This window comes from Impatiens glandulifera, chromosome 1 (genome assembly GCF_907164915.1).
Source record: "Impatiens glandulifera chromosome 1, dImpGla2.1, whole genome shotgun sequence".
NCBI lineage: Eukaryota > Viridiplantae > Streptophyta > Magnoliopsida > Ericales > Balsaminaceae > Impatiens > Impatiens glandulifera.
In genome coordinates, this window is record NC_061862.1 from 157,843,008 (window position 1) to 157,964,903 (window position 121,896).

The 121,896-nt window shown below is 31.3% G+C and overlaps 7 protein-coding genes and 1 long non-coding RNA gene across 10 annotated transcripts; 5 read left to right on the plus strand and 3 right to left on the minus strand.

Moving 5' to 3' along the window:
- Positions 1–193: 193 nt before the first annotated feature.
- LOC124920413 (protein STICHEL-like 2) lies at positions 194–5,799 on the minus strand. 2 transcript variants are annotated; one of them, XM_047460901.1, is made up of 7 exons: positions 4,346–5,799; positions 4,038–4,257; positions 3,246–3,428; positions 2,920–3,129; positions 1,245–1,920; positions 900–960; positions 194–419 (listed from the first exon to the last, which is right to left on the minus strand). In XM_047460901.1, the coding sequence occupies exons 1-7, from the start codon at positions 5,738–5,740 to the stop codon at positions 354–356; spliced, it is 2,811 nt and encodes a 936-aa protein (XP_047316857.1). In that variant the 5' UTR covers positions 5,741–5,799; the 3' UTR covers positions 194–353. The 2 variants fall into 2 exon arrangements, with proteins under 2 accessions (XP_047316857.1, XP_047316858.1); XM_047460902.1 differs by having other exon boundaries at positions 194–416; positions 4,346–5,798.
- A 42-nt stretch (positions 5,800–5,841) lies between these two features.
- Positions 5,842–7,029, minus strand: LOC124918336. The gene is made up of 3 exons (XR_007097372.1): positions 6,474–7,029; positions 6,123–6,239; positions 5,842–6,020 (listed from the first exon to the last, which is right to left on the minus strand). It is a non-coding gene; the product is annotated as an uncharacterized LOC124918336 (long non-coding RNA).
- An 18,562-nt stretch (positions 7,030–25,591) lies between these two features.
- Positions 25,592–31,789, plus strand: LOC124918342 (probable Ufm1-specific protease). Its single transcript, XM_047458523.1, has 13 exons — positions 25,592–25,875; positions 25,956–26,306; positions 26,380–26,603; positions 26,710–26,797; positions 26,894–27,069; positions 28,621–28,711; positions 29,177–29,302; positions 29,584–29,631; positions 29,719–29,795; positions 29,975–30,063; positions 30,192–30,303; positions 30,382–30,484; positions 31,364–31,789. The coding sequence occupies exons 1-13, from the start codon at positions 25,683–25,685 to the stop codon at positions 31,591–31,593; spliced, it is 1,908 nt and encodes a 635-aa protein (XP_047314479.1). The 5' UTR covers positions 25,592–25,682; the 3' UTR covers positions 31,594–31,789.
- An 864-nt stretch (positions 31,790–32,653) lies between these two features.
- Positions 32,654–36,571, plus strand: LOC124920414 (MA3 DOMAIN-CONTAINING TRANSLATION REGULATORY FACTOR 1-like). The gene is made up of 4 exons (XM_047460903.1): positions 32,654–32,866; positions 32,956–33,206; positions 34,357–34,451; positions 34,562–36,571. The coding sequence occupies exons 2-4, from the start codon at positions 32,972–32,974 to the stop codon at positions 36,359–36,361; spliced, it is 2,130 nt and encodes a 709-aa protein (XP_047316859.1). The 5' UTR covers positions 32,654–32,866; positions 32,956–32,971; the 3' UTR covers positions 36,362–36,571.
- A 5,825-nt stretch (positions 36,572–42,396) lies between these two features.
- Positions 42,397–43,487, plus strand: LOC124918351. Its single transcript, XM_047458527.1, has one exon. The coding sequence runs from the start codon at positions 42,592–42,594 to the stop codon at positions 43,336–43,338; it is 747 nt and encodes a 248-aa protein (XP_047314483.1). The 5' UTR covers positions 42,397–42,591; the 3' UTR covers positions 43,339–43,487.
- A 23,980-nt stretch (positions 43,488–67,467) lies between these two features.
- On the plus strand, positions 67,468–70,926 carry LOC124918361 (DNA-(apurinic or apyrimidinic site) endonuclease). The gene is made up of 9 exons (XM_047458537.1): positions 67,468–67,796; positions 68,386–68,478; positions 68,622–68,766; positions 69,485–69,686; positions 69,783–69,861; positions 70,088–70,149; positions 70,227–70,313; positions 70,444–70,547; positions 70,634–70,926. Exons 1-9 carry the CDS (start codon positions 67,554–67,556, stop codon positions 70,726–70,728), a joined length of 1,110 nt encoding a protein of 369 aa, XP_047314493.1. The 5' UTR covers positions 67,468–67,553; the 3' UTR covers positions 70,729–70,926.
- A 2,263-nt stretch (positions 70,927–73,189) lies between these two features.
- On the plus strand, positions 73,190–79,936 carry LOC124920415 (lysine-specific demethylase JMJ705-like). Of its 2 annotated transcripts, none has more exons than XM_047460904.1 (7): positions 73,190–74,277; positions 75,374–75,452; positions 75,921–75,988; positions 76,097–76,247; positions 76,741–77,375; positions 77,464–77,943; positions 78,403–79,936. In XM_047460904.1, exons 1-7 carry the CDS (start codon positions 73,428–73,430, stop codon positions 79,668–79,670), a joined length of 3,531 nt encoding a protein of 1,176 aa, XP_047316860.1. In that variant the 5' UTR covers positions 73,190–73,427; the 3' UTR covers positions 79,671–79,936. The 2 variants fall into 2 exon arrangements, with proteins under 2 accessions (XP_047316860.1, XP_047316861.1); XM_047460905.1 differs by having other exon boundaries at positions 77,467–77,943.
- Positions 79,937–83,391: 3,455 nt separating this feature from the next.
- Positions 83,392–113,673, minus strand: LOC124920416 (callose synthase 10). Its single transcript, XM_047460906.1, has 51 exons — positions 113,271–113,673; positions 111,756–111,853; positions 111,428–111,591; positions 109,925–110,051; positions 109,338–109,448; positions 108,801–108,926; positions 108,215–108,304; positions 107,580–107,677; positions 107,353–107,470; positions 106,853–106,984; positions 105,558–105,634; positions 105,390–105,468; positions 104,031–104,123; positions 103,847–103,949; positions 103,304–103,427; positions 102,814–103,000; positions 102,675–102,727; positions 100,920–100,980; positions 100,729–100,810; positions 98,447–98,496; positions 97,385–97,471; positions 97,166–97,251; positions 96,826–96,853; positions 96,391–96,488; positions 96,202–96,283; positions 95,952–96,112; positions 95,715–95,835; positions 94,913–95,010; positions 94,727–94,817; positions 94,490–94,650; positions 94,211–94,320; positions 92,176–92,307; positions 91,987–92,055; positions 91,740–91,911; positions 90,645–90,762; positions 89,803–89,922; positions 88,813–88,928; positions 88,639–88,722; positions 88,138–88,250; positions 87,862–87,914; positions 87,615–87,791; positions 87,458–87,505; positions 87,213–87,371; positions 86,367–86,480; positions 86,186–86,274; positions 85,901–86,059; positions 85,105–85,207; positions 84,783–84,902; positions 84,510–84,560; positions 84,239–84,421; positions 83,392–83,779 (listed from the first exon to the last, which is right to left on the minus strand). The coding sequence occupies exons 1-51, from the start codon at positions 113,476–113,478 to the stop codon at positions 83,540–83,542; spliced, it is 5,724 nt and encodes a 1,907-aa protein (XP_047316862.1). The 5' UTR covers positions 113,479–113,673; the 3' UTR covers positions 83,392–83,539.
- Between the last annotated feature and the right edge of the window lie 8,223 nt (positions 113,674–121,896).

Here is a 121,896-nt window from a genome sequence, read left to right on the forward strand (position 1 = left end):
AAACTAGGAAGTTAAACCAGACAAAAATTGGATGGCATGAGTGGAAAGATGCTAAAGCAAAGTATTCATAGTTCAAGCCTCTTCAAGGGCATATTACCTTAAATCAGGCACAAAAGGTTTCAATTAGGTGATTATTATCACAAATTAAGAACCACCAAACATGACTTTCCTCAAGAAGGATAATAAAGTTAAATTAAATATAAGATAAACTAAATGAGTAATGGCATGTACATGTTAAGTTAGAGAACACAAAAAGCTCCTCCATTCAAATAATGTGATTCCAATTCCCAAATTAGTAAATAACTTGGAACAATAGATCAATCCATACTTTTTTTTAAAGACAAATTAATAAATTACTTGGCAGCTGTACAGGGAAGGATTAATCCCACAAAGCTTCTTTGCCCTTGATCCTTCACCTGCTGAGCCAGCAACAACAAGAAACATAATACTGTTTCAGATTGGGAATTTGATTTAATGATTCAACTATTGCTTTCGTTACAATTATTCATAAAGTATCCTCAATCTAATTTTCTCTTGTTTCAAAGCTTTAGTTTGCCAATGACTAATAAAAACTTTTTACTACTGACTTTTGAAATATGCGGGCCTTGTATGGGATGGATTGAATAATGTGATGATGGTAGATTAGATTTGTGGGTTTATTTGGAAATAATTCTAATTACCCACATCAGATCACCCAAGAATCTTGTGTCAAATTGAAACTTGTAAAAATGAGCACACAATAAAGTAAAACTCAAACAAACAAAATCCATGCCAGGTAAAATTCTCCATTTGGTCAAGTAAAAAAATCAGAAAAAGAAGAATCCATGACATTATGCGTTTGTTTACAAAGATTAATTATCTCTCAAGTCATAAGAAATTATGGAGTTCTAATACAATACCTTCCCAAGATGAGAAGATGAGTTGGTCCAGCAATTCATCTCTGAGTCCTCCCTTGTTTTGCTGAGGAATTAAACAATAATATCTTATCAATCTTTAATTTCTTTCATGAATCTAAAACAAAAACCATGCAGATAATCATTACTACAAGCCCTTGGAAACAAAACGCACAAGACTCTATCAATCATTTATCTGTGTTGGGCAGAAACAAGATTACTAATCATTTTCAAGCTTTCTCAACAAAGAAAAACTTTCAAATTGGTAATTCAAACATATAAAATAGAAACCATTCCTTGAACATTAATGACATCAATAACAAAGATCAAGTATGTTGAATGATTTCTTACCGATCAGTGTCTTTACAGGAGTAATGACGCCTATCACCACAGATATGTGTTTCAGAAAACTCTTTCATAATCGAAAGTGGGATATGATTTTGTGGTTGGGAACTCATGCATATATGAGGAGTAATGGAAAGTTCTTCCTTCTTTGGAAGTTTCAGTGCAGAGTAAAGACAGCCGGGATGCTTATCTGGCACTTCAGGAGTCAAATACTGGCAACTGCAGCTGGCAAGCCCGGACTGACCATTCACTGTGATATGATCTGTCGAGATTCTACTAGGCGTTTGAACGCTCAGAGCATTCCCTCGGAAATCTCTTATTGTGCAAGCAGTTACTTCTCTCCTACAGAAGCCACTAGAGATTTGAGACGCACATTTGGAAGAAAGAACGTCAACAGATTTGTCTCTAGTAATAGCTCTATCAAATGTGGAATCGGAATGGTCTGACAAATCATGTCTGGAATTAGTTGGTTCCCGGTGCCTGCGGGAACAGCTGAAGAAACTAAAAGATGGCATCTTGAATTTAGTGTATTGGGTAACCGAGTTAGAATGGAGAATCTGAATGCGAATCTCAACATTAGAACCCAAAACAGACTGCAGCGCAGTGGCAATTAGTTTCCAAGATTTCTCGCCTTTAGATGCATAGCGTGAGTGATGAAATGCCAATTCAACAACAGCCAGACCTGGGGAAAATGGTGCACTTGTCAAAAACCACATTCAAATGTTAGGAATGATATGGGCAAAGCTAAAGCAAAATCCTATGATGCTTGTAGAAAGCAATTTCAGGTTAAATTGCAAAACCATCATTTCATCCTTCTTGGATACATATCAAACCAATGGAAGTCGTTTGATCTTGGGTTATTTGAAATTTTTCTGGGTTGGTTATGATTTCAAAATCTTGTTTGATGAAAAAGTTAATTATTTGTGTTAAATTATTAAAAATAAATTGAACGGATTAAATTACTAAAATATCCATTGGTATTTAAAAATTAAATTTTATAAAAGAATAAGGTAATTTAGTGATAAATTGAGTGATTTGATTGTTAAAAAGATATGTGATGTGATAACTCACGATCAAACAATCTCCTTGCCTACACAGGCAGCAAAACTAGTAGATAAGACAATCTCATTGTTTATTTGAGAATCACATGCCCCTTTAGTAGATAATAGATTTTAATACAAGTTACCAAAACCTATCATTTTCTAACTTGTAAAAGAGAAAATTGTCTTAATAATGGCTGTTTATAGAATATGGACCCAACATGAAAATGAACTTAACTAGAGGCAAATAACAACAAAATGAGAAAATAATTTGCTTAACACATATTGCTAAAAACAAACAAGTAAAATTAAATGTTATTAAATGAAGGCCTTATTTGATCTAGGGTTATTTGTATAACCACATATAATGTTATTTGAGTAAAAATACATTAGAAGTATAAATATTATAATGAACAAATAATTTATTTATTTTTTAAATTAAGGGTATTTTGGTAAATTATTTGAACTTTGTGAATGATGAGTTTGTTGATTGGATATGGGTTATCTGAAAATAATCTAAAACTACTGACATCAAACAAGGCCAAGATATGTAAGTATAATAAAATACTTAATTGGATAAGAGACAGGACTGTGGAACAAGATATTACACAAATGTGATGGAGAACCATATGTATATTTACCTTGGACAAAGTAAATAGAAGATAATTTCCCATGTCTTTTCAAGAGTTTCCTCAGAGAACTAGATTCACATATCTCAATGGTTTTGTTCCATATTGGTTGCAATTCTACGCCTTCATGCTTAGCTGAATTCTGTGATTCTGGCTTCTTGTGTCCAGAAGCTATAAGATACTTCATGCTCTCACTGGTAGATGATGTGCTACAATCACTTTCTGTAATAAACAACAAATCAGAAACCAGTGATGAGGAGTATTCTGTTAATATATATCATTCAATGATTTGAAGGTAAATACCCCTGAGAAAAGGGAGAAGCTTTAATCATTATTACCTCTTGCATTTACTGTTGTTAAGCATAATGTTGAACCATTGACATCCAAACAAGATCCGATGGAGCTCAGCTGTAATAGGGCTGCAGTCAGCCATGTCATTTGATTTTTCGATGCACTCAATTGCTTCTCAGCGTCAGAAAGAATTTTAAGTGCATGATTTAGCTGCTGCAAACTGGTCTCTGCTGCAAAAGGATGATCATAATATAGAAAGTAGATATCATATTAGCACAAACCTATCATATTTTATAGCATTTTTAAATACAAAGGATTTTTAGTAATTTAACACAAATATACCCAGATAATCATAAAAAAAAAATGTATTTTTACAGCTCCCCTTACGTAAATGGTTATCAGTAGATCAAACTTTCAAAGTGACTCTTGACTCCAAATCCAAGGCTATTGTGTAGTTTTCTTGGTATTTCACCTGTTACTAAGATAGTATGTGTATATTTGACCCCAAAAAATCAATTTATTTCCAAAAAACTTAAAAACTACATCAAACAAGCTCTGAAATTACAGCTGAAAACACTACTAGACTGGATTTGGATTTAAATGTATGCTAGAGCTAATAACTAGAACCATTAATAAAAAACTATTCATTATCCACATAACAGCCCCTCTTTCACCGCCCCCACCACCCTCCCTACAATTATCACTATTTGAAATTTCATAACTAAAAATTAAATATGATGTGTAAGATCAGAAAATAAAATTCAGTAACAGAAATTTTACTCCTGCATTTTGTGCATGTGGGAACCTCCTAAATTGCAAAGTAAATACATTATACTTACAAGTGTATCTACTGCAGAACCTCCTCCTGGCTTCAGAAATCCCTTCATAGCATTTACCAGCAAGTATGTCCATTATAAGGTTTGCGAGCTGAGTCACCAGTTGCATAGGACTGATCCTTGAGCTCATAAGCTCCCTCGCCTTTCTAACCGTCTTTGAAGTATCAGATGACAAAGCTAGATCTAGCAAATCAACCAACTCATCATCCGAAACAACTCCAATCTACACAACATGAAAAAAATTTGGAAATTATAAACTTTTTATCTGTCAACATCATAAAAAGGAGCAACTTATAAACTTGTCTACTCACTAGATCATAAACCAGTGTCAGGGTAATTCTTTTTCCAAGTAAACTCAGTTGCTCGAGCATCATCTCTGCATCGCGAAGTGAGCCATTCGATTTCATAGCAATGAAGTCTAGAGCAACTTGTTCAAAAAGTAGTTCTTCTTCGGTGCAGATTTGCCTTAGTCTACTAGTAATATCAGCTTCTTTAATCTTCGGGAAATGATATCTTTGGGAACGCGAAATTGCAACCCGGGGAAGCTTTTCCAAATATGGAGTGATCATAACAAACACAACATGTCGAGAAATGGAATCCAAGTTATTCAAAATAATCGCCCATGTTTCCTCTTTCAGTAAATGGCATTCATCAATTATGAATACCTTGAACCGAGAAGAAACAGGTGGGATAGCCGCAAGCTTCATAAGAGATCTAACCTTATCTCCCCTATTTACTCTCGTCGAATCTATATTATTCACATCACTACCCCTTCCTGAAGAAATCATAACACATTCTCTGCATTCACCACATGGCCTATCCTCCATAGAAGCAAGACAATTAAGTGCAGCAGCAAATATTTTTGAAGTACAAGTCTTTCCTGTTCCACGAGGCCCGTGAAAAAGATAAAACGATATGATCTTAGAACTGGCAATGGAACTAATGAGAGACCTTATGACTGCAGTTTGGCCAACCAAATCCTTAAATGTCTTTGGCCTGAACTTATTACTCAGATTGCAGGGGCTCTCCATATGAGCAGAAGAAATGTCACCTTTTACATGTTTCCATGTATTTCCTAATTCCCCTGATAACAATGGCTGACCTTCAACATCAGAATTAACACTCGATTCCCTAAGAGTAGGAGTGGCTGACCAACAACAAGATATCCCACATCCATTTTGACGATTATCATCGTTTCCTAATAACGAAACATTATTGCCAGATAAACAAGGACTACCTGTAAAACTCATAATGTCACGAACAGCCTCTTTAGACATTCTATTATGCTTTTCATGCTGTGAAAGTCTCTTAGGTGTTAAACTTGCTGAATCCAATCCTCCGTCTAAAAACCCATTGCAATAACGTTCACTCATAGTTTTCTTACCAGAAACAATTTCATGGGCTGATAATCTCAATCCTTGTTTCCTTCTACAAACAGTACTAACATTCTCGAATTCAGAATCCGGTTTTCTCGACTGATTAGCCAACATAAATCGTTCCACTTCATCTCCTACACCTTCAATCATAACACCATCTTCCATTCCAAGTGAAATACCAGTAAATGAGCTGGTATCCCAGTTCAAATTATCAACAAAACAATGCCTACTCATTGAATTAGTAGATGGATCTCTCAATGACCTCACTCTCCTAAGTGCAACCAAAGCTTTTGAAATAGGTATATCAACCGAATGCCTATGCCCGTCCATTATTATTATTCAAAAATAGCTTAAAAAATCACCTTCCCCACCTGAAAAAATAGCAAAATGACACAGTTCACATAGATAAACAAACAAAGAAACGTGATAATGACATCAATACATATAAAGTAAGAGACTTTCATTAATCATATATATAAGGTTACCTAAGCCAGTTCTTCAACTCAAAACAAATGGGTTACTTAAGCTTTTGAAATAGGCATATCAACAGAATGCTAATGCCCATCCATTATTATTTTTCAAAAAAAACTTAAAACATCACCTTACCCACCTGAAAAAATGAAAAAATAAGCAAAATGGCACAGTTCACATAGAAAAGCAGACAAGGAAACATGATAATGACATCTATACATATAGTAAGAACCTTGATTACCTAAGCTTGTTCTTCAACTCAAAACAACCAGGCGGAGGAATGGGAGAGTGTTGAAATAGCCATATCAACCAAATGCCTATACCCATCCATTATTATTCAAAAAAACTCAAAACCCACCTAAAAAAATGAAAAAATAAGCAAAATGCCACAGTTCACATAAAAAGACAAACAAGGAAACATAACACAATGACATCAACAGTAAGAACCCTGATTACCTAAACTTGTTCTTCAACTCAAAAACCCATCCATTATTATTCAAAAAAACTTAAAACCCACTTACAAAAATGAAAAAATAAGCAAAATGGCACAAGGAAACATAACAATGACATCAACAGTAACAACTCTGATTACCTAAACTTGTTCTTCAACTCAAAACAAGCGGACGGAGAACAGGGAGAGTGTTGAAATAGAAACAAGGAGATAATGCCGAAGTAACCCTAAAAACAAGGAAATATGAAACGGGCATTAGAGCATTGGCTGACGAGCCTAGTAAAACTAGGAAGAGAGAAGACAAGACACGAGAAGAAGGGTGGAGTATGAAAGTGGAAATTGTAATAAATGTTAAAGAAGAGAGAATGAGAGAAGTAATTGATGAAGAAGCCATGACAGCACGGAATCGACGTGTAGAGAGAGAAATTTCCATCAGCATTATTAATTTCAAATTTATTTATTTTTTTGCAGAAATTCTCTTGCTTTCTTTCTTTCTTCTTTGTGTTGCAGAGAGATGATAATGATAGAAAGAGAAAGAGAAAGAGAAAGAGAGTGGTTCTTTCTGTCCAGAGGTCAGAGACGCAGGTCTCGATTTTTTGTCGTGGGGGTATTTTGGGTATTTTGGTGGCGACGGTTTTCAGGTCGTTGGGGTTTGTTAGAGGAGAGAGAAAGGTAAAAGCCGTAAATATTTAAGATCTGGTCGGGATATAAAAACGATTCTTCGTTGAGTTTTTAAAGACTTGTTTGACGAATGGTTATTTGATACCAGTTTGTTTCTTTCTTTTGTTTCTTATTGTTGTTCAATTTGTTTTTTACAAATAAGTTAAAATTTTATTATAATTTACAAAAAAAAATTAAGCAAATAATTTGATTTAGAATAAATTAAATTAAACTCAATTTGATTTTGTTTGATTTTAATTATTTAAATAACAAAAATTAATTAAACAACAATTTATTTCTCTCATTTGTTATATAACTTAATTCATCGATTAAATTGACATTTCTCTCTCATTTGTTATTATTTTATTATTATATATTTATATTTTTAAATCGATAACTTTACAAAAAAAAAAAAAAATTCCTTAATTTTTAAAAAACTCAAATATGAAACAAATCCTTAGATCTAGTTTGGATTCGAATTATTTAAATATATTTGTTATTCAAATAATTTGTGATGATTTTGATATAAATATTGTTTTGATAAAAATATTTAAAAAGTATTAATATATAATTATAAATAAAAAATTAAAATTAAAAATAAATAATATATTAATATTTTGGTTAATATAAGTAAGGAGACGAAGAGTGATGTGAAATATTTTTATTATAATTATTCAAATAACTACATACAAACAGGCTCTAAGAGTGAGCTTCATCAAATTGGATTTATTTGAATAATTATGAAAAGAGATATTTTCATATAAAAAGATTTAAAAATATTAATATATAATGATAAAATAATTTATTTATTTTTAAAATAAAAATATTTTTTTGAATAATTATGAAGAGAGATGTTTTCTTATAAAAAGATTTAAAAATATTAATATATAATAATAAAATAATTTAATTATTTTTAAAATAAAAAATATTTTAGTATTTTATGAGAAAGTATTTGAACAAAATTTGAAAAGAAATGATGTACTATCATTAGTTGAAAAACAAAATATAAAAATAAGAGTGAAAATAAGATATTATTCTCTCCTATCTCTCTTTTAAATATCTTTCTTTTTAATTAATAAATTAAATAATATAATTAAAAAAAATGAATAAAGTAATATTTAATTATGCTGGTGTTTTTTTAATAAATTCAACCCAATAGAAAAACTGATGGTTGAGCAACTGATTTTATTTAAAAATTAAAATAAATTAAATCAAACACATCTAATAATTTTTTTTCATCTAACCAACTTAAATAAACAAATTTAAACTTTTAACAAATAGACTAGATAATCTGAAATAAATAATAATAACCCCCACACTGAATGTTTAGTGTTTGGAATAAGTTCTATACTTAACATATTTTAAAGTTGAGCTTATAAACTGAAATAAGCTAAATCAAACTAGGCATTAAAAGTAATAAAATAAATCTAAAAAAATAATTAACAAATAAAACAAAGACTTTCATCATGGGTTGTTTAAAAAATTAGAATAAGTTGTGATTTTGAGGAAATTATTTTTTTTTTTCTTTCTAAAAAGACTTCAAATTAGGCATTAAAAGTAATCAAATAAACCAACCAATCTAACCAACTCATAAAATAATTACCAAATTAAACAAAGACTTTCATAATGGGATGTTTAAAAAATTAGAATAGACGGTGATTTTGAGGAAATTAATTAATTTATTTATTTTTTTAAAAAAGTTAAATAATGTTTAGTTAATAAAATTATTTAAATAATCTAAACTAACCTAACCATGTCCAAGTTGAAAATCATTTTTTTCAATTAAATATTAAATAATTTTATTTTAAATTTTATTATTTTCATTATTTAAAAATAACTATATTTAATAAATTTGTTCAAATAATTCTAAAACCTTCTTTTCTTTCTAACTTAAAAATTAATTGATTTTTTCAAATCTATATATATATAATGATGCTTAATTTTTAAAGTGTCCGGATTGCCGGGTCGAGAGCTGTGGTTAATTTGGATACTTGGGTCGGATTGTGGGTTTACCCGTTTTTAAATTTAAAACGGTTAAAAATAAAATTAAAAATGCTAGAGGTATGTTTCGAACTTGCAACCTAACAAAACAAGTACAACTCTTTAACCAACTAGGGTACAAAGACTTTATATATTAAATTCAAACACCAAATTTGATAAATGCGGGACGTTTTAATATTAATATAAGTTCAACTTTTTAACTAACTAATATATAATGATGTTGAGTAAATGGATACTTGGGTCGGATTATGTGTTGACCCACCCATAAATTTAAAACGGTTAAAAATAAAATAAAAAATGTTATCCGTAATTTTTTTCACGGTTTTTTATATTATTACTCGTGCAAATGCACGGGCTAAATGCTAGTAATCCTAATAATCATATATCAAATCATCTTGAGGTTTTGATATTTAGAAAATTTTGTTACATACAAAAATAATTTATTAATTATTTAATTTAAATCAATAAAATTATTTATAATTTAATATTTAAATTTTCTAAAAACTAAAAAAAATAATCATATTTTAATTGATTATATAAATGAGGCTAAATCCAAATAATCCCATAATATCTAACAATACCTAATTAATCAAATTTTTAACTAATCTAATAAATTATACTTATAAAAATTAAATATATTTTAATATTTTAATAAAAAGAAATAAGAAAACTCCATATCAAACAAGGTTACAAACTTAAGCGCGTATAGTACACGTAATATGGAAGCGTTTGAGGGGTCATCATCCCAAGACAGATATATTAATTAATGAATTTTGAACACTGTTACAGTATCTACCAATAGAAATTTTTAATTTTTAATTGTTAATGGGCCTAAAATTTTCATAACGTTTAAAGTAGATGTAGCTTTCGATGGCTATGTGACAATACTCAATAGCTATACCCTATTTTATTTAATTCAATGAAAACGCCTTTTTTTTATTTTTTTTTATTTTCTTATCCGTTCAAACGGGGAGAGGAGTAGGTGTAAATTTGTAAGTTTCTAATAATGAGTTATTTTTTAAAATATTAATTTTTTAAAAGTTTGATTGGAGTGATTATCTATACAATGAAATAAGAAATAACATTATCTTGTATAAAATATAAAGAGTGTTAAATTTTTTATGCAGATAAAAAAAAATGTTAAATGAACAAGGGTTTAAAATATTAAATATTTTTTCTCTCAATTATATCTTATAATTTTTCTAAATAAAAATAAAGAAAGGAATACCACATAAATTTTATTCAGAATCTTGGTAGAGAGATTTTAAAATGGATAAATGATTCACAAATGAAATTTAGGATGAGAAAAATATTACATGACACAGTCAGATTGACAAAAATATAAAATGTATTATACAAATCAAACAAAAAATATTATCTCTCGATGGGTACATGACAGTGTTTTTATACAATTCAACCAAAAACCTTATCGAGAAATTTATTTTCTTCTCACATTATTTTTTTTTTTCTTAAAAATTCGATAATAAATGAATTTCCCAAACTAACCACGTTCAACTTCTCAAACTAACCTAAGTTTTTTTATTTAGTTAATTTATTTATTACATTTAAATTCATTATATATATATATATTTAAATTATTATTTTATAAATTTGATATATTTAAATTATTATTTGTACATGTCACAATATAACAATATTTTTAAACATTTCTTAATAGCACATGATTGAGAGAAATATAGTAATCTTGTTATGAAGTCAAAGTCAACGTATTCAAACCGAAATTGATAACTCACGGAAGGACAATCATTTGTGAGAGGTGTGACCAATAATGTCATATGAGACATAGTCAACTGTGTCTTGAGAAAAATCGTTAATAGTTTAGAAAAATTATTATTGTAATTGTTTTATGAATGATTAATTATTATATTATTATGGTTAAAATATTTTAAATTTATTAGTATTTATCAATTATTTATTAGAATATAAAGAGAATATTTATTATATTATATAAATAATAATTAAAATGTAAATATATATATTAAAATATAAATAATTAAATTTATAAAAAATAATAATTTAAATATATATATATAAATAAATTTAAATATAATAAATAAATAAATTATAAAAAAATTGAATTTGACTAGTAAAAACAAAGTAGATTAGTTTGGAAAGTTAAACACTTTGGGAATTGGTTATAGTGATTCACTCTCTCAATCATTTTTTCCAAATTCTATTCCCTCGTCGCTCATATTAAAATGTAACTTAAATAACAAAAAAGTGATTTTTTTAAGTCATAAACAAGATACCAAACACGAAAATATAAATATTATAATCAAATATATTTTATATTTAAATATAATTTTATTTTTATCTTACTCCCCTAGTGAATAATAAACTAAAGCAAATATGAATAAACTGAGAATGATATATATAGGGGAATTTGAGCAAATGACCCTAAAAATAGGCTTAAATGCGTTTGGTGAGGGTGGATAATTTAAATAGCGCTGGTGACCCCTTTTTTCTGACGAAAATGTCTCTATTGCGTCACGCATCCTCCAGTTGCGTGACGCACCCGAGTGTATTGTGAAAAGTCCACAATGCCTTTGCTATATAATTAGAAAATTTTCAGATCTTCCCATTTCTTTTCATTTCTTTCTTCCTTGTTCTCTCTCTTCATTTCCCCTTCTCCCCTTCTCCTCCTTCTCTCTAAAAAGGCGACAATCCCCGACTCTTCGTCGGAATCCCAACTAAACAACCATGTTCAACCATGTTTGCTGCTACTGGTATGTTTTCTCCTTCCTTTATTTCTTTCTTTGAACACATTTTTTGTTAGGATTTATGGATTGATTAGGATTTACCACTGTTGCGGCGGAATCCGGGTGCTTCACGCAGATGCGTCACGCAGGTGCGTCACGCATGTGCCTCTTAAATCGTTCAGTAGAAGGAGAATGATTGAATTACTACTAGTAGTATTGTTTCATTAGTCTATTTCATCATAATACTACCATTTAGAAAAGAAAAAAGGAATATACTTTTGTTTGTTTGTTTTAGCTTTGCAAGGGGATATTACTTTTTGGACCTCCTGAAACTGGGAAAACCCTTATTGCTAAGGCACTTGCAACTGAAGCAGGCACAAGTTTTATCAACATAACTGCCTCAACTTTATTATCAGAGGTAACTAACTGTTGAATTTAATTTTTATTTTGTTTCTATGGATTTCCTTTAATAGGAAGAAAATAACTACTGAACACTTGTGTTTACAAATGATATTTGCAGTGGTTTAGTGAAAGTGTCAAGATATTCAAAATTCTCTTAGCTAAAACAGTCCATGGTGGAAGCAGGAAGACAACATGGCTAAAATTCTCTTGGCTTGTGTTTACGAATGATGAGGCATCCAACATGAACGAGCTTCGAAAATGGAATGAAAAGTACGGTCAAGATAGCAAAATATAACACTCAGGAAGACATCATCTTTTGGCTTTGCTAATCAATCTAAATTGCTAGCTTCTTCCTGATAGATAGCAAAATATAACACTCTTTTTTATTTATTAGTCTTTCTTTTAGTTGAATTAATTTTCTTTTGCAAATAAAGATTATTTAATTTTTTAACTATATGTTGATATATAACTCAAATTTTTTTATTAATAATAATCAGCATTTGAAGAAACAAGAGCATTGCTTGAATTAATTTGGCATACTAATCTCCAATAAAACTCCAATCACTCTTTCCATAATTCATCTACAAGCCAAATCCAAAACCAAAATTACATGGATAAAATGGAAAGCCTTTTAGGGCTCATACATACATTCTTACATACATAATACATAACAACAATGTCTAGGGAAGGTTTTCAGGAACTTCTCAGTTATCATCATCTCTTATATCTTTTTGGGCTTTCGGGATGGTACCGTTGCTGCCTTCTTGTCTTTCCTGTGCTGCTGGACCCCTAAACATCATTCGTCTGCACAATTATTAAGTAAAAACATCATTCATTTAAATGACCATTTGCATTTCAATCATTAAAATATCCTCCAATAGATAGATGTGTGCACCAACATCAATCTGATATGAAAAAGAGATAAGGGTTTTAAAAAGGGCAAATCACAAAATGAAATCCATTAGAAGTAGTAGTGTTCTAAACAACTCTAATAAAGACTTTTCATTTCTAAATAGAATTCTACATACAAACCCATTTTAGAGCTCATTACACACAAAAGTCCATACTATAATAAAGTGATTTTTTATCATTCTTCAGGTATGGTAATTAACATATTTGAAGTTATAATAATTGCCATAATGCATCAGATTGCAATTTCAAGAGAAAATGCATTGCTCATGGATCGATTTCCCCAGTTATTGGTCCCCCTGTATGAACAAATAAGCTACTTTCTGTTAGGATCGGGGACGCCCTTGGAGGACCGGGGTGTTTCCGGTTTCTGGAAGGGTGACCTCTTACAACACACACAACACTTTGGTGATAGTCCGGTTAGAGACTATAACTGTTCTCAGCACTACACAAACTGTCACAGACTCTTGAACCGGGTTCAAGGGCGGAAATGTTTGTTTCAGCCTGAAGCAACGTATGCGACTTAGATGATGTTTTAGAAGGAGTCGGTTTTAGAAATATGAGTGGACCGGTTTTTGATATAAGGAGTAAGATTGTTTTGGTTTGTAGTTAGGTTAGGTGAGTAAGCAGTAAATAAAGGAAATAGTACGAGACAAGATTTTTTATGAATGTTCAGAGCAAACCCTCCTACGTCACCCCTTCTTCTCAGGTTATGAGAAGGATCTCCACTAACTTTCAAAGTTACAACAATTATAATGTCGGTCGAGCCCAACTCGCTACTCGCCGGTTACACCAACTCACTCTTGATGTAATACAATAACACAACACAACAACACACAGAAAGCTTCCGGTTTATAACACACCGGTTTTTGGATCGTAAGAGTTTATCTCTCTAAGATTTTTGTAACTTATCGCTTTTCTCAGATGGATGTGATTCGCATTTAATGAGGACGTTTCATCTTCCTTTTATAGTAGATGAGATCCCAATGGTCACATTCTTCTCTCACCGTGGGATTGGTTGATCAGCATCACGCCGGTGCAGGAAGGTTACTTGCACGTTTCACCTTCCTCAACACTTGGCAAGCATGCAAGGATACCTCAGGAAAATGTTACGTTGCCGGTTTGCAGATTCGGACACGTGTCAGGCATGCACCTTCCGGTTGTCAACATCGGATCAGTAAATCATCATTGTTTTCCTCGCATGCTTCCGATCGGGCTGATCTTCTTTTATTCCTTCGAGACACGTCTATTTCGTCATCATACGTCATCTCTGCAGATTGAAGTGGTCGATTTTGTCTCTTACATAATATAGTCCGACTGGAATGTGAACTTTGTCTTTGCTGGCCGGTCACTTGAGATAGTAAAAACCGGTTCCTTTGATCTTGACTTGATCACTTGGAACTGATTTTCTTTGAAGTATTTTAGCAACCGGTTTATGAGGCTCCAGCCGGTTTACACGATTTGGTTTGCTCCTGCACATAGAAGTTAACAATTGTTTAGTTTTTCTAGCCGGTTCCAAAAATTAACTTTACTTAATTTTTCTTATCAATTTCTCCCTTTTTGATTATTTAGAATAAATATTCAAAACTTGTAATGTATGGCCGGTTTGAAAATTAACTTACTTAATTTTTCTTATCAATTTCTCCTTTTTGATTATTTATAATAAATATTCAAAACTTGTTATGTATGGCCGGTTTGAAAATTAACTTACTTAATTTTTCTTATCAATTTCTCCCTTTTTGATTATTTAGAATAAATATTCAAAACTTGTAATGTATGACCGGTTTGAAAAGTTTTGTTTTAGCAATATCTCCCTTTTTGAGTATTTTTGAGAAAATTTTCAAAAACATGTGTTTGAGTTTTTTTTCTTCAAAATATGTGTAAATACTGATAAATACAAAACATAAAACAACTGAGTTCTGAAGCCAAATAAAACACAAATTGTTCTTAAGAGAAGTAGAAGTAAACTAAGGCTTGGATGGTCCCCCCTTTTTAAGTTCTTTTTCCAGTCGCCTTAGTTCTTCCTCTTCCCTTTCCTTCCATTCCCTGGCTCTTCTTGCAGCGTCAATTTGCAGTCCGGCCCACACACTTGAGATGCCGGGAGTCCTTTTGCCGAATCCAAAACCGGTACAAACTGGTTTTGGTGGTCGAGATGTTTGAGCAACGATCGGTCTGGGGCCTGGGGTTGAAGTTGAGGTTTCGACCGCTTTCTTCTTACGTCGGTTAAGTTCTTCGAGGTCCTCTTCTTCTTCTTCATCAAGAGGTTGCTCGTTCACCCCGACTGGTTCGGTCACTCGTTGACTATTTTGTTCTGCCCGCTTCATCACCTCTGCAACCGCTTTCCTCTTGCCCTTGTTTCTTGTCTTCATAGCATGTGAGGGTTGAGCCGGTATGGATTCCTGGATAGCTGCTTGTTCTTCCTCATTACATTTCTGGGCAAGCTCATGATCTTTCTCCTCAAGTTCTTTCCTTGACCGTTCCCTTTCCCTTTCCCTTTCTTCGTCTTGTAGTTTCTTTGCGGTTTCGGCGTCAGAATTGATTTGCTCTAGAGTCTTGCTTACTTGGAGTTTGGACAACTCCCCAATTTGAACAGCCATGGCCTGCAACATATCGACTAAGGGAGCGGTTGCGGTTTGAATGGATTCTGCGATCAAAGTTTTGACGGAGGTTTGCACAGCTTCATCTATCATGAATCTGATTGAGGTTTGAATGGTGTTGGCCATTTCGGTTTGAACGGTTCCCCGGATTGTGTTCGATAGGTTGGCTTCAGCCGTTGCAATTTTCTCGTCGGTTGCGGTGCTGTAATTCCCAAGGCACGACTCAAGCGTATCGATCACCGCCTGCTTTACTTGCTCAAGTACCGGAGCCTTATCACTTTGAGGAGGATCTTGTCCCCGATTTTCTGTTGTCCTGGATGTCTCCCCGGTAGCAAAGAAGGGTTTGCTTTGATATAAGTCAGCATTGACTAATTGATGTTTGCATTGGTTTCTCCATTGTGTATTGAGCCGGTCAAGATTTTTAAGGATCCTTTCTCGTACTGGATGAAACCGTTCAGTCATTCTTACTTCAATCGGATTTAACGCTGCTCCTTCTACTTCCTTCAATGCGTCTTCTACCGCTTGTAACCGAGCGTATTCGTGAATTACCGCGGTTTTGCTGAATGCGGGTTGGATAAGGTTGGTGTTTGCCAGCTTGAGGGTCGTTTCTTCCAATGCTACGAGTTTTTCCCAGTCTTTGTTACCGCTCATTCCTGGGATCATATCTGACAACTTTGTCTCACAGCGAAGCTGTACCCATAGAAGGTATGGTGAGATCAGATCACTGGCATCTCTGATACCACTTGTTAGGATCGGGGACGCCCTTGGAGGACCGGGGTGTTTCCGGTTTCTGGAAGGGTGGCCTTTTACAACACACACAACACTTTGGTGATAGTCCGGTTAGAGACTATAACCGTTCTCAGCACTACACAAACTGTCACAGACTCTTGAACTGGGTTCAAAGGCGGAAATGTCTGTTTCAGCCTGAAGCAACGTATTCGACTTAGATGATGTTTTAGAAAGAGTCGGTTTTAGAAATATGAGTGGACCGGTTTTTGATATAAGGAGTAAGATTGTTTTGGTTTGTGGTTAGGTTAGGTGAGTAAGCAGTAAATAAAGGAAATAGTACGAGACAAGATTTTTTATGGATGTTCGGAGCAAACTCTCCTACGTCACCCCTTTTCTCAGGTTATGAGAAGGATCTCCATTAACTTTCAAAGTTACAACGATTATAATGTCGGTCGAGCCCAACTCGCTACTCGCCGGTTACACCAACTCACTCTTGATGTAATACAATAACACAACACAACAACACATAGAAAGCTTCCGGTTTATAACACACCGGTTTTTGGATCATAAGAGTTTATCTCTCTAAGATTTTTGTAACTTATCGCTTTTCTCAGATGGATGTGATTCGCATTTAATGAGGACGCTTCATCTTCCTTTTATAGTAGATGAGATCCCAACGGTCACATTCTTCTCTCACTGTGGGATTGGTTGATCAGCATCACGCCGGTGCAGGAAGGTTACTTGCACGTTTCACCTTCCTCAACACTTGGCAAGCATGTAAGGATACCTCAGGAAAATGTGACGTTGCCGGTTTGCAGATTCGGACACGTGTTAGGCATGCACCTTCCGGTTGTCAACATCGGATCAGTAAATCATCATTGCTTTCCTCGCATGCTTTCGATCAGATCTGATCTTCTTTTATTCCTTCGAGACACGTCTATTTCGTCATCATACGTCATCTCTGCAGATTGAAGTGGCCGATTTTGTCTCTTACATAATATAGTCCGGCTGGAATGTGAACTTTGTCTTTGCTGGCCGGTCACTTGAGATAGTAAAAACCGGTTCCTCTGATCTTGACTTGATCAGTTGGAACTGATTTTCTTTGAAGTATTTCAGCAACCGGTTTATGAGGCTCCAGCCGGTTTACACGATTTGGTCTGCTCCTGCACATAGAAGTTAACAATTGTTTAGTTTTTCTAGCCAGTTCCAAAAATTAACTTTACTTAATTTTTCTTATCACTTTCAAATCCTATAAAATTTTCAAGATAGAATAAGTAAAGAAAGTACATTACAATGTAGCATGTGCAATCTTTTTAAGTGCCTGTTTGTCTAGTTGTTTTATGAAGGATTGGAAGATTTATATGTATGAATGTATAAAGAAATTGATATCATACTCACTTGGGAACAATTTCAGCATTTGGGTCCAATCAATGATTTTCCAACCTAACAACAATGTTCAGCAGTAATGTGAGACATCAAAATTAGAAATTCAATATTGGGCATGACTTATATTTGTAAAAGGATACAATGGAGAGTTGGAGACGTCATTCTTGAAATGTGTTTCCGAGTTCATTCAAATAACAATGCTGTTATAGCTGCTCTCGGTGAAACTCATTGAAGTTGACCCGTCTGATTCTTGACTTTTCGGTCCATAAGACAAGCTGAAATCACTGTTGTATGCCTCCATACCGATCATTTGTTCAATCTCCACAAAACTAGATCAATCAAAATTAGATGATTTTAACGCACACTCAGTTGTTTAAAGTGTTCTCAAAAGAGATTCGCAATCGTCGAAATTAACCAACAACCTTCCTTTTGGGGGGAACTCGGCCTGGAAGCAGAAACCCGGCATTTCTTCTAAAAGTCGTTTAATGGGAATAAAGCTATATATACATACATAAATAGACAGACAGACAGACACCAATCAATTACATTGTCAAATAGTTGAATGAAATCGTTTATTAGTTATTACCACTTACCTCGTGCTGTAGCACCTATTATACCAGTCACCTTCGCGAGCTAATCCTTCTCGGTTGGATATGTCCTGTTTTCATGCAAATTTATATATCTTAGTGAGGAAACTACATTTTCAAGCAATTCATGTTATAGAGAAACATAAATGTTATTTTATGAATCTGTCTCTAGCTAAATTTAGTTTTCAAATGGGGCCATTTCACTTACAAGATGGTTGAGGAACTTATAGTCCCCAGAAAGAAGAGCTTTGGCAAAATGCCCAACTTCAGCCTGCAAATTTAAACATCTTTCCATTTACTTCTCCCATATGTAACAAATAATTAAAACTTGGGGAGGAAACAACAAGACTATAATCGCACTTCTCTAAGATTCATACAGTCACACAAAACCAAAACCTCTAGAGGACTGCGACGGGTGCAACTTCCAATCCTAACAGAGGGAAGTAACCATAGCATTCTTAAACTCACAATTCCAATGGAAGGGAAAAAACATTTCAAAAGAAGGAACATATACCGACCTCAAAAATTGGCTAGTAATTGAGTAGGAAATTGAGAAGTCAAGGAATTTCAATTTGCGGAAACCCTGCAAAATATTAGATCATCTTTTTTTCAGCTTAAAATGAATCAAATCTGTTACGTAACAACATAGAGATCTAGGATTAATAAAAGAAATGTAAGTGAGCCTACAAATGGCCCAAGCCTGAGAGAATTAATTCTGATTCAATAACTATTTCATTCATTACTCTACTCTTTATAAACTACAAACTTACTCTACTACTTACTATACTAATTCCCAGTGGAATTGAAAATAGATGCCCGGAAATTAAAATCAACAGACAATTCAAGCATATTATTGTATTTGCAGGCGTGGCAAAAAGATGGAAAACACATCCTATAATACATACCTTAAGAAGTTGACCACAGATTTGATCATGCAGCTTAAATCCTCTGAGTGCTAATGATGTAAGATGAGGACAGTTATTAATTTGATCCTACTTGACGCATCATACGTGACGCACCTGCGTGACGCATTCTACGTGACGCAACCTACTTGACGCATTCTACGTGACGCATCCAACCAACCAACCAACCAACCTGTATTCAACGAATCAGGGCGAATCAATGACGTTCTGTAAAGGAAATCAACACAAACAATCATATGTATAGGAAATCAACACAAACAATCATATGTAAACAAAATAAACACAAAATATAAACAAATATAGTGAAATTTTTTGCTTCGGCCGTCGTCGTTCGCCGTTGGAGTCGCAGTTCGCCGTTGGAAGTTCTTCGCAGCTCTAGGCCATTGAATATAGTGGAATGGTCGACGGTGCCTCTTCGTTTGGTTCTTCGGCGATGAAAAAGAAGAGAAAGTCTTCTCCGCCACCATTAGGGTTCACGGCAGAGAAAACATGAATGATAGAGAAAATGAATCGAAAATGAAAAAAAAAATTATGACTTTATAGGGTTTAGGGTGCGTCACGCAACTGGAGGATGCGTGACGCAGGGGTACAAATGTCATTAAAAAAAATGGGGGTCACCAACGCTATTTAAATTAGTGACCCTCACTTTCCGCTATTAGGCTTCTTTTTAGGGTCATTTGCTCAAATTTCTCGATATATAAATGCTCGCACAAAACTCAAAATATGAAAGAAAACAAATATGATAATTGTTTAAAATAATTAATATTATTTAATGTTATATTTTTTTTTCAATCCAAAAAAATTCATTATCTTCTTTTATTTAATTCAATTATTATTTATTTTTATTAGAAACAATTTTTTTATCTTATTTAATGTTATATTTTGAAAAATTATTTTTATTAGATGTTTATTTGTATGGGTATTTAATATTTTTTTTTTAAATTATTGTTATCTAATATTATTATTTTTTTGATATTTAATATTTTGTTTATTATAAATATATAATTAATTTATTTTATTATTTATATTTTAAGTTTAAATTCATTTATTGTTTTATGTGAAATGCGGGGAAAACTTCTTCATTATCATGGTCATTATCATGATGGAGATTATTTATATTTAAAATCTTCGTCAGGAATTTGGACGATTTGGACGAGTTGGTATATTTGGAGCAGAGATGGTAAATTGGTAATACGATATTCCGAACTGAATCGTCTCATTGTCACCATAATCATATCATTTTATTTATCCACTAGAATCACTAAAATATTCTTTATTATTTTTTAATTTATTATATATTAATATCTTTTAATTATTTAAAAAAAAAAAATCTCCACACCTTCACAATCATTATTAATCATTATTTATTAAATACTTATTTAAAAAAAAAAAACATTTCCAACAGTACATTATAAAATTACAAAATATATTCAATTTTTCATATAAATTTCAAATACATTATAGATTACCTTTGAGATTTAGCTAGACATTTACATGGACAATAAATAATCTTACAAAATGGCTGAAATTTTAAATTAAGTAATTTAAAAAATTCAACAATAAATTTAATAACATTATTTTATAAATGAAGAATCTAATTGTGTATAACTTTTTGATTTTTTCAAACACATGAAAATTTTAAATTTGATATCATAAACTAAATACAAAAAATTTATATAAAATTATAATATTATTTTGTTAACAATTATTATTAATAATATTTGAAAAATATTCATATAATATAATATAAATGAGATTATCTTAATTGTTTTTATAATTATATATATATATATTTATAAGTTAATATTGTTTATTTTATATAAATATTTTCAATATTTTCCACATTCAAAATTTTTAATATTATGTTTAGTTTTTTATATTTATTTTAAAATTAAATAATTAATTATATAAAAACTAAATTTAGCATAATACACAATACAATTATATTTTAACTCATATTTAAAACTTCATTGTTCCCACTCATATTAGAGGGTAACTTTGAGCTTCTTCCTTTTTCAAAATATTATTAAAAAAATTGTTTTCGGAGTTTACTGGAAAAAAAAAATATGTATATTTTTTTCTCTACAATGCAATATAAATTAATTTTAAATAATTAAATAAAGAATAATTTTAGTATTTTAATAAATAAAAATAATGTTTAAATGAACGAAATAATCATTAAGTTAAAATTCTTTAAATAAAAAGTAAAAGATTAAATAAGACTTTGTGATAAAGGTTGGTTTTTCTCTAAAATACAACTAATTTTTGCCAGATAATCATATAACTCGTAAACACATCTAACAAATTAATTAAATAAGTGAAACTCATTACCTGAAGAGTTGAACCAGACTTTACTTTAAGGAGTCCAGTGATATCCACTCACTAAGTTAGAAGATGGATCATTAGAGCTTGTTTGAATTGGGCTATATAGATTTAATTAAAATAAATTAATTTTCAAAGCCAACTAACATCACTTCATTACTTATGCCTCTCTTTAAGTCAAATTCAATGGTTCCTTTCAAACATTTCAATCGGATTATAGTTGAACAATTTAGAAACTGTGTGTCACAGATTTGAACAATGATAAACATAAAGTTCTATTTGAATATCTTGTAAAAATTGAGATACTTATGTTGAATTAAGAAGGATAAGATATTTTCTATGAAAAGTTATTTGTAAAAAGCATGGGAAAGTAACTTTCTTGGCAGAATGTGTAAATCGATGAGATGAAAAAGATGTTATGGTCGAATCCAAACAAGGCCTAATCGAGTACTTTGATCTTCTCCTTTTGACTGCGGTTTGCACATTTGAAGAACAAATTGTAATCCGCAATTCTCACCCGTCACTCTCAATTCCATTCAGATCATCATGATACTCTAGTGACTTGTTTGTTTTTAGTTACAGTGCTAGTCTACTAGTTTTATTTATTTTTTAACTAATATGTTTTGTGAATAAGTTAAATCAAACGGGACTCAACAAATTTGATTAAGGACTCCTTTGATGTATGGTTATTTGGTAAATCCTGGGTTTTTTCCAAATAACCCTTGTGTGATGAAAATGATAAAAAACTAAGGTTTTTTAATTTTATTCCTATTATACCCCTCCCTCTCTCTCTCTCCCTCTCTCTCCCTCTCTCCCTCTCTCCCTCTCTCCCTCTCTCCCTCTCTTCCTCTCTTCCTCTCTCTTCCTCTCTCTTCCTCTCCCTCTATATATATAATAAAATAATATTATATTAAATAAAATTTTAAATATAATAAAATAAATATTAAAAACTATATATATATATATTAATATTAACTTTTATTAATATATAAATAATTTTTTTATAAATACTTATAAATAACTACTATTATAATTCAAATATTACATAAAATAATAATAGATTATAATTTTATTTATATTGTATATTTATTTTTATTTAATATAATTAATATAATTTTTTTACATAAAATTAATGTTATAAATATTTTTATTTAAATATATGTCACTTTATTTTCTAACATAATTATTTATTTACACTATTTAAAATTTAAATGGTATATTAGATGATATAGAATGTTATAATTTTATTTATATTTTAAATTTATTTATATTTAATATAATTTTTTAAAATAAAATAATTTATTAATTTAATTTATATGAAAATAAATTTTATAATGTAATAAAATAATATATATATATATATATTTATAAATATAAAATAAAATATTTAAATAAGGGTAATATGAGTATTTTAATTAATAAAAGTGTTGATTTGATTGATGATGGGATTGTTGGGTTTTGGGATAAAACCTGGTTTTATTCCAAAAACCCAAAGATCAAACGAGGCCTAAGGGATTTTGATTTTTTTTAAAGTAATAATTATTGATAATTTCGAAGATTCAGTGATTTTTTTTAATAAAATAAAATTTTAATAATTTAAATAAAGATTATTTTCATATTTTGAATCTTTGATTAATGAATTGTAGGATTTGATGAATGATGAAATGAAGTTTAATTATTTAAATAATCCAACCAAACAAACTCTAAGATCTTGTTCAGATTAAAAAAAAAAAAATTTTAACTTACATAGAGGAAAAATAATGATTGTCAATAATTTTAAGAAGATGATTATTTTTTTGTAAAAATACTTAAAGGCTATTTATATATATATAAATAAAATAAAATAAAATAAAAAATAATAATTTAAAATATAGGGTATTTTAACATTTTGGTTAATAAAATGAATGATGTATTCCAAAGTGATAAATTAAAAAATTAATTTTGTTTGGATTGGCATAAGAGTGTGATATTTGAGTTTTTTTTTATATTCTTTACTTAAAATCTAAGTATTATATCGATCCATTTAATTACTCTTTTTATCTATTAAAATTATCATTTAATTAATATTTTCATGTTTTTTTTCATTATTTTAATGTTTCTATTTGAGATTATTTTTTAAAGTTTTTAAAATTAAATCATACATAATAATTCATATTTTTATGGGTATAGATATTTTTTGTATTAAAATTATAAATAAGTTAATTTAAATAATTAAATTCATAAGTGATATCATAACTTAAAAAAATATTTAAAAGCAAATTCAATAATCAATCCCATTATGGTTGGTAGTAATTAAACCTAGTTTAGTGTGAGCATATTTTTTTAACAAAATTATTATTTTTTCTATAAAATATCATTACAAAAATAAGAACAAATTATGGGATAAAATACCAAAAGACAAGGACCACATTAATGAGTGATTAGGACCACATTTTAATCGTTGTAATCGAGGATGGATAAGAATGATATAATCTGTATTATTTTCTATTATATTCGAATTGTTGAGTGAATTTTGATATTTTTTTATTTTTTTTTTCTTGGTTCGTTATTTAAAAAATATAATTAAATATATAATATCACTAATATATTTATTAAATTTTATACTTTATAAAATTTTTAATTTTTTTTAATTATATGATTTTTCAATATATACTATATAATTTTTTATATATATTATTTCAGCATAGAATTTTTATATTTTAGATAATATAGTATAAATTTTACCCTTCGAAGATTTTTCGAAAATAAACAAAACGAGAATACAAATAAAAAAAATTCTAGAAATAAAACGAAACGAAATGATAAACGCAATTCTTGTACGATCCTTACCATTATTATCTAAGCTGGTGAGTTACTTAGGCATTGTTCTTTTTGGGTTTAAAAAAAAAAACTAATCCAAATCAATTTTCCAATAAATCATATCACTTATTTCATTAACCAAAATACTAAAATACCCTTTAATTTAAATTATTATTTTATATTTTATTTATATATATCAATACCTTTTAAGTCTTTTTTACCAAAAATAATCATTACCTCCTCAAAATCATCACTTATCATTAAATTTATCTTTCTCTTGATTTAAAAAAAAAACCATAATCGAACAAGACTTTAGTGATTTAAGCTCTAAGGCCCAGCGAGGAAATGTGAACAGCGGCTTAAGCCATTAGGTGTAGGTGCTTAAAAGAGGTTCCATCTTCTAGTTCTTCATATTTTACCCGAAACCGATCGATCTAGCCATAGACCGAACCCACGTATATGGTAAAATACGGAGATGACTTATGGCTAGGTTCTTTTTTTTTTTTAAATAATCAAAACAAAATTAAATTTTTAATCAATTACTTCTCAATAATCAAATCACTCATTTAAATAACCAAAATACTAAAATACTTTTTATTTTAAATTATTTTTTTTTATTTCATTTATATATATCAAGCCTCTATTTGGGTTTTTCAAATAATACAACAAAATCAATTATCACATCACTCATTCTCTCATCCATCAAATCAATTAATTTTTAACCAAAATACTAAAATACCATATATTTTAAATTAATATTATTTAGTTTATTTATATATATGAATACCCTTAAAGTCTTTTTACCAAAAAAATATCATCATTTCTTTAAAATCATCACTCATAATCATTATTTTATTTTTTCAAGTTATTTAAATAACCTGGAACGAATAAGGCATTATTACTCTTTAACTTTTTTTTATTAAAAATAATTATTATCTCCTCAAAATCATGAATAATTATTATTTTTTTCTCTTCAAAAACTCCAATTCAGGCTGACGGGTTTTTTCCAATTTTTTTTTTATTTTTAAAGTAATTTATTTGTTTTTGTTATTTGTTAAATTATTATAATATCATTTTCTATTTAAATATATATATTTTTAAGCATTTTAATAGATGAAAAGTGTGGATTACCAAAAAGAAAGAAATTGGTGAAAATAAAGTTCAAGGTCACATATATACAAGTGATAATAGTTAAAGGGCATGACCAAATATTATTCTACACAAAACCAACCACGCCGGCGCCGCGCTTACCGTGAGAAGACTGCCGTAGCAAAGAAGAAGATCTGATCAAGACCGCCGGCGATCTCTCAAAACTATGTCTATCACCGATAATTCAACAACGTGCATTCGAATTCTATGCCGCAAACTTCAATTTCCAAGGAATCAACCTAACCTTCTCTGGTTGATCGGCTCTCCCTTCTTTCCTCATCTCACAATCGTCTCCACGATCCATTGCACCCACAAACTAGCTTCAACTCCACTCTCACCGGATTTCTCTAAAGAGTCGGGTAAACTTGGTCATCTTCCAACTATCATTTAACATTGCTGATGCGCGCTTAATTCGTTCAAATTGCCAATGCATGAGCAGATGATATCAGAACACTACTTCCAAGAGGTTTTGAAGTGATCGGAGCTTTAATTGTCGTTGAAAACGGTTCAGAATCAGAGAAATACGCTGGCGAAGCTGTTAGCGCGACTCATGAACTTAGAAAGTTGCTAGCTTGTGCAGATCGTGATTTGATTGGAGCGGTTGCGGATTTGAATGAAGGAACTGTTCGATATTATGTTTCAATTAGTGGAGATTTGGCTAGATTGGAGTCTGTTGCTGATGTTGTTCATGAAAATCAGCCTGAAAAGTATATATGGGAGACTGGTTGTTTACTTAGTTGTGAGCTTCCGATTAAGTTGCCTGTTTATTGTTCTATAGATAATCCTAAAGGTGCGTTTAATTCTGCATTATATGAATTTCTTACAATTTTGTAAATATAATTGACCTTATTATTGATTTTCAGATGTAGATGAATCGTTCTTTCGAGCAACCGATGCCATTGCTGATACTCTTAGAAGTGAAAGAATTACATTCGTGATTGAATCTTTGAATGAAGAATCAACCCAAGTACCTAAGCCTGTTGCACTCCGTGGAGTGGAATTGAATTCAAGTGATGCAAAGACTCCTTTATGTTCGTATTTTTCAACCAAAAATAGAGATCAAATGTCATTTTCTTCTGTAGAGGAGGTATAACCAACGAGACTTATGTTTTTCATTCTAGATTTCTAGTTATGACCTTGTTCCATGGTTTATTTGATTCTGCAATAGTTATTGGAATGATCTTTTTGTTTAGTATGCAGATAAGATCCAAGTCAATGTTTTGCTTAATGGATCAGATATTGCTTCAAAATCTACTGCTCCTATTGCTGGTTATTTCCCATGTATTGATTCGTTGCTTCACGTGCTTCCAGTAACTTGGTCTCTCATTGATTGGAGTTCTTGTAAACTTTGTTGATAACAAAAATATTTTCTTTCAGCTCCTGGTAGAGCCAGACTATTGGTTGTGGAGTATAAGTTGGCGGTGATCTGTTATGCAGCAAAGGATCTTTCACTTACTAATGCAGTTTCAGATTTGATAATTCCTGGATTAGTTGACCAGTTGCATAGCATGAAGAACAAATTGTTGCCGAATCTCTCGTTGCAACATCCACAGGTTAGTTACTTGTCTCACATGTATCCTTCATCTCCGGTTTTTAACTGAGGTAAAGAAGAATGTGTATTGGGAACAGAACATACATGCACGTGGTTACATTGGTGTAGATTGTGTATGTTTGACATAATCTACATCACTTGTGATATGAAAAGAAACATCTTTCCCCCAAAAGTGTATCCCTCTTATACCTATGTGTCTTGTTGCTTCACTATTTCCTCCTCAATATCAAAATACCCTAGGGCCTATTTGTTAAGAGGGGGGGAATTATGGATCATGTGACTTGTGATGTAATTTTTAATGTTCAAATATTAAAAATGTAATGCCATAAAGGAACGAAACAATGTGGAGATTACCAAATCAAAGAAGAAGGAGAAATCGAAACTGTAACAACACATCTCTTCTGGGATTAACTATCATGCTAGGGGAAGGAAACGAACTTGAGTTTCGCCTTACCCCTGATGTCTTACTTACGGGGACCCTCCACCTAGATTATCTTGTTCCCAGAAATGTTTTTTTCAAACTCATGACTACACATGTCATACCTTGTACTTACGGACCAGATTTCTATCATAGTCGATTTGTCGTTCACGTTTGGCTATGTTTTAATGAATTTTTCATTTAAAAAATAAAAAATGTCCAAGTCCTGAAAGCCGCTGAAGAACTCAGCAATCCAACTAGCCTACTTACGGCACTTTAGTGCAAACCAGAATGGAGCTGGTTTCTGGAGGAGTCCGTGTCTTTGGCTCTAGGAGAACTTTACCTATAGCTAATCTAGAGAGCTTTACTTTGAGATAGCTCAGCACTCTTCTTCTGGCCCCAATTGGTAGAAAAAAACCCACAACCCCTTGGGGCTATCCTGCACTTGGAAGAAGAAGTAGAAAAAAGAATAAATATAGTGAAAATTTGATTCTTCATCGCCGTTCCAACGGTGGCAGCTGCGGAATCTGCTATTGGGTCAGCCATATTCGTTATAACTTATTATATGATTTTGGATTGTAGATTTCATAATAATCAAATTTGGAGATTAATCATTTCATAAAGGTGATTTTGGATTAAATCCCAAATTACCATTGGCTACATAAGGCCCCTGTTCTTAGATGGTAAACCTCATGTTCCATTGACTCTTCAGTTTGTGATGGTACTATGTCATTTTCTTGAGTAAAATGGTTGTGGGAAATCAGGTGATGTTTACATAATGATTTTTCTTGAGACAAATTGGTGTACCCTATTATCTCTTAGATAAAAAATACTGGATCTTTTTCTCCCAAAAAAATACTGGATCCTCATAGCTATAGAGACTAATTGTAGATCTAGAAATTGAATAAATGTGATAGAAGTTGTTATCATCTCAACTGTTGCATTTTAATGAAATTATAATCATTACGTTTCATATTTTTTTTTGATTTCCCCCTTTCTCTTCAATTAGAGATATAGTTTATCTGCAAGAAAATTATTGAAGTCACAAATTTTGCTAAGCAATTTCTTACTCAAGATTTTTTTACACTTGCCACGCTTGGCTTACTGAGGTTTCTATTTTTTCCCTCCTTGCAGCTGCATCCATATCACTTCTGTCCTCCCGGATTTCTTCACCCAATTACTGTTATCTACGACCTCAGTTATGGAGAGACAGAAATGAAGCAAGGTAAGGAAGATAGCATTCTCCAATTTATCAATTTTATGAAATACAAATCACATACTTCAAATGACATCTGTATTTTTCATCAAACTAAGGCTACATTATAGTTATTACTTACTATGGTAAAACAAATCATTCGACTTCTTTTAGTTGCTAGAAGAGTATAACCTTACTTTCACCATAGATTTTTTAGTACTCTTGGAGACAAGGCAGTCATGATTTTATTTCTAAAATTTTGCACATGCCAAAAATGAAGATGTTGTAAGGATTTAACAAAGCAATGTATCTATATGTATGAATAAACTTGTCTCACAATACTTGTCACGTTTCTTGCGTTCCACTCTCGATTTCAAAAGTTGATCTTAAAAAAAAAAAGATCTAGGTGCCTTGCCTTGTTTGTTATTTTTTTGTTGGTGCTACCCTGTTTATCATTCAGAGTGATGTGACCAATTGAGAAAATTACTTTTGCAGTTGAAGTGAGAAAATCCATGCATTTGAGACTGGGATTACCATTTGATCGGCCTCTTCTAAGATTTGTCAACGCTGTAAATTTATCTGCTGCCAAAGATAATGCGAGAAACAACTCAGTACGAAAGGGTACGTGTTATTATAACTAGTAACATGACATGCAATGCGTGCCATATATAACCTATATTCAAACATGTCCTTCAATTAAAAACTTAATATATTGAAAAAAAATAATCTAAAGTCTTTTACTTGTAATTACTCCCTATTATAAAGGTATTCTCTTCATAACCTTTTAATGTGGCTTCTTGAATTATGAAAAAGCTACTTAATTATCTCAAGCTCCAAAGTGTATACTCTATCCATCCTAAATTCTTTTAAGTTAATAATGTATGAATCTCATGGTGATGTAGGTCCATCTTTGCTGAAGGATGTACATCTCGGCATTCCAGCCAGTGGTGGTTAGTGCGAGGATTCTTAGTTATCTTTTGTATATTTTCTGTTGCTTCTTATAATTATGCTCAAAATGACTCGAATACACAATGCAGTTTCTGGAGGACTGGTCTCACTAGTTCAAGGTTCTTATGACTACCACCATTACCTTCAAGACGGAATTGATGACTCGGTACTGAATTTGTTTTCTTGTGAAGTCTTTCACAAAAAATGCTTGTTACCAATCTTTTTTTTAAATAACACCCTATCCATTCTGCTACTTCATAACAAACTCCCTGCTTTTCCTCTTATATGAACAAAGTGTACTAGAATATCGTATATATTATTTCTCCCCAAATCTTCATTTTGTAGGGTTGGGGATGTGCATACCGATCTCTGCAAACTATAATCTCATGGTTCAAGCTGCAACATTACACCTCTGTTGATGTTCCTTCACACAGGTACATAAATGGCATCCATCATTATCTTCTTTATTCATGTCTTGAATAACTATTTGTCAAGAGATATATCTTGTTGTTAATTTCCTTTTTCTTCTTGAAAAAATGTGTGTTCTTTGTCTTATCTCCAGAGAAATACAACAGACACTTGTAGAGATTGGAGACAAGGAATCTTCATTTACTGGATCGCGTGAATGGATTGGTGCCATTGAGTTGAGCTTTGTGTTGGACAAACTTCTTGATGTATATTTCTTAGATTCGCATAGTTATTCTTGCAAATTATTATCTACAGCTGATTGATTAAGTTGTTGGATTGATTAGGTGAGTTGCAAAGTCATGAATGTCAGATCTGGTTCAGAGCTTCCTGAGAAGTGTCGTGAGTTGGCTCTTCATTTTGAGAACCAGGGAACACCGGTTATGATAGGTCAGTATAACTATCTATACCTATTAACGGCCACATGCTCAAGATGATAAGTGCACACTGATTTCCTTGACTTCATTTTACCCTTGTCTTAACTCTTAACTCTTAAGCATCTGGTCCTCAAATGTTGCTTTGGTTTCTAGTTAGATCTTTCTGACCGCTGCTGTCTAAAATGTGGCTATAAAAAAATTGGTTGATTTCTTATAAAATTTCTCCAATACATAAAAAACTAAGAAGCCTATTTGGAAACTAGTAATATTTCTTTATCGTAACTTTTTTTTTAAATAACAAAACAGCCATATAAGGCAAACCATCCTAGTTTTCTTCAATTGGCCTGTCAAGACTTCAAGTTTGTCCAGATATTCAAACTTGGGAGTTATATTTATTTAAGTTCAAAATTTGTAAAATGCTTACATCAAGTAATTTTTTAGGGAAACATAAACACAGTCCACTAGTCTAATCTCGAGCTTTTCTTCCACAAAATGAAAGTTTGAAATTGAAATTAGCATCTGAAATTCAGATAAGTAGGAGAACCGAGAATGTTTTGATCTTCAATTTGAGGATCAAAACTTTCCAAGATATTTTCAAATTAGCACGTTTCTAAAACTGGTCAAATACTTTATTCAAACAACTCAACTATGAAACCACGTTGAATTAGTAACATAATATTTTTATGAAGTTTCAAGACAATTCCAGTTTGAATATGTCATCAAACTCGAAATCTTAATTTAGACTTTCGGTCTTGGTGATTCTTGATTCCCGATCAAGAAATAATTGCATCTGGCTATTAAATCAAAATAATGTAGTAATTTTGCACCTTATTTTGTCTGTTTAACTTAAAATTGTTATTTAAATCCAAGAAACATTATTTTCTACATGCAGGTGGTGGAGTTCTTGCATATACACTTCTAGGAGTAGATTACAACGACGTGAGTGGAGATTGTGCCTTTCTTATACTCGATCCTCATTACACTGGCAACGACGATCTCAAGAAGATTGTAAATGGTGGATGGTGCGGCTGGAAGAAGGCAGTCGACAACAAGGGAAAACACTTCTTTTTACATGATAAGTTTTATAATCTCTTACTCCCTCAGAGGCCTAATATGGTTTAAGTTTTTCAATTCCCAAAGTTTGTGTTCTTGAATTAGATTATATGGCTCAAATCTAACTCAGCTGTTTTTGGAAGATGAGTGATTTCAATCTGGGATGATGAATTTATTTAATCATAGGTTTAACAATTATATGGTTTTCTGGGGATTGTCTGTTTAACTTTTTTTTTTTAAAGTGAATTTAATATTTTTAGGTTTTGATTTTCGGTGCTTATTAACTTTCTAGTCATTCCCTCTCTTCTAGCATAGCGACAAAAAAGATGACATCCCGAGTCTCCATGGAGGTCCTGGTTCGAACCTGGGTTTGCAGGTTATGTGTTTAACCGCGGGCATTAATCGTCCTCCGAAAGAGAAGCGAAACCCAGTGTTCTAAAAAAAATAATAAAAAGCTTTTTAGTTTATTTGATATATGTTGTTTTTGTTTTGCATGTTTCAATTAATGGATAAACAAAGAGCCCATTTGTCTATTAATTTGTAGACTTAGTAAATCTAATTTTGGAAGGTTTAATTTTTACTAAAAACACCTTAAGTTGAAAGAATGTTACGATGAAATGAATTTGAGGCCGAATTAATTTTATATTTTTTTTTACCAAAAGATGTTCACATAGTTTATGTAGTGAGTGTGAAAACCCAATAACATTTAAATAGTTATACTATTGTCCATACCCATTTATCAAAAATAGATTTATCACTAAAATTATAAATTAAAATTTTTTAATTTAAGAAGTTAATACATTTATGACTCAGCATCCAATATCTATTTATCAATAGATTTTGGATATAATTTACAACAGATGAATTTATTTACTAAACTTATTTGATATAAAATAATTTAGTGCTTATCCAGAATCTTATCCTAATTAATTAAAAGAAGGGCATTTTAGTAATTTGAGAATGGGCTGTAAACCCTAACGGGTCCTCCTTTGTGTAACCCGATAAGAGGCCCAATAAGTATTGGAACCGGACATTAGAAGAAAAGGCCACGTGGGGGGTATAGTTTAGAACCAATGACGTGTCCAGAAAACCGTAGCCTCCATATAAATACTATATTTCGTTCCAATCCATTTACATCATCTAATCCTTTTTGCGGTTTCGTGAATCCATTACTATACATACAATCGTGTGAAATAGTTCGATCGATTGAATTCATCAAATTCTCACTCGATCGATCTGTTAGGAGATCCGGCCTTGGTTTCTGCTGTCTTGGCTCGAGATCCGAGCCGAGACTAACGGAGTTTTGTCGGAAGAATCTTTTGGAACTTTATTGCTGTGAGAGGTGATGATTGATGAAGTTATGATGTGGGTTTGTCATGAAATTGTTTAGATTAGACTGAGAAATTGAATTTGTTAATTGATTTTTTTCAGGATTTGGGGAGTTTAGATGGCGTCGTCTGAGGGTTTTTTGACTGAAGGACAGAGGGAAATGATGAAAATAGCTACCCAGAATGCGGAAGTATTGTCTTCTTCGCCTAAATCGCCTTCTTCTTTGCTCATGGAACACTATGTTAAAGCAACGGGTGGTGGTGGTGGTGGTGGGGGTAAATCTACAACTGGTGGTGTTGCTTCGAAAAACTATAAACGTACACATTCAGGCAAAGTTGTACGAATGAAGAAGGGTATGTTGGTTCTTATGTGTTTTAGATCATTAAAGCTAGAGATCCATTGTTTAGTATGACTTCATAATAGATAGACATATTGGGCTAAGTAAACATCACTAGTATATAGTTATTGATTAAGGTTTTTGTGTTTTCTTGAATAGATTGAATGGATTAAGTCTAACTTAGCTGTTTTGGAAGTTTATGCTGGTGAATCTATTTTAGGCTTCTCTGTTGCACATTTCTTGGGGCTACTTTTTTTTTAAGTGAATTTGATCTGGGTAAGTTTTGATTTAGGATGTGTATACATAAGAAAGTATGTTATATGCTTATGAACTTTATAGTAATTTTGATGTGTGTTGTTTTTGTTACATGTGTTTCAATAGATAGATAACCCACTACCACTAGGTTAGATCAAGTGGAAATAGTTTCTCAGGTTCGATTCTTACTAAGAACACCTTAAGTTGGTTGAAGTGGGGGTCGTGCTAGCCTTCTGGTATATAGAAAAAAAGAAAAGATAAGAAGATAGACACCCATAATTTGACTTGAATTTGTAGACAATTCTGACTTCAAATACCCAATTCGCAAAAGATTGTTAACACACTTTGCGTTTTACTGAGCCAAATCCAGAAAGTATTTTGGTACTTAATCCTGATATGTATTCTGGTTGAAGAATGGAAAGAAGCCAATTTACTCTACATTAGACTAAGTAAACATGGCTAGTTTATACTTGTTGCTTAAGGCTCTCTCGTGCTTGTCTTTTCCCAGAAAATGCTTACAAGAAACGTCAACTGCAGACTTTGTGAGAGTTTTATCACTGTTATGGCAATTTTTCTCAGACAAAAAAGCTATTCATGGATATTCTTTGATTACATTTAGGAGGACTAGGTTGTAGATACCTGTATCAGATATGTCTTAGTTTCCATTAATTATAGTAGTTTATATTGCTCTTACCTTTCATTGTTGTCTCTCATTTACTGAATCATTCTAGAAAAAAGACAAATGATTAGTGATGTATTTATCGCTCCACGATGAATGTAACATATTTAGTGTATTATTATATGGTTTGTTTGAGATATAGGACTAGATAAAATGTAGTGTTTGCATGAATGTGAGGGAACATTAGGGTATTTATATGTAGTCATTGTTTAATGTTCTTGATTGATAATAGATGGGGCTGGTGGAAAGGGCACATGGGGGAAGCTTATTGATACCGATGGTGAACCTCATCTCGACAGAAATGATCCAAACTATGATAGTGGTGAGGTAATTGGCAATTCTGTTACTCGTCCTTTTCTTTTCGGTTTATTAGATTGATCCTAAAATTAGCTTGTTTTTTTGTTTTGTTTGGGGAATTGCTTGTTGACTGAATGAAGGAACCGTATGAGCTTGTTGGTTCAACTATGTGTGATCCACTAGATGAGTACAAGAAAACAGTTGCCTCCATTATCGAGGAGTATTTCGGGACCTGTGACGTGGACATGGCAGCATCTGATCTCCGAGAGCTAGGATCTCGTCAATATCTTCCTTACTTTGTGAAAAGGCTTGTTTCCATGGCTATGGACAGACACGATAAAGAGAAAGAAATGACTTCAGTCCTCCTATCTGCTCTGTATGCAGATATTATCAGCTCAACTCAAATCAGCCAGGGTTTTATCATGCTTCTAGAGTCTGCAGATGATCTTGCCGTCGACATTTTAGATGCGGTCGACATAATAGCGTTATTTCTCGCACGTGCTGTTGTAGACGATATCCTCCCTCCCGTTTTTCTCACTAAGGCCAAGAAACTCCTTCCGGCAACTTCCAAGGGCTTCCAAGCCATCCAAACGGCTGAGAAAAGTTACCTGTCGGCCCCACATCACGCGGAGCTTGTCGAAAAACGATGGGGAGGAAGTACTCGAACGACGGTCGAGGAAGCGAAACGAAAAATAACCGATTTGCTTAGGGAGTACGTGGAGAGCGGAAACACGGTCGAGGCTTGTAGGTGTATACGGGAGCTTGATGTTCCTTTCTTCCATCATGAGGTTGTGAAGAGGGCGTTGATTCTTGGAATGGAGACTCAAGCCTCAGAACATCTTATAATGAAGTTACTTAAGGAAGCGTCGGAGGAAGGGTTTATAAGCTCTAGTCAAATGGTGAAAGGATTCGCTCGTTTGTCGGAGAGCCTCGACGATCTCGCACTCGACATCCCCTCGGCAAAAGCCACGTTTCGTTCGTTGGTTCCGCGAGCCATCTCCGAGGGCTGGCTCGACAACAGCAGTGGGATGTCGTTAATAGAAGAAGACAAAAACATAGACGAGGACGATGAGAAGGTGAGATGTTACAAAGAAGAAGCAGTGGCAATAATCCATGAGTATTTTCTGTCTGACGACATCCCTGAACTCATACGTAGCCTGGAGGATCTAGCGGCTCCGGAATTGAATCCGGTCTTCCTGAAAAAGCTGATCACGCTGGCAATGGACAGGAAGAACCGGGAGAAGGAAATGGCGTCGGTGTTACTATCGGCTCTCCACATCGAGATATTCTCGTCGGAAGACATCGTGAACGGATTTGTGATGCTTCTGGAATCGGCAGAGGACACTGCCCTGGACATTCTAGACGCGTCGAACGAGCTGGCCCTGTTCTTAGCGAGGGCAGTGATCGACGACGTTCTGGTGCCCCTGAACCTAGAGGAGATAGGGAATCGGGTGCCTCCTCAGAACGGGGAGACGGTTGGGATGGCTCGTAGCCTGATATCAGCCCGACATGCAGGGGAGAGGCTGTTGAGGTGTTGGGGAGGGGGTACGGGTTGGGCGGTTGAGGACGCGAAGGATAAGATCCAGAAGCTTTTGGAAGAGTACGAGAGCGGGGGAGTGGTGAAGGAGGCGTGTAGGTGTATTAGGGATCTGGGGATGCCGTTTTTCAACCACGAGGTGGTGAAGAAAGGATTGGTTATGGCTATGGAGAAGAAGAACGACGGGATGCTTGATTTGTTGGAGGTTTGCTTCGGGGAAGGGCTGATTACAACTAACCAGATGACCAAGGGGTTCAGTAGGATCAAGGATGGGATCGACGATTTGGCTTTGGATATACCGAATGCTAGGGAGAAGTATGATTTGTATTTGGGTCGGGCGAAGAAGATGGGATGGCTACTGCCCGGTTTTGTTGGGGCAGAAGATTCTGCGGCGGCTTGTTGAAGATTGGTGTCTTTACTTTGTATAAGAGGTGGTGGTGGTGGTGTGGTCTGGTCGGGTGTTTCTTCTGTGTAAGGTTTCTTTTTCTTTCTTTTTTTAATTTGGGTTAGTTGTTTGGAATGGATGGGGATTCTGTTTTAGTTGATGATCCTTGAACTGTGTTCGTGTTTTTATCTGTTTTTAATCAAAACATACTTACTTACTTGACAGACATAACACTTACTATTGACCAACATCATAATCCCCTCGTTGTATTATTGTTTGTATTCCCTTTTTCTTTCCTTTTTTTTTTAATTAATTTTGGCTATTGGTCATTGTTTGGTGTTAGTTAAGTACTGGTTGTGGTTGTCCCTCCAATCCATACAAATCAAGGATATATATTTTTATATATATAATTTATAAAAGTTAACAAATTAAGGAGTGTTTCATAAGAATTTTAAGTAGTTAGTTAAAATATTTAAATTTAAATTAATTTGATAATATTTCACACAATATATCAATACTATTGAATATTAGTTTATAAATTCAATAATTAAATTATATAATTTGATATATTAAATACAAATTTATTGTATTTGTAAAGAAAAAATTATAAAATCTAATACGATTATATATATATATTAATTTAGAAAGATAATTGTTTTTAGTGTTTTTTTTTCTTGCCAATTATTATTTAGAGTTTCAATTTTAGTAATTTTTATTTAATGATTTTATTTAATTATGTTTGAATTTTGAATTTTGTCATATAAAGATATAATTTTCACAATTATAGGTTTGCACACACACGAATGAAACTTCTTCTTATTTTAACATATTATCTTCTTTTTTAGAATTAATTTATCATATTTATAAAAAAATAGCATCTTTTTCGATTTTAAAATTATTTTCCCCTAATACATATTTTTTAAAGTCTTCAACCCTAGTTTGTTTGTTTTAAAAATGTATATCTTGAAAATAAAATACTCAATTTAATTATATACTTTATTAATATTATTTAAATATAGAAAAATAAATCAATACAAAATAATTATATATATATATTAGTCCTATATATATATATGAGAAATGATTAGGTGAGGGAATTTGGTGAGGGAATGACTTGTCATAATCGTCGTTGAAAAAATCAAATAATTTCTCTTTTTTCTCTCTTTCCTCCCCATTTTACATTTTTCAACCAATGAGAGTGATGCCAAGTTATTCCCTCACAAATTCCCTCTATATATATATATAATCTAAGTTAATATAGTAATTCATATATGGATAAATTTGAGTTTGATAGCTTAAATTTATGTTAAAATATAAGGAGCAGTATAATAATTATTTCATAAATATATATATATATATATATATTATTAGCAAAATTTTATATTTAATTTATTTGTAGTAGTTTTTGATTGAAGCTTATTCTAAAAAACTTTGATATTTTAATCGTTAACTCCTAGTATATATATCGGATTAAATATAATGGACCAGGTTTTTTTTATTATAAATAAGAGATTACAAATAAAAAATATTAAAATACTAAAATATTGAGAGAAAATTATTTTTTTTTACTATCCTATATACCTATTTTTATTAATAAATTTATAAAAAAATATAGTTTTTAAAAGTTCAGTATTTACCTTATACAAAACCCAAGAAAGTAAGACCATAATGTACATTGAATAAAATTGGTTTTGTTATAAAAAAATTAAAAAAAAAATTAGTAAATTAATAGAAAATGAGATTAACAACAAATTTAAGACTATATTCAAAAAAATTTATCAAAATTAGACATTTTTTTAAATTTTGTGGTTAAAATCACCTAACACCGTTAATTTATATACACGTGTTAAACATTTTTTTTTCCATTTTATATTATTATATTAAAAATATAAAATGATAAACAAATTAAAATATTTAACAATAAATTAGAGGCAATCTTTAATATAAAAAAAATTATAATAAAAATTTTTAGAAAAAATATAAATTATAAAAAAACTTTCCTACACTTCTAAATTTGTATTTTATCCCAATTCAAAATAGAAAAATGTATTCGACAAGATTTAGTTGATGATCCTGAACTGTGTTGGTGTTTTTATCTGTTTTTAATCAAAAACACAGTTACTTACTTACTTGACAGACATAACACTTACTATTGACCAACATCATAATCCCCTCATTGTATTATTGTTTGTATTCCCTTTTTCTTTCTTTTTTTTAATTAATTTTGGCTAGTGGTCATTGTTTGGTGTTAGTTAAGTACTATGACCCTTTTCAAACCTAATTTAAGGTGGCAAGAATAGTTGTGGTTGTCCATACAAAAGTTAACAAATTAAGGAGTGTTTCATAAGAATTTTAAGTAGTTAATTAAAATATTTAAATTTAAATTAATTTGATAATATTTCACACAATATATCAATACTATTGAATATTAGTTTATAAATTCAATAATTAAATTATATAATGTGATATATTAAATACAAATTAATTGTATTTGTAAAGAAAAAATTATAAAATTTAATGCGATTATATATATATATATATATTAATTTAGAAAGATAATTGTTTTTAGTGTTTTTTTTCTTTCAATTATTATTTGGAGTTTCAACTTTAGTAGTTTTTATTTAATAGTTTAATTTAATTATGTTTGAATAATGAATTTTGTCATATAGATATAACTTTCACAATTATAGACGTTGAAGGGTTTACACACGATAAAATATACTACTTCTTATTTTAACACATTATCTTCTTTTTTGGAATTAATTTATCATATTTATAAAAAAAATAGCATTTTTTTTTCAATTTTAAAATTATTTTCCCATAATACATATTTTTTAAAGTCTTCACCTACAGTTGTTTGTTATATCTTGGAAATAAAATACTCAATTTAATTATATACTTTATTAATATTATTTAAATATAGAAAAATAAATCAATACAAAATAATTATATATATATATATATATTTATATATATATGGTTCTTTTTAATAGTTGTTGTCCACTTGTTTGGTTTAGGGATGGATGCATGAAGAAAAAGAGAAGTTTCCCTGAATCGGTTTCCAAGAGAATTATGTCAATTAATTAATAAATAATATAAATTTTTTCATTGGTTTTTATTCTCTCATATATATATATATATTTATATATTGATCGATTTATTTATTTTCCAAATAATATTTAAATATTATAATTTTAAATAAATTCTGTTTAAAAATATTATATATAAATTGGTTCATAAGTAAATTTTTTTTTTTATAATAGAAACAAAATTATATTATTATTATTATATTGATGTACATTATTTTATTAGCTAAAAAAAAAAGTTTGTAAAGGGAATATATAATATATTTTTTCAATTAAAATTGAGACACTTATTTCATTTTCCAATTTCAGATCTATAATCAGCTTAACTAAATTATGCATATTTTTTAAAATTTTAATTTATGATATTCAACTCTTCAAAGTTAGGAAGGAACCTAAGTTAATATAATAATTCATATATGGATAAATTTGAGGTTGATAGCCTTAAATTTATGTTAAAATATAAGGAGTAATATAATAATTATTTCATAAAAATATATATATATATATATATATATATATATATATATATATATATATATATATATATTATTAGCAAAATTTTATATTTAATTTTTTTTAGTTAATTTGATTGAAGCTTATTCTAAAAAAAACTTTGATATTTAATCGTGAACACCTAGTGTGAACATCTAGTATATATGGAATTAAATATAATCGACCAGCTTATTTTTTTTATTATAAATAAGAGATTATAAATAAAACTTATTTTTTTTATTATAAATAAGAGATTATAAATAAAAAAATACTAAAATATTGAGAGAAAAATATTTTTTTTACTATCCTATAAGCCTATTTTATTAATAAATTTATAAAAAAAATATAGTTTTTAAAAGTTCAGTATTTACCTTATACAAAACCAAGAAAGGAAGACCATAATGTAGATTGAATAAAATCCTTTTCGTTATAAAAATCAAAAAAAATAGTAAAATAATTGAAAATGAGATAAACAACAAATTTAAGACTATATTCAAAAAATTTGATCAAAATTAGACATTTTTTTTAAATTTTGTCATTAAAATCTCTAGTAACTTTTCACTTAATACAAATTTAGAAGTCTAGGAAAGTTTTTTTTTAATTTATATTTTTTCTAAAATTATTTATTATAACTTTTTTTTTTTTATATTAAAGATTGCCTTTAGTTTATACCATTGTTTAATTTATGTACACAGGTTAAACATTTTTTTGTCATTTTATATTATTATATTGAAAATATAAAATGATAAACAAATTAAAATATTTAACAATTGTATAAATTAAAGGCAATCTTTAATATAAAAAAAAAAGTTATAATAAATAATTTTAGAAAAAATATAAATTAAAAAAAAACTTTCCTAAACTTCTAAATTTATATTTTATCCCAATTCAAAATAGAAAAATGTATTCAACAAGATTTAAAAAGTTATCCTTTGAAAGTTCATTAACATGCTAGAGAGAGGAAAAAAAGAGAAAATTGATGATGTTGTTGCAATATATATATATATATTAAAGGTGTATAGTTTTTAATTGGAAATTTTTAATCTATTTTGTATTTATTTTAAATATACAACAATATTCTCTAGTTTTAATATTATAAAAAAAGCAGAAAAAATCTTTAAAAATAAGATTTTTTTAATTTTTTTTAAATTATTTATAAATATCTATTTAGATTTAGGTGGTCATTTAAAGATTACACAAATTTATTTTAAATTACTTAAGAATATTTATTAGTTGAGTTATCTTTATAATAATATGATAATATATATTCTTATAATATTTTTCTACAATAATATCAAATCTCTTTTTTAGCATATTATTTATATATACACTATATATTGTTTTATATATTTAAACTCATTTATTTAAGAATAGACACGAATAAACATAACACATGTGTTTAAGTAACAAACAATGTTTGAAGTTTGAACACATGTGTCTAAGTAACAAACAAGGTTTGAAGTTCGAACACGACGTGCCATGTGTCACAATGTTTTCTGTAAATAACACATTAAAAATACATAATTTAATTAGTTCAAACAAGAATGAACTAATCTTAAATTTAAACTAAAATCCTACATAATTAATTTGAATCTCAATATTTTAAAGTTTAATTACAGAGTTCATTTTATGCATCCATCATTTTGATAAAATTACATAACTTTATAATTATATATATATATATATATGTTTTTTCTAATTAGATTTTTTATTTAAATAATATATGATAATAAATATTTAATAAAAATAATACATATACCAAACCAACTTGCACTTAAGTTTTGAAGTTAATTAAGATTTTTATTCATAAAAGAGTTTTAGTTTTTATTTGATTTTACAACATCTTTTATACAATAATAAACGTTTCTTTAAAAGAAAAAAAAAATTCCAAATTTTTTATTTCCAAAAAGTCTTTAAATGGTTAATTTTATTAAGTTTATTTCATTTGCCTTAGCTAGGTAGCTTATTTATTTTTTTATTTATTTACATTAAAATTTAATAATTAATATTATATATATTATTTATTTTTAAATATTAACTATTTTAATTTTTTTATAAATCAATAACAATAAATAAATCACTATTCAATTATATATTTATGATATATTTTTACTTAAAATAGTTTAAATTTATTATTAATTTAATTTTAAATATTAAAAATATTTTAAGTTAAAACTAACAATTATTTTAAAATAAATTGGGTTTTATATATTTTATTAATATATAATTTTCAAATTTAATTAAAATTTTAATTAGATAAAAAAATATTTAATGTGTATATTTTATTATTATTTTTTTCTCTAAATGATCTTTCTTTACTTTTTAACATATTTGTTTTATAGAGTAACTTATTTGTTTTAAATTAGTGAATAAATTTAACAAGTGTAATAAATTATTATTATTATTCTAGCTTTATATATTGCTATCACTAAAAAAAAGTTTCACAAAATTACAACTCTTTCTCTCTCTCTTTCTTTCTTTCAATTCAGTTGGAACTGAATAAGAACCAGAACTGAAATCAGTTTCATCTTCTTCTTAAACCTTCCTTTTTCTGTTTCTCTCTCTCTCTTTATTTCTTTTTTCAATTCAGTTGAAACTGAATCAAAACTGAAATCAGTTTCATCTTCCTTCTTGAACCTTCTTTTCTGTTTCTCTCTCTATCATACAAAAATGAAACCCATTCTCTTCAAACCTTTATTCATCTCTCTAATCTTCTCTTTCTCTCTCCTCGCCTTTCTCACTCTACAAACCTCCCGCCGCCGCCTCAAACCTCCCGCCGCCGCCGTCTCCGCCGGCGGTGACGCCGACTTAAGAATCCGATCCGGTTACTCCTCCTACGACGCTTACCTCCATCACCAACTAAACAAAACCCTAAATCCAAAGCTCCGAACCATATGGAAAACCCGAGATTGGGATCGCAAAGTCCGAGTCTTCTCTCTCTTCTTCACTAGTCTGAAAGAAAGAAATCTTCTCTCAAACAATTCCAAATCTCTCTGCATAGGTGCTCGGGTCGGTCAAGAAGTTGCCGCTTTAAAACGGGTCGGAGTATCCGATTCAATCGGGATTGATCTAGTACCTTACCCACCTTTGGTTATTCAAGGTGACTTTCATTCTCAACCGTTCGATGATGAGAATTTTGAGTTTGAGTTCTCGAACGTGTTTGATCACGCGCTTTATCCTGAGAAATTTGTTTCGGAGATCGAACGGACGTTAAAGCCTGGAGGGATTTGTGTTTTACACGTGTCGGTATCTAAACGGACTGATAAGTATTCGGCGAATGATTTGTTTAGTTTGGAACCGTTGATTAAGTTGTTTGAGAAATCTGAGATGATTGAAGAAAGAAGAATTGATGGGTTTGGATTGGATAGGGAAGTTGTTTTTAGGAAGATGGTACATTCTAAGAATGGACGGCTGTGATCATCTTTCTTTATCAGGTAAAGGAAACTCAGATTAATACATTTTATTATCATACAACATTTGTTACATTAATTTGTATTTAATTTATTATTTGAATAAAAATTAGATCTTAATTAATATATATATTGGTAATTGTTTTTTTATTTAATTAATTTAATTTGGATTTATGAAAAAAAACAATGCATGTGAGAGAGAGAAAGACTTCACATGTAAGAAAGAGACAGACAAACGTTTGTAGTTTAGGACCACAGAATTAAGTTGTCGTTGAGTTGGGTAGGGGTAGTTTGGTATTTTCAATATTATGTGGGTCCTACCACTATAATTTGGGATGCTTTAAAGTCATAGGTTGGTAATGATAAAGTGGTCCTATATTAATATTTTATTTTATTATTTTAATTGATAGAAATTTATTAATTTGATTTATTTAATAAAACTATATAAGAGTTTTTTAAAGTAAAGTTGGATGAGAAAAAGAAAAATATTTTTTAATAATTTTAAAATTATTTAAAAAAAAAGATCAGTTAGAAAAATAGTAAAGGACTTTAATAATTAATATTCCAGCTGTCAATTGCTTAATACGGAAATCATGGCAGACAGGAAAATTGTCTGTGTTAAAGAGTTGTTAGGATATAAAATAATGAAAATATAATAAATAAAGAAAAATAATAATTAATTCCATTAATGTAACCTTTTTTTTTATATTAATGATAATTACCAGATTTTTTATGAGATTAATATGGGATTGTCTTCACACTCATACTTTCTTTTGATGAATTTATCTGTAAAATCTATGAGGTTTTTTCAATTTTATTGTGAGGAAAGTTTTGTCGATAAAATGAGCTCCAAAATTGTCGTTTACGCTTTTGATATTTGAAATACTAAATAATACTAGCACGGTGTGTCCCATCACGATCTATCGAAAATCTTTTACTATTTGATCTACGATGATTTTACTGTGGATATTTGAATTAATCCTAGATATATATTAGTGATCGAATTGTTGTATAGCCTTATTGGGGCATTATATCAAATTAAGTTGACATTCAAAAAGTTAAAAAAAAGAGAGAAAATAAAATAGGACTGATTAGTAGAAGGTGTTAACACTAACTTTATTGGATCCTTATCATATTAGGATATTTATAAAAAATCATGGAATTAAATATTTTTATAGTCAACTCCAATAGTTACATTATAAACAAATTAAATTTAATCATCGTGATCGATCACTTATTGAATTAGCATGTGCATTACTACATTACCAATTAATATCACAAATACTCTAATTTAAATAATACTTTAATTCCATCAGTTTTACTGAAAAATTGGAGATAAAAAATTCATATTTGATGAAGCTTGAAATTCTTTTGAAGGATGAAGAAATAACTTTGGAAATGAGAGAAAAAATCATAGTCCAATTATGTAAGAGATTTAATACAAAGTGAGAAAATGAAATTCATGAATAATTACTCTCAGATTAAGAAATAGTGAAAAAGGGTGTATACAAAATTTAAGAGTGCATTTTGCAATAATACAATATTTGAATATGGAATAGAAGTCTCTGAGTTCTATATATTTTCATTAAAAAAAAAAAATCATATTTAAGTACGGTAAATAGGGATGGGAAATGCGATTACTATCTCTCCGTCCCGTTCGATTTCAGAAAATCCCCACGCTTTGAGTTTTTTAACCAAAAAATTTCCATTTTAAATATATGTATGAAATAGTAACTTTCGAACAAAAACAATAATAAGAAATAAAATAGAATTACCTTTTTAGAAGATATGACACCATTATATCATATTCGGTAAAATAAATATTTTTTTTTTGATAAAATTATATAAACGAACTTTTTAATATTATATATTTTATAATATATTAAAATTTTATATTATTATAAATTAATTAATTAAAACTTTTATAAAATATGAAGAATAAATAAATATATTGATTATGTTATATAGTTCATTGTATTTATAAGTGTTCACGGTAGAATTAGAGTGAGATCGGGGACACAAATATACAATCTTCGATCAACTACATCCTGAGGTTGGTTTTCTGAACTTTTCTTTATTTAGTCAATAGGGCGAGCTATTTCATTCAATCTCTTTCGTATATGACTCGTTCACTCGTGTGATGGTTAAATTGGAGAAAAACCATCCATAACAAGATAATTCAGATCGGAATCCAATAGGCGGATTATAATTACCATCTCTAATTGTAATGATCCTTAAACCAGTCATTCATTATGTATAAGCTTGATTGAATAAAATTTATTTTGGTCAATTTTGAATTATTACTTGTATATTGTTATTCTTTTATTAAATTAGTTGCATATTCTAATTGTATTGATGGTTTACAAATGTTGTATTTAAAAAACTTCAAATTTTAAAAAAAAGTATCGGACTTTGATTATAACGTGTTTTTGGGATCTTGTTTGAGGACATGAGTTCAAAACAACCAACATGTTATTTATCAAACCCTAAAAGTCAACATTTACAATTCTAGTTTTAAACTCGATTTTAGGGCAATATTAGTTTTTTTGGTTTTTGGTGTTCTTGAGGTTAGGTCGTCCGACCGAGAGCCCGATCGTTGTCTCGTTTTTTACCGAGAAAACCAGACACGACCTACATTGGGACCGAGGGTTGAAACCTCTAGTGTTGTTTCCGACCGTGTTCTTCAGTCATTTGACCGAGAGTCTGACCGTGTGCCTTCCTTCTCGACCACGCGTCTTTCTCCCCGATCGTGGAAATCTGTTAGAAATTAAAGTAATAATAATAATAATAATTAAGGAGTCTTTAGTTGTTAAAGAGAGCCTCTTGGATTGTCCAAGACTCTTGATCTTATCTAGTAATGAGACTCTTCATGTCTTTTGTTTAATGTCTTAGTTATGCTTTATTTTATTTAAAGATTGTAATCGTGTTCTTATTTACAAAAATTTCAATAGACAGATTCTCATTACAGTTTGTTTTTCATTCTCTAATTTTCTATTCACTTTCATATATATTTCTTCAATGTTCAATCATCGAAGTCCTGATTGTGACTTCGTTACATGGTATCAGAGCTTTGGTAATATTGTTGAAGAAGATATCGTTGTTATTCGATATGGAAAGTGGTGGTCGTGTAGCTGGACTCGGTTTGGAGTTATTAAACCAGTCAAACTATCAGATATGGAAAACCTGTATGGAATCGTACCTGGTTGGGGAAGATTTGTGGGACATCGTCGTAGACGATGATGATGTAGCTCTTGAGGATGTTGCTGAAAATGCGGAAGCATCGAAGAAGCGGAAGAGACTCAACGCGAAGGCAAAATTTGTGTTGAAGAGGTCAATCTCCCACAATCTGTTTGAGCACATCATCGGTTGTGGATCTGCTCGTGAGATCTGGGAAACGCTTGATCGTCTTTTCAATAAGAAGAACGAGGCTCGTCTCCAAATGCTTGAAAATGAGTTGGCAGCCGCAAAGCAAATCAGATCTGTCTTGGAGTTCTTTCTTAAGGTAAAGAACATATGCTCAGAAATTTCTTTATTGAATCCAGATGAGAAAATCTCAGAGGCTCGAACAAAGAGGCATATTGTTCGAGGACTTCGACCCGAATATACACCATTCATCACCTCGATTCAAAGTTGGGCTCAACAACCTTCACTCGAGGAGTTTGAAAATCTCTTGTCATCTCAAGAGTCGTTGGCCGCACAAATGGCTGGAACGAGTATAAAGGAGGAGTCGAATAGTGCGTTGTTCGTGAAGAAATCGAGCTGGAAAAAGGGAAAGTCGAAGAAGGAAGAAACATGTCAAGATTCTTCAAATATTCCTAAGAAGTCCCTTAAGTGTTTCAGGTGCGGAAAGACTGGACACTTCAAGAGAGACTATCGAGTAAATTTGAATGGAAATTTTGCTGGTTCAAATTTCGGAGAAAAGTCTAACCAGCGTGTTGAGGAGGACTGGGACAAGGCTTTTCATGTCGATGTGACGACTTCGAAGGAAACGAAAACAGAGGCTTCTCATGGTAAACATGAGATCGATCAAAGGTGGATCGTCGATTCAGGGTGCGGGAATCATGTTACTGGAGATGGTTCTGTGTTCTCGTCAAGTCGAGTTCATAATGGGGGCGCTGACATTGTCACGGCTGATAACTCGGTTCACGAAGTTAAAAAGGAAGGATCAGTTGTCATTGAAAGCGATAAAGGAGAATCTATTACTCTGAAGAATGTCTACCACGTTCCAGGAATTCAGAAGAATCTCTTCTCAGTTGCAAATGCTGTAGACGCTGGAAATTTGGTGTTGTTTGGTCCAAATGATGTGAAGTTCTTAAGGAACGTGAAAGAAATCAAGGCGGATGTGGTCCACACTGGAACTCGGGTAAATGATCTCTTTGTCCTTTCAGCTTCAAATTTGTACATAGAAAGGGTGAACGACAAAAGCACCTCTTTTCTATGGCATGCAAGACTTGGGCATGTCAATATGACTAAGCTCAGTGTTATGTCTCGAAAGAAACTTGTCGAAGGTCTACCTGAAGATTTGAGAATTGAGGAGGGCAGTGTGTGTGAAGGATGTCAATATGGGAAGGCTCATCGACTTCCTTTTGACAACTCTGTATCGAGAAGTAAGGGTCCTTTGGATCGAGTTCATAGTGACTTGATGGGACCAACTCGAAATGCCTCATACTCGGGAAGTAAATATATGTTGCTGTTTGTGGATGATTTCTCCAGGTTCACTTGGGTGTACTTTGTGAAAGAGAAGTCTGAAGTGTTCTCTAAATTTCTCGAGTTCAAGGAGACGGTAGAAGGAGAACAGGAAAGGAAAATTCGAGTATTGCGGACAGACAATGGTGGGGAATTTTGCTCAAAAGAGTTTGAATTGTTTTGTAGGCAAAATGGCATAAAAAGAGAACTCTCCTGCCCTGAGACCCCACAACAGAATGGGATAGCCGAAAGGAAGATTCGACACCTTATAGAGACTTGTAAGTCTTGGTTGCATATGAAGAATATACCAAGGCAGTTATGGGCAGAAGGTATGAGTTGTGTTACTCATGTCATCAATCGAGTTCCCCTTAGCCCGAATGAGTTCAAATCTCCATTTGAGATGCTTTTTGGTTTTAAGCCAAATGTTAAACATTTTCGAGTTTTTGGATCTACTTGTTATGTCCATATTCCAGACTCGAGAAGGAGAAAATTGGATGCGAAGGCAGTCAAATGCGTGTTTGTCGGCTATGACCAGAGAAGGAAAGGGTGGCGGTGTATGGATCCATCAACCCACAAATGCACTGTGTCGAGAGATGTTGTTTTCGACGAAATTTCTTCGCACTATATGAAGAATATTGAAGAAATTGTTCAGACTGATCTTCCCATTCCCACGTCTACGGGAAGCTCCTGTAGTAGTAATAATAGTGACAGGGGGAGCCCTGACTTAGCTCAAGATACTTCAGTCGATGAAGGATCCAAAAGTGAAAGGTTACCAGGAAGTCCACATCAGGAAGAATCAAGTCAACAACAGAATAGGGAATCTCGACCAAAAAGAAACATTGTAAGGCCCTGTCGATTCAGGGATGATAATTTTATAACAACATTTTCTTGTTTCTTGGCAAACGCAATAGACGACGAGGAACCCACTTCTTATAATGAAGCAAAAAATGTCAAGTAATGGGTGACATCAATGGAGAAGGAAATGCATGCTCTCAAGAAGAATGAGACATGGGACGTTGTTCCGAAGCCTCCTGATACTCAAGCAGTCACATGTAAGTGGGTGTATCGAATCAAGCGAAAGGCTGATGGAAACATAGATCGATACAAAGCTAGATTGGTCGCTCGAGGATTCTCACATAAGTATGGAGAAGATTACGAGGAGACATTCAGCCCAGTTGCAAAGATGACGTCAATTCGCATTGTGTTGGCCTTAGCAGCAAGTTCTGGATGGAAGTTGTGGCAATTGGATGTCAAGAATGCATTTCTCTACGGAGAACTTGATCGTCCAATATATATGGAACAACCACCTGGATTCGAGCAGACTAGTGGTCCCCAATTGGTCTGTAGACTTAAGAAGGCACTATATGGATTAAAGCAAGCCCCGCGTGCTTGGTATGGAAAGATTGCAGAATATCTTCAATTTTGTGGATACAAGGCTTCAGAATCCGACTCAAGTTTGTTTATAAAGAAGAGTCAAGGACAGATGGTGGTGGTGCTTCTTTATGTGGATGACATAATCTTGACGGGCAGTAACTATGATGAGGTTGCTCGTCTACAAGATGAGCCCTCGCTTCGTTTTGAGATGAAGAAGCTTGGTGAACTTGGAACCTTCCTTGGTCTGCAAATCGAAAATTTCGATAAAGGGTTGTTTGTATCGCAGATCAACTACGCAAAGAAGTTGGTAGAAAATTTTGGTATGACTGATGGAAAAAGAGCTATACTCCTCTCGACGTAAATCCTAGACTTAGTCGAGACGAAGGAACATGTCTACCAGATCCTCGTCCTTATCGTGCTCTTGTGGGAAGTTTGATTTATCTAACTATAACAAGGCCTGACATTGCTTATGCAGTTGGAGTGGTGAGTCGATACATGCAGGAGCCAAGGAAACCACACCTCGAAGAAGCAAAGAAAATTTTGAAGTATATTAATATCTCGCTAGATATTGGTCTACTATATGAGAAAGATGCAAAATTTGTCCTGCAAGGATATGCAGATGCTGACTTTGCTGGAGATCGAGACGATCGAAGGTCCACATCTGGGTTTGTTTTTCTTTGTGGAAACACTAGCATATCTTGGAGTAGTAGGAAACAAGGATCGGTATCCTTGTCTACAACAGAAGCAGAATACAAAGCATCAACTCACGCAGCACAGGAGTGCATATGGCTTCGTAGACTCTGGGAGGATTTTCATGTCAAGTTTGATCATCCAGTTACTATACATGGAGATAATTTGAGTGCTATTAAATTGACTTCAAATCCTGTGTTTCATGCGAGGACAAAACACATTGAGTTGGAGCATCACTTTATTCGTGAAAAAGTACTAGAGGGAATCATTGAGATGGTTGCAGTAAGGAGTGAAGACAATGTTGCTGATATCTTCACAAAAGCACTTCCTAAAGGTCCGTTCGAAAATCTACGATCTAAGTTGGGACTAGTTCATCGGGCATCACTTTAAGGGGGAGTGTTAGAAATTAAAGTAATAATAATAATAATAATTAAGGAGTCTTTAGTTGTTAAAGAGAGCCTCTTGGATTGTCTAAGACTCTTGATCTTATCTAGTAATGAGACTCTTCATGTCTTTTGTTTAATGTCTTAGTTATGCTTTATTTTATTTAAGGATTGTAATCGTGTTCTTATTTACAAAAATTTCAATAGACAGATTCTCATTCCAGTTTGTTTTTCATTCTCTAATTTTCTATTCACTTTCATATATATTTCTTCACTGTTCAATCATCGAAGTTCTGATTGTGACTTCGTTACAATCTGCACCCGACTAGTGACTCTTCACCGACCGTGGCTTCGACCGACGACGTAGGGACTTGCATTTGACCGAGAAATTAAGCGCCTAACTTGATTTATGACGTAGGCATTTTCCGACCGCGACCCCTTTGAAGTTTGACCATAGTCCATTTTACCTTAATTCTTGTTTTTTTCTTTGTTTTTGTTACTTATTTTCTTTATTTATTCTTTTTCAATCAAAAAAAAAAACTAAAAAAAAAAAAATAGTATTTTTTTTATATAAACCAAAAATATTTCCAATAAGGGCCTATTTTACTACATTTTTAACATTTCACATATTTATTTGAGAAATAACTTTTGTTTTAAAATTTCAAAAAATATGACATTTATTTTTTCGTGTTCACAAATTAATTTGTGACTATAAAATTATTTTCTTCATTTATTTCAAACCATTTGACTAGTTACCTATATTTGAATTGTCATTCGTGTACGTATTCTTGCCTATATGTATCACTTTCGTTTATAGATAGATGTATTTACTCATAAATTCCAATAAAATAGGTCACACATAATGAATACTTTGTTGCCATAATAAACGGGCCTCCTCTATTCTGAATTAATATTAATCTTCTATGTCATCCTTACACTTAAGATATGACATAAGTAGATTCATAGTATAGAGATATGATCTAAAAATGATAAAACATGTGAATATAATTTAAAAAATGGCTAAGACATATCAGTAGAGACAGTAAATCTTGACGAGCACGTGAGACATAGCGTCGACGCTCTTTCTTACGTGTAACTATGCACCTGACCCATTTGAAAAATCTTTGATTCTATAGCTAGCGTTTTTACACTAAATAACTTTTCATAATTTTGCGAGAAAAATTAGTCGGGGACTCATTAGTTGAAAATTATTTTAATCAATAAAGTTAAAATAAGAAATTTAGTCAAATTTATCATTTAGACTCTTCTTCTTACTCGAGATTCGAGAAGAATGTAAGTAATGCTATTTAATTATTGAGTCAAATTTATTTTACGCGATCGATTTAATCGAAAAATAATTTTGCGAACCCTCTAAAAGCTTTACGAGATTTTTTGTATTTCATATATGATTATATAAACAATATTTATACAACTAAAATAATTTGTAAATGATTTTCCTCTAAAAACAAATAGCTAGGTCAGCCCATTTGTAAACCCTAAAATGGAAACATATTCCACTTTTAGGCATGATCTTTATGGTGACCAAAACAGTAATTATTTCCTTGATTATCAACCCTAATCATGATTAATAATTGTTGCCCATTAGACTATATACCTCCACTAATCCCTCCATTAAGCCTATAACGTCACAATTGTTATCAAATGTTTCATTTTTTCAACACGTACACTTAATTATTCCCAATAGGCACAGTAACCCTAATCTCCAATATAAATGAAAACCCTAATATATTAATTAGCATTAATCATGAAGATCAACTCCTTCATTGTTTGCTCCACCCTTTCAATTTTCGTCCTCATGACCCTTCTGACCTCTATTGCTATAGCCCATCCTTCGAAGGATCATCGCCTTATTCTAACCGGTTATAAGAGCCCAAATATGGTGGGTAAGGAAGTACCAACCGAGAAAACTTTATTTGAGTTTGACAAAAAAGGCGATTCAAATAATAAGGTTGCAGAATATGGTCATGGAGATGCATCGGGAACTAGCCATCGCTCGTTTGACACGACTGACCGTCCTGAAGACCCATGTAGAAAAGGCGAGAGTCGTCGCTTTTGTCCCTAGACTAACTATGAATTAATTAAGATTGGTAATGAAGTTGTGTTGAAAAGTAAGATCATGCTATATTATGTAGTGTTTAATTAATGTGTGAAGTAAGTAAGGTTGGATGGAGCCTATCATGTACATGTATTAGCATGTGAGCTCTTGAATAAAAAGTAAAATCAAAAGATCTCTAAAAACGACCATGATAATTAAGCCATTAGTTGGACATTGGTTTGTTTGAGATTCAATAATTATAAGTTTAAAATTTGGCTCACAAATTAGTGACTTAATCTTCTTTCTGTTCTGGATATGTGGGATTTCACAATTTGTGACCATATAATGTTATGTTTTTTCCTTGTCAAAAATAGTTACAAATTTGATATTATTATGTACAAGTAATTAAATGTTTCAAGAGCATTTGATATTATAATGTTATTATTATGCACTAACAAAATAATAATAATAATGGTCATGGTAGTTTTTTTTAATTCTCAAAAAATTAATTCACACGACTTAAAAATTTTTGATCAATTAACTAAAAAGCGACCAGACCTAGTATACCAAAATGAACTGATTTCCCTTATAACACTCTAAACTTGGGAGAAAATGCTAATTTTCTACAATAAATAATAATAATATTAAAAAAACTATTAATTAGAGTTGAAATTTTATATTAATTATATGCATCAATGTCAATAAAACAAATATAATATATTCTTTAAATAAAAGTAAAATAACATTTTGTATAGTTATATACATAAATGAATTTGTAAATATACTCTAATTAAATATATTTATGTTATCTCGAATTAAAGTTTAAAATATCCATTTGGCTCCAATAAATTTGAATAAATATACAAGAATAAAATTAATAGTACAATTTTAACGATAATAATATATATAATTTAAAAATTAGCAAAAACTCTTACTATTATGATTCTTACTCTAATTTAAGATATTTTTAGTGATTAATTTAAAAAATTTTTTTAGTAAGAATTAAATTCGTGATAAACAATATTTTAACTAAAATTCTTGACACTAAAACTATCGTAACAGATTCATTTCGACAATAATAATTGAAACATTAAAATAGTAAAAACATCAAACTAGCTATTACAAATACTTGCAAATCAAATAATCTCCATTAGTATATATATATTCACTAAATTCAAATATGGGTTATTCCTAAACATTCAAGTTATTTTGTATGAACCTGACAAGTGTTTAATTGATACTATAGATTATATATATATATATATATATATATATATATATATATATATATATATATATATATATATATATATATATATATATATATATATATATATATATATAATACAAGATCTACTAAACCTACAGTAAAAATACCAATAATTCATGACATGTTACCAAAGTTAAATTACGCAAAGGGAACGTATCAAATTATACATAAACTGCAAAATGTCACTTCATTTTCTTTTATTGAGGATATGTATTTGATAATTAATACGTGCTTAAGTACTAAGACCCTAAATTAAGTGAAGTGTTTTTTTCTTATTTCGGTGATAAATGAGTCATCAACGACTAAAACAATGCTGATATTGGGTCTTTTTAAGCAAGTGGGATCATTATGTCGAAGTAGTGATCGATTTTGTCACGAATAGAAAATGAAGAGCCAAAAACTTTCAAAAGGGGTTCACGAGGCAAATGGGTCTTTTTCGTAGCCTTTAGGCTAGTTGGGATAGCTTATCTCGGTGGAGGATTGACTCGAATTTGGTCATATTTATATATCTTTCACAATAAAAATTGTCCATTTTCAACCATTTACACAGTGGGAGGCATCACAAAATAACTGTTTATTGCAATAATTACTTAAGTGAAAGCTATTAGTAATTGCAAATTATAGGTAAGACCACCAAAATTTGACCCCAATATGGAAACATATATAAACACCATTGGTCCATTATGCACCTGATCATGATAATCATGGGCACCTCAATATCCTTTTGACTTAGTTCATTTAAAAAACAAAATAAAATTATATCACTTATAAAAAGGGATAACGATGAGTACGTTCAAATGGTGCTAAAGAATTTAAGTACATTTAGTAACTTAAATTAATATAACTTTAATAAAAATGATTTAAGTTGATTATAATATTTGATTAAATTGTGAATCTAAGTATTGATGATTCGTTGTTGACATTTATTGTGTTTTATGTAGTTAAGGCTTATTTAATTATTAATGGACTTGTGCATGTATATATATATATATATAAGTAATTTAAAGTTTTTAGGCTAATTTACTTATTTATAAGAGTTTTTTTAAATGTTGATATGCAGTATTTAAGATTCTTAAAATTTTTCCTCTTTAACAAATATTATTGTCCTTCTTAATTTTTTTTAACGTTTTCTTTCTTTATAATTGTTCTTAGAAGATCCGATAATCAGAACCAGCATGGATAAAAAATTGATTTATAAAAATTTTGAATCTCGAATAGATACTCTCCACTAGGACTTCAACCCGAAATGTCTTCTGCTTCAACCATTCATAACACGATGAATACAATGAACAAAAGATTGAGTGATCCATGTCAGATATCTCTAGTATATACTAAGATTCACCTTTAAGATTAATTATTTAGTTATAACATCTTTTTCAATGTTGTTTCACATTTATTTATTTTTATAGATAATGTCACTAGACAATCTAAGACATTACTCTGATAAGTTTTGATTTTAAAAACTTTATCTTTTTTTTTTGAATCATTTTGCTGATTATTGTATATTCTTTTCAGCCTTTTTTAATATCCTCGTCATTAGCACTATTAAAATGTTTAAGATAAGATACTCGGCTTTCTCATCCTGAAGTAGAAGTGAAAAAAAAAGTAGAAAACTAAACAACTCAAAAATTTCTTCTCACAAGGATTGATCTCACTATGCACGGGACAAAGATATCGTTTTAAACAAGGAAGATCGACATATCATAATTTCGGGTTTTCTCTAGCTAACCTATTTGAGCTATATGAAATATATGCACTTTTATCTTAATTATTTATGTTCCTTGAATCATTATGCAAACTAGCTAGAATATCAAGCGAATAATATGATTATAATATATTTGATACATAGAAAAACAATAACAATAGAACATCACATTCCTAAATAGATCTAAAACAAAAACAATCAAACAATCAAAATTCTAAAAAAAAACAATCAAATTTCTGAATAGACCCAATATGATTAGGTGATTCAAACTTTATTAATTATTAGGTTTATTTTAAATTATGTCCAAAAGGGGCTTAAGCAATCTAAAAAGATATCAAAAATAGTGCTCATATTAATACTATATAAAGCAGCCTAAATATCTAGGTTATAACCACAAACTTGACGATATTCAATCAAGAAAGAAAAGAAAGTAAGTACCTAGCACCATGAAATTAGCTCATCTTTTCATGCATGAAATCTCTTTTTATTTTATAAACTATCTTAATTATCGCATAAAATATTTGTTCAGATTCAACTTAAGCACCATGAAGACTTCGTCCGTGTTTCTCATAGCCCTAGGCACCTTTTTGGTTCTCGTCATCCAAACTAGTGCCAAAGAGGAAGTTATGGAGGAAGCAAACTTAGGCCGTAAGGCTACCCTCCCTACCCCCAAGAAACTTGTGGACACCCCTTCTAGTGTCACGAGTGTTCATGATGATCGATTAATGACCAACGATGATAACGATTTTTCTAACAATAATCGAGGAAAATACAATCATCAAGATGGGTCAGCAACTGATCGGAACCAACGCACGTTTACATCTGAATTACCACCGTCGATAGCATGCGTGAACTCGAAGGGAGGTAGGGATGTGTGCCATAAATGAAAGTGATTCTAATAAATAATCTTAATTCTCATAAATATTATGTGTGTGCATATATAAATAGTATTGTATGAATAAAACATGCCAAAGAGGCTAATGTGTAGCTTTCTTTTGTGCATGTGATGCTTTCCTTGTTTGTGTGATATGTATAATATAATTGTCTCTTAACGAAATATTTGAATTTTATATGAAATATTTGAATATCTCCTTGTTTTTATCCTCTTCTGATCAACATTTTGTGTTTTTTTTAGCACTTTTCTATATGAAACAACTAATTTAAAGAAATAGTTTTATAGGTGACTAGAGTTTATTTTCTTCAAAAATTAACAAGATGACTCCTACTTAATTAATTATGATATATTTAGTATTGTAAATGTGAATTGTACAAAGTTATATTGAATAAATTAAATATAAGTGTAGACATCCCATTCTTACATCTTTGATATTTAAAAAAAGCCCGGTCTAATACAATACTCATGTTTGTTATTGGACAGAGAAATTAATAAAAAAAAATGTTTTTGAAAACTTGTTCAGAAAAGTCTAAAAGCGATTATCCAAAGGATAAATTTCAAAAATCTTAAGTCCCGAGTCCCCGAGTACCCAAGACTGTAAAAATCGAGAGTTTACGTAAAATCGGTGATTAGTTGTAAACTCGTAAAATTTAGAGTTTATTTGAAATCGTAAAAGTTTAATTTGAAAAATATTAGGTATATATTATTATTATTTATATATATAATTAATTATTTTATACCTAACTACAATTTTAAAATTTTATATATTTAAATATAAAATAATTAAATAAATAATAATAAGTAAATAAGACTATAAAAATTATATTTACAAAATTAATTATATTAATTTATTTATTTAAATAAACAATAAATTTTTATTTTATTTTATAAATATAAATATAAATTTATTTCTTTAACGTAAAATCTTATAGAATCGTAAAATCAAAATTATTTATAAACTAATAAAATCGTAAAATCTTATTATCGTAAATTTAAAATAGTAAGAGTTTACTTATTTAAGAGTTTACTTAAAATCAGACGCGTTAACCTTCTCTAAAATCGTAAAATCGTAAAATTTTAAGAGTCAACTCGAGATTTTAACAGTCTTCCTCGTACCTTTAGAATAGTCGGTACGAGAAATTGTAAATTTTGAGTATAATATTTATGTTGGAGAAAATGTACCAAAGGGTCAAATCGCTGTTTTTCACAACTCGATTTCCAAAACCCGTGACACGTTTGTATTGTACATTTTGAAAAATCTTAAATTTTGAGTATAATATTGTTGTTGGCAAATATGTGCAGAAGGCGCTCAAAAGAAGAGAAAACGAAAGAACGGGTCAAACCCGAGTGAACTCGCCAACTGACAAATCAACCCGGGTCAAAGAAGGGTCATTCGACCGGTCTTCTGAAGTTTTAAAAAAAGGATTATTTGAAAAAAAGAAAAAATTTGCACCTTTAGAACCCTTTCAAGTTACCAATGAAAAGAGAAATGAGTCATCTTGATACGTGTTCATCCTGATTTCTTGATGATGTCCTCGAGCTAGGCGAAATGTCAGCATGAATGAAAGGTGTTCTTGGAAAGATCAGCCTGAATACCCTTCCATTTAAAATTTTGTAACTTGAGTTATAGTTGGTGGTTTTGGATGATTTAACTTAGGTTGAGAAGCTGATTCACAGAATCACATACCGTTCGAATGGAACTGGCTCCAAACCATGGCTCGATCATTAAGGCACTCGTCCTATCAGTACAAGAGAGGCAACACTCCAGATCTGAATCTCAAAAACTAAATGGAGGTATGCTACACTTCTAAAAATCATATCTTTTGAACCACTGGACCATTTTGAGTGAATGAGCTACCATTGGAAATCTCTTTCAGTTATATATATTTCCAATGATACCAAGTAGATCTCCCAGTTCGCCAATTAGGTCGCCCGTAGTGAAACTGGTGCGTGAATCGACATGTTTCAGTACAACCATTTTCCTAATAACACGGACCGTGTTAGAATTTCTGTAAAACACTAAAGTTGTGGGCAAGACTCCCACCTTTCCAATCGCTTACTCCCTAATCATGATAAGAGTCTTGAGTCTAAAGATACGGGCATACGAAGTCGTATAAGAGTTGCAAGTGCTGAAGGTTAAATAAATGAAGAATTTTGAAAAATGGTAACTCAGTTTAGGAAGGACCATTTAGGCTGATTCAAAAGGGAGATTCAAGTTTGTCATGTGAGGAATTTGTCATAAAAATTTAACGGTCATTGGGTTAAAAACAAGGCCAAGACGATTGATTCAAAACAAGGTCGCCAAAGGAAGAAAGGAAAAGGGAGAAGTGGAGTTCCGTTCTTGAGCGAGGTGATTCCGTCCCGTCGAAGAAGAAGAAGAACGATAGGAACAGATGACTGAAACTCTTGCGATTCCGATAGACCGAATTCTTTTCCTCTCTTCGTCTCCCTCTGTTGTTCAGGTAATCCTTAAACCAATGTAGATCTGTAGTTGATGACTGAGGCATCGGTTCTGTACACCGATGATTTCATTCGTTTGATAATCCATCATGAATGTTCCATGAATCTGTTAAATGTGTGGTTGGATGTCATACGTGATTAGTTAGAGCTTGGCTGAAGGTTATCTGAATTAGGTTGGTTTAAGACTGTATTAGAATAGGATTTCGTTTCACTCTTTGATTGGAGAAGTTCATTTGGCTGAAATCTTGCGATCCGTATCAGCTGAGAGGAAGAATGTGCCGTCTGCGCTCGTAGTTCGTTCTGCAGAAGGCATGAACTGCAGCGGGAAGAAGACGGAACCCAGACGCGACGAATGGACCGTCGCGATGTCGTCTTCAAGCGAGGATGATGGGTTGCGGGCGCAGGGCACACCGGGAATCGCCCTTGGCCGGAGGAGTCGCCGGAGACGGGAAGATCTTTGTTATGTTTTGATTCCTCAAACTTCTTCAAGTTATTTAAAGAGGCCCTTGGGCCTTTTTAATGTTTAAATGGGTATTTATGTTTTAATTTCGAATTAAATATTTAATTCGAAATTAAAACATGCCTCAAACTCTTCATTTCTTTTAATTGAGCCCCTGGATTTTCTTTTCTTTTTATTTTGATTTAAAACTTTAAAAATCAAAATTAAAATAAACTCTAAGGTCCTGTTTGTTTTCCAGATTTAACAAACAACTTTAAAAATGATATTCTAATGTCCAAGCCACTTTCAAATTTTCTCAAAATTTCCAAAAATTCTAAAATATTATTTTCTTCAAAAATAATTATTTTCTGGAATTTTTAGGGCCCATTTAGCAAAATTCTTAACATTGAAAACCTATAACATGAATTTCATGAGTCCAAAAATCATGAAATTGAAAATGAAACTTTTTAAAAATATTTTTAATGTCAATAAAAATTTTCAAAATTTTTGGGACCCATTTGAAAAAATATCTATCTTTGCAATGACATATTAGGACTTCTATAACTCCGAAAATTCAAAACCTGATTCTTATGAGCTTCTAAAAATATTAGAAATCATTTTTTAACTTGACTCATTTTAAGGTGGTGTATTATGAGTTTTTCTTAACTCCGAAAATTTCAAAAAAGAGGAAACAATCAGAATTTTGAATTAGTTTGTTCTCTTCTCTTCTTTCTTCAAAAGAATAAACTTCTAATCTTTGATTCGAATTCTCATCCTCATCTCTTACACTCATTTGTTATCTCTCGGGAATCATGATCCGTTTCTTCTTTAAAAATTGTGCTCTATGTCTTTCATTGCTTTATTCTCGTCAAGTACTCGTGAATAAGATTAGCCCTTTTGCAAAACTGGTTAATGTTTCTCACACAAATAAAAGAGTTATGAATTCAAAACGTAACAATCCTTCAAACATCTACTGTTGGAATTATTTCCAATATTTGGGTACATATATTATTTAATAATTGTATATTAGTTGTTATCATAATAAAGATTAAAGCCCAATTAAAGTGATCTATTAAAGTACAAAGATTATGGGGCTTATTTAGACATCTATAATAAATGTGGGGATATATTTGTGTAGAAGCAGAAATACCATTTATTATTTCGTTGATGGGCCGAATAATAAATGGGTATATTAGGGCTAGGTCCCCAACCCATATAAATAGCCTACCTATTTGTTTCTCTCATCGAACAATAAGGTTTATGTTCATTTCTCAAGAACACTAAAGAAGGGCTATCAATATAGGGTTGGAAGACTTAAACTCCACCACATCAAACAATCCGGTCCAGATCCAGAACGAGAAGATCCACATTCAGATTCAGGTCCAGATCCAAGATCAAGAGAAGATCAAGAAGAAGAGAATAACGAATAACGAAGAATGGCTTAATGGACCATTCTTTATTCAAGATCCAGGTACGTTTCCGCAACATATGTTTATCTTGATTTATCAACATAGAGTATTAAGAATATACATTTAAGGATTAAAGATCTAGACTAAAAATTCTAACAAGTGGTATCAGAGCCTTTCTATGTCGATTTATTGAGATTTAATAAGGATAAAGATAGATTGTTGAATTTGATTAACAAGATTATGAATAACAATTAAATTTCTGTATATTCACATTGAATAAACAGATTCAGAATAAGGAAATTGAATAAATTGAATTGAATGTTCATTTTAAGGATAAGGAAGTTGAACAGGTTTAATTTTGTTTTATTTTTGTTTCTCACTTACAGTTAGGTTAGGGTCAAATAAGACTAAATATTATGTATAAAGTTAGGGTCAAATAAGACTAAATATTATGTATAAAACAAAACGTGAGATAATTAAGAATAAGTTAATTCTATTTTATATATATATATATATATTTGATTTGAGGTTATATAATTGTTATTAATTAAAGAATATGAAAATATTCTTGATCTAATATGTTTTTATTTACTTAATTATAAATAATAAATTTATTTACTGAATTATAAACAATAAATTATTTTTGATGTATATGTTATAATAAAGAATTAAAGAATTTAGACATCTAAACGATTTTTCAGAAATTATAAAGAATAAACGGTTTTAGAATCACAAGAACATGGAAAAGTTTTATTTCAAGAATTAGATTTAATTATTAATTTGAAAATAATAATTCAAATTAATAACCTGAATTTAAGTCATAAAGAGAGAAATATATGGTAAAGAAGTTGAATTTTTTTTTTAAAGAATTGGTCAAATTAATATCTAATTATTATTAATTAGATAATTAATGAGATATTAATTAATATATTATATATATTTCAATTATATATATTTTGTATATGAATTTAATAATAATTATAAAGAATTTTAACTGAATTAATTAAGGAATTTTGAATTTTAGAATAATAATTTATTATTATTCTAATTATATAATTATGTAAGGAATTTAAGGAATTTATTAATTATAATAATAATTAATTATTATAATTAATTTAAGGAATTAAAATATCGATAATAATTATTTTAATTAATTAATGATTAAATAATATTTATAAGGGTTAATATATTAATACATTAATATATAACTAAGAATAAAGTTAAAATATTTTATGAAAATTAAAATTAAGAATTATGAAATTTAATATATAAACTTATGATGTATGTGTATATACATTATGATTTGAGAATTAAAGAAAAATATACATGTTTACTTCACATATTTATAATATTTTATAAATATTGATTACATTAAATTTTGTAATATATTTAATGAATTAAAAAAAAAAGAATGAATACATACAATTAATTTATAAGTTAATTAATGTATTGATTATTTATATTAATGTATTCAGAAATTAAAAAAAATAAAGAATAAAGAGAAAGAAAATAAAGAATTATTATTATTTTATTATTAATAATAATTTACGAATAAATAAATATCAATAAGTTATTTATCAAGAATATTAAGGAAATCAATTAACCTAATAATTGATAAATTTAGAATTTTAGGTAATTTGTGTAATTGATTATTTAATTAATTATTATTATTATTATATTTGAATGAATAATCAATCATGTTATATTACACATTCGAATATATATACATATTTATATATTGTGTTGATTGATATTAAGAAATAATTGAGTGATTAGTAAATCACAATTATTTGTTTTGTGTAACACATGGAATTTATGCAATTTTGATACATAAAACAACATTCAGATTTTCGGTATTAATAACACATTCAAAATTTGGTACAATTTTAGGCCCACTTAAATTTGTAATTATGCGGTTGTTAATCGGCCCAAAGGAAGGTTAATAATTGGTCGGATTGCAAATTTAAATAATGTACAAATTATTAATTTATAGAACATATTTGTTTTATAAGATTAAGACGGTTGTGTTTGTAACTATGCGATTATTAATCGGACAAAAGGAAGTTTAGTAATTGGTCGAGTTACACACTTAAAGTATGTACATAAGTTATTAATTTATTAAATCAATTAATTGAAGCAACATCCTACCAAAGTAGGCTCTCTTGTGAAGGTTAATATGTTTTATAAATTAAGAAGGTAGTGTGTATGTATTTCATGCGGTTATTTAATCGGCCCAAAGGAAGATAAATAATTGGTCAGAATAACATTATGCACATGTGGTAATAAATATGTAACAATTATTCGGTGGGCCATGTGAATAATTGGAATATCCAAAGATAACAAATTGTTTGACATGACTTATTGTTAATATTTGATTACTACAAAAGAGTACCGTTTGCAAGTTAATATTTAATGTCCAAAGACTAAATATTAATGTTGTGTTTGGTATCTTATGATGAGACGTACCATTATTTTGAATTTATGTGATTATTAAAATTTTGTGAGTATGGTTGTTCATTTGTTTTGTTATCTAATCAAGTTAACACTTCTGCTTATACAGATTATTTTTCTTGTCAACATCTTAAGTTCATTTTATATGATATAATTTTTAAGACATATTTAGAATTTGTTGTATTTTTAAGAATTATATCTAAAAGGGTTAAAATTGCTAAGGGTATTATTAGAATAAAGATTTCATAAATAATATATGTTTTATTTTGTTTCAAAAGTAATGCATTAAAGTCAGAGTTACAATAATGTATTCTCATGCATCTAATTTGGATTTTCTTATTTACACTTAAGTTAATTGATGTGAATTGTAATTGTCTAAAGGGAGACATAGTCTCTATATGAACTCACATCAATTATGTGTAAGAAAAATAAAAGATTGAAACAAAAATAACATAAATAGTGTTCACTTAGCAAATACCTTAATACATAATAAAGAAATAAAGTTGTAAGAATTGCAGATATTGCACCTAAAAGAAAATTACTAAAGAAAGTGGTGCATAAAAGAATACATATTATAGTTTGTTTTGTTTGTTCTGAGAGTAATTTAACTTCAGTACTCATACACATTTGATGGTAACTTCAGTATTACTAAAATAAATGTGTTGATGTACGGTTGAGTTAATTGTCAAAAGTCAATTGATGGTGAAAGAAACATACAATTCATATTAAAGATGAAGAAATAAAGAACTACTTTTGATACTTTTTTTTATTTGGAAACAAACATTTATGGAATATCTTCATGTAATTGATTCATTTGGAAGGAAGAGTTAAGAATTACAACTTATATATGGAATAAAGATTCAACTAAAACAACTAGTGAATTCTTTTGGGGTTGTCCAGTTAAGGTCAGGTCTTATAGGTCTAAAGAAAATAAATTAGACTAAAGAATTATCAGATGTTAATTATTGGATATTCTAAAAGATCTAGAGACAAATTTAGTCTCATAAGTACTTCAAGATTAGCCTTGAAAATAAATACATACATAAGACTCCTTAAACAAGAGTCTAATGTATTCTCTAGATTATATGAATCAAGAAATTAAGAATATTTATGATGTTGGACAAATACTTGAAGGATCCTGGTTTGGATCATTAAGAAAGCAACCAAACAACTAATGTGATATTTTAAGAACAAAACATTACATACTCATATAGTGAAATCGAATCGGATAGAGATCATTTGGTATATTGATTCGAATTTTGTTGGATACTAAAACAGTCGAAAATTCGTGCCACATCATTTTAGTTTAAAGAATTAATTTTTGGAAGAGTGTTAAGTAGACACTCGAATTATCTCAAGCTGATGGCAGAATTTATTAGGTGTTTTGTGGCATCCAATTAAAGAATCCGACTGCAAATTTTTGTCACGGGGTTGCAAATTATGAATGATATAGAAAGACCACTAAAGATATTACGTGACAATAATTTGTAGTTCTTTTACTTTAAGAGTAATATGAGTTCGACTAAGTCGAACTATTTGGAAAATAAAGAATTCATAATGTTTACTTATCTATTGAGCATATTTGGACAAACTCTAAAATTACAGACCAGTTCTCTAAATATTTGCTATCTGAGGTCTTTCATGAACATATTGTTCATATGGATATTGCATATTTAGATGATATACAGTTTTAGTGGGAGTTTGTATTGTGATGCTTGCATAGATAAAATTTGGAATTTATGTGCACATTAAAGAATCAGTTTCTAAAGAAATTAAAGATTTAGTTTTTAAAGAAATCAAGATTATAAAGTTATTCAGATTGATCTCTATAAGGAATAAAGGAGGACCAGTTGGTATTAGACATGTTAAAGATCACACTACATGTTAATCCACACTACACACCCATGTTTAATCTATGTTATTTGATTGTATTGACATATGTGACTATTGAGGGTTTAGTTACGAACTAATGTAACAAAAATCGCTTTAATCCTATGTTGATATAATTGATGGACGAGATTGATATAGATGTATTTGGAAATGATAACAATATTTTGAGCTCTTAAGGTTATAATATACAATTGAAGGAAATATTATATGACCCAAGTGGGAGATTGTTGGAATTATTTCCAATATTTGGGTACATATATTATTTAATAATTGTATATTAGTTGTTATCATAATAAAGATTAAAGCCCAATTAAAGTGATCTATTAAAGTATAAAGATTATGGGGCTTATTTAGACATCTATAATAAATGTGGGGATATATTTGTGTAGAAGCAGAAATACCATTTATTATTTCGTTGATGGACCGAATAATAAATGGGTATATTAGGGCTAGGTCCCCAACCCATATAAATAGCCTACCTATTTGTTTCTCTCATCGAACAATAAGGTTTATGTTCATTTCTCAAGAACACTAAAGAAGGGCTATCAATATAGGGTTGGAAGACTTAAACTCCACCACATCAAACAATCCGATCCAGGTCCAGATCCAGAACGAGAAGATCCACATTCAGATTCAGGTCCAGATCCAAGATCAAGAGAAGATCAAGAAGAAGAGAATAACGAAGAACGAAGAATGGCTTAATGGACCGTTCTTTATTCAAGATCCAGGTACGTTTCCGTAACATATGTTTATCTTGATTTATCAACATAGAGTATTAAGAATATACATTTAAGGATTAAAGATCTAGACTAAAGATTCTAACATCTACTGGTTAATTACTTATGAGTAGAGTCTGTCTGTAAAGACAGACGTATATCTATTGACCAATTACTTATGAGTAGAGTCTGTCTGTAAAGACAGACGTTTAGAACATAGCGCCGTAAGCCATTTTTTAATACATAACCAAACACCAAACTCTTAAAACGAATATATGATTTTCTTTACTTTAGTTTCTTTGAAAAGAAAACTAAAGTGGCGACTCTCAAGTCAACTAAATCGATACATTCACAAGTCTATCGATTTAAAACATGTATTGTCTATGCATCATCCCTTCTACTTTTTTACGGGATACAAAGGAAGGTAAGTCAAAGAGTTCTTTAACATAGCTCGTTTTTAACACACTAAAAACGTTTTCTCTTAAAAAATAGTATACGGGTCGTACCTACCCTACGTCTCTTACCACGGGAGCACGTGAGGAAGATAAGACATGAGGTCGATAATTCTGGATCGCACAAACCGCCCTTAAAGACATAATATTTTTTTTTAATTAAGAATGAAAAACGGGTAAACCAAAAAAATGAGTACAATAAGATTTCTTTATAATGTCTTAAATTTTAATAATGTAATATCAATGCCTATGAAAGTATATGAATTTAGTGTAATATAATTCAAATTGTACAAAGTCTTGTCTAATAAATTAAAATTTTGGCACTAATAACATTATGATACAAACAAATATTCAATTTTGAACTTAAAATTTAAAGTAATATAATTTATTCTCATTTTTCCTCAAATAAGATACTTTCTTCCCAATTTAGATGGGTGATTTGTTATGAGAACTGGCAAAATTTCATAGACATCACTAATCTTTATAATATTCTCAAACATTTCCCAAACTTCTAATTTGGAAAGGAAAAAGTCCATTTCCAAAAAAAATAATAATCATATTTTAACAATGTTAATAAAATACTTTGACAAGATCATTAATAAACATTCAAATAAATAAATAATCACAAATAATAATTACATTTTATTTATTTAGGAAAGTAAGATGTGAGACGAGTCGAGTCAAACCGAACAATTTCAGACTTAAGCTGGGCTCAAATTTTTATATTAGAACTTAAACTGGGCTCATATATATTATGCTCGAGTTTGGCTTATTTAGAATTCGTTAAGAACTCTTTTGCAACCTAGAATAACACTTTTATGTGGAGAACTTCACAATTTTTTAGGGTTATTAAATATTAATTTATTATCAAATATTAAAAAAAAGTCTTTGAAGGAACATGTTTACCCGTCCATGAATGAGTTTATAAATAAATATTTTTTTGAGTTTCTAAAAGAACATATTTGATAGCCCATTAACGAGCCTTTAATCAAACATATTCGCAAATTGACTTGCCGAATATATAAAGCTCTATTTTGCTCGTTTAATTTTTCAAGCTTTTAAACAAGCTCGAGTTTAACTCATTAAGACTAACGAAAGAATTCGAAAGACTTTTTATCGTTCGATTAATCTCTAGACGATACAATCGTAATTAAAGATTCTTTTATAATAATCTATATTTAAAATTTGAAAGAAAAAAAAGTTAAGAAAAATTAAATAAATGGCCCAATTTTTATTATTGTGTAACAATTGTGAAGTTCATTCCTTTCAGTTCTGAGTTCTCCACTCTCTGCTTCTTCGTCTTTGGAGAGGAAAGCTGCTGGTTTAAGTTCAAGACTAAAGTGAGAATGAAACGCTTTTTTCAACCCATACAGAAAGATGGATCCTGCAAGAAACCCAATCTTTCCGATTCTGTCAACGATGGGGAGAAGAAAGAGACACCGGCCGCCGCCGACGACAACCATAATAAAGGGGAGCCGACAAAATTCGTAACATGGAATGCCAACAGTTTCCTTCTCCGGGTAAAAAATGACTGGCCCGAGTTCACCAAATTCATTGAAACCCTCGATCCTGACGTTATCTGTATACAAGTAAGGAGATTCTCCGTTACCCACTTTCAATTTCTCTTCTTTTTCTAGGTTTTCATATTTATCATTTTGATGACATTGAATGCTGTGTTTGCTTCAAACTATTAATCTGTTTCATGGGTTACGCAGAATACTTAAAAGTAAACTCTAATTCATTCTAAGTTCCTCAAGAAGGTCGATGATATTGTTTAAATAAGCGAAAAGATCTACATGTGATTAGTCTGCAATGAGATGATGAAGGGATTATGAAAAATTCCCACAATGAAATGTGACTTCTTCTTTGCAGCCCTTGCTGTTCTACAGAAAGCTATACAAAAGTTGAAGACTTAAGCATTGATTCAAATTGTTAAAGTTTTCACATGGATAATTTCTTTATTATGATGAAGTTACTTTCAGTAGAGATAGAAAGCTTATTGTTCTTACTTATTAAATTCTCTTCCTTAAATGATTTGAGCATTAATTTACAAAGATGAACATATATATAGATGTGTGTGGAAAGCTCCTTGAGTTTCTCTCACACTTATTCACCATTTTGCTAGATAAATGGCTCAAAAATATGTAGTAAATTTTGTAAGAGCCAATTTTGTTGTAGGAGGTGAGAATGCCTGCTGCTGGGACTAAGAAAGGATCAAAAAACCAAGGAGAGATTAAGGATGATAGTAACTCATCACGGGAAGAGAAGCAGGTAAGATAAGTGTCCATTTGATTTCTAGAATTTTTTCTCCTAAAACTAATAGTTATGGTTCAATGTTTGAGTTGGTGCAGTGCAAAATAACACAGTTTTTCCATAAATAAACCATAATTTTCTTTTGCTATTGAAACTTGCAGATTATGATGCGAGCCCTCTCTAATCCGCCATTCAGAAATTACAATGTTTGGTGGTCTCTTTCAGATTCAAAATATGCAGGGACTGCGATGCTTATTAAGAAATGTTTTTCACCCATTAAGGTCTCTTTCTCATTGGATCTAAAAGGTACAATGGGTTTCAATTCGATTCATATTTACAATTGGAAATTCACATAGTTAATTGTTAATTGATGAGAAAAAAGAAGAAGAGGAAAACTATCCTTTCTATGTTTTTTTTAAAAGGTCAACTTTTCATCAACCTTTCTATGTTTGTGTTTCAGTTGATTAGTGTTTCTTCACTTGGTTAGTTAGAGCTGGTTTGATGTTGGGTTATTTGGGATTTTTATTGACTTTTTTTGATTAACCAATTATTTGGGGTTTTAATTGGTAAAATTACTATAATGTCCTTTTGTCTGTAAAATTTAAATTTATAAAATTAAAGTATTAGAGTATTTTTTTGTGATGTTTGAAAAGAAAAAAGATGTGATAGGAGGTTTTTTGGTAAAAGAAACCCAACATCGAATGAGCTCTTAGTGTCATCATTCCTCTGTAATATGGTTTATGTTGAACCATGAGGAAAATATAGCTTCACATGAAGTTTAATTTATTTTTTACAAGAGAAACTTTGTGTGTTAAGTTTGAATAAATCCATTTTCTTCTTGTTTTGAGCGAAATATATGCCACTTATGTCCAGTTTTGCAATCACTTTTAGCTATCAAATTAACTACTTTCTTAAAATCATTGACTACATAGTTTAAACATCTTTACCAACAAAAATGTGATGGCATTTGGATAATTAAGCAATTATGTACATATTTAAATATACCCATGTCACTACTTTTTAGGTTCAAAACATGAAATGGATGGGCGAGTTATTTTAGCAGATTTTGGAACATTTCGTCTGTTGAATACATATTCACCAAATAACGGTTGGAAAGACGAAGAGAACGCATTTCAAAGGAGAAGAAAATGGGACAAAAGGATGATAGAGTTTGTTTCCCTAGTTTCTGATAAGCCCCTTATTTGGTGTGGTGATCTCAATGTAAGGTATTTCTTCTAGTGCTCATAATAGTTGATCGAATAAAATTTATATAATTCCAAATTGAAGAAAATAGGGATTTTGATCCGTTTGATCTTCTGTAGTCATGAAGATATTGATGTGAGTCATCCTGAATTCTTCAGCTCTGCAATGCTAAATGGCTATGTTCCACCAAATAAAGAGGTAATATGTATATCATCATTCAAACGTTATTTTTGATTTGGATGTTCTGTTCTTGGGTTGTTTGTTTTGCTTTGTTGGATTTGATCGAGTTTTGTAAATGTTTGTTTTTGTTGTTGTGCTTGAGCGACGTTTTTTTTAACATGTAATCAGACGAATAGTTAATGTTTTTTTTTTAAATCATTATCATGGGAACTAGACTAATTTTCTTCAATTATTAACTATGCAGGATTGCGGTCAGCCAGGATTTACCTTATCCGAGAGGAAGCGCTTTGGTTCTTTACTAAAGGAGTCAGTATATCCATTTTTTCGCTTTTGTTCGAGATTTAATTTAATTTTGCTCAAAGAAACACTGCATCTTATTTCAGGGGAAAGCTTATTGATGCATATAGATACCTGCACAAAGAGAAAGACATGGACTGTGGATTCTCGTGGTCAGGAAATCCAATTGGAAAGTATGCCTAAAATTTTAAATTAAAAGATACAATTTTTAGAATTGATTATAGATTGTAGCTATTACTGCTGATTTAAGTATAGAATGTCAGATTATTTGAATTCGTTTGTTTTCTTAATTTAACGTTCCAGATATCGTGCAAAGAGAATGAGAATAGATTATTTCACAGTCTCGGAGAAACTCAAAGATAGAATAGTTTCTTGTGAGATGCACGGACAGGGAGTTGACTTGAAAGGTATCGTGTTTTCTTGATTGTTCAAAATTAAATCGTTCTCGATATGTTGGTTCTGAAAAAAAAAGACTATTGTAAATGCCTTGCAGGTTTCTATGGTAGTGACCATTGCCCAGTATCCCTCGAGCTTTCACAAATCAAACCCGAACCTGCTTCCGAAGAAGCTAAGTTTCTCGAAAACTAACTTGGCTAGTTCATTCTTAGCAAAAACAATCCAAACCCGAATCTCCTTTTTAGATTTTAATTTTTGCAGTGAAGGAATAGTTGTATTAGAGATTTGGATTTGTGAAGTATTTAATTTATGTGATGTATTTTGTTATTATTGGCTGCAGTTGTTTCTGTATCTTCTTGGGAAATTGAAGTCCACAAAATGTTTTTTTTTATTACTTAATCATTTCAGAATCACTTAAAACTTAAATGCTTAATTCTTTCAGTTAAAATGGTTAAATAAAGCATGTTGCCAAGGCTTGATTTCAGTTTAAATGTTGGATCATCAATTATTTATTAATTAATTTCTTATACAACCCCTAATTTAATTAAATGGAAATTACATTTTTTTCTGTAAAAAAACTGTTTTTTAATTAAATGTAATTATATGTTTTTTTTTTCTATTGAGAAATAAGAAATTTTAAATTATAGAAAATTTTGTTTGTTGGGAGAAGAGTATTTGAATTTTGAAAGAGAAAAAGTACAAAATCAAAAAAAAAAAATACAAAAACAGATTTACTCGTTTTTCTAAGATTAGAATCCACATTCATTATTTATTCAACGTTAAAATATTTTTTTAGATAGCCTTTGATGGATTTATCAAATTAACTCGAATTTAAAGTTTTTAGATTTCATTTAAAGTTGTATACTTAAAATACATATTCAATCTTCTACTTTTTCTTAATGAATGATTATTCGAATTTAAAGTTTATATATTTTATTTAAACTTTCTATACTTAAAATATATATAAATAAATATATATAAATGTTCAACTTCTTAGCTTTTTCTTTCTTAATGTTTTGTTTGTTAAATTTTTATTTATTTATTTATTTTGGAAAACAGAGATATGTTGGTTCGTATTTGAATTGTTTTCACGGTTTAATTTTGAAATATCACAAGATCAATTATTTGGGATGAGATTTTTTATTTATTTGAATATGTTCGAATTTGGATTGATTTCACGGTATAATTTCAAAATGTCACAAAAACAATTATTTGGGATGCGATTTCTTATTTAAATTATTTAAATACCTAGGTAGATTGACGTATCTCTTAAGGGATTAGTTGGACTTCAGCCCAACCCAAATTTTATTTTACAGTAAAAATGTAATGTTATAGTATCATATTTTTTTTTCAATTTAATTATTTGTTTATTTTTTTTAAATGGTAAAATTCACATTTATCTATTCATTTTATTTATAATTTTATTAAAATAACAACAAAAATTTAATTTTATTATTTTTTAATGCTAAAAATCAATGTTGTTACACAATAAAGACTGTATTAAACAATTGGTAACAGAGTAATAAAATATTCTGCCTTTATTTAATTGTAATATTATAATAAAGTACATAAGACATTTATATCTTCACATTTAATGTTATATTTCATTTTTATAACAAGATTTAGCAAGATTATCTACTTTAATTGTAATCTTATAAATCTATTAATTGATATATTTATCATCATCGTTTATAATTTAAAACCAAATACAAAATTTTCATTCAATTTTAACATTTCTCTTCAATGGAAGAAAATAACAAAAAAGTCCGGACCATTCCTTACAAGTAAAAAATTAATCCTTCAACTTTGATTGACTATCAAATAATATATTTAACAAAAATAGTGCCTTGAATTTACATAAAAGAGTTAAATAGCTACTTAAAACTTTTAATTAGTTGTAACGTAGCACTCTATCTCTTCAGGTATGTTTGTTCCGTAATTTCTGATATGAATTGTCATGTTAAGGATAGAGACAGTTGTCCCCCGTTTTGACCGGTAATGGACTGGGATAGTGCGAGATGGTATTTGTGTTCTCTGGACCTCGGTCTTATCCTATTTCTGCCAGAATATAAAATCACAGATATAATTATTATTTTTTATAAAAGTTTATTTTTTTTATAAAAATATGATTTTTTAATATATATTATATTAAAAAATATTTTTATATAATTTTATTTTTATTTTTATTTTTATATATATATAATACCGATGCCTTGCAGGAATTCCCTAAAACCAAACGGGACGAGGATGATGGTAAAAAAACTTTCCGAAATAAAACGGGGTGGGGTTGATAAATGTATGTCCGTACTCCACCAGACTGGTCCAGTAAAAAAATTCGACCTAAGAGACAAAAATGTCACGAGTTCGATTTCCACCGGAAGCGTTTTGATTAAAACGGAAAGCAATTAACTATGAAATTTTATACTCTCTCCATAATTAAAAAAAATAAATAAATGCATCCCGTTCAATCCGCCTCATTGCCATCTCTAATTCTCGTATTTAAATAAGGGCATAAATATTTATAATTTTAAAAGTTGAATCTATTATTTAAATAAATTCTAAAATTTAATAGTGTATTTACATTAATCCTATACCCACAATTTTTTTTTTTTGGTGTAACTCCCCCATCCTCATCCCCCACTCTCACTCTGTCTGCCCGCTCTGCCCAAAATTTTTCACTGATTCTCTCTCTTTATCTCTCTCTCTCCCCTGTTACCATTACTAAAGAAAAGCAGGGGAAGAAGAAGAAGGTATAGAGAGAGAAAGAGAAATGGCGGACTGAATATCAATAGCTTCATGATTTTCTCTATCTAAATCTCTCCATGGAATCCAAATGATGCTCACGGATCTCACCGAAAGAAGCTTGAGTTGCAGACAGAGTAATTGAAGAAATGACTTCATCGGCAGTTACAGCAGAGCCAGGAGATATCGAGGTTTTTTCATGGCTCAAAACCCTACCTTTAGCACCTGAGTTTCATCCTACTTTAGCAGAGTTTCAGGATCCGATTGCTTACATTTTCAAGATCGAGAAAGAAGCTTCAAAGTATGGAATATGCAAAATAGTTCCACCCTTACCAGCACCAGCGAAGAAAACCTTAATTACAAACCTGAACACTTCTATCGCTGCTCGTTCAACGAGTTCAAACCCTAAATCTTCTCCAACGTTCACCACAAGGCAGCAGCAGATCGGGTTCTGTCCGAGGAAGCATCGGCCAGTTCAGAAGCCAGTTTGGCAGAGTGGTGAAGATTATACTGTGTCTCAGTTCACTGCTAAAGCGAAGTTATTTGAGAAGAATTACTTGAAGAAGATTGTTAAGAAGACTCTTTCGCCTTTAGAAATTGAAACCCTTTATTGGAAGGCTAATGGTGATAAACCTTTTTCGGTTGAGTATGCTAATGACATGCCTGGTTCGGCATTTGCGCCTTTAAGTGGTAAAAAGGAGACAGGGGATTATATGACGGTTGGAGATACTGCTTGGAATATGAGAGGTGTTTCTAGGGCTAAAGGATCTTTGTTGAGGTTTATGAAAGAAGAAATTCCTGGTGTGACATCTCCAATGGTGTATATTGCAATGATGTTTAGTTGGTTTGCTTGGCATGTGGAGGATCATGATCTTCATAGCTTGAATTATATGCATATGGGGGCAGGGAAGACGTGGTATGGAGTTCCTAGGGATGCTGCAATCGCCTTTGAAGATGTGATCAAGGTTCAGGGATATGGAGGAGAGATTAATCCTCTTGGTTAGTTTTCTACTTCATTTTATTTGATTCAAGAACTTAAATCCTGTACCTCTCTGTTTTATGTTTTCGTATGCTCTGTTTACCATTTGTTTATGAATATAAAAATCTCTGTGTCAATCCTTCTTAGGCGGAAATTGTTTGATCATATACCCTACTGATCATTTAGATGGTGAGTTTATGAAGATGAAAATTCGCCAAAAAAAAAAATACAACTTCTTATGCAGTCATGTTCCTCAGTATGGACAATGTGCAACAGTTTTGCGAGGAAAAAGAAATACCATAGACCATTATGTTGGAGCACAATTCTTTTGGGAACTTGTTTTAGGTTATATGAACTATGATTTGAACCCACCAGGGTAGTCAAGTGGTAAGTCTCTTATCAAAGAGACCACCAAAGGTTTGAGGTTTGATTCTCACTAAGAATCTCTCATCACTCGATTGATTAGGGTATTGGACTTGGATCCCACACCCGAAGTATGTGACCATGGTGTGAGGTGTAAATAACCTTTAGACGTTGGATGAGCTTTAATATCAATTAATAATAACTCTTCGAAGAACCACACTGCTTAAGTTTAGGAGGTTTAGGCATACTGTTCGGGATATTTTTTTTGTAAATGTTAAAGTTCAAATTAACAGAGTTGTCACAATACGACTTCTAATAAATACGAATATAGTGTCTACACCATGTGACCTGAACGATGTTTATTGAACAACTGATCCATCAGGCTACATTGAATTGGCACAAGCATGAGAATTGAATCTGACATTGAAAATATGAGAAATAGTGTGGGGTTTAATTCAACATAACTGCAACGTTTAAGTTATAGTTCTCCTAAGGGTTAGTCCAACCTCAAAGAGTACATTTATGTTACTAAAAACTTATTTTGTGTTGGTTAACTGATAATCGTATTTTATGGTGGTGAGTTTGTAATTATAGATCAAAATATGATTAATTTCTTGCTTTAGTGAGAGTGTTTTTTTTTCTTATTTATTTACCATTGATCTCTTAGAATCAATCTTTCTTATGTGATATCTGAGACCTTTGTTCATTGTTACCAGTGTTCTCATAATCATGTTCATGATATGTTTCTTTCAGTGACTTTCGCTATTCTTGGTGAGAAGACAACGGTGATGTCGCCAGAAGTACTTATTAGTGCAGGGGTCCCTTGCTGCAGGTGAATTTTATTCATTTTGTTTTGATAAAACTAAAAAATTCAATTGCATTTGAAAGGAAATCTACTGACTTTATTGATCTCTCTTAATCAAGAGCTTGTTTGCAAGGTGAATAATGAAAAATCAGTTAGTGTTCTTGCTAACTTTTTTGAGACGATAAAATGGATTACAAAATACCCATCTAGGATAGTTCAAGTGATAAGAGTTTGTAATCTCCTCCAGGAAAAGAACCTTGGTAAAAAAAAGAGTAAAAGGATGGAATACAAAATAACATGTGGACTATGGTTTTCTTCTGGGTCTTTCCATGATTCAAAAAGAAACAAACATTAGGATCATCACATATGAACGGAAAATTTCTGTATCCTGAAATTGGCCGAGCACACTAGTCTACTATGGTTGTTTGAGGGTAAAAGTTGCATCTTTCTGTATCCTGAAATATCTCATCCAATTTTTCTGTCTTCTATGATCAGGTTGGTACAAAATGCTGGGGAGTTTGTTGTCACTTTCCCTAGAGCATACCATTCAGGATTTAGTCACGGTTAGATATCTCCTATTGTAATCTCTTGGCCATATTCTTTACTTAGCAACAATATACGATATCCTGTCTTACTTTATTTCCTTTGGCATCTGTTTTAATTTATTGCAGGATTTAATTGTGGAGAAGCAGCTAATATTGCGACTCCTGAATGGTTGAGATTTGCAAAAGAAGCTGCAATTCGTAGGGCTTCAATCAATTGTCCACCAATGGTATCTAATTGCCAGTTACTCTATGACCTTGCATTATCACTGTCTTCGAGGTGAGCTTCGTGCACAACTTTTTTTTTTATTTCTTTGATTGTCAAAGATGTCTATTTTGAAATGCTTCTTGATTGAAAACTTATTATTGCATTCTCATAGTTGTAGGATAATGATGACTTTTTTTTTTACATTGCATTCTTTTCTTTTAATAGGAAACTAAGGAATTAGAACATGAAATAAAACAAAAAAAATGAAAGTGAAAATATTTGAGCCTATTTGGAAATTGGTATTATGTCACAGGATCATGATCAAATTATTTTCTAGATCATTGTGATTTTTGGCAAACATAACGAATATAATGTCTTCCATAACGTGATCAACATGAAAAAAATGTAAAACAAAACAGCCCAAAATCAACATTGCTATTACCTAACCAACTATACATGAAAAGTGTAAAAGCAAATTTCTCAATGAACACTTTCATCATACTTCATCTTTTATAATTGATAAAATCTAATTATCTGTCTTCACCTAATTGTTTTTATGAAATAGGTTTTCCAGTGCAATCAATTCAGAACCACGGAGTTCAAGGTTAAAGGATAGAAAGAAGGGTGAGGGTGAAACCCTAATCAAAGAGTTTTTTGTAGAGGATGCTATAAGGAATAATGAACTGCTCCATATTCTAGGGAAAGGATCATCTATTGTTTTACTTCCGCAAAACTCTTTAGATGATGCTGTGGATTCTACTCTAGACACTGCTTCTCGGTTCAAAGGAAACCCTGGATTGTCCTTTGGTTTCGGTAGTTCAATAGAAGAAACAAAGACCTCAGGAAGTTTAGTCTCTGACAATTTCATGCTAAACAGGAGAATGGAAGTCAAGAAGTTGTCAGGCCTCTTTACAGGGAAAGTGAATGATACTGTTAAAACCTTTACTTCTCCACCGCTAACAGAAAAAACTTCTCAGGGTAATAAGTTATATGATAAAGGATTGTTTTCCTGTGTAACCTGTGGAATCTTGAGCTTTGCTTGTGTTGCTATTGTTCAACCTAGAGAAGCAGCGATTCGGCACTTCATGTCAGCTGATTCTAGTATCTTTAGCAATAGAGTCATCGTTTCTGGTTCAACTAATGATGGTATTCCAGTCACCAACAATCATTCCAACTTTCCTGTTCACAAATCATTTTCTGGTAGGTTTTTTAAATCAGAATTTAGTAAGAGTTGTTACTTTTGCGTGTGCTTTTTGTGCATTGTTTTGAATCCCTTTTTGACTAATAGCAGGACGGGTGGACAAAAGTGTCCGCAATGGCTTGTTTGATGTTCCGATTCAATCTGTTGAGAAAATGCAAATAGAAGATCGAAGTGAAGCTGTCATCTCAGATATTGAGATGCAAACAGCCTCCACCGCCCTTGGATTGTTGGCTTCAGCTTATGTTGATTCTTCCGATTCTGATGAAGAACAGGTTGGAGACAAAGTCAGAGAACATTCACCCAATCTAAGTTTTAGAGCGGATGAGGACTTCTCTGCGGAGGTTGAAGTTGAGAGTAGCATTCGCGATGAATCGAATATTGTTGAAACTGATGTTACAAATAGTTCTAAAGTTACCTGCAAGGCTATATCTCATACTTTTGAAAATGGATTCGGGTCTGATGATGATTCTTCTAGGTTGCATGTCTTCTGTCTTCGACATGCTGCAGAAGTAGAAAAGCTACTTCGTCCAATTGGTGGATCTCATATTATGCTTCTCTGCCATCCAGGTTAGTCCTCATGTAGTTGTTTTCACTGTTTTCATATGATCTTGGATGGGGATTTTTGGAGGGAAGTGATTTTTGTAAAATGAAGTTTGAGATTGAAAAGTAAGAGATAACTAGTATTATTGGACTAATAGCTTCTTAATATATCAAACTCTAGGTCAAAATAACATCATTTGATAAAAAAGTGAATTTTAGGAGAAATCTGGATCTTGTTGAGAAACCGCCAACTCTTCGGTCAAACGATCCAACTGTCTGTTTATCATGTAATTTATACGGTTTTGAAATCTCTCCAACTAGAAGTTCAGATGCAATGGTGTTTCCTAATTATTCCAATTTGTGTTGTTTAAGTTTATCATGTTCAATATTATTGAAATTTGCCGGGCACCAAAATGATTTTACATTTGATTTGAATCTATTGTAGCTTATGATTAAGATTCTTATTATACATTAATAAATTTGCAGACTACCCAGAACTCGAGAGTGCTGCAAAGCTAGCTGCTGATGAACTAGGGATTGATTACATCTGGAATGACATCACTTTCAAAGAAGCCACAAAAGAAGATGAAGAAAAGATACAATTATCCTTAGAAAGCGAAGAAGCTTTACATGGTAATGGGGACTGGGCTGTAAAGCTAGACATCAATCTTTACTACAGTGCAATTCTCAGCCGCTCGCCCCTCTACAGTAAGCAGATGCCTTACAACAGTATCATTTACAAAGCATTTGGTCGTTCTTCCCCTTCTACCCCGAAAAAAAAACTCAAAGTTTACGGGAGATCATCAGGAAGACAGAAGAAGATCAAAATGGCTGGAAAATGGTGTGGGAAGGTGTGGATGTCGAATCAAGCCCATCCTTTATTAGTAGAAAAAGATTTCGATGAACAAGAAGAAGACATAGAACAAGAACAAGAAGAAGTAGAAAATGAAGATAGAAGCCTTTACTCTTGGGGAAGGTCTGAAGTGAAGCTCGAGATTCTAACTGAAAATGAAACCAGAAATCGAGAGATTCCCACTAAGTTGACCATTGACGTAGCCTCCTCTAGTAGGAGAAGCGCAAGGAAAAGGAAACAAGTGGCGGAGAGTGTTTATTTGAAAAAGGAGAAACGTTTTAAGATGGAGGAGTTATCGGATGAGAGTCTTGATCAAAACCAAATAAGAAGCAGCCTTAGGAACCAACGAAAACTTAAACAAGAAACAGATAATGCAGTGAAAACTTCTAAACCCCCTAAAAAACCTCCGGTTGCCAAGTCAGCAGTGAAGAAAGCGGCTAACATGGATAGCCAAACAGACGGTAAGAAGAAAAAAGGTTCGGCTGGTCTATCTACTACTACTAATAACAATAATAAGAAGAAGACAGTAGAAGATGAAGGCGGAGAGCATGGTTGTGACATTGAAGGTTGCATGATGAGTTTCGGTTCAAAACAAGAATTGGTTTTACACAAAAGGAACATCTGCCCAATAAAAGGGTGTGGAAAGAAATTCTTCTCGCACAAGTATTTGGTTCAGCACAGGCGTGTACATGTCGATGAGCGTCCTTTAGGTTGTCCTTGGAATGGTTGCAAGATGACATTCAAATGGGCTTGGGCAAGAACAGAACATATTAGGGTTCATACAGGTGAAAGACCTTATGTTTGCACATCTTCTGGATGTGGGCAAACGTTTAGGTTCGTTTCGGATTTCAGTAGGCATAAGAGGAAGACGGGTCACTCACCTAAGAAGGGTCGAGGGTAAAAAATGTTGGTTTAATTCAGATACTTTTTAACAACTCAAAGTAGAAGAAGAAGAAGAAAGGATGGGGGAGATATCAGTCTCTTCTGATTATTGTTGTTTTATGTTGTTTTAAGAACTAGAAAGAAGAAGAAGAAAAAAAGAAGGGCTCTTTATTCTTGGCCTATTTATTTGTTGTTTCAGAGAATTTGTACCTAATTGTTAGATGTGCCCATAAACAAACCTAGCTTATTGAGACCTTTGGAATTCTAGCAAAATTGATTCTTACATCTCTTTGTGTAGTTTACTTTATTTTCTTTTTTCTTACTTTGCATTGTTTTTTATTTTGCTTTTTTCACCTCATTCAAAATATAAGTAAGAATTGTTGGATTTATACTTGAATTGTTGCCTCATTTTGCTTACCAAAACATCACAATATTAATTTGATCTTTAGGGGATTATGTTAGATTTTAAACTATTTTACTTTTATTATATAATAATAATATTACACACAACTGCTTTCTTTATCATGTGGTGAACGATTTAAAAGAAATAAAAGAGTTTTTGAAAAGAAAAGTTATGAGTACGAATTTCTAAAAGAATCCATATTACATTTGTTTGCTTCAATCCGAAAAAGGAGGCTCGTACGGGATGATAATTTTTCGATCTTATTAACATTTAAAATTCTTACATTGCTTTATTATTTCTTTTTTTTGGAAAGAAACAATAACAAAAATATTTCTAGTGGGCTCATCTTTTATAAAGAGATGCTAATAGAAGAAGAATAAATAATTCACATTTTGATAAGATTTGAACACATCTTGCCATTAACTCTGCCATTTTTAATTATCATTAACTCTGTCATTTATTTTTTTTAAACTACATACATTATGTTTACAAGATTAATACCATTTCACAATTATTGTTATCCTAAATTTAAATTACATTTAATTTTTAATTTTTTAAGTATACATTTTGTTCAAAAGATTGGATTACAAGATGCAGACTTGGTTTGGTCGAACCATTTCTTGTTCTACCCACCTTTCAAACAAATTTTCCCAAACTACCCACATTTTTATTCACATTCCCAAACTACCCACATTTCTCTCTCTAAATCATTAATCAACCTTTTAATTACAAATCTTTCACATTAAATTCACTAATTACTTTATTTTATAAATACAAATATATATATATATATATTTTAATATATATAATTAAAATTAAACATTATAAATATAATTCAAATAAATATTATAAATTAAAATAAAATATTATACACTAAAATAAATTAAATTACATAAAGTTTTAATATTATATTATTTATTAAAATAAAATAAAATATATATTATATAAATATTAAAATAATACATATATTACATAAATATTAAAATAACACGTATATTTTAAAGTTTTTTGTAATTTATTTTATTTTAAGGTTTTTTAAATTAATATTTTTATAAATATTTTAAGATTTAGGTAATTTATTTTAAGATTTAGTTTAATTTATTTTATTTAATATTTTAGTTTATAATATTTATTTTGATATTTAATTTAGTATGTTTAGTTTTAATTATATATATTATATTTATAAAATTAAGTAGAAATAAAATAGATGTGTTGTTTTAATATTTAATGTAATATATGTGTTATTTTAATATATAATATTAAAGGTGTAGGTAATAATTTTTGTTTTAGTTTATAATATTTATTTGTATTATTTAATTTATAATGCTTATTTTTAATTATATATCATAATTATAAAATTAAGTAAAAATAAAATATATGTGTTATTTTAATATTTATGTAATATATTTTATTTAATATATATTATTAATTTTAATTATATATATTTGTATTTATAAAATAAAGTAATTAGTGAATTTAATGTTGAAGATAGGTAATTAAAAAGTTGATTAATGGTTTAGAGAGAGAAATGTGGGTAGTTTGAGAATTTGAATGAAAAGGTGGATAATTTGAGAAAAATTGTTTAAAAGGTGGGTAGAACAGGATTTGGTTCGTTCATATTCATATGTAGTAACTCTGTCAACCTCGATTATAGGAACAATAAAGGACGCATTTATGACATTACGACAGTTCAACACAACTTTACAAACAAGAAGATAGAAACAAAGAAAGAATGCATTTATGACATTACGACAGTTCAACCCAACGTTACAAACAAGAAGACTACACCAAAATTACATTTGATTTAAATTATGTATTTATTAATATGTTTTTATTTATTATATATATATATATATATATTTATATGTAATATTGTGCACCTATTGACTCTATAGACTCTATCAACTTCGAATTTATAAAAAAAAAACACATTTATAACATGACAATATTAAAAGTAAAAAAAACAAATTAGGATGGTGATACGAACAAGACAAACAAAAAAAATAGATTTAATTTAAAATATATTATATATAGAAAATTAATCAAAATTTTAAAAAAATAACTTAATTTTAAATATGCATATAAATATATTAATACCTGCACATGTATGAAATATACTAAATTGTATGAATAAGTAACTAAATGACTAGCACAAGGTTAATAAATGAAGATCAAATTAAGGAAGAACATGTTGAGGGGCATAATTTGAAATGAAACACTTTTCTGTACTACCCATATTTCAAACAAATTTTCCCAAACTACCCACCTTTTCATTTTCATTTTCAAACTACTCACTTTCCCTCTCTACAATATTAATTAACCCATTAATTAATTCACTATCTCTTGACCCACTAATTAACTCCCCCTCTCTCTAAACCTATTAATTAACTCCCCTCTCTTTCAACTATTAATTAATATCCTCACTTTTAAATTATTAATTAATTCATTCTATCTCAATTAAATAATTAAAATATATTATATAAATATTAAAATAAAATAACACATATATTTTATGTTTATTTAAATCTATAAATATAATATATATATATAATCCAAATTAAATACACTAAATCAAATAATTTAAATAACTATTATAAATTAATTAAAATAAAATACATAAACGAAACTTAAAACTTGAAATAAAATACATTACATAAATATTACATCACAATAAAAAACATAAACATTATAATAAAATAAAATACATAATAAATATTAATCACGTTTAATATACAATAAAATGCATATTTTATCTTTATAATTTAATTTTTTTCTACAACATTGGTTTTATCTTTTAACGACTTTTCATCTAACTTTTGAGTTAGTGATTTATCAATTCAATATTATATTTATAGTGATTGGTTAATCATACTCTTGATATAATTAATATAAACTTATAATATTTATGTATTATTTTATTTTAATATTTATATAATATATTTTAATTATTTAATTGAGATAGAATGAATTAATTAATAGTTTAAAAGTGAGAATATTAATTAATAATTGAGAGAGGGTTAATTAATGGGTTTAAAGAGAGAGAGAGTTAATTAGTGGGTTAAGAGAGAGAGTAAATTAATTAATGAGTTAATTATTATTGTAGAGAGAAGGTGGGTAATTTGGGAATGAGAATGAAAAGGTGGGTAGTTTAGAAAAATTTGTTTGAAATGTGGGTAGGACCGGAAATGGTTCTGGTTTGGTCCTAGTTTGCTCCACAATCTTAACTTACCACTAAATGACTTGAAATTCACATCTAAGTTAAAACTAGTTTAAAAAAAACATTACAAGCCGCGATATATATAATTAAATGACTTGCATAAATAGAAAGGCAAGGCGTGGTGACAAAGATGCAAATACATATTAAACTCAGAGTTGAAGAAAAACAATACTCTATATCAAACTCGTCTACAAATATAAAACTTGATAAACAAACAGTAAAAATGAAAAAATAAAATTACAATGACTATATGGAAAACTTATTTAGTCTACATCATGTCTACATTGGCTTTGTTCCCCGCAAGAATGAGAGAAATCTCCAAACCGCGACTAAATGCCTGGTTAAAGAGGAGGCGAGATTGAAACGTGGAAACAAATGGGAACCAAGACAATATTGCCACTGGTGCAAATATAATCATTCCCATTCCAGCATCGTACATTCTCGCAAACTCCCTAACCGAATCCCACAGCCCAAGTGTCCAAACTACTCTCCTCCATGCAATTGCCAGCTGAAATTACCACAAACATCTTTCTTATTATACAAATTATTTTTTTACCAAAATAACCTCATTTTCAAATATCGTTAAAATACTAAAATAGTGCCTAGCACGACCACCCACATTCATGGCCCCACTTCAATTAGGGTGTTTTTAATGAAAATAGAATCTGAGACCTTTGATCTTTTAAGCAAGATTCTTGCCACTTGAAATCATTTTTTTTAAATTAAGGGTAAACTTTTCATTAATGAGAAAAATGTTGTGAATGCGAGAAGCATTCAAAAATATTTTAAATCATTTTAAAAATATTAAATATAAATAATATTTTAGGTAATCCAAATAACCCTAACTAATCTTCTATTTCATCAAAAAGTTCCAAATAACACTACTACCATGAAGTTCTAAATGTGGAACAAATTACTTGAAAATAATAGAAACAGAAAATATTGGATGTTAGCTTAAGAAACTTACACTTAAAATAGCCCAACCAGTTGGAATGAAAGCGAGAATGCAGGCAAACAAGTCCACAATTGTAAGATTTGTGAAGGCCACAACGAGGCATAGTGCTGTGATTAATAACAGAGATAAAACTCCTTGCAGAAATCGGATCATCAATTGGAAATTTGTAGACTTCCTTGGTGTAAAAGTGAACATCTGTGTAGCAAAATAACAAATTTCCAAGTTATTTCCATATTATCAAAGAAAAAAAGATGATTAGAATAAACGGAGAGTGGCTACCAACCTTGAATATGAGAACAATCGTTACCAACACAACCCATGAAAAGCCATAAAGCTGTGAAAAGTAACAGCCAAATTAGATTAAGGCCATGTTTGATGTAAATCATCAATTAAATACACTCAATTGTTTTAGACTATACTTTTGACATCAAACTATTCCTAGGTAATTTTGTAATAGAACCCAAATACCAAGGTTATTCGAAACAATCATCATAACAATTTCATTAAAAAAATTCAAATGAGAACCAAATAAAGAAAAAGTCAGACAGAAGCATACTGCAAGCGATGTATTTTTTCCTGTAAGATTGAGTTTGTACACAATGCCATATTGAAACATGAAGAACCTCAAGCTTAAGATAGTTTCCAGTATCCGTCCTCGTAATGTTTGGATATGAGCCTGTACAGATGGATAAAATCCCTAATTAGTGATAGTAATGAATAATTTCAATTTACTTTAATTTAATATAATAGATAAAATCTTTCATTACTAGAATGGAAAAATGACCAGTACTAGTTTATGCAGTACATAATTTAATTCAATGGAAAAAGAAAAAGATCAATAATGAAGCATTGAAATAATTGTTGATTATTTCTATAACCTGTTCTTCGTCCCACCAAGATTCCCAGCTGTGCTCCCCCTTTACCCCAACACCACCTTTGTACATTAGCCAGCTCGTCCAGTCATCAAAGTCCTCAACTGTCCTGATAACCCAGTTGCAACACAAGTTAGAAAATATATTTCTGAACAGTTCCAAATGATGTACAAAAATTTCTTTCAAAGGAAATTCAACCCCATTTAAGAATATAGAATCATATTAGGTGTACAAAAAATTATAAAATAGAGCTTATAAAACTAGAATACATAGATTAGGGGTGTACTATATCCGATTTATTTTCATTGGAGAACAATTTTCCCATAAATATGTGGGCCATTTGGAAGCAAAGATTAATTAATGGGTCTGGCTACTATTGAGGTTGAGAACAAATTAGACTTAATTAGTTAGAAACATAATAGAATTTTGTCCAAACTACATTTGGCATAAAGGTCTTTGCATTTTCTGATGAAACATCTCAAACGTGTGAATTTCCCATGTTGCTGCTTAAAAAATTGGAATCATCATTACTACTCCCCAATTCAAGGTAGGCTTCTTTTTCAAGCAGAAACAAGTATTTGTTGAGCCAAAATCAAACTCGGGTGGTCAATAATATTTCATTCCAGATCCCTAATTGTTTTAATGTATAAGAGTAACATTTTTTTTTTTAATTTCAGTTCTTGTGTTAATCATAATGAATTTCCACTTTTACTATGTTACTCGCTTGAACAGAAGCAAAAGGTAGTCAGCTTCTAATTAAACACGTTATGAAAACAGAACAGAAACAGAATATGTAACTTACTTCTGCCACTCAAAACCAGATGGGTTGAAGATATAAGGAGCAAACAACCATGAGATGACAAGAAACCAACTGCTAAAAGTAACCAAGACATATGAAACAGCCCCTCCTTTTGCATATCCATAAGCAATATAAACTATAAGCAGCAGAGCCACTTCCAACCTGTGGAAAGAGAAATATAGTGCAGAAGGTTTTATTAAATATATGCATCAGTCCTCTATACGTTTCCACACAAGAGAAGCTTAGATTAAAGCAAAGTTTTCCATCTGAAAAAAAAGTCCCACTCACGCTTTCACAAAATGACTTCTTGAGTACAGCCTGTAATTATCTGCAAATTTGATGTGCTGCACAACAAAGCCACGGCCAGTTGCTCTATACTGTAGGTGGTAAACAGAAGTGCAAATGCAAATCATTCACAGAAGTAAAACATATACTAAGCAAGTATTAACTTCAAAACCAGCTCACATACTTTTGCACCACCGTGTAGAATTGTACGCCCAAAATAATGTGTTCTAGTTCCTAGTGAGAATGTGAAAAAGACAGAACATAGCTGCAGCTGCATTGTGATAAAACTGAAAATAGCCTGCAAATAGATCATGTCAAGGATGACTTGCCATTAGATAATTATAATAACATGCAATTCTGAATAAAAAACAATGCTACATATAAATTTAAGGGATAATATAACATGCTATTCATTCTTAAATTTAAGAGAGAACCATAACTTATGCACCTAGTGAATAATCAAGCCTCAATTCTATATTGCAAACAAGAGTAATTACAAGTTACTTTTGCACCTTGATACTACTAAACTTTATCAGCTGATTCCCAAAACTAACCAGGTAGGTAGGTTATGAAATCGGCCATAGGCCATATTTTGCTAACCTTGCAAGTAAGGTAATCATATAATTTCCAACTACCTCTCAAGTATCAAATCATATCTACTCCATTTTGAACCCTTCACAACCCAAACCATCACTTTGTCCCACAAGAAATGCTTGAGACCTTGTTTCATCAATATTAATTATTTTAGAATATCTCATATATGTTCATTCCTAGCTCTACCATTCAATCATAAAATTCATACCAAGATTCTAATCAATCACTTACACTTATGAAAATCAATCAAATATGTTTAAAGCTGCATCAAACTAGAAATTCTTGAGACCTTGTTTCATCAAAATTAATTATTTTAGAATATCTCATATATGTTCATTCCTAACTCTACCATTCAATCATAAAAATCATACCAAGATTCTAATCAACCACTTAAACCTATGAAAATCAATCAAATATGTTTAGAGCTGCATCCAACCTTCAATAATCCTAACTCAAGTATAAAACCCATTATCATCGGAACAGCAGTAAAAATTCCAATCTGGACCAAAAATTGAGTATTTAGAGCTGCATCCAGAGCAGTGCTTCCCAGCCTTTTACCGGCATTTGCAATTCCACGGTCCAGTCCAGAAAAGGCCTGAAACAATCAGAACAATTCAACTATTACATAACAATCAAAAATAGAGAATGGAAATATTTATGAAAATATATCCTCAGATTTACCAGATAAGCTCTCCCATATAAGAAGGTGTATACCGTAAGAACTGTCATCTACAATCAGAACAAAAATATAAAATAAGAAGTGCATAATCTAGGAACGGTCACGTCAATTAGCTTCAAATTATTGGGAAACGACTCAAGTTCTAGAGAGATCATGTACCATTGTGCAGACATAGAAGCCAACAGTTGTGAAGTAAAAGGACAGCATTCTAATAAAATCAAATAGCTGTCCAAGCCTGTATATATCCCTACTCAGAACTTGCTCTCCATTTCCACCAGCAACTTTACCTTCAAATAGTGCAATTTGGTTTAACCCTACATCTCTTCCTTTACCAACCTGAGTTCAAATCTAATCAGTTAAAGAACACATTCACTATTGAAAACACAATAATGCTACAATAGTCAACCTGAATGTACTCATGATGAGTAATATTTCCCTGTCTCAATGTAGAATTGAACCCTGCACAAAAAGCAGTGGAATAATTGATGTTGCTTATACTTCTAATATTACTCACATCAAAACTGAACTACAGCAACAAAAACATCTGAGTAACATTAGACTGTTTACAAAATCACAGAAATGCTCAAATATTTCTTTACTCGCATGGATTAAAATTTAATTTCATTTAGTGATCAAGTCTCACAGAAATAAATCAAAAGTACTATAGAACCAGAGCAATTACCTGCATATATATCTTCACTAATGTTGATAACACGAGAGGACTTGCTAATACCTCCTCGAGAAATATGAAAGATGCGATCAAAAACATCAGGATGTCCATAGTGCATACGAACTCTGCAGATGTGATGCCAAAACATCAAATAGTTTTCATATGAGAAGTAACGAAACCAGCAAGATGCTAGAGCTCATTAGACAGCACAAGCAGCCCAGGAGTTCCCCAATGACATCATAAGCTAAACAAATGATTCTTAATTGAATATTATTGCAGAGCGGAAGCCATGGACGTGAATCCATGACCAAAACTGATGGAAAGGATACCCAAGATAGTGAATACTTAGAATTCCAGATAAATTTATGTAAATGGATGCTAAGATAATTTATCATGTCTCCATTGTGTCATATACCCAACTTGAGGTTTGAAACGGCATAGGATCAGACCTTGTGCAAAGAATCCGTTAGGGAAAGCAAGTAATTCTCTATGCAACAGTATCACAGTACTTACTTGAGTGGCTTTGCCAAAACACGCTGGCCTAATGTGACAAAGCTTGTTTCCTGATTAGACATAAACCAAGCTAATGAAGACACACTGCATGGTTCAAGCAAGCATGATTAGTCAGCAAGAAAAAAGTGGAAACATATAAACTATTTCTCTAATGAGAAAAGAGGCAACTTCTACCTTCCTGTAAATACATGCTCTCTAACACCGAGAATTGTTGGAGGGCGAAGACCGTGATCTGCCTTGAATTCCTCGAGGAGATTTCTCATTTTCATGGCCTCTTCTAGATAATTATCCTAAATAATAAATAAAGAAAAGAAAAAGCTAAGCTATGTGGCCAAACAAACATTCAGCTAAACCATTTACTATCATCACCACAAAAAGAAATGGCATACACACACAATGTCAACAGTTACACTATTGATAATTCATGATCTCCTTTTCCATTTTCAATCAAAACAGTTGAAAAGAAAATATAGTTTCAGCTGATATTATATACTTATTTGCTAGCCTGCAAGAATACAGCATCCATTTGGAATCCATTTATTTCAGCCATATCAATGAATATATGGTCAAAGAAAAATCATATTCCTTTTTTTATGATAACAATAGCCTTTAAATAAATCAAGAAGAATCACAGTATGAAACACTTCATTTAGAAAAAATAAAAGTATCCCATCAGTTCAATTTTTGGGGTTTACTAATTCAACAATGCAACATCCTTCTAAAGAATTTGTTACACCTAAAAAAAGCTATTGTGAACTACCACATGTAAAAAACAAACTTGACAGACACTATAGAACAATAAAAGACAATTGTTTCAAAATTATCATTCAATAAAAAAAGACAAAACCCCTTATGCATGGGAAACTTCTTGGTGGAAAATGATTAGGTCTTTTGAGAATCAAGAATGTAAAAGAAATACGTCAGCTTCAATGTAACATTTATGATAGCTAAACATATGTAACTTCATTCAAGGCGCCGAGAATGCAACAAAGCAACCATAAAGGAAAGAAACAAAAACGCAAAAAACAGTATCCCACACCCTGAAGGCTCTCAATCAAATTGTTGTCTAAGGCTCTTATTCAAGTCCATAATATCCCCACCGACGAGGTTATTGCTCTTCAAACATAACGGTCTTTTCTTGTCAAGGTATATGCATTAATTTACCTGATTCATGTCAATAGTCTGAACAGCTTCACCACGAGTGAATACGATGGCATGGTTTTGATTTTCAGGCTTCCCTTCACCAAGTTTTGGATCTCCAGGAAGTTTAATAGAATATATTTCCTTCACAATTAAAAAGAAAACTAGATTCACTACCATATGAAACTTACAAATATAATGCTTACCATATGATCTAAAAACCCTAAGATATTGACTATGCAACACTAACAATTGAAAGGAGAAACACCAAGAAGAAAAGGAGCATGAATACATAACCAAACAAGTAAACTCACAATAGTTGTTCATAGAGTACATATCAATAATGTGCAACAAATGGTTAGCTGATATTAAGGTAAGAGAATAAAATGTAATATGTCAACCAAAATCCCAACAAGGTAAGGAACAGCAAATTAATGAAGAAATCAGGAGCACAAAGAAAAATGGCATCATAATTCTAGTCAAAGCCATATGTATCAAGAATTACATCAAAGAAATTTCTGTACAGTGAAAATGACTGATGTATAATCACAAATAGCAAGATAGGAAATAACATTCTTTTCTGGGACACTAATACAACTATGGTTGACTCATTAAACTCTTCACCATCGAGAGAAATGACAGACTTCTTCCTAGAGATATTTCTAAAAAAATAGAGAAGGGAACTAAATCCTAGAGATATTTCTAAAAAACAGAAGACTATAACTAAGAATACTGCATACTAAAGAAAATAAGTAAAAAATAAAAACATGAGCACACTCAAAAGGAGAGAAAATTGAGGTTTGGATCAATCCAAAATAGGTGCACAAGTTATGGAGAAGGCAATCATCACTATCAATATGGCATACTTGATCTTTTCCATTTCCATCAGCTTTGACAAGCTTTGAGAAGTATTCCTTAGAATCTTTTACATCAGGAGCACCACTCTCTTCCACATGTATGAAAGCGACACGGAGAGCTTCATTCCTAAGAATACAGATATAACAGTTTCAACATTTTGTCCAAAAAGGTAGCAAGAGGTTAATAATTCATTAAAAATTTAAAATGTATGTTCTTCCGTGGCATATTAACATATTTTGGGGAGAAACTGAATTCATCTTCTCTTGTAATACATGTACCTTAAAATGAATCACCAATTAGTGTCAGCCTTTAACCCTTTTTGAAAACAAAATCTTCTCTAGCCTTTACTCTGGCACACACAAATGTTTTTCTTTTTTATTTTTGTTGCCTCGACACTACAACTAGTGTCATATCTATATATCTAGATGGAGAAAATTATCCTTTAATCTTTCAGCACGGTAACTTGGAAAAAGTGTATTCTCAAATATACAACAGATGAGAAAATTACACATCACATATTCGAGGATAGAACTTAGATGACTTATTTTAGCTTTTCCTTTAGTAATTTAGACTTTCTAGGCAACTCTTAGGATTATTTGGGAATAATTTATTTTGCTTGTATACTCCACATTTTGCAAACTTATACAAGAAAGTCTCCCTACCATGGTGAAACATCCAAACCCTCCAAACCCTCCAAAGGAAGTTACTTATTAAAAATATTATTGTTTGGTTCATTACAAATTTGACTAATTGTTGACAATTTTCCTAGAAAATAACCAGTTAGAAGAACCTTGAATATTAGATATGATATTTCCTTAAATTATGATATTCATGGGGAGAATAATTACGTCATCTTTTTATAGAAAGGGGACATAACTCATACGGATATAGATCTCTCATGGGCTTATAGATAAGGGAAGCTGATTCCACAATTACAGGAACTCCCAACAGAAAGTATCTAATAAAATCTGACCTATTTACAGCAGATAATAGTGACAATAATTCCTAATACTTACGGATAAACCCTAATAATTTTGATAATTCTACAGAAAACAAGGGATACGCAGCAACACATTGTGCATGTAACTTGATTATTCAGGTACCTTTGCAACAACAGCGCAATGTCATTAGCCTCAGGTGCTTTTCGCTGTTTTTGTTGCCCGTAGATTTGGCAAGAGACAACATAAGTAAATTTTATATCAGCTTGTGCCCGAGCTTCGCGTGACATTTCAAATCCTTGTACTGAAGGGAAGGTTGAACGTGGGTTGCTGTCCCCTATTGGCAAAATTTGGTAAAGTCAAGCTTTCTTCTCAAATGAGAAACAAATTCACAATATTTAAGATAGGTTACCAGCCAAAGATCTATCCTCCAGAAAACTCTGCAGCATTAATGCCCTTCTATAATACATCATTCCACGCACTGTGTTTAAAAAATGCAGAAAATAGAATCAGAATCAAACAAATATTCCTGCCATAACATACTCCAAATGAAATACCACACAAAAGAAGCAACAAAGAGCTAGAATCAACTGAATTTGACCTGTCCTAGCTAGAGTTTGGCCTCTGTAAGATGCCCAAAATCGAAGCTCCAAGGCATCACTAGAGCTCTTCTGAAGTTCATCAGCAGCAGTCTCTCCTTGGCCAATACGTTCCAAAAAGTTGTCCCATTCATCTAAATTTGAGAAAAGTACATATTTATACAATTGAACATCAATGGAACTTAACTACAACAAAAATTGATGTGTAAACTATCTATATCTATGCATAAAAGTGTGTATGAAGCCAGAAATTTCTTTGATGTACCTAAGATATCCTTTAGTAAATTACTCTTCCAAATTCATGTTTTACCCTTGTGATATTTTTAAATTAATATTTGATACCTTTAAGCACCCATTCTGAATCAAAGTTTGTATTTATTCTAAATCAGCAAATTTAATGAGATGTATAAATATATTTTTAATTTAGGAAGCTAGCACAACCCCCACTTCAACTTAAGGCGTTTTTAGTGGGAATCAAAGCCATAGCCTTTGCACTCTTAGGAACGACTCTTGCCACTTTAGTTACCCTAGTAGGTTATCTAAATTCCATTACTAACTTGCTCTAACAATATATTTATCTTAAGCTTACCCTAACAATATCCTTATATAAAAACAATAAAATGAATTAGATTCTCAAACTTTGTAGAGTTCGAGCATATTTTGGATAGTGCAATTTTCAAATCTGAAAAAAATAATATTACTACTATAGTCTTGTCTAGACATTATATGAAAAAATTGGGACAATTATCCACCTCACCATCAACTGGAAGGTGGGTATTAGAGATTTTTAGTTATCGGGATGGTTGTCTAGCCTATATTCATCTTATGGTAAGCTTATACTACTGTACACTTCTACCTGATGTAACTCAAGGTGATATAGACACAACTTCTTTCTCCACTCCTTACGTCTAGGTCTAAAAACATTTGTATTATGAAACTGAATTCACCACGGATAGACATCAGCAGTTAACCTAAGCAAAGAAAACTAAGACACTTGACACTGGGCCATCACAATCTGATCCATATCAAAGTGGAATTAGGGGTCAGTAGTAACCCTCTATGTCACCTCCTTCATTTCCAATCGGATACTCCACCAAATGTTACCGACTTTTGGGTCAAATGGATTGACTGGAGTTCTAGCAACAATACTGCGGACGGCTGGAAACCAATCCCTCTCATCATGTGGTGGACGATTTGGAAAGAAAGAAATAGAGGAGTCTTCGAAGAGAAAAGTTATGGGTACAATCTTCTCAAAGGATTCATGTTACACGCGTTTACTTCAATCCGAAAAAGTGGGTCTAGTTGAGAAATTTTCAATCTTATTGACATTTAAATTTCTTCTATTTGTATTTTGTTTTTATCCTTCCCAGTCTTCATAATGAAAGGTAGACTTTTTTTCCCTTCCTCATCTTCATAATGAAAAGTTGACTTTTTCAAAAAAAAAAAAAAATAAGCCCACAGTGATTATTGTCTTCAAATAACTTCTTCCACTACTAGTCATATTTGTCATTAGGTCATATGCACAAATTTCTAGGACGTTCATAGTAGAAAAACCAACACAAACTTCAAATAATATATGAATCAACCAATTCAACGTGACTAAGTGGTTAAGTTGTTGAAGGAACAACGTAAACTTCATGTGACTAAGTGGTTAAGTTGTTGAATGAACAACATACACTCACTTGTTCAAAATGGCAGACATTGTGTTTGTATTATTAGACCCTATTAATACAAACTGTAACATTTCAAAAAATATATATATATATATATATAAACCAAAATTTGACTGCCGTTTTTCGCAAAAAAAGAAACTTGACTGCCTATTGAGAACCATTTAAGAAAATCCATAAAAAACAAAATCATCAACAGCATTGCCAATTACAGCCCTATATGTTGCTGGATTGGATTGAGTCCAATATGAAGCTGGACTAGATTGGAAGTATTAAATAAATACAGTAAATAACCTGAAGTCCTAACAAGTGTAACAAATTAACAAGCAAGGAGAGAGACAAAAACTCTTTAGAAAATACAAGATACCAGGAAAAATCTTCTGAAGGTAGAATAATATAGATATTCCATCTTCGTTTTCTACTCGCAGCTCAGAGGAACTATAAAGAACAGTCTCACTGTAATACGGAGTGAAAACACTGCATAATAACAATAAAAACTCATTAAACTACTACTAAATCTAAAAGAATTAATATGATCAGTAATAAAATCCCAACAGCTTCAAGGGTGCTCTTCTCTTAAGGTTAAAGTATAAGTGGATTTTTTCTAGAAAAAAGAAAAACTCCATTAATTAACTCCATGGGGTACCTGAACGGCATCATCTCAGCAACTGCTTTTGCGGGAGGCATGGCCATAAATAAGGAATTAGTGAAAAATTGCAATCTTCTTTGTGCCTCTAGATTCTTAGGAATATTGTCAGCAGAATCCTTCACTGTAAGAAGTAGATGCAAGCGCTTCACCTGCTCCTTCTGCAACAAAAGTATGATGAATATTGGGTAAACCCAGGCATCACAAACTTGTGGAAGTAGAAATATGAAGCCTTACTATTTCAGGATCCTTAGGCCATTCAATTTTAGAGAAGAGTCGCCCTTCATTTCTTGCCCTAGCTAATATGTTCCATGTGTCAAGCTGCTCCCTGGATCATCAAATGATATTAGTTTCAGGAATCATGACGATGTTTGGCATGTGATACATATGAGACAAGCAGTATAGTAAAATGCAACTTCATACCTTAAATCAGATGACAATAGTTCATGAGAAACAACCTCATAAAATTCATGCATGGCTTTGGCAGCCCCTTTCGCAAGTTCAGGAGATTCATTCCGTATCTGTTACAACATCTTACAGTGAATAATATTGAACATAACCACCGCATATGCAGCATATATATGTTAAGAATATGCAGTAAGGCAACTTTGAAAAAGATGCTTCAAATGTCTTAAATCTCCAATGGTTAGTGCTTTCACTAAGCTGGAATGAATTGAGACAAGGGGCACAAGATTTGAGTTTTGGAACCTAATGCTGTGGAATAGCCATAAGAAAATTTAAAGGTTAACCCAAAAAGGGAATAATTTCAGAACGCACAAAGTGCTCAAGAGAGTTTAGATGAAAGTGAAATCATGTCCAGATATGCCCCTTACAAAGATCTACAAATTGTTGTATATAGATGTTCTTAAGCCAAGTGAATCCATTAGATTTAAGGAAACAAGATTAACCAAATGAATGGGTCTAAACCATAAGGACCCAATCTTACCGGTCAGGTCAGTTACACGACAAAGGAAAGATGAATAGTTCATAGAACATTTATAAAGAAAATTGAATACTACTAATCTGTCAAAAAAACAAATTTCTCTTTTAAGGAAAGCTGTATTGATAATAACATCATAGATGCCATTTTTCTTAAGATTGCATTCTAACAACACAAAAGAAAAGGGGACAGTTTGCATGCTAGATGATTATGGGGTAAAGGAGAGTAATCAATCTGAAGCCCAAAAATGTATAACCAACGGTAAGACATTATTGAAAAAATTACCAGAAGCCCAGTGAGAGCAGTAAATCTGGAGAGAACCATATTCAGCTTCTTAAAATGCAATGTTATAACAAGAGAACCCTCTAGCATACTGCTGTTAATTTCACGAAATATACGGTCAACCCTGTCAACATACAATTATGCAAAAAGGCACTGTTGGATAGATGATTTGGATAAAATAAAAGAGAATTGTTGGGTGGAAGTGGGTAAATGAGCATATGTAATGGAAGGATATCTAACCAAAGTCTTCCTTCATTGTCAACCAAGGAATGCAAAATAGCTTCAATACTGTAGTAACACTCTTGAACAGCATATGCCATGTATTCATCTCTGCATATTCTGTTCCAGAGATCTGCTTGCGTATCTCTGCAATCCACTGCCAAATCTACTGCTAGCAAGATCTGCATTAAGCAAATTCAATTGTCTATAAACAAGGCTACAATAATATTCTGTTGATGATCAAATTAGAGAAGAAAATATTAGTTGAGACCCTGGTGCTTAGAAGAAATAAAGGCCATTGAACTAATCTCAGACTGCCAGAGTTGCTTGGCATAGCTAGCAAATCCATCTCCCTGTTCAGGAGTTTAATTAGGAATCAAAATAACAAGAGACAAGAGTCTACAAGGCAAATGCACAACTCAATAACATACCTATTGATTTGTTAAAAATAATAACATACCTATTGCTTATGAAATCTTCCTCCCGCAAGCTCTTAATTATTTCATTCCAAAATGGGGAAAATATGGCTGCATATATCTTATTGTTATCATGAGGAGCCTGCCGCCCAATTCAAACACACATAACTCAGAAAACACTTCAGTTTTAGACAAAACATGTGTTGTTAACTAAAAGGAAAAAATAAATTAACAGAAAAAATATATATGATAAACAGAAGTAAGCAAGATAATGGTAAAGAAAGACTAATTAGGTAACTATAAAGCCGATATATGGTAAATAAATTAGAATTTACAAAAAAAACTAGACGGAGGATAATAAAAGTGTAACAACCGGAGAGAATAAAATTACAAAGTAAAGAGACAAATAAGGCTAGACATTTTATCAAACCAGCTATAGGTAAACAATGAAAGAGTTCTTTCAGGAGAAATATACCAACCTGAGGTGTCTGCAAGTTGAATGGTATCCTGTAAGAGACAAAAAAAAATATATATATATATAAACCATTGAAGAAAAAATTCCAACCATAATGCATTTTGGGGCAACACCACTAGCATTCTCATCTTTTTTACTCTTTTGTCTAGACAGATAGGTTACAGTTAGTTTATTAGCTCTTTCTTTTATTTGCTTTTAGGTAGATTTAACTATGACTTTTTTTTTCACTTGAGTGTAGCTGGACTTTGATTTAATAAAAACAAAAGACAATGCCTTTAAAAAAAATAATGAAAATCATTAAAAGAATCCAAAAGTCATATGTGGAGAGACAAAAGAAATTTTACCGTTTCGTTTGAGAAGAGACAAGATTCTTGGTGAAAGCTTCTGGGAAACTGTCAAATCTTTTGTGCACCATATCTAGTGTACGGATCTAACAAAAAAATATAAAAAGGAAGCAAACAGTAAGTTCAATGGGAATTAAGACAAAACTCAAACTAAAATATGGAGATGTAATATTAAGCATATAACATAAACAAATTCACAAGAAAATGACTTGTTAACACCTCTCCAAGGCGATCCCTCGCACCAATTACTCCACCCACTATTGCTGATAAAAGTGTATGCCATATGAGAATATCCATAAGATAGATCTGAAATAAGAAGTTGAAGGAATATATCAAAATTAAGAAACAATGTGAAATCACCAGTGAATTATTTTTGGATTTAGCACCACAAATGAAATAATAGGTTACAATCCATTTAAGACATATATACTTGTTGATCAATGAATAAAGAGAGAAAGAGAGTATGCAGTGTTCATTTCCGTGCCATTTTGAAATAAATTTTCAAAACTCTCCCGCTCACTGGCTCTCTCTCTTCCTTGACATCCACCTCCTACTATCATTTCCAGCCAACGAATTTCCTCCTACCAATGAAACCACTTTTATCGAGCAATATGAATATTTTCAACGTGGGACTAAAACGCTTTGACTATGATTCTATCAACGTCTTTTTTTTAAGTGAGATTATTTTTCATTGATACAAGGTAAATGCAAAAGTCGCACTTACTATGGAAAAATCAAACCATTAAAAACAAAGTCAATGATGTCAAGTGTCATGAGTTAATCAAAGTAGAATGAAAATACATAAAACATCAAATAGGAGGGGATCAGTTCTAATATGGCTCCTTGAGATGTTGCTCCTTGCCCAAACCTCAGAGGTGTTAGGGTTAAACGCCTTTACATTGGAACTAGTTCCAAAGTTATTTAATTTTACGCCAACACTTGTATGCAATAAAGGCATCTTAAGGTGTTCTTTTTCAATCTTTTTACCTGGCGTAGTCCAAGGTTGGTTCATGGTGCCTTTTGGATTGTCACTGATGAGGCATCTTTAATGTCTCTTTTGAGATCTTTGGCGATTGAGTTTACGATTGAAGATTCCCAATTGCAAACTCAGGATTTTGAGAGTCGTTACCAGAGATGGTGTTAAAGATATTAGATTTTGGGTTCTCACACTTTACTCAGTCCCCTTGGTTCTTAAGAATCTTTAAGCGGAACTTAGAAGTGTATAAGTGGTATATGAATAATATTACCCATTACAGAGGAGCAAAAATGCTAGTTACTTACAGCCACAACAGGTGCCCAGAGACTGATGACCGTCAAAAAGTTGTTGTTATCTGCAAAGATGCAAAAACAAAATACATGTCATAAAGAGCAGAATGACATAAAAAGTATGTGAAGAAGATACTTCAGGCTCCAGCAAAACTCAAAGCAGGAACTAAATGAGATCAGGAAACTCCAATTGTGGAAAGCAAAATTGCATGTTATGTCAATATTTTCAGCATTTGTATCCTAATAGATCCAATGTTAATTGATAGTCGATCAATGTGAACTAAGGAGACAGTCTGCTAAGCGAAATCGTCCTGCTTTTAACCTTGATTTCTCAGTAGTCTAACTTTAAGATTCCATTTTTCATGATAAAATACTTATGGCGATAGGTGAGAGAAGATATGTGAGCGGAAGCATAAAAATGTCCCTTGGACAATGTACATTGAAATATGCTAATCTCATAATACAGCCTATATGTGACGGTCTTCTAGAAACAGCAAGATTGAGATTATGCAAAAAAAAATATAACTTCAAGAAAAGCATGTTCAAATATGGGTGTTTTTCAATTTGATTGGCAACATCTACAAAAAAAAGATGCATGAGCCATAATCACATAGTAGCAATCAAATACAGTTAATAATACTCCTGTCTTCGGCCTAATTACAAAGGAATCTTCCAAGTCATATTGGTCATGACTCATGAATTGAAAACAGAAATGAACTCTGAGATCTACTCCCATTGTTCCTCAGTTCACATCTTTTAGGAATGTAGAGACGATACCAAAATAATGAATTAAAAAACAATAACTTCAGTAAGCCTAAATATTGATCATTTACTCATTCGAACTCCCTTTTGCATAAGATTTGATCACATGAGAATCATCATACAATGTTAAACTTTGAGATGTGGATACAAGTGTAACTCATCCAACACAAGTCTTGAGAATATCACAAGCATATTTCTAATAGTCTCCACCTTCAACATATTTTTTTGTAAATTGGTATCGCTGACTATTCTCCCCACCTTGCTGATCACTCATGAACAAGACAAGACCACTTAAATGCTTGAAAGCATATCTCACAACAGAACTAGATAGCAGTTCTAGTTGGTCCAGCATAGCTTATGAGCATCCCTCACTGCCTAACTGAATAGCAGCTCCTATCCTGTCCAACATAGCTTATGGGCTATCTGACTCGTTAAAGATACCTTGGATATTATTCTGTCCGCTTTCTTCATATCATAGCTTAAGGGGCTAACTGACTCGCTAAATATAAGTAGATACTATTTTGTCCACTCTCTTGATTCATTGCAAAGAAGGGGAAATCACAAAAAACTAGTGACATGCTAAATCTTGTAATGAATTTATCTTGGTGTATATGCATATTACAAAGATAACATAGTTGTTTTATTAGTAAATGTCACATGGAGACATTTCATCACATACTTCTTCATTACTCACTTGCCACTAACATCTGGAATATGTTGCGGAACATCTTCAATATTCAATGGATTGTTCCTTGCTTGGTTGGTGCACGCCACAAGGATGGAAGGTCATCTCACTTATCTTGTGGTGGACACTTGGAAGGAACGCATGTTAGAAGGAAGAGGTTTACAACGAGAGGATAAAGGGATTTCCCCTTTAGTTTACACTATCGCGTCACTTAAAAAATGAGAGACTTGCACAAGATTGGGACTTCTTTGAGATGATAAGGATCCAGTTCGACACTTTTGTGGTTATTTCTCTTTTAGTTGTAACTTGTGAACACACTTCGTGTTCACGCTTTTTAAGACATAATGTTGACCTTTTAAAAAAAATATAAATAATCTAGGCACATAGGAAACTTTTACCAGATGATAATCTATATTGTATGTAAAAGTCTCTTAAAGAAACCAAACACTTGTCTAATTAGCCCAAATAACCATCATTAAACTTTCTAAAATCTTTCATTATATTTAAGTCAATTATAATGGACATTTAGAAAGTTTAATGACTTTATAGGATATTTTATAAAGATTCTAGTTCTAAATAAATCATCTCAATTGAATGTATATTTTTATTATCCTTAAATATATTGTATTAGTCTTTTATTACCACGACTTACAGAAAATCAAAATATTTTTAATTATTCACTCAATATTAAAGTAATTAATTAATCATTACGATAATTTTGAAGAAAAAATTTATCAAACACAATCCTAGAACAAAATCAAATAGTGACAAATATTATATTTTTTAGTACATGTCATTGATTATTTATATGAAATACGATTATATAAGATGAAAATACAACCAAGCTTACTTTTTGATATTAAATCATGCCAAGAGTACTGAAGTGGCGGAAGATTCATTATTATTTGGGTGGGCGTGACAAGTGGTCTAATCTGCATGATAAAGAAATGTTGGTGAATAAAAATATTGTTATAAAAGATGGCATGTGTTTATGAGTACAGACATCCAAATAGTAATTACTTAAGAAAATGTTAAACCTGCCTGAAGAAAGTATGCAAACGTGAATTTGCAAGCAAAAATCACCAACCAGTATAGCACATACCTGCAGTAGAAGAAATTAATGTGCCTGCTACATGGAGATCAAATATACAATAAATAATCCACAATCAAGTATTTCACCGACAGGGTAAGCTTTTAAGATCCTTTTTTTAAGAAACATAATTATTTGTGTGCTTACGTATTAAAAAAAACGGTGTTTAAGCTCATTAATAAATTCTTGGCAAGCTAACCTAAAAAAGGATTAAAAAAAAGTATATGTAAAAATAACAAACTTTCCCTCTAGAGATTCTCACTGGGTCCTTATATTTTGGTAATGGTTTCCAACATGAGATCAGAAGACTCAATCTCAACTGCCATGGTTTTCCAACAAGAAGGAGCGAGTAAGAAGCAAGATAAGTATTGATTATCCCCTCTTCTAGCCTAGCGGCAAAAAGATGTAGATATCCCCAACTTCCTTGGAGGTCCTGGGTTCGAACCCGTCAGGTGGCGTCAAGTTCCGCTCGTCTGATTAATTGGTTAAGTGTGTTTACGGGCTATGTGCTTAACCCGTGGGGATTAGTCGCATTCCGAAGGAGAAATCGAACCCAGCGTTCTAAAAAAAAAGGTATGTATCGATTGCAAAACTTTTGTCCTGCTTGAAGATGAGTGTAGCTTTCATGTTTGAATTCGAGAATTAGTTGACAAAGGATTTCTTTTGTTGTGAATGAAGTGAGGGAACTTGGGTGAAATCTTCCATTTCTTGGGAGAATTAGTTATTTGGGTTTCACTTTCTCGGCTAGGGTTCTATTTGCATTCTCCAATGAAATCCTCCATTTCATGGGAGAAGTTCTTTGATTGTGTTAAGATGGAGATTTTCACCCAAATAGAGAATAAACAAACAAAGTTGAACTAACCAAATTGAAATAAACAAAGTTGTAGAACCTCATGCTTGATTTGCCTACCTCAAAGTTGTAGAAAATAAATGAACTAAACTAACCAAAGTAAATTAAACAAAGTTGTAGAACCTCATCCTTGTTTTGCCTACTGCCTGCTCTACCCATTGATGAGTTCTGATGTTGTGGTTCTTGGTTGGTACGATGATGCTTGATTTCGAGTTGGTTGGTCTTTGGCTGGCCTAAGACAAGACTTTTTGTTTTCCCCTCAGTTTTATTTTGTTGTTGGGTGTGCATTGTTTTTGTATGCTTCATTCCTATATTTATCTAGATTAGCCACCTACTATTTTTCTAGATAAATTATAATTTACTTGTTGCATTTATCACATAGCTTACTTATTCCAAGCAAATAAAGAACTCCTAGATTTTGTTAGTATTTATTTCTAGTTATTTAGTTAATAAATACCAAGTCCTTGGTCAGCTAATGCTCGTTGTTTATTTCCTTAATCATGAGTAGTGTGAGTTAGTTGTTATTTGACTCATTTATTCCTAGATTAGGACAATCTGTTGGCAGCTAAGGTGGAGATTAAAGACTATTTAAGCCCAGTTCTTTTAATAATATTTTGTGACTTCAGTGAGCATATCTCTATTACTACATTTGGTATTAGGCCTTTCCAAACATAAACCACCGGGAGAGAGTGATTAAGCTGTGTGCCTAATCAAGAGATGGGAGAAGAGAGAAGTGAGAATAGTTTCGCTAAAATTCCCGGCTTTGATGGTCATCACTCCGACCATTGGAGCGAGATAACGGAGAATCTGCTCCGAAATGAATAACATGAACTTTTAGCAATAAAAAAATACTAACCGTAAATAATCACTCATCCTTTCATAAAGGCCACGACCAACAAAATATCGCTCCTGTAAACATCGAAACAAGTTATCAATCACACTACTGTCAAACTCGTTGTATGGGATTATCACTTCTGATTGTTAAGATTTATTACCTGATAAATCCATTTGAAAAATTGAAAGAATGATTGATCAGACATTTCTGACAAAGTATGACATGCTGGTAATTTGAGCAACATGGCGAACACAAGACGTAAAGCTGCATATACACCCAACACAAGAATGTAGACCCGGAAATAAAGGGATTCCGAAAACGACCTATTTCTTTCTCTCATCAGCTTCCTGAAAATTCAAGTGTTTGAAGAAAGCAAAATTATGAACCATAAGAATCAGACTACCAGGAAACAAAGAAAAAAATACTCATTATATCCATTCATAAACCTCATTCTCATTGTCCTTTCTATGTGACAAATGCTAGTTTATCATACCAATTTTTTTATGAAATTGCCTTTTAATTAAACTATGGGTGCATTCCAAAAATGGCATATTTGTAACCAACCTATCTTACGCTTTGTACAGATATCAACTGTCATAGAACGGGTGGAGTGGAAAATGAAAATTTACAAGATGGATATCTTCACTTACAAGTACATATATGTCACAAAGACAGAGCTCAAGCCAAACCAGATAAACCTAATGACGATTCTTGATCTAGCCATTCCTCTAGCTGTAGTGTAAGCCCCAAAAGTAAGCACCACATCCAGAAGACCTACAAGTGACCAATATGACCAGCAAAAGAAGAATAAATAAAGATAAAAGACAAAAAAAAAGTAGTTGAAAACTAATGACAAGTAAATTGGTTCAAACCAGTCGTCCCAATTATGTGGTGGTCTATTTGGAAAGAAAGAAATCGTAGAATCTTTCAAGGAAAAAGTATGACATTGCTAGGATCAAAGGCTTCATTCTCCTTACTCTCGCAACTATCAAGAAGAAAGGAATATGCAACGGATGGGACTTCTTTGAGCTTATTGGAATCTAATTTTCTGTAATTGTGTTCCATTTTCTATTTATGTTCTTTTTGTTTCTTTTGAATGCTTCACAACAATTTTCTCATTAATGAAAAATTTACCCTTTATTAAAAAAAACCCAATAACAAGTAAATTGTAAAGCAAGTAATTAAGAACTTACTCTCTAAGAAGTTCATGATGGCATAGGTTGGTCCAACACTAAGCACAGTTTTAAACGTGTCTATATTGAGTTTTCCCCCATTGAAGGCTATCATCGTTAGAGCCTATGAAATTAGAAAAAGTTATTGTAATGGGACTATAGTAGCTAGTTAAAATCAATCTGCCTGCAAATTTTAAAGAAGTACCTGGAACATTATTACAAGAAATATCCACATTCTATGGAAACTTCTATATAAGTGAAGGAAAGTCCGGTGCTCCACAAAAGAGCTCTTCCCCGTCTATTTAATACAATGACACAGGGAATAATGAATAAGATTGATGAATTGCACAGCAGCATAAATTTCAAAATTCCAAACCAACTGCTCTCAGATAGGTAAAAAATAAACAAAAAGGAATGAGCGGACATAAAGCTGGACACATGCATAAAGAGCCAAGCACGCAAACAAATTGCTATTTATGTCTAGACAAGAAAGTAGATTGAATGAGCAGATATAAAGCTAGACACATGCATAATTTGTTCCATGACAGTTTCCTTGATTTCCTGATGTTGTCATAACAAAATATAAAGCAAATCTATCCTACACAACAAGAAAACTTATGGAAGTTTTCTACATCCTAGATATTTGAATCATAATTTTGAAACTCGGCCCGGTCATCAACCCAATGAAGGGACTGGGTCACTGGGTTAGTGGTTCAACTTATGAGTCAACTGGTTCAACCAGTGGGTTTCATATAATAATAAAAAAATACAAAAATAGCAAAAATCCATCAAATGCGAGGGACAAGACTTCAAATCAAACTACAACCTCTGATTTTTGGATAACTATTTTTTTATCTGGAAAAGAAACTAGGTTTAAGTTATGACTTACAATGCCACCTTAAATCGTTTTTTTAGTCTGGTAAAAGCGGAATCAGCTGGTTCAAGTAGGAGGTGGAGCTTGAGGTGAATGAAAGAGTGTCAATCTCAGTGTCTAGAACTAGAAATCGGCAATCTACCCACATGGAATTAGAAATAGGTAAACCAAATGGGAACCAAAAAACGGGGAGAGGGGAACTGAGAGAGTGATAAATGAGAAAAAAAAAAAGTAATTTTTTTTTTTAAATAAGATAAACTCGCTGGGTTAACCCGGGCTTCCGGATTTCCGGTCCAACCGGCGGGTTGGCCGGATTTAACTGGGTCGATTGCATTTCCAATTTTTTCATCAACCCAGCCCAGTTTGATGACCGGTTCACCGGGTTTGCCGGTCCGACCGCCGGGTCGTGTCGGGTTTCAAAACTATGATTTGAATGTGAGCCCAAGAAGGGATATATCTTGGTACACAATTAATTTCTTTGGATGAAGGGAACTTGTAGTTAATTATGTCTTATCTTTATAGGTAACTAAATAGTGATTATTTCTTTGTATTTTTTATTTCTTCCTTCCTGAAGCCCAATAAAGAACACGCATTTAATGACAAACAGGATCCTTCATCAACAACCCTAAAGAAGTAAATTATATTATCACCGGATAAACATGAAAAAAGTAATGGAGTAACTTAACCTACCCTCCTCTTCGGTGTTGGTTTCAATAGAAATGATGAATTCGGCTTCATAGGCCAACCCAATTCAAAGCATGTAGGCGACCTGCAAATTGAAAATAATAACATCAAGGAATATTGTACATAGAAAATTAAGAAATAAAAACAGGGCATGAAGATAGATATAAAACAAACCAGAAATACTCATTGAAGTCGTCATAATTCCTCCATGCAGAGTGTGCAGCTTTCCCATTATTATTTCTAGCAGCCTCCTAAAAAGTGTAATGCAATGCAATCTATTTAGCAATCCCCAATAAGAAAAGGAAAGCTGGCCTTACTCTTATAAAAAAGGACTCAAAATTCAAAACAGTTACATCTTCAAAAGCCCGGGTTCTATGAATAATAGCAGTAACTACAACTTCGTATACTTATTCCACAAACGCATTAAAGACCACGGTCTATTAAGCTAAGTATAAAATAGTATTTGGTCAGTAGCCACTAGAAATGAGACAGGTGGGATACAAAGCTGCTGAGACAAGCAATAAGAGCCAAAGATGAAGGCATAAGAGCCAGAAACAAAGCGAGCAGGAGACAGCATAAGAGCGGGAAAAAAAAAATATGTCACTGTTAATGTTGCAAATCCAAGTAGTACAAGTTACGGAATTGGACTTAGGGGGAGTGCAGAAAATATCAACCATAATTACTGGGACTATATTGTTGTCAAATTAATCTTTTGTGTGCCTATTTAAGGCATAGTTTCATTATGTAATAAACCTTCTGCAACAAAATCTTCTTCACTAAATTAGCACAATTTCAGATATTATATATATAGGTTTGTTTGGTTTCAAAGGGACGTCAAGTTTTTAAGGTCATTTTAGAAACTGTCATTAAGCTACTACTATTATTATTAAGTAAAATCTCAGTGGGGAATGCACTATGCTAAACAAAAAAAATATTCTCTCTAATAAAAAAGTTTTGAATTTTGGGACATAGATAGAAAATTGTGTATTATTGAAAGCATTATCTAGCTGTTAATTAGCAATACAGCACAATACAAAGCTTTAAGAGTAAAAAACGAAGGCTATAGAGCAAGAAGCAAACCCTACACAACAGGAGGCGAATCCTAGAGATGGAAGATAAAGCCTAAGGTCAAATTGGAGGAATAAGCTTGAAGTATTCCACCATGAGGAATGAGCTATACTTGAAAAGAACCATTCTCTATCATATACAAATACATAGAACACCGGTTCGTTTGGCACTGTTCTGATTATAAATAAGGATGTTTTTTTACGTATTTAGACATAGATTCGAATGATATTATGGTGACACTGTTCGGATTTGGGACTCTACACGTTGACTGCTAAACCAGTAAAAGCTGGACAAGACACCAAAGAGAAATCATTGCAAGGGAACAAGATAGTCATGGTAATAAAGATCGGGGAAAAGATAATAACATACAACTACTAAACCAAATAAAAAATTTCACCAACCTCTGACATTGTTTTATATATGGGACAGATCACTTTAGTGAGGTAGGACACTGAGCCATCTTCCAGCTGGCAGCTGGTTGTAGAACGAGTTGCTTCACCATGATCCAGAATACTATCCAACTCCCTTGCCATCTGCAATGAACATTTGTTGATGTATTGGCATTCATGATATAAATTCGACAAACAGAAAGCAGATTTAGATTGACGCCAAATCCACAATACATTAAAAAAGAGTGAACAAGCAAAAAGACTATAATAAACACCACTTTCAAAAATGAATGACCATCCAAAATTGGGAAACTTCATTTATAGGAAAAGGAATTGAAACTGCCACAAATGAATAAGATAAAAGTTATGGTAGATATTTAGTGGGACTTAACATGAGACTTGTAACCAAAAGGTTCCTATTAGTTAATCATATAGGGTCATAATCTAGTTTAGTGGGAAAAGAAAAAAGAAAAAAAAAGGTAAGAATATAATGATAAGTAGAACTGCCTTACATGGTGGAATATGTAGCAAATGCACTCAGGAAGGAAACGGACATTTGCAGCTTCTCCCCATATGAGGAAATACAGAGAAACTAAAAAGAGCTTCCTTTCCCTGTTTATTGCTTCCAAGCTACCCCAAAGAAAACAATGATCCGTGCAAATAGTTAACATGCGGATATTTCTTCCTCAAGCACAGGAAGACTTAAACACCTATGATTAGCAAAGAGCATGGCGGTTACCTGTTCCATACAATGCGTATCCGCAAATATTTGCACCATTTAATGTAGTTGTCCAATACCTTCTTGAAAACCTCTGTAATAGCTCTTTCGTCTATCTTCTGTAACATTTTCACTAACAATTAATGCAACATACAAAAAAAAAATCCCTAACATGAAGCCAATGGAAGAGATGAGATTCAATATGATTAATCTAAATTCCCATTTCCGTGTCCATGCAAGAACCCTTGATATATCCTTAGCAAAAAATTGGAAACGCACGATGTGTCTGTTGAATAAAATAATAGAGTGATGGAACACACAATGTGTCCATGTAGAATGCATAAAAAACTTTTTTCTTCTTTTCTCCTAAGGTTTTCTCTCTTCTCTCATCTCAATCTGTAATTCAACCCTAGCATTGGGGTTTCTCTCCTCCTCGTCTAATCTTAATTCTATGAAATCAATCTATTTCCAATCTAATTTTAGTTCGCTTTGCATCACTTTCATGATCTCATTTTAGGCACAAAAGTTGGCAACAACAACCTAACTAATAAAATGCCAATATGAAACATCAACCATGTAAATTTTAAAAATAAAATAAGCTACAACTATCATCTGTATAGATAGAACCGTGGAGGAGAGTCACGTGAAATACTCACCGGATCAGCATCGACAGGTATTCCAAGTCGTGATTGTGCATTTGCTATAGTAAGTACCACATTCTCTCGTTGATTCCTTACATTATCTCTCTGTTAAGAGAATTCTAAATAATCAATCAAACAGTATAAAAATCAAACACACAAAAAAACTCATCAAACTATTTAAAAGACAGTTACCAAAAGATGTCCAACTATCCAATTATATCATCCAAACAACAGTACATTTCTGCACTATGATTTTTTTAGAAAAGAAAAAGAATCACCCAAACAGTACATTACTGTACTCATTATTATTTTCAGCAGTCGTACACCAATCAAATCGTCAAAGAAGGACAATCATTAGTACTAAATTAAAAGAGCCTCACAAAGTCGTTGAAATATTGAGATCAATGTCCGTTCAAGAAACGGCATTGACATCATATGTAATAGCATATCAAAAATACTTGATTTTCTCAACAAACAGAAAACCTGAAAACCAAACACATATTCTAGAAGCAATCAAAGCATTAACCATGAATAGAAGGCAGGCATATGCTAGCAACCAATCATTAACCATCAATAGAGGTCGGCATGTAAAGAAGAAAACCTGAAAACCAAACACATATTCTAGAAGATCAAACATGTCCACATCCCGCTCTCCAGAATGTTGAAAATCAGCAGGAAGTCTTGGAAACAGCTCAGTGTATTTTAAAGCTGAAATGGCCCCTTTAATCTGGAAAAGAAATACAGAATTGTCAGATATAAAATTTCTTCAGAAAAAACAGAGAGAAAAAATAAATAAATAAATAAATAAATTATGGTGGTGACTTGGCAAGTATTAGTAGATTATGGACTGTTATCTGCTAAAACTACTGCTTGAAGTTGGATCAGAAAATATGTAGCATCCACAACAACACAAAACTAATATTCCTTTGAAACTATTTCTTCAGGAAAAGTCTTAGAGAATAGATTAGAGTAGTCGCTCAGCAAGTCTGAGTAAGCAATGACTGCTGTTATCTGCTAGAAACTACTAGAGGTTGGACTGGTTTAGCACTCACAAAGACAAAAAAGAAGACTATAATTTGCCTAACGATGTTGAAAGAGAATATGATGTAAAATATATACATTCTAAGACTTAACTTACTTCTGGAAATGTGCCAATTGCATTGGTTAATGATGGTGCATCAAGAGGAACAATATTGTATGGTGTAAGTTCCCTTTCCAATGTTGCACCTGATCTTTTTATCCTTCGCAACTGAAAAAATAACAACAAGATCATCAATCCCTTCCAGAGGTAAACCTTTTAGACGACTGTTACATGATAGTATTACTTATTTGGAATGATAAATAAACAGAATAAGGGAAGCGTATCGGAATTGAATGAATCAAAGGGTTCCTCCTGCACATGTTTGACTCCATCAAAAAAAGGGATTTGCATGGGATGGGACTACTTCGATCTTATAGGAATCTAACCCTTGTTGTAACTTAATTTTCTTTGTGTTTTATGTCTTCCTTTCTTTCTTATGTAACATGATTACTCCTCGCGCTCATAACTTTCCTTTACTCTAAATAAAAAGTTGACCATTTTCTCAAAATAAATAAACAAAATAAGGGGAAAAATAATTCATTAATAAGTCTTCGAGGATATTATGTTAGTAGTAAGACGTGCAACAACAGGTGGGAAATTAGCATCAAAAGTACATCAGTGACCAGAGGCAAAAGCAGAAGTACCTCTTCCATAATAAGTCTTCCAACCCCATCAGGTGCAGCATCTTTACTACTTAAGGCCTCCATCACCTCAACAAGAGCCCTCATTGTCATAAATACCTTCCTCATTTCTGAATATCTAAGCTCTAATCTGAAACTCGAATATATGATATCATATTAAGGAGAGCAATGATTGATATCTGACATGTTACTAGATCTTTATAAAGATTCTAAATAACAGTACCATACTTATTTGGACGATCATAATGAACTCCTAGATAGTAACAAGTTTAAAATCAAATGCAAATATTAAAGGGATTTGGGATATCACTGCAACTGAAGAAAATTTGTAAGCATTTAAGAATGAATATTATACAGAATTTTCTTTACAACTTCAATAACAAAATATAGTGCACAGAATTTTAAGCTAGAAAGAAACATGATTCTAGTACCTGAATGAAAGAGGAATTAAATCTGGACTTGGAATAAAGCTGCAAAATCCAGTTCTATTCCTTTGGTGCAAACTTGTATGCTAATTGCTAACATATATACCAGGAATCCTATTCTAATAAATATTAGGGATACCTCACTGTGGAGAATATTCTCTTAATTAAATTATCTAGACAAATTTGTAACACTTGTATTTAAACAGTACTACTAACCATAGAATAATATACACACTATTATCCAATTCGGCATGGTATCAGAGCCTTGTGAGTCTCACTCTCACAAGTGACTTGATGCTGTTTGAATAGACAATCACCACCCATACGGTTTTGTGATTCAAAGGAAGACAGTTGTAATTCGGACTTAAGTTCGATTTTGAGGTAATGGAGTTACTAGAACTGAAACTTTCTCATTCCATATACTTCAAATTAAACAGACCATTGGTCTAATATGCAACACCCTAGCCACTCAGTCGAAAAGTTCCATGGATACTCTATATTCTATTGAAAACTTACACAAAGTTATCAACGTAGGGTGTTGGGTGTTGCAGGGCTCAAGTAAAAAATGTCAGATAAGGAGCAGATTAAACCAGCACTAACAACCATCATATTATTCATTTATACTGTTTCAGATTTCTGTTCAGGAATTTTTTGTCTAGTTGCTAATGCCGTAGATGAAAAGTAACTGAATGGGTTTTACACAAACATTAGAAGACTAATCAAACCTTATAACAAAATATAAAAAAAAATAAAAAATATCCCCTGTGAACACATTCATTTATCATATGTTTGATGTCCAATAACAAATGTGCACAGCATTCTACTCGTGGTCCTTCAAACTCATTGTCCAGTTTACGCATCAATAGTTCAATAAAAACAGAGAACAAAACCCCAAAAAAATATTGTGAATGAGAAAAGAAAATAATGTTCATTGAAGAAAATATTATCCGAAAAGAGGTTGCAAAAGAGATATGCAGGTGAAGAAATTTTTGTTGAGAGAGTTATCTTTAACCTAGACCAAGTTGGTATGCACAAAACAGTATGACAAGGTAACAAAAATAGCAACGTGAAAAGGAAATACTCTGTCATGTTAGTACTAAAAGTTCCAGATTCTCGCAAGTTTTGCTCCTCTCTTTGGAGATCATCAACCCTATGTCGACTCTTGTAATTTTGGTAAAATTCCCACAAACGTTCAACATCATGATGACGGTCTATTCGAGCTCCATCTTTCTTGGCAAGCTTTTGCTGTAAATCAAACATTAACAAATCAGGCATTAATCATAAAGAAATAAGCAGCTCAATGAAAAATTGCAATCAATCTGAAGGCATATTTGACCATAAGGGATCTCCACAAATGTTATAATTGTACATCGATTATACATAGAAAGCTACAAATGTTAGAGTTGTACCTTGATTAAAGATGTCAAGCCAGTCTTAAACTGAAGAACCCCTCTACCATTACTATTAGGATCCAGATCTTGTGCCATGGTATATGCTTGCTCGCAAACTAAAATCAAAATGAAGAAGCCATCTTACTTTTATTATAATTATCAACTATCACCATCAGGAATTCATTTACACCACATTACAAGAATGCAATACATTTGGCACATTCATAAGAAGCAAATAATAAGTAGGTAGTAAGCCCTTCATAAAATCCATTGCCAGAGGGAGACAATAAGAGAACACATAAATCAATATAAACCTGTGAGGTAAAAGAGTGACATTTGATCCAGAAAAGGACAAGTCAAATGGAAAAAATAATGGTAGCAATACAAAGGCATGGAAATCACTTTACAGTTTAATTATCAATTTCTAGTTTTCATTTAATATATGTGTGAGGTTTATATTTTAATGTATAAAACACACTGACCATCTCTATTAATGGACATAATCTAATAAAGGTATGCAGGATGGATGTATGTGTGAGGTTGACAAGAAATGCATATTCTTGAAAACTTGGCAAAAAATTGATCTAGGAATGAAAATTATTTTGCAATCTTTGTGATGTTTTCAGAAAAAACATACGATGTGTGGGCAGGCACTAACCTTCCAGACATAACCTATCTTTTGAATTTTTGTTTTCTTGCAGTTTTTCCATAGTTATGTTTGTAGCTATGAAGAGCTCACACTTTATAGAAAAAGTACATGTAACCATGGATGATAACACTTCTACAGACAATGAACCCTTTCTTATCAAAGAAAGGCAACAACAAACTACCCAAACAAAAAAGACTTATGTGTAAAACTTCAGAAGTTCCTAGTTGATAGGACCACATATGTTCTGGAAGACCTATCTTCACTAAAAGGAAAACAAAAAAAAGAGGTCAGACATCCATGACTGACAGAACCAAGAGAAAAACAGAAACAGTCCAGTCAATAGATTACTTGACCGGACAGAGCCGTTCAGCCACATGCTAAACTTCCAGTAGAGACAGTGGCTATAAATGACCCCATTTTGGCCCCCATCCTGTGGATTGTGCATTTTACAGTCTTTATTTAACCCTAATTCCTCTGCAACTTGAGAGTCTTCCTTCATCGGTTTGTATTCTAATGTTTAGTGTTTAAGCCTTAAGGTTGCTGAGTTTTAGTTAAGTTATTGAACATTATGTGCTGTATTTTAGTTGTATGTTGCTAACATTTATTTACAGTTTTATTTATGTCATTGTAATCTTTCCTTGAGGATTCTACTTAAATATTTATGATGTTCAATGTGTTGAGTTTCAAGTTTTTATTTATTTCTAATGTTTAGGTTTAAGCTTACTGTTCTAATACTAAATAAGGCTTCAGGTAATATTTTGAAGTATGATATAAGGAATTAGTTGTGCTTATTGCAAAAATATACATTTCTAGTTCAAATTCATATACACAGCATCTACAATTCGATAATTAACATATAAATTGACAGGAGAGAGTAAACATACGAATTCTAGCGATATTGGGATCCTCGGACTGAATCTCATCAGCAGCTTGAAGTATCAAGTCAATGTTGGTGGCACGAGTGAGTGACGGAGGAACAGAGCCAGCGATACCGCTAGGAATCCTCTCATGGCCTTGGCCGGACTGGCGAAGCTTCTCCCGCCGGAGAGTCGCACGTACCAGCCGCTCCCAATTCTCGGAGGGCCTTCCCATCTTCTAGATAGGAACTCAAAACCCTAGTAAGAAGAAGAACTCAGTTATGGAATCGATGAATCGGATCTGTATGAAGAAATCAGATGTATCAGATCTAATCAGATGTGTTTTCTCTCTTTCAAGTGGAGATTCAAAAATGAGGGCTTCTCTTCTCTTTCTTTCTTTCTTTATGTTTGTTTTTCTTTAGTAGTCAGTCAATGCTGACCGAGTTTCTTCGTTTTCTTAACTGCATCTTCGAACCTAGCTTATAAGTCACAAACGCGTTTGTTTTTTTGAAATATTAACTTTCATAAATAATTATTATTCAAGGTTTTAGGACAAGATATTTGATTAGTTCGAATAGAAATTTCTCAAATTTAAATTTTATCTACATAATTCAAAAGAGTAAAGTTTAAATAAAAGAGAAATATAAGGAAAAAAATATAAAATGAAAAATTATAAACTTGTATATTTTAATTTTTTTTTTTTTTTTAATATCCTCCTCCGCAAATCAATTGGAGGAAAAAAAATATAAAATGAAACAATATAATGAAAAGCAACAACAATATTGTCACACTAAAGAGTGGAAGGTTGAAGGAGAGGGATATGAAGTTTATGTAGTTGTGATTGAAGACAAATGAGTTTAGCAATGACATGAGTTAAAGTTGGTATTTAGATTTCGTGCTAAATCGAGCAACAACTTGTTATTTTTTGAAATTTCAAGAGATAATGTTATTAGGACAACTAACCCAATCAGAGTCGAAAAAGTAAGAAAGTCCAATGGATTAGAATGGACGAATAAGAAGTCTATAGTGAGACGTGTAACGGAGATTAGGGATATTATTTTACAATAGTCCAATGGGTGGTACTAGGTGACTACATACTGGCAAACATGAATGACAATAAATGAAATATTTGGTCGAATATGTGATAAAAGTGGTCACACCTCTAATAATTGTCGTGTTCATATATAATGTCAATCATGTAATATTTTTGGGCACTCGGTCACCAATTGTCGTTGTCGTTATTTTGATCAAAATTTCATGCCTATTAATCCTTATGCAGCAATGATGGCATCAACAACAGTCATTTTCGACCCCATTTGGTATGTCGATCTGGGTGCATCAGATCATATTACTGCTGATTTGGAAAATCTTCAAACTCATTCCCTTCATTGTCGGTAATTGTGAGTCTTTGTCAATTTTTAATATTGACAACTTTAAGATTAATTTTGTGGCAAAACTACTACATCTACGAAATATTCTGCATTTACCTCATATATCGAAAAAAATGAGCATTGCTCGTTTTATGACTGACAATAACGTCTTCCTTGAATTTCATTTATCATATTGTTCGATCAAAGATCTTAGTACAAAAATAGAGGTACTTCGGGACAAACTTAAAGATGAACTACTATATTTCTTCATCACCTACAAATAAACAAACTCTTATTGACACCTGGTCCTCAACAATAACATGACATCATCGTTTCGGCATCCATTAGTTTCGATCACATCATCTTGTATTTCACGTTTTATCTTGGAAATAAAAATGTTTCATTTTATGAAGTTTGTCAATTAGAAAAAAAAAACATATAAATTTTATTTTAATGTCTCCTCGTTGTGAACTGATTCTCCACTTGATTTAATTCACTCTGATGTATGGGTCATCTCCCAAATTTTTTTGAACTATAGTTGATGTTACTTTGTACATTTTGTTGATAATTTTAGTTGTTTGACATGGGTTGATCTGATCTAAAAGAAATTCAATGTCTTATTTATCTTCACTAAGTTCAAAGTTTTAGTGGAAAATCAGTTTAATAAGAAAATTAAAATACTTCAAATGATTGAGACGATGAATACCTTAATTTTGGATTATTAACCGAGGTAAATGGAATTTAACATTGTCTTTCTGGTTATACACAAGCAATCAAAAGAGAGAAAATTATACCAAGAGAATATTAAAATAAAAATATTTGTGTGTTTTTTCATTAATAAACAAATATATATATATATATAATGAGATAATAGAAAATCTAATAATATGAAAATTTTAAAATATAAAATGAAAAATTATTCACTTACATATATTTTAGTTATTTTATTTAATAAAAATAAAACAAGATTAAACTAAATAAATTCTATAACTGCTAATCAATTAAACCCGATGAACCATGATACTCTTTCTTACCATCTATCACATTTAAATATGTAAGTTTTAATTTTCAAAATGCAAGATATTTGTTATTTTCTATAATATAAGTGCTTTCTTCTTCCTTTAATTTTAATCAACTTGTTTAATCTTTTAGTGTAGATTATTCTGTTTTTAATTAATGGTGGTGATCGATATAGGGTTCTAGGTCATTTCCTGTTTAATCATAATTTAATTGGTGTGGCTATTAAGCAAACTATATTATATATATGATGAACTAATGAAGTCAACTCAAATGATTTTTGGTGTAATATTTATTTGATAGAAGGATGGATCATTGGAATAGGATGAGATTAATATTAAAACTTGTATTTATATTTATAAGAAATTAGCATTATGAAGTCATGACACGATTAATATGAATTTGAGTTTTCATCCTTGAATCATTTTTAAAAAAATTAAAAGATATTATACATTTTTTAAAATATTAAAAGTGGCTTTTTGTAATTATTTTAGTATCCCTCAATGCCTTATTTTTGTATAGATAAAAAATATTTCATTGATCTATTTTTTATGAAGATTTTATAAAAATTAAAAGAATTATCTAAACTATTGAATTACATTTTTCAAAATTAAAATCACCCATATTTGTTCACGATATGATTCAATGAAATGTTATTTTTCTCCATTTTTTAAAAGGTACGAGGAATCTAGCATAATTCTACAACTCTTTTATTGGAAACAATTTATAAATAATTTATTTTCTTATATTATGTAATGAAATTGTTTATTTATTATGAAAAAATAGAAGTAATTTAAACATAATAAAAGTAAACAATGATATCATAAAAATTCAAAATTCAAATGTATTAAATTAAGAGATTAATCAGGTCCTTATATTTAAGGCGGTGAAAAAAAACCGGAAAACCGATAACAGATAGTTTACCGGTTTTATTTCACAGGTTTATTGGTTAACCGATTTTTTACCGGTTAAACAGTTCGGTTTTCAATTGTACTATATTTTTCTAAAGTTTAACCGGTAAATTGGTAATAATTTAATTATATATTTACATTTTTGTAATTTATATTAGTTATTTTGTAATATTAGATATATAATAAATAATATTTAATAATTTATATATATGGATTATTTTTAAATTTTAAATTATAATTTGTACAAAATTATTTTTTAAAAAGATTATCTACTATCAGTTTAAAAATGAATACTATTAAAATATATAAAATATTATAATATATTTTTAAATATGATAGGATCGATGTAACCAATAGAGACTGAGGTCTAACTAATGATAACAGCTTACAATAAACGATTCAATTTTAACTCTGTTAGAAGTTAAAATTTGTTTCTATTTTTCACAAATTCTTCGAACTCTTAAAACGGTTTCATGGGAAGGGCAGAAGTGTTTGTCGGATTTGAAGCTTTGAACCAATGAAAGATGAAAGACAGAAAGTAAAGAACACAGCAGAATGTTTATGAATGTTCGAAGCAAACTCTCCTACGTCACCCCTTCTTCCACAACCGGAAGGATTTCACTAAACTCATTGAATCAAATACAGTTTACTGAACTAACTAACACTCTATTGAACAGAACAACCTATGTTCAACTTAAAGTATTAAGAACAATACTCTCTCAGCTAGACAATATTTTGATTCTTTCTCTCTTGAACTTGGAAGATGATAGAAATCAATAAGTGCAAGAGTAATTTGGTAAGACAATAATGTGAGCAAAAGTAACCAGTGATTAGGCTGTTGTCCTTGAGCATCTATTTGTAGTAGAAGGACACCAACGGTCGAATCTTCTTCATGGTCACGTGACAAGCGTCCATTGGAAGGCCACCCAAAGGACAAGAGTACAACAGACTCTGAGCAAATGGATCGTGGTCGTACCGAACTGGTAGTGTGCCGAATATCCTCTCTGATATTGTCCTTGTACTAGACAAACCGTTGGAAAGACATTTGCATATGTGGCGTTCGTTCATTGGATGCAATTAGTTGGCTTGTCAGACTACACAGGAGTGAGTGGAGCAGAGTAGTAGACAGCTAGTTGATCGTACGTAGACGTATGCTAACTTCAAACAGCTGCTGAATCGAGGCATTAGACGTGCTCCATTAGAGTGTCTAGTCTAAGGGAGTTAGACGTCAACGTCTAATAGCGTGTTCTATTAGAACGACAAATCTAATGGAGTTAGACTGCAACGTCTAACTACGCATCCCTTCAGACTTGTCTGAAGGAGTTAGACGCCAACGCCTAACTACGTATCTGTTAGACCTCAACGTCTAACTACGTATCTGTTAGACTACAATGTCTAACTACGTATTTGTTAGACTGCAACGTCTAACTACGTATCTATTAGACTGCAACATCTAACTACGTACCACTTTAGACTTGTCTGAACAAGTTAGACGTCAACGTCTAACTACGTATCTGTTAGACCTCAACGTCTAACTACGTATCTGTTAGACTGCAATGTCTAACTACGTACCACTTTAGACTTGTCTAAAGAAGTTAGACGCCAACGTCTAACTACGTATCTGTTAGACTACAATGTCTAACTACGTATCTATTAGACTGCAACGTCTAACTACGTATCTGTTAGACTACAACGTCTAACTACGTAACACGTTTAATTAGCCTTCTTAGACCACGTCTAAGTTAGCAAAGTTTGATGCACCTACACAGAAACAATTGGACAACTTAGCTTCATTCATAACTGAGTTTTAATCACGATTAATTTTTAATCACAATTAAGTTTTAATCACATATCATCAAAATAAAGTTGGCATAGAATAGACTTATTCTCTTAATTATTTTAATCAAAATAATTTGACCCAACAAAATATATTTATGAAATATTATTATAATATATTATAACAATTTTATAATATAAAAAAAGAAAAATGGAGAATAATAACATAAAAGGATTTTGATAAAAAAAAATCAATTGATAAATTTAATACTTAATTAAAAAATTGAATTATCGGTTCTCGATTAAAATCGGTTAACCGACTGGAATCGATCGAAATCAGTAGAACCAAAACCGATAAAACTGATATCAATACTTGTCGGTTAACCGATTTGTAAATTAAAAGGTAAAATCGGACTTAATCAAAAACCGATTAACCGGTTATCCGACCGATTGAACACCCTCCTTATATTAGGTAATCTTTTTGTATATTCTATTATATTAATAAATATATGTTTTAAATAATTCATTAAGTTAATTCAAATATTAAAAGTGGTGTCTAATAGATAAAATATTAAATTTAATACTCATTAAAAACAATTTAAATTAAAATTAAAATTAAAATTTGACGCATTAATCTGGAATCCTAAAATTATACTTTATCATATGAAATTTGGATATAAGAAATTGTATGTAAGGCATGGAATTCAAATAGTATGTGATCCTAGATTTCCCAACAACACCAATAAAAAGTAAAATACAAATAAGAGTTATGGCATTCAATCTCATATTGCGAGAAATCTAAGAATTTCTGGGGGCACTAGCACAAGCAAAAATGGTTGAAAAGTCTACTGTTTGAAAGAGAGTAAAACAACCCGAAATCCCATGAGCTAATCCAAAATCACCTACTCGATTGACAAACATAGCTTTTATAGCTGATTTATCCGCCTGAAGTCGTGTAAACCAGAAATGAATTAACAAATATGAAGCAAGACCTACTTGCAAATAATCCAAAGTCCTAATATATTCTCATATCCTCTCTTTCTATCTTTCTACATTTTAATGTAAACTAGAAAAAAGTTGGTGCTATACAAACGGATAAATATAAATAAAAAAAATAATAATAAGTATTCAATGTTTAAAATTCTTAATAAATAACAATTAATATATTAAAATAAAAAATATTCACATCGGTAAAATAATTTATCTTCTCATATATTTTTTTCTTATGTGACTTTACACACTTTCACTTTAGTCAATCAAATATTTGATTCATATTTTTTTTAATATTTAACATCGTGGATAAAATCAAATATTTGATTCATATTTTTAAACTACTTTCAATTGATACTGGTCTATTATCCATCGGCAAACCATATCCCAATCACATTTGGTTAAAGGGTTGTACTTGTATTGTTAGGTTGCAAGTTTAAAACATACATATATCATTTTTTATTTTATTTTTAACCATTTTAAGTTTATGGGTGGGTCAACCCACAATCCAACCTAAATATTCATTTACTCTCATATATATATATATATATATATATATATATATATATATATTCAAATTAACCACATATCTCGACTCGACAATTTGTGCACTTTAAAAATTAAGCATCATATTATATATATATATTATTTAGTTAAAAAGTTGAACTTGTTAAAATGTCATGTGTTCATCAAATTTGGTGTTGAATTTAAAATATAAAGTGTTATTAGCTTAGTTGTTAAAAAGTTATACTTGTTAGGTTAAAAGTTCGAAACATACATATAACATTTTAAGTTTATGGGTGGATCAACCCACAATCCGACTTAAGTATTCATTTACTCTCACATATATATCCAAAGTAACACAGCTTTCGTCCCGACAATTTAAACACTTTAAAAATTAAGTATCATTATATATATATTTATTGCGTGTTTTTTTATTAGACTCTATCTTGAGGTGTGGTTGGTGAACTTTTATTTTCCTTTTTTTTCCATCTGATAATTGCATTAATCATTGAACGAAGATTTGAAAGATAAAAAATTCAAATTTCAAAGAACAAAAGAAGAAAAACAAGAAATTAGAGGTAAAGTTGAAATATATTTTATTAATTATGATTCAAATAGGTTTTCAAATTACAATGCAAATTATATTATTTCTCTTGGCTGAGATATAATGTTATTTTTAACTTAATTTAAATGCTTGTTTTACATTTGTGATAATTAACCAAATGTGGCTAGGGCTACAAGTGAGCCAAGTCTTTCGTGAGCAACTCGCAAGTCATTTGGTCAAAATTCGACTTAAACTTGGGCTTGACCAAGTTTAAATCGAACTCGAGCTGACTTGTTTAATATTCGAGTTGAACTTGAGATTATATAATATTTGATCGATGTTTTGTCGAACTTTTTAAAGCCTCATAATGTATAATATTTTTATTAATTTATTTTAATAATAAAATATAAAATGTAAAACAAATATTTTTTAACCATCTCTTCACAAAAATCCATATAACAGCTAATATTTTCTAATACATCTTTCTTAGGAAGGTAAAAATCAGATTTCTTAATGGATCATTATATCCTACTATATAGACTTATTCCTTTTCATAATTTCTCTCAATTATTCAATTTTTTTTCGGTTCACCATTTATTTTACTTATTCACATGGTCACTTAATTTCTTCATATTATTTCTTTCGATAATATAAAATCAAGTTAATCAAACATTTTTTTTTTGTTAGAGGTTGAGTGTATTTTTAAAATGGTTTAATATAGTCTAGAGTTGGGCATCGTGCATAAACGTTCATATTCGACTCGGGCAAGTTGTGTTAGACTATTAATTGTGTCATGTTGTGTCGTATCTCAATCTTATGTGTGTCTTATCGTGTCTTGACCCACTCAAAATATTATGATCTATGGACTCTTTCGTGTCGTGCTAGCTCATGTTTCATGTTATTCCGACTAGATCTGATCATCATGTCAACACAATCGTGTTGTGTCGATGCTCATTTTCATGCGTGTTATGTCCAGGGATGGACCCAGAAATTCGCATTAGGTTATGCTTAAATTTTTTGTAATAAATTATATATTAAAAGAAACGTTATATTATAATATTTATATAAGTTAAACTCTATCAGATTTTAAAACATAAAATTCATCTATACATATTATTAGATAAATCTCGTTTAATAGAGTATCAAAGAGTCGACAAAAAATCATACTCTATCTTTTTTTTGCGAAGTTCCGTCTTCACAATTTTATTACTGAAAATGTTTGCTCTTTAGTAGTAAAAGTTGTAGTGTTAAAACTAAGTGAATATTTTATTAAAATGTTATATTGAAATAATAAAAAAAAAATTAAATGATATTAACATTAAAAATTCTCAAGGTTCAAATATTTAATCCAATTTCAATCTAATAAAATCTAATCTTATACATATAATTTAAGATATTTATTTAAGTAAATTGCAAATAAAATGGATCTAGTTCTTTATATATAATTAAAAGTAGTGAAAGATTTTTTTTTATGATAAAATATAGTTTATTTTTTAAAATGTTTATTAACTTTTAGAATTTTAGAGTGATTAAGAGTTTTT

Coding starts and splice junctions, on each gene's coding strand:
- LOC124918351 (XM_047458527.1), top strand. CDS start 42,592: ATGAAACCCATTCTCTTCAAACCTTTATTCATCTCTCTAATCTTCTCT.
- LOC124918361 (XM_047458537.1), top strand. CDS start 67,554: ATGAAACGCTTTTTTCAACCCATACAGAAAGATGGATCCTGCAAGAAA. Junction 70,150..70,226: donor TTTGGTTCTTTACTAAAGGA/GTCAGTATATCC, acceptor ATCTTATTTCAG/GGGAAAGCTTATTGATGCAT. Junction 70,548..70,633: donor ACAGGGAGTTGACTTGAAAG/GTATCGTGTTTT, acceptor AATGCCTTGCAG/GTTTCTATGGTAGTGACCAT.
- LOC124920416 (XM_047460906.1), bottom strand. CDS start 113,478: ATGGGAAGGCCCTCCGAGAATTGGGAGCGGCTGGTACGTGCGACTCTC. Junction 104,124..105,389: donor AACCAACACCGAAGAGGAGG/GTAGGTTAAGTT, acceptor TGTATTAAATAG/ACGGGGAAGAGCTCTTTTGT. Junction 90,763..91,739: donor ATTGCGCTGTTGTTGCAAAG/GTACCTGAATAA, acceptor CTGTATTCTTAG/GAATGAAGCTCTCCGTGTCG.
- LOC124920413 (XM_047460901.1), bottom strand. CDS start 5,740: ATGGACGGGCATAGGCATTCGGTTGATATACCTATTTCAAAAGCTTTG. Junction 3,429..4,037: donor GTTCTGCAGTAGATACACTT/GTAAGTATAATG, acceptor ATCCTTTTGCAG/CAGAGACCAGTTTGCAGCAG. Junction 1,921..2,919: donor TTCTATTTACTTTGTCCAAG/GTAAATATACAT, acceptor CATTTTCCCCAG/GTCTGGCTGTTGTTGAATTG.
- LOC124920414 (XM_047460903.1), top strand. CDS start 32,972: ATGGCGTCGTCTGAGGGTTTTTTGACTGAAGGACAGAGGGAAATGATG. Junction 33,207..34,356: donor AGTTGTACGAATGAAGAAGG/GTATGTTGGTTC, acceptor GATTGATAATAG/ATGGGGCTGGTGGAAAGGGC. Junction 34,452..34,561: donor CAAACTATGATAGTGGTGAG/GTAATTGGCAAT, acceptor GACTGAATGAAG/GAACCGTATGAGCTTGTTGG.
- LOC124920415 (XM_047460904.1), top strand. CDS start 73,428: ATGACTTCATCGGCAGTTACAGCAGAGCCAGGAGATATCGAGGTTTTT. Junction 74,278..75,373: donor AGGAGAGATTAATCCTCTTG/GTTAGTTTTCTA, acceptor TGTTTCTTTCAG/TGACTTTCGCTATTCTTGGT. Junction 76,248..76,740: donor GCATTATCACTGTCTTCGAG/GTGAGCTTCGTG, acceptor TTTATGAAATAG/GTTTTCCAGTGCAATCAATT.
- LOC124918342 (XM_047458523.1), top strand. CDS start 25,683: ATGTCTATCACCGATAATTCAACAACGTGCATTCGAATTCTATGCCGC. Junction 29,796..29,974: donor AAGACGGAATTGATGACTCG/GTACTGAATTTG, acceptor TTCATTTTGTAG/GGTTGGGGATGTGCATACCG. Junction 30,304..30,381: donor TGTTGGACAAACTTCTTGAT/GTATATTTCTTA, acceptor TGGATTGATTAG/GTGAGTTGCAAAGTCATGAA.